Source organism: Oreochromis niloticus, linkage group LG12 (assembly GCF_001858045.2).
Source record: "Oreochromis niloticus isolate F11D_XX linkage group LG12, O_niloticus_UMD_NMBU, whole genome shotgun sequence".
NCBI lineage: Eukaryota > Metazoa > Chordata > Actinopteri > Cichliformes > Cichlidae > Oreochromis > Oreochromis niloticus.
In genome coordinates this window covers 24,000,121-24,129,924 of record NC_031977.2, presented here as the reverse complement: position 1 = coordinate 24,129,924, position 129,804 = coordinate 24,000,121, and the positions used below count along the sequence as shown (strand labels likewise).

At 39.1% G+C, this 129,804-nt stretch overlaps 12 protein-coding genes across 26 annotated transcripts; 7 read left to right on the top strand and 5 right to left on the bottom strand.

Annotated features, from left to right (window-relative positions):
• Nucleotides 1-16,050: 16,050 nt before the first annotated feature.
• Nucleotides 16,051-20,115, bottom strand: ptger4a (prostaglandin E receptor 4 (subtype EP4) a). Its single transcript, XM_005452166.4, has 2 exons — nt 18,966-20,115; nt 16,051-18,600 (listed from the first exon to the last, which is right to left on the bottom strand). Exons 1-2 carry the CDS (start codon nt 19,743-19,745, stop codon nt 18,031-18,033), a joined length of 1,350 nt encoding a protein of 449 aa, XP_005452223.1. The 5' UTR covers nt 19,746-20,115; the 3' UTR covers nt 16,051-18,030.
• Nucleotides 20,116-31,073: 10,958 nt separating this feature from the next.
• Nucleotides 31,074-41,170, bottom strand: mrps27 (mitochondrial ribosomal protein S27). Of its 2 annotated transcripts, none has more exons than XM_005452164.3 (11): nt 41,026-41,170; nt 40,686-40,763; nt 39,354-39,424; nt 39,202-39,260; nt 38,598-38,712; nt 38,012-38,090; nt 35,902-36,017; nt 35,581-35,683; nt 35,304-35,446; nt 33,140-33,313; nt 31,074-31,539 (listed from the first exon to the last, which is right to left on the bottom strand). In XM_005452164.3, exons 1-11 carry the CDS (start codon nt 41,111-41,113, stop codon nt 31,291-31,293), a joined length of 1,275 nt encoding a protein of 424 aa, XP_005452221.1. In that variant the 5' UTR covers nt 41,114-41,170; the 3' UTR covers nt 31,074-31,290. The 2 variants fall into 2 exon arrangements, with proteins under 2 accessions (XP_005452221.1, XP_025752943.1); XM_025897158.1 differs by having other exon boundaries at nt 40,988-41,066.
• A 4,084-nt stretch (nt 41,171-45,254) lies between these two features.
• Nucleotides 45,255-55,446, bottom strand: znf366 (zinc finger protein 366). Of its 4 annotated transcripts, none has more exons than XM_013271859.3 (7): nt 55,260-55,446; nt 50,950-51,981; nt 50,416-50,583; nt 49,951-50,101; nt 49,278-49,469; nt 46,657-46,831; nt 45,255-46,563 (listed from the first exon to the last, which is right to left on the bottom strand). In XM_013271859.3, exons 2-7 carry the CDS (start codon nt 51,972-51,974, stop codon nt 45,893-45,895), a joined length of 2,382 nt encoding a protein of 793 aa, XP_013127313.1. In that variant the 5' UTR covers nt 51,975-51,981; nt 55,260-55,446; the 3' UTR covers nt 45,255-45,892. The 4 variants fall into 4 exon arrangements, with proteins under 4 accessions (XP_013127313.1, XP_013127312.1, XP_005452219.1 ...); XM_013271858.3 differs by having other exon boundaries at nt 55,346-55,434; XM_005452162.4 differs by lacking the exon at nt 55,260-55,446 and adding an exon at nt 53,725-55,247.
• Nucleotides 55,447-57,036: 1,590 nt separating this feature from the next.
• On the top strand, nt 57,037-59,117 carry LOC100709702 (isotocin-neurophysin IT 1). Of its 2 annotated transcripts, none has more exons than XM_003446093.5 (4): nt 57,037-57,154; nt 57,245-57,366; nt 57,686-57,890; nt 58,727-59,117. In XM_003446093.5, exons 2-4 carry the CDS (start codon nt 57,247-57,249, stop codon nt 58,870-58,872), a joined length of 471 nt encoding a protein of 156 aa, XP_003446141.1. In that variant the 5' UTR covers nt 57,037-57,154; nt 57,245-57,246; the 3' UTR covers nt 58,873-59,117. The 2 variants fall into 2 exon arrangements, with proteins under 2 accessions (XP_003446141.1, XP_005452218.1); XM_005452161.4 differs by having other exon boundaries at nt 57,043-57,154; nt 57,242-57,366.
• Nucleotides 59,118-60,385: 1,268 nt separating this feature from the next.
• On the top strand, nt 60,386-61,263 carry LOC100709431 (fatty acid-binding protein, liver-type). Its single transcript, XM_003446092.3, has 4 exons — nt 60,386-60,582; nt 60,682-60,854; nt 60,989-61,081; nt 61,172-61,263. Exons 1-4 carry the CDS (start codon nt 60,516-60,518, stop codon nt 61,220-61,222), a joined length of 384 nt encoding a protein of 127 aa, XP_003446140.1. The 5' UTR covers nt 60,386-60,515; the 3' UTR covers nt 61,223-61,263.
• A 104-nt stretch (nt 61,264-61,367) lies between these two features.
• Nucleotides 61,368-70,718, bottom strand: smyd1b (SET and MYND domain containing 1b). Of its 5 annotated transcripts, none has more exons than XM_025912064.1 (11): nt 70,665-70,718; nt 67,714-68,774; nt 66,681-66,857; nt 66,264-66,477; nt 65,852-65,982; nt 65,623-65,661; nt 64,626-64,821; nt 63,672-63,764; nt 63,418-63,581; nt 63,117-63,285; nt 61,368-62,692 (listed from the first exon to the last, which is right to left on the bottom strand). In XM_025912064.1, exons 2-11 carry the CDS (start codon nt 67,833-67,835, stop codon nt 62,528-62,530), a joined length of 1,470 nt encoding a protein of 489 aa, XP_025767849.1. In that variant the 5' UTR covers nt 67,836-68,774; nt 70,665-70,718; the 3' UTR covers nt 61,368-62,527. The 5 variants fall into 5 exon arrangements, with proteins under 5 accessions (XP_025767849.1, XP_025767848.1, XP_025767850.1 ...); XM_025912063.1 differs by lacking the exon at nt 70,665-70,718 and adding an exon at nt 68,846-68,902; XM_025912065.1 differs by lacking the exon at nt 67,714-68,774 and having other exon boundaries at nt 70,665-70,712.
• Nucleotides 70,719-73,564: 2,846 nt separating this feature from the next.
• Nucleotides 73,565-86,363, top strand: lzts3b (leucine zipper, putative tumor suppressor family member 3b). Of its 5 annotated transcripts, none has more exons than XM_019365785.2 (8): nt 73,565-73,810; nt 76,665-77,613; nt 78,582-78,665; nt 79,145-79,312; nt 79,886-80,014; nt 80,547-80,738; nt 81,877-82,107; nt 83,284-86,363. In XM_019365785.2, the coding sequence occupies exons 2-8, from the start codon at nt 77,053-77,055 to the stop codon at nt 84,370-84,372; spliced, it is 2,454 nt and encodes an 817-aa protein (XP_019221330.1). In that variant the 5' UTR covers nt 73,565-73,810; nt 76,665-77,052; the 3' UTR covers nt 84,373-86,363. The 5 variants fall into 5 exon arrangements, with proteins under 5 accessions (XP_019221330.1, XP_019221329.1, XP_019221327.1 ...); XM_019365784.2 differs by having other exon boundaries at nt 73,566-73,768; nt 76,789-77,613; nt 78,582-79,052; XM_019365782.2 differs by having other exon boundaries at nt 73,566-73,768; nt 78,582-79,052.
• Nucleotides 86,364-89,250: 2,887 nt separating this feature from the next.
• On the top strand, nt 89,251-95,812 carry ubox5 (U-box domain containing 5). Its single transcript, XM_005452159.4, has 7 exons — nt 89,251-89,401; nt 90,777-90,840; nt 91,511-91,612; nt 92,622-93,358; nt 93,485-94,104; nt 94,400-94,582; nt 95,291-95,812. Exons 2-7 carry the CDS (start codon nt 90,787-90,789, stop codon nt 95,509-95,511), a joined length of 1,917 nt encoding a protein of 638 aa, XP_005452216.1. The 5' UTR covers nt 89,251-89,401; nt 90,777-90,786; the 3' UTR covers nt 95,512-95,812.
• A 3,465-nt stretch (nt 95,813-99,277) lies between these two features.
• Nucleotides 99,278-100,975, top strand: avp (arginine vasopressin). The gene is made up of 3 exons (XM_003446089.4): nt 99,278-99,472; nt 100,063-100,267; nt 100,343-100,975. The coding sequence occupies exons 1-3, from the start codon at nt 99,320-99,322 to the stop codon at nt 100,477-100,479; spliced, it is 495 nt and encodes a 164-aa protein (XP_003446137.2). The 5' UTR covers nt 99,278-99,319; the 3' UTR covers nt 100,480-100,975.
• Nucleotides 100,976-103,052: 2,077 nt separating this feature from the next.
• On the top strand, nt 103,053-107,131 carry ccl27a (chemokine (C-C motif) ligand 27a). Its single transcript, XM_003446087.5, has 5 exons — nt 103,053-103,253; nt 103,600-103,717; nt 103,932-105,634; nt 106,196-106,313; nt 106,555-107,131. The coding sequence occupies exons 1-3, from the start codon at nt 103,076-103,078 to the stop codon at nt 104,041-104,043; spliced, it is 408 nt and encodes a 135-aa protein (XP_003446135.3). The 5' UTR covers nt 103,053-103,075; the 3' UTR covers nt 104,044-105,634; nt 106,196-106,313; nt 106,555-107,131.
• An 11,500-nt stretch (nt 107,132-118,631) lies between these two features.
• Nucleotides 118,632-122,990, top strand: slc35d2 (solute carrier family 35 member D2). Of its 2 annotated transcripts, XM_003446085.5 has the most exons (13): nt 118,632-118,749; nt 118,980-119,333; nt 119,497-119,530; nt 119,618-119,704; nt 119,795-119,862; nt 119,965-120,036; nt 120,279-120,347; nt 120,455-120,557; nt 121,383-121,475; nt 121,574-121,641; nt 122,057-122,135; nt 122,348-122,430; nt 122,741-122,990. In XM_003446085.5, the coding sequence occupies exons 2-13, from the start codon at nt 119,206-119,208 to the stop codon at nt 122,871-122,873; spliced, it is 1,017 nt and encodes a 338-aa protein (XP_003446133.1). In that variant the 5' UTR covers nt 118,632-118,749; nt 118,980-119,205; the 3' UTR covers nt 122,874-122,990. The 2 variants fall into 2 exon arrangements, with proteins under 2 accessions (XP_003446133.1, XP_025752905.1); XM_025897120.1 differs by lacking the exon at nt 118,632-118,749 and having other exon boundaries at nt 118,777-119,333.
• Nucleotides 122,991-123,061: 71 nt separating this feature from the next.
• Nucleotides 123,062-127,662, bottom strand: znf367 (zinc finger protein 367). The gene is made up of 5 exons (XM_003446084.5): nt 127,093-127,662; nt 126,157-126,307; nt 125,934-126,053; nt 125,307-125,445; nt 123,062-125,186 (listed from the first exon to the last, which is right to left on the bottom strand). Exons 1-5 carry the CDS (start codon nt 127,369-127,371, stop codon nt 124,931-124,933), a joined length of 945 nt encoding a protein of 314 aa, XP_003446132.1. The 5' UTR covers nt 127,372-127,662; the 3' UTR covers nt 123,062-124,930.
• Between the last annotated feature and the right edge of the window lie 2,142 nt (nt 127,663-129,804).

Below are 129,804 nucleotides of genomic sequence, written 5' to 3'. Positions count from 1 at the left end.
ATAAACAACATTTATGGTTATGTGTTATTCAACAGTAAAACTTAGTATTTTTTAGTTAATTTTAAAGTTAATTCTAATTAAGGATTATTCATCTTATTATATTATTAACCGACTGCCGAACATTGCACAAATTATTGAGTTTGTTAGACAATCATATTTTTTTGTACAAACCTCAAAATAACAGTAAAAAAAGCCTAATTGAAATTCTTAATCAGCTGTTTTAGCTAATGTTGATTTCTCTAATATGTGCAAGTTATTGATATATTTGACATACAAACATCCTAAACTTTTAAATATCCTGCCTAAATAGGACTTCATATAATCGAGTGGAAAGTATTTTTTTCTCTGTAAAGTGTAACGTAAGAGAAGTAACATGTAGTAATAGAAATGTCCTAAGCTAATGTAGGTCATATTTACATAAAATGACATAAGTGAAGTACACTTTCTTAGCTACACATTCAGTGTCTTTTTTTTTTTTTTTTTTAATTTAGTTTTAAATTGATATTAAAAATGGATACTGCAATGGAAAAAAACCCCCTGTTTTGTACGTGTAGTTTTGATTGCAACCAGCAGAGGGAGATACTTACGTTTGGATCGGCGTTCAAAATGTGCTTTTTGTTTTTGCGCCCACTCAGCAGAATATAACCATTGCTTGTATCATCCAGACTGACTTATCAAAAGGAGCTTATCAGAGCTGGTTATAATAAATTAGGAAACAGTTATACAGTTAAAATCACAATGTTCTTCAAATTGCTTCTAATAAGTAAAACAATATCTGTAATGAAAATTTAGTTTTAAACAATCTGAAAAAAAAATTCGGTTCACTGCAACATAAGGAGTTAAAAATAAAAAAAGGTTCATCCTGTATTCATTTTCTGTCTGGGCAAATGTTTTTTCTTCATTTTCAGCAATGTTTCCTCTGGCTGTACAGCAGACATGCTCCCTCACACGATGGGCTCAGCCACAATGAATGTTCTTCCTCTTCCTTGTCCTCATCTTCCTCCTTCTGTTTCCCCCCGCCTTCTTCCCCCAACATCTCATTTTCTTGATGCAGTTCTGATTCTTTTCAAAATTGTTAAACTCACTCGAAGTACCTAAATGTTAATGTTTGCATCTGTGAAACAGGCACATTAGCGTTTCATTACAGCAGTTATGTTGTAACTTACGATCACAGCCTTATTTAAATGGTTTCACAGTCTGTGATTTGGGCCACTGAATGTGCCTAATTTTACTGCTAATGTTCAATTTCCTCACCTAAAGTTCCTCATTAGTTGATGACTATGCAATCACAGCTTACACACACAAAAAATAGCAGTTAAACTGTTTCTGCAGATGTATGTTGTCACTTCAGTGGCTAGACTATAACATTAGTTTGTTGGGACAGCTGTTTAATGACTGAATAAACACCAGTAAAATAAACAAAACGCATGTTAAAAGAGAAGAGAGATAATTGAGACCCACTCCCTCGCTGTGTAGCCTTTCAGTTGGAAAGCTGTTAGGTAAGGAGACTGTTTATAAGATCCATATCAGTGAAGGATCCAGGAAAGGAGTTCACGATGACAGTCCTGACAACCTTAACAAGCTCACTGCAGTAAATCAATACAGTTTTCTTTCGAATTCATTGAGAGAGGAAGCAGTTTACAGTACAGAGGAGCAGATCAGCTGTCATCTGTGTCCACAGGGACCAAATACTGGACATCAAACTCAGCATTTATCTGAAATGTCTTTGAACATAGATTCAAAGAGTTTGAATCACAGAGCTTAGTACAGCAGTCAGCCAATTATTACTGCTGCTTGTTCACTGGAGTCAACTAAAGGTCACTCATATTATAGTTGTTCTTGTTCAAGAAGCTGCCGGTTGGCTTATCCAGACAGAGGATGTGTGGATGTGTATGTGTATGTGAGGAAGGTTGTCTGTCTCTCTGTGTTAGCCCTGTGATGGACTGGCAACTTCCAGAGTGTACCCTGCATCTTGTCTAGTGTCAGCTGGGATAGGCTCCAGATACTCTGGGATGCTAGTTTGATTAAGTGATTAAGAAAATGGAAGGATTGACACAATTCAGACTCAATGAGCAAGACTCCCCTTACAAGGAAATTCACTATACCTTACTGTCAAACTTCATAAAAAATGGGAGGCAACATTAAAATCATTGGGATTTAAAAACTGGGAAAAAAGAAAAGTGACATTATACAGCAGGTGTGGAGCAAAAAACCCTATAATAAGTAAATAACTACTGATTCAAAACAGTATGATTTTAGTAAAATCCATTCGCCCTAAGCAAGGGGATAAAAAGAGTTAGACTCCTTTTAGGTTCAGCTTCAGCTCATTCTCTGCAGCCATGAATGCACCCCCAGACATGGAGATTTGACCATGTCGTGACCGTGTCATGTGAAGGCTGTGTGCAGGCAGGAATGGTGGACCCAAAATGCAGACTCATGGAAGCGAAACATGAACTCAAAACAGCTTTAACATAAGACATGCACCTCCAAAGTAAAGCAGGAAACATAACACAGACTGAACTTAAAGACACAGACTCACAGGCAGGTACTGCAACAGAGGGAACAGAGAGGTAAAACATAAGACAGAACTCTAACAAAGAAACCAAAGACTAGAAATGATAAATAATATAATAAACTCAAAACTCTGGGTCAACAACCCAGGCATCCTAACAGACCGGTAGGAAAATCACCAGTCTTGTAATCTACTGCTCAACATCAACAAAAATAAGGGAATGGTTGCTGACATTAGAAAAAAGGAGATGAAGACAAACACTCCTGTTTGCATCAGATGAGCTGAGGCAGACCTGAGGTGGAGCAGAAGAAAAGCTTTATGTTCTTGAGAATCCATATCCAAGAGAATCTGCTGTGGTCATCCTCGGGTAAGAAAGCCCAGAAATGACTTTACTTCTTAATTAAACGTAGACTTCGTCTTATAATTTTTGAAGTTCTTCCTAAACTTAAAGAGGAGCAATTGAAAGCATCTCAACTGTGATGTGCACACCACAGGAAGGGGTCACCAAACTAACGAGCTTCAGTTATACCTGTGAGGTGAGGTGTGCAGAGTGGAGCCTCCAATCGGGCACATTTTTAAAAATGTATTTAGTATTCTTTAGTTAGTAGCAAAATGGAGTTATATCTGAAAAAAAGCCTTTTGTTATGTAGTAAAAAACAAATAAGGTGTGCAATTTATGCTTGTTTAAATATTTCCTTCCAGTGTTTGAACTGGCATTTAAATGGTTAAAATCCTGAAAATAATGTAATGTTTGATCGTTCTGATATGGACTCCAGTTGATTAACTGGTTTATGAAAAGCAGCAAAACAAAAAACAATTGTTATATGAGGATTTTATGGCAGATCTTTTGTGTGTACATTTTTGTCCACGAAGGTGTCAAAAGAGTGTAAAATTTGAGGAGGGCACAAGGGTTAAGGATTAAGGATTCCACAGAAGTTTTATGATGAATATTTGTGACTTTTTTTATTATTTTATAAGTGATTAAAACTGTCTTACTGATCTTACTTAATTTTAAGTGGTTGCCATTGTGTAACGCAGGTTGGTACTTAAGAAAACAGCTTAATCTATTTAAACGATTCAGAGTCTGTGAACCCAAGAATCACAAGAGTCTGTGATATCCTTGACATTTGTATCTTTAAACGATGAGGGTAGTTAAAAAAAAAGCAAACAGAGCATCTTTCCTCTCTGCACATCCACGACACCCTGATTCATTATCAGCTTTTGGAAATGAACTGATTGACCCTGATTTATTTTAGAGATATAAACATCAAGAAGAAATGTAAGCTCTTGTGGGAGTCTGAAATGCCTCCTGTATGTGATGTTGACTTCAGATCCTTTCTTAGCCTGTAGATTATAAGCTTAATTGGTTTCCCAAACTACAAATGTTTATTTTCTATCCCATCCAGAAGGAGCTTCGTGATAACATAGCCGTGGCTGTGCGACACAGAAGACACTCTGCAAAGTCTCTCAAAACAAACACACTGGAGGGTTTGTGGGTTCACGCAGGACGCTCAGGAGGAAATGAAGAGGAAATCGACTTCCACAGAAGGATACGTGAGGAACACAGCACTGTCATGTTGCTCGGCCAGCTACCTCGGTCCATGACTGTGGTCGTGTTATGTTGTGACAAGGGTATCAGATCGTGGTGAAACCTAAACACTGATTTATTTGACAAGGACAAGGTGATTGGTCCCTTCTCAGAGCAACTTGTTTGTGTGGCGGTTATGCAACAGGGAAAGAGGTCACGGCTTGTGCTGATAGTATTATGACTGGGGCCAACAGGTGGCATAAGGAGAGATGAGTGTGAAAACCAAAGTTAAAGGTGTCATGTTGGCAAGCATTCACCCAGCTGGAAAGCCCTTTTGTGCTCAGGAGGGTACAAAACAACACTGTGCAATGGTAAAGCACATAAAACATCACAATCGTGTGACGGCATGCCTTCATGGAAATTTAAAAGCAATCATGGGTGCTACTTGATACTTTGGGCTTCCTTAAAGCAGCGATTAAACTGCCCTCCTTCCAAAATGGATGTGACATCCTGTAAAATCCCTGAAGCTTTTCAGAGCATACTTTAAATAGTTTCACCTTTTAGTAAAAAGAAATGACATTAACAATGAACTAAATCCCTAATTTAGCTAATGCAGACATCAGGAAATTACAGGCTTTCTCTCCTTTTTAGAAATGCAGTCCTGTGGTGATGGTGATGAAGAAGAGGTCATCACAAGCCTTTCACTTTTCTGACCCCAATTTATTTTACTCTTCCACAGATAAAGCCAGAAACCTCCCGATACAACTACTAATACTAATACCAATTTGCCGTCTCACCTGAAGTGGCAGCAATCATTGGTGAGAGCTCATATAATTACCCATCTGGTGGTTTACTAAATTCATTTTTGCAATCGATTCTACTTTAAGCTTAATCACTAACTGTCATGTTGTCTACAACAATTAATGCCTCTGCACACTCACAGTCCACCCACACAGATGTTCTCGTTTAAAGTGGCTAATATTTTTATAGTAATGTAGCCCTCATTCCTCATTTCTCCTGGGGTAGCGTTGCCCAGTCTCTGTGGGCTGCTGTTGAACATTGGACTACAGTTTCACTTAAAAATATCTTTAATGATAAACATCAACAAAGCAGGACAGTGTGCATGATACACAGTATATGTGGAAAATGATGAAGTGCTGCACTGCTAATGTACTGATAATGAAATACTTTAATATGCAATGAATTCAATTCTGCGGTCATTAAGTCATAACACTGCAAAACTTAATATTGAGCATAGCATGCTAACCCAAATCTAAAGTTTACAGTAAGAACTTATCAAATGCTAGTTTGAAGACAATGTAACAGTTGAAAAGGATTAAAGGTTAATGGAGCACTTCAGTGGGTTTATTTTAACTTAAGAGTGTTTACATTTGAAAAGTCTTTCACTGACTTGACTTATTCTTTTGTTATTCAGCGCTGTGTGCATTATATTTTAACCCAGCTGTGGCCCTTTGCTTGCTTTATCTGTCAGTTCACGCCCCTGAGAAATAATGTTTCCCACTCCTGGTCTAAAGTCATCAGTGGCACCAAAGCAGCATTCGGCAGCATGTTTGGATGTTAGCAAGTAAAAAAACTGAATACTTATTATTAATTATGAACACTTTAAAGCAAGTGTTCATAATTATTATGAACACAGTCAAAGTATCTGAGGGCACCAGATGCAAGCATTCGTGATAAAAACTGACTTAACTTCGACTGATTTGATTAACGATACCATTCTACAGCATTTCCTCTTTTTTTGCATTGTCTTCACTGACAGACCGACAGAAAGAAAAACAAACCCTAAAAAACTCGGTTGTCATGGTTACATCAGATCTCCTTCCTCTTGACCATCTGCACACGGATCAAGTATATATAAACTTAAAAGTGGGATTTATGACAGAAATTGGGCGAGAACATTTTTGAGTGCAACTCACATCAGGTTTTATTTTCTCTATTAGAATCCCACTTAGTATCACAATAGAAGCTTCAATCAGCTAGAGTAATCGAGGACAGCAGTAGACCTGTAAATGATTGATACTTTTCACAAAAGGTCATTGAAAAGGTAATTCCATCTTCCTCTGCTTATCTGGGGCTGGGTCGCGGGATCAGCAGCCTAAGCAGAGAAGCCCAGACCTCCCTCTCCTCGGCCACCTCCTCCAGCTTGTCGGGGGGAACACCAAGGCATTCCTAGGACAGCCGACAGATATAATTTCTCCAGCATATCCTGGGTCTGCCCCGGGGCCTCCTCCCGGTAGGACATGCCCAGAACACCTCACCCAGGAAGCATCCTTATGAGATGCCTGAATCACCTCAACTGGCTCCTTTCGATATGGAGAAGCAGCGGCTCTACTCTGAGCCCCTCCCGGATGGCCGAACTCCTCACTTTATCTCTTAGGGAGAGGCGAGCCACCCTTTGGAGGAAACTCATTTCCACCGCTTGTATCTGTGATCTCGTTCTTTCAGTCACTACCCACAGCTCGTGACCATAGATAAGGGTTGTAGATTGACCGGTAAATCAGGAGCGTCGCTTTCACACTCAGCTCTGCCTTCAACACAACAAACAGCTTCCGCATCACTGCAGCCGCAGCACCAATCCATCTGTTGATCTCCCACTCCCTTCTCCCATCACTCATGAACAAACCCCGAGATACTCAAACTCCTCCATTTGGGACAGTAACTCATCCCTGACCTGGAGTGGGCACTCCACACTTTTTCGGCTGAGGACCATGGCCTCAGATTTGGAGGTGCTGATTCACATTCCCACCACTTCACATTTGGCCATCACCCGATGAATCCAACAGAACCACAGCATCCACGATAAGCAGAGACGATTCTGAGTCCGCCCAAGTGGAAGCCTTTCACCACTTGGATACGCCTAGAAATTCTGTCCATAAAAATTATGAACAGAATCAGTGACAAAGAAAAGGTAGACAACTTAACCGGTACACATATAACTAGTCTTCTAAACAACTTCAAACATCTGAGAATGAAATCAGATGGTGGTGCTGGTTTATTTTTAGCTATTAACTGTAGTAGTAAGCTAAATGTTAAGCCACTTCATAACATTCATATGAAGAAAGGTATTAATTTAACTTTATCTTTTAGTTTTGGTTTGCCCCAAAGTAAATGTCTTTTATTGAAAACTGTTCCAAATATTAGAAAAAACGATCACAAGTATGTTTTCATACTCTGAGCAGTTTGTGACTTCACCAGCAGAAACAACAAGAATGTGGAGTTGTCAGCGTCAAAGCCCAGACAGAAAGACATCCTGGTCTTTGAAGAGTTACATAAGCTTTAGTATCTATTTCAAACTTCTACTTAATCAACATCTTTCAACCTTCAGTCTGGGCTTCCTGTTATTTTATCAGGAATACAGATAAACATTTTTCCATATGTAATGTCAAATATTTGGTCTTTCACAACTTAAATTATTAACCAAAAACCCCTTTATGCATTATTTAAATTGCTGTAAATAAGTGTTGAGGTTCAGGGTGGAAAAGTAAAGTTTAAAAAAATGTCCAGAAAAGTGAGCAGTTTGGTAAATACTGATTTATAAAATGTTAATAAATTATGTAAATAAATTATTGACTTCAAAATTAAATCATCATGCTTAACGTAATATTTAGTATTAATTCTATGATGTGTGACTCAATCTGTTTATCTGCAAAAGCCTTTTTGGGTTTGTATTTGAATGCTACAAGGAACTTGATCCAGTTTACAGAAAACTGTTGGACAACTGACAAAAAGGTTCTGTTTATTTGGCTTTTTTAACTATTTATTTAATGTCCTGAAAGGATATAAGAGTTACGTTACGAAAGCACTCCTTTTCCTCTGCGGAGAATGGTTTGGAAATTTGTGTGGGTGCAAAAGATAGTTAAAGAGAAACAGATTTGACATAAATGCATTTGCTCCACATCTGCACTGCTTCATGCCATCATTTCTTTGATAGGTTTTTTTGGGCCAGTTGAAAGTGCACTTAGAGGCGACATCTGATACAGTGCGTGCAAATGAGCATGCTTATACATAGTCTCTGCTAAAGCACTTACACAAATGTTGACCTGTGCCATCAACAATTAGTGGTCCCCGTTCCAGGCAGTTGAAACGAGGGCACCGTTTCATTGCTTTTGGTGGGAAGAAAAGAAACTGAACCCAAGAATCACAAGAGCAAGAAACCTGAGCAGTGCGGGCAATTCCCATTTACACACAAATGCACAGAAACAAGCAAAACACATGCAATACACACTTATTATGATTAATAACATGCCTATTAGGTACTCTTTTGAGAGTAATTTACTCATTAAATACAGAGGGGTGCACTTTTCCCACTAATTTTTTGCCCTATTGAAGTTGAAGATTGCATAAACCTTTCCAAACTGGCATAAAGTAGCAGATTTATGACCTGCTGATGTTGTTTTATTTCAGCAGCCTAAATGAACCATCCACTAAATCATGCTAGAATAAGCTACCTTTCATCAGAAGTTCCCAAGCATGCTGCTGGCTCAGAGACACAACTTACTTCAGCTACAGATGGTTTTCAAATGCAGCAGCAACATCAGGTATTTAAAGAGCACACTTGCAGTGATTCAAAGTTTTAGCACATTTTGTTGTATGAATCACAGTAACCTGAAGAAAGCCAGATAAATTAAAAATCATGGTAAAATACCTCAAATCTGAATCACTTTACCCTGTACCATCATCTGGTAAAGCTCTGAAGAATAACCCAACGTTAATATATACTCAGCGATACTATTATTTAAGATGACTTATTTATCTTAAACTGAAGTATGATGTAGTGTGGTTGAACTGACACAATGTGTTACATCTGTTAGCCCAAGGACAGAACCATTTACAAGGTGTGATCAGAAATGTCTGCACCCCCACAAAAATTCCAAAACCATGTGTTATTTAAATCTGGCCACTCACCCTTACCACTAGTCTCCTTTGGGTGGCTTTTTTTTAAAAGTCTCTGTTCTGACGACTTGCACATGAACCTCTGCAAAGTACTCCGGATTTTTTGAAATGTGTCAAAGCAGCAACCTTTACATTTTCAGGTATCCAAGAAACATTTAGCTTGATGGGGCCCAAAAAAAGTATGCGTGATATCACACACTGCAGTTCAGAAAGTTCACGTGTTCACAGTTTGACCCTAGGGGTCAAATTCACTTTGCAGAGCCGTGTGAAAGTAGGAAAAAAAACAGCAAAGGCGCTCCTGGCGGTGCTGTTTGTAGTGAAATTATGGAATCATGACTCCAGGTCAAAGTCAAAAGCACCTCATGAATGTTCTTAGGTTTCTGAAACCTCCTCATGTGGTTAACCGGTCTCCTCTAATAAACTGAGACATAAAGATTAAATAAATCAGCTTGAATAATACACATACAGGGGAGGTTAGCAGGGATAATGTCCATGTATAATGTCAGCACTGTGCACATGAATGAACCTGGGCTGTATGGTGGTGCTGTGGTGGTAAACTCTAGGTTTGCATATTCTCCGTCTGCCAGCATCTCCAAGATGTGTTAGGTAATTGGTGATTCTAATTGCGCTGTAGGTGAAGAGGGAAGATAAATGATGTTCTGTATGAACGGGTAAAGCACTTTGAGCAGTCAGTATTGCTAGAGAATTGCTCCACAAATTGCAAACCTGTTTCCATTTACACTATTTTTTCCGGTGCTTGCTATGTTGTAATACCCTGGACAGATTTAAATGTGACAAGCACTTCTTTTTTAAACCAAACAAATTTACAACAGTTTGCCATGTAAATCTTCCGCTTGTATCCAGCACAAAATGGCCATATTTTTAAATAACAACACCCAAGACAACTGTGAGAAAAACACCAGGACATTCATTCTCTGTGATTCATAACCACATTCGCTGTGTCAGTACGTCTGCCTGTGATTAATAAATATGTTTAAATATTTATGGCACACTGTGCAGCTGTGCTTGAGTTATGAGACACTGAAACTTTAAAACAAATCAGGATATAAGCAGGTTTAAGCAATCAACACTGTTTCAGAGCAACATTTATTTAAAGGAAAACCCACAGACAGAGATTCAGTAATTTGATTCCTGGAGAGCGAAGCAGTTCAGCAGTGAGTATCTGGTAAAGCTTTTGAAGTCGAATAAACATGTTTGTAGTGATTAATGGTGCAAAGGAACAATGAGGGGTCATTTCACTCAGCGTGTAATAGGTGATCACAGGGGCTAATTATTATTTAAAAAAACAACAGAGAAATGTACTTATATTAGGTGACTTAAGAAAAAAACCAGCTGAGAGCTGCAAGAATCATTGAGCGAGGCCCCAGAGTTGGCAGAAACAACGGTGAGAGTTGGGAAGCACTGCTAGCTTCCAGTATGTGAACATGTGACTTTCTGGTGGAGAACCTCCCTGATGACCTGAAGCGGTGAGCAGAGAGTCTAGTATTGCATTTTTTGGGGTTAAACCACATATAAATATATGCGCTTAACTTTGTCTTAATAAATCATTTCTCAATGATGTGGTGGTATTTTTAGAGTCTGAAGGTTTTTACTGGCCATGGCAAGGATTTTACAAATAGCTTAATTAGATATTTGTTATGGTTGGACTACTGGGCTGGTTTCTGTTGTTTCCCTTTTTAAGCTTCAAATTTAATAACTGACTACCTGTTTGAAGTTATTCATTAATAAATGTAGTGTTGATAAATCAGGATGACAGTTCCATGTTCTTTTTACTGCTTCCTGTTTTATTGTGAATGTTATTTCTTCATGTTGTATTTTTACTTCCTGTCTTTGTTCTCTTCCTGCCATCCTTATGGCTTATTTACACTTCTGTGGTGAATGTTGTAGTGCCTATGACATAACCCATGCAACTGGTCAACACTGTTACAACACTGTTACCAGCATTCATGCTTTTGTGTGATGTTTTTGGCATTTTCCCCCTCCTAGGATTAATCTTTTCTCTCTCTAGCTCTCCCCTTTTTTGAGGCAAAAATATTTGTCTCTTTATTTTTTTCACTTCTTTGTACTTGGCAATATCCTTCCAGGAATTTGGTGACATCTGTCACTGATAAATTCTAAAACTGTGGTGACGAAGTAGCTGGAAATACACAAGAGGAATGAATAGTACTGAACATCCTAATAGTTGAAGGCTGTATCAACAAAACACGTGGGTTAAGTTGTACATTTTCAGAGGGGTCTGTGAATTTGATGTAATTACGGTATAGCTTTAACTTAGAAGTATAAATCCCGTGTTAATGCCTGGTTCACTGTACCTTATTACTTATTGTTAAGTTCTCTGATGGCTTTAAATGAGTATTTTGGTGACCATACTGTCAGGCACATCATGGAGAGGATGTGGAGGTTTGGTACTAGGAGTATGTGCCCCGAATAAGAATGTCTGTCTTGACAGTCACTTACAGCATTACTCTATGCTCTATGCTGTAATTACCAAAAAAACAACAACACTTTTTTGTCAGATAAACAACCCTACAAGTGTCGATGACTCACTTATTTTAACTGCTCTTATTACATTTGACCCGCTTTAGCTAATTTCCTTAATAATATGAAGTTTGCGCAAGCAATAAAGCAAATCTTGGGTGGTCTGTGACTCATTTGAAATGCACATTTGGAAATTACTGACTCTGTGAACTCTAAACTTGCAGGAATGACCTACTGTGCTTTGATAAATGTGACTCTGGGGACTACACACAAACACACACACACATGCACAGTCGTGTTTTCATATCTTTATGGGGACATCTAATTAATATAATGCTTTCTCTAGCCGCTTACCCTAACCCTAACCATCAAAACAGAATGCCGAAACCTAACCTTAGCCTAAACCTAATCATGACCTAATTGTAATCCTGCCACTTAAACCACATTTTGAGTCTCAGGCTACGTCCACACTAGCCTGGATAGATTTGAAAACAGCGTTTTCGTCTGCATGCCTGAAACGCAAGACGATTTACCTGCCTCATTTCTGTCTGCTGTTTATTTACTTTCTGGCTCTTTGAAACGTGCAGCAAAATGCTGAGGAAAAGCACTGAGTTTTTTAAATGGACTAACAATGAGGTGGAGTTGTTGCTGCGAGTAACACAAAAGTACAAAGTTGCAAAAGTGTGTGAGAATTAAAGAATTTGAAGAAAAGCTATCTGGAGCATGTACAAACTGATATTAATCTTTAATAGGGCTGTCACAATTGAGAGCAAACAAAACAACTGCTGTATAATGCTCTCCGCTATCTTAGTTTAATTGGTCACTTGACTGCATCACATGACTAAAATGTGTCATCATTTTCAAAAAGTCTCAGTTTTCGCTGTCCACACTGCGACGCAAAAGCACCGTTTTCAAATGTATGCGTTTTGGAGAGCGTTTTCAAAATGCTGCGTTTTCCTTGAATGAAAACGCCGTCTCAGTGTGGACGGGAGGCCAAAAGAAAACGCATTAGTGTGGACGTAGCCTCAAAAATGCCTTCAATTCCATGGGGACGGGGATTTTGTCCCCATAAAGGCTGTTAGTCCCCACAAAGATATGCAAACATGGTACACACACACACACACTAACACACAGACACAGAGGAGCAACAGTAACACATGGTGTAACACTTTCATTGTTACTCCACACTTTTGTCTACTGTGTAAAACGTTTCCGAGCAACATTTATTGTATTCAGATAAGTGACTGCAGTAAGACTTTTATTCTGTTGAAGTATTTCATTTCCCATGTAAAAACAAAACTGATTTAGAAATATGTAGAAGGACATACTGCATTATTTTTTTCCACTGACTGTTGCCTAACAGGTCACCTCATGTGGTTAAGTTTTTCCTATTTGCTTGTATAACAGCAGAGATCAAAGTTACTAATTAGTTGCTGGTTTCATGGGAACTTGCTGTTGTACATAATTCTGTTTTAAAAAACTTTGAAATAAGTTGCCCTGCATTCTGTATATTTGTGTGGGATTTAACACAGTCTGGAGCCCAGTCCTAACGAATTTCTGCCCTGAAGCTGTTCACAATATCGTCTTCTATGGAATGATTGCTTGGAGATTGAAACGAAATGTGACAATAACAATCAGAATTTGGGGGAAAAACAAAAGAAATCTAAGTGGTCATCTAAGTACTAAAGTATTTCTTTATTTTCACTTATAGGCATGAAAAAGCATGTCTCAAGTATGAAAAACAAGGCTTTAGCTGGAAGTCAGTTCACTGATATCAAATAAAATGTCTTCATCTTTAGATATGCACGTGCAAACGTTTTGCAGAACAGTTACTGAATTGCTCAGAGATTTTTGCTACCACTCGAAAAGATCAGGCCCTTTATTTTTGCCATGGCAGGCAGTAAACCCCACAATCATAACCCCAGCCAGAGATATGAATTTAAAATGCCGTGTTGTAGTATTAGCTAACAAAAGCTAAAAACTTGCTCAATCAAAACTGACACAAAAAATTCTGAAGACTGAAAGTTGTTAAGTTGCTTTCAGTTGTTAATATTTTTGGACTGATGATCCAACACCTCCAGTATGTCTTTGAATTTCCACATCAGCTATTCTTATTAACTTAGATATTATAATACAGCCTGCAAATGATCGTGCCATCTCAAACGACCAACACAAGTGCTCCTGAAGTTACATATCTACTTTTAAAGAGCCATATGAATCAATAAAAGGCAGATAGGATGGCACTAGAGACTCAACTGATCAACCAAACTGAGCGTTTGTGTTTTATCTGGGATCATTCAAAAAAAAAGATTTTCTTTCACTTTCTGTTTACATTCATGTTCACTCTACTCATGTCAGTTTAGGTTAGAGTTAAGAAAAGATCAAGGACTGTCGCCATTGATGGCCCGGTTCACACTTCTTCATTTCTTCATAAGAACACTAAAGTGTTTTCACAATAAAACCTTTAGGTTTGTTTTCAGGGGAGGATTGTCCCCCTCAGAAACATTTCTTTACAGCCACAGTAAAGTAAACATGTAATTTTTCACTGACTAAGTAGTAGACATGTAGAGCTAGTGGAGGATTCATTTAATAAACTGGCATCATGGGGGATTCAGGTTGTGCTGTGTTTAAATAAAATGTTAACAAGCAATCAAAAGACAAACAAACTTACATTCAACAAATTCCTATTTAACTGTGGGACCCCTTCATAATAATAATAATAATAGTAATAAACAAATACACCAAAGATTTTTAGGCGGGATGCAAATATAAGTGGATTTGTTTCTCCTCTTGTCTCTGAAATTTATTCTCCTTTTTTTCCACAGTAGGCAGTAATCTGCACAATCAGGACTCTGAAGAAGATCCCAGCCAGGATCTTTTGCTTGTTAAGTGATTGTATAAACCAATATGTTATTGGGCCATAGCCTAAGGTAATGCAGACCTTGTTAAAATATATTTTTGTATTTTTTTAATATTTTTTAGTAAGCCATTTTAAATTCTTGTGTTACTATGTGGAAATTAAAACATTTTCATTGTTGAAATATTATATTGTTACTTTATGTCTATGTATCAATTTGTATTTCTTTTATTTTATTGTCCATATTTTGATGTCGGGTTAATTTTTACTTCATCAAAATATTGTTTTACTTTAGTATATTTTAATTTTGTATACCATTTGTTTGTTTAATCTATTTGTAATGCATTTTCCATGTTGAACTTTATTTAAAAAATGTAATTGCTGTAACAAAAGAGGAGATTAGCACTTAGTTTGTGTGGCTTCACTGATGTCACATTGAGAAAGGATGGTCGTCACACTGATGTGAAAAGAACGGCTCCAAACACACCACAGAGGATCATATTTTCCCTTTGAATTACATTTAATTTCTCTTTTCGCCATCACCCGAGGGATAAAGCACCCGCACTAAGACCTGCTTCAGCTCCGCTTTGGCTCTGACATGTTTTCAGACTCATCTTGTTTAATTTCCTCTTTAACCGAGGACGACAGCAGACACTGTTGAGCAACAGGTGCTTTATGTTGTTTATCAATGAGCACAGAGGTGACAGTGCGCAGACTGTCACTAGAGGACCCCGCTGACATAAAGCAGCATCGCAGCTTTGCCACTTACACATGTCAAGTTGTGCATCACATGAGATCAAATTCTCCGAGCATCACCGAGATCTTTTTTCGCAGCTGAAATTTAAAGCTGATGGTCTCACCACTCACTTCTCCAAAAGTTGATTCTGTCTTATAAACAGTACATTTCCACAATGACCGACTGGGGAAACCTGCAGTCAGCTGAGACTGAAGAAGTCACTTGCATGAGTGACGAAACGTTTCCCCCACTGAAAACATCCAGATGAACAGAATCAACTTTTGGAGATTTACTTACCTGGATGATTGAGAATGCATCAAGACGTCACCACTTACTTGTTTGCCTGTTTGGGGTTATTAAGGCAATCCTGAACATTTGTACAGGCTGTGCTTGTGCACCTGTTCACCCAGACGGTAGCTATCAATCTTGTTGCTTTTCCATTTATACATTTAATTAGGTATTGCAGACTCTGGTGAACAAAGATGATCAAATTACTGAGAATCTTCATGAATGTTCCACGTATCACCATCTCCCGCTACGGTACGATCCTGATTTTCACAGTTTAATTAAATTAACGCGTCTTGTTCCCAGAGTCTGGAGGATCCTCTCACACTCTGTGTTGTAGTCGAGGTGTTTGCTTAAGCCACTGCAATGCTTGTTTAAGCTTAATTGCAGTGAACTGGAGCTTTCAATTGTGTTTATTGTTTCAGGAGAGAAGCGCTCTGGAGCAGCTCTACTTCCAGAGACCCCTGATTTTTCTTTTCCATCAGAGCAAAGACCTCTGATTTCCTCTTATTGTGTGTGTGTGTGTGTGTGTCTTTCACACAATCAAGATTCAGTAAGATTGTTGTAGACTAGCAATAATCGCATTTGTGTTTATTTATCTGTAAACTTTGGAAAAGTGGTAGCACACTTTTCACAGGGTCATTTGTCTGAATTAATGGGGGTCATGAGATGATCTCACTAAATATAAACAAGGAAAATGTGACTGTGAGAAAGAAAGCTCATATTAAGCAGTTCTGCTTTATGGTAATAAAATATGACAACATGTCAAAGGCGATGTTTGCTCTGAAACAGTTAGTGTTCATTTACAGCTGCGTCATAAATGTAGACATATATATTTCTTATCAGACAGAAGTTCTCAGTCATTTCCACTCAGTTAGCTTTTTTCTTGTACATCAAGTCATATTTACAGATATAATATATTATCACAGCAAATGAATTCAAAGCTCATACAGTATATGCTTGTACACAGATTTCACTCTGCAATACAATATGAACCACAACTGAGCATAAAGTGCATAATTTAATGACTCAAAATAAATTAAGTTTTCAACTTGTATGTCAATCCCTAACTTTTGCCCTCACTGTACAATGTTTACAATGTTAATCATCAGTCATTATCTGCATTTATACACACAAATGAGCCTATTGTAATTTAACAGCAAGGAGAGAAACAAGGAAAGCAACAGTCTAAGATGTTGTAATAAGGAAAAGAGGAAGAATGTGTGCTTTGATGTTCTTGAAACTCAGACAAAAGGATAATTTGAGTGAAAAACTTCAAACCAATAGGAGTTCAAAAATTCCGTCTGTATAGTGTTACAATACCAGAAGGTTTAACTTTTAATATTAAAATGGAGAATTTGCCATATGAACACAACAGAGAGGAGGAGTACGCTGTATATTCACATGAAACTTGAGAATAATATTTAAATCTAGACTTGTGATACTTGGATAATTCATATTAGATCTGAAATTGGGTGGTATCTGGTCATTTTCAAGGAGGACAAAGGTGCTGGTACCATCTTTTTTAATGTGAGCATCATCAGACTTTTCCTGATTTTGTTTCACTGTAAACAGCATGTCTTCAACAAGGAAAACTGAACATCTCACTTTAAACATTACACTCAAAGAGAAGTGTTACTCCTAAAATTAACCTTTAGCTTCAGTCCTAACTAATACAGAACATTTTTCAATAGGTTCTTTGATATTTTGAGTCCTGACTTTACAGATAGTGATGTTGAAAGACAACAATCTGTGAGTGTAAATACTGATCAAACTGCATGACTAATACAATTTATAACTGCACATAAATATTTCTTTTGGACGAGTAATCCTTCTAGAGTTGGGATTTATTTGTTTTGACCTTCTCCTAGAGAAGAATAATTATATATCACAAAAAATATATATTTTACACAAGATTGCTCATTTAGAACTCGATTCTTCTCAAGCTGACCGCTTAATGCAACTCATTAATCAGCATCTATCCACTGATTTATAGACCATTTTCTGTAGCTGTGGAAATTATGCTGAAATTTCCCAGTCTACTGTGGAACAAGAGCCTCTGTGCCCTCGCTGTAAGATGGAAAACAGTGTTTTGTTTTGTTTTTTTAATAATTTGAGATGATATCTTTGTGTGTTTTCCCGGATATAGAACAAAAATATCTGTGTTCACAACCTTATAAACTCTACTCTACATTAGTCATGGAGCTAACATGACTCTGCCTTTCAAAAAGCACTGTACAATAGAGTTTCCAAATGAATCAATCCTAACAATAACTGTGTGAATACTCATAGTGACTACTCACAAGAAGCACAGTCAGGACTATTTCATTTACTACACTGACCACAAGCTTGTGGTCAGCACAGTTTGGAGACACTAAATAGAGCTTTACAGTAAAGGTTTCCACAATGCTTGAACCAAGTAAATGAAATTGAGAATGATAAGCTTTTCCATCAATGTTATGTGTCTAACATCTTTTTTAAGAAAAATGTCAAAATCTGCTCACACAGTCAGTCATCACTGAGGTAGCTGGATGCTGAAACAAACAACGGGACGATATCACTCACAGTACTTTTCTCTTTCTCACTGCATGGGCTCCACTAGATAGAAGAGTTACTTATTATTTTTATGTGCTACCTCCATTTTTGAGTTCTTCAAAAGGTCTGTTGTAGAGAAATAAAACAGTATTTCTCTGGTTGGGTCAGATGCATTTCTCCTCTACTGTCTCGGTGTTCAGCGTGACCTGAAGTGCTGGATCTTTAGGGCAGGGAGATGATGGATGAGCTGTGATTGCGTTCGTCTCGTCTCTGGTCTGATCCTCAGCGCTGCCCTCTTGGGACAAGTAAGAAGCTTGTGAATTTCTAGCTGAAGATGGTTGTGAAGCAGAGAGTTTGTTTGCCTTAGGACATTTTTCAGTGCACATCTCAGTTTTATCTTTATAGTAGAAAAAGGTTTGACAGATGCTGTTGCTATCTCGTTGGTCACTAGACACCAAGGAGTTAGAGTCCCTGTTAGAGATCACAGAGGAGAGCTGATAGGAATCAATACAGGGGAAGTTTCCCTGTCTCTGTTGCCTCCTTGCTCCCATTTTACAGAACAGGCACTTGATTTTCTCAATGAGCTTGATGAGAACAGCCTTGCGGAGCAGGATGTAGATCCAGGGGTCAAGGATGGGGTTAAAAGAGGCAAAACGTATTGCCCGTAGATCAGGGTTTTTGTCCAGCCGCACCTCCACTGGAGTCTTATAAAGCTGGTTTAAAAACACCTGAGCCTGCAGGGGAGAGGAGAATAGTGATTGAATGAAAAGATATGCATGCGTATGTTTGAGAGGCCACTAATATAAACATGAAAGGGAAGAGAGTCAGTTCACTTCTAATGTAAACTGTTTTACACTTTTACATAATCCTGCATACAGCAGCTGTGCTGAGTAAGAGTGATTAATCTGGACTGTAAGTGTTGTGACTGAAAAGGTGAAAGGAAAAGTTTATTCAGTACAGATATTTTTTTCTTTTTCACATTTTCTTTTTCAAAATGTTTTTTTCTGCACTTAAAAAACATTTTTGTGTGAAAAAGAACCATGCCTAAAGCGTGCGTAATGGTAACATGCAACCAAAAAACAAAAACAAAAACACTTACAACAAGTGGTATAGAGCAGATGAGGACTACTGCCGATGTGCCTATGAGTAGAATAACCATCTGAATCTCTGCACCGGCCAGACGACCAAAGCTGCGTGCTCTTCTTCGCGGGTCCACGCTGCGTCCCACATCGGTGCCAAGCGACATCCTACGCACAAAGCGTCGATGCATCCGGATCAAAGCCACACACACCAGCACATTACAGATGACAGTGGCGAGAATAAGAAGAGAGCTGAAACCAGCATACATGTAGGAGTAGGCGGCATCGCTGGTCTTGTTGCTCCTCCACTCTAAAAAACACCACGTTTGTGGATACTGTTTCTTCACCTGCCCAAAGCCCATAATTGGCAGGGCGCAGAAAAAAGCATTTGAGATGTAGATCGCTACTAGAGTCAGTCCGGCCAGTTTTTGGTCCACGTAGTCGTTGTAGAAATAGGCATGGTTTATAGCAATGTATCTCTCAACCGACATGGCACATATGATGCTGAGCCCTGCCAGCGAGAAGAAAAGCATGGTGAATCCAAAGTACTGGCACAGCGGGTCCTCTCCGGGCCACGCGCCTTTCACATAAATGGCGATGGTGACCGGACTGGCCAGCAGCGTGCCAAGTAGGTCCGTGATCGCCAGCCCACACACCAACGTGTAAAACGTAGTTTCTTTCTGTTCTTTCCGAGATTTACAAAGGACCACGATAGCGATGAGGTTTCCAACTACCCCGAAAATGAACATAATGGACGGAATGGTGGGGACCATGGTCCCCCGTGTGGTTTGATTATTCATTGTGAAGTCCAAACGCACTTCAAGACAAGTGAAGCAACTCTTTTTATCGCCTGTATTTCCAGTCCAGAGCAAGAAACTTACCTACAAGTGAAAGAAGCCTGGGCAGCATTTTCAAAATAAGAAAGTAGCTTTTTCTTATCTGAAAACTGACCTTTAAAAAACTTAAAACATCCCCCAAAGCATCCTCCGCATGCTGCCTCTGTGGTAACCAACAACTCCGTGGTGCTTTCTTATCAGATCCTCAGCTAGCTGTGCAAGACAGAAGCAGATTTCACTCACCAGGCCAGAGAGATCAGGCAACAGACACCAGTGACTTCATTGAAATGAGGCTCTGCCTTCAGGCGTCTTGCTGGGCTCAGCCCCTCCCCTTCATCTCACTTCACAGCCCTAATCAGCAGTTCAGGAAAAAGGTCTTGGCCACATTTTGTAACACAGAGATTAACCACAACTCACAGCAAATTGTTTACACCATGGTATAACATTATTAGGTAGAGGGGGGAAAAGACAAAACAAAAGTCTGAAAAATAAAAGTGTAGTTTTTTGCTTTTAAAGTTTCCACAACAGAACAGAGAGGGGGGGGGAGAGATACGGCAAAAATCTATATTTTGCTTACATTTTGATCTGTTATGGTGGCTTCTACTCTGACAAATGATTGATTGCAAAGATTAACGAAATGATTCATATGAAAACACGATTAGGTGATAAGAAATAAGACAATAATTCAACTAAAGGTTATACTTTGACAATCCGACTTCCTCACTGTCATTTCATATTTTGCTTACTGGTTCAAGAGTCTTTTTTTGTTCCTTAGGTACTGATAAAAATCAACAAAATGTGAAAAGGCTCCAGTGAGATCAGTTAGTCTCCAGTCTAATTCTGATCACATATGTTTATAAGATTGTCATAAAATGTCAAACAAACAGCCTCTTTGAAAAAAATCCCGTGTAATAAAACTTTCTGTTCTTATGATCATATTTTAATGAGAACAGTTTATTAGTAACTTAAAATTCAGCCGCCAAACACATTTTGTTTCAATTAAAGGCAAAAGAAGCATCCATCATTTTCACTGTGGAGTACATAAACACGATGTTCACGAGAGAGCAGTACTCTTCTTTTTATTTAATTCTTTTCAATAATTGTCAAAAAACACAAAACACATCAAAACAAAAGTGACATTTAAACAAACCAGCAGATGTACAAGGTAGTTAATCTGTAGAGATGAATTACTGAGGTAGTTAGTTGTCTAAGAATGTCAGGTATATATAACACATATAAATAGTGGAAAGTGTTAGTCGTAGCTAAGTTTTAACAGTCTACAAAGGGTTTCCAGGGTTTCTGAAATTTATCAGATGAGCCACACAAACTGATTCTTCATTTCTCAAGATGAAGATGTTGTATTAAGTCTGTGAGTCCATCATGATCGGTGAAAGTTCTTCCAGTTTAGGAGAACCAGTTTTTATGCATTATTATGTTTGTTTTCTGTGACTTAATACTACTTCTTGATACACTGGAACATGATCCACAATCACCTGCAATTCAGCCTCCAACCTGCTGCTATGTCAAACCTCAGCTGGCGAGTAAATGCCAGCTGAACTGTACAATGTCTATGTACACTGGCAATAAAGGAATCTTACCTTATCTTGGAAAAGAATTCTACATGTTTTGATTTAGCTGACTATGTAGGCATAACTGGCAACAGTAGGCCAGTTTGGTAGCCTTTTCTTTACTTGAAATAACAAAAAAATCAAAATGTTGTCACCTGTACTGGAAAAATCAAACAGGTTTGATCACTGTCAGTAGATGAATGTAGGATTCTACCAGCATTCTACTTAATGGCCAGCAGGGGGTGAGTCTTGGTTTCAAACAATCAGCTGTGCAGAAATCTATGGGAAAATAATGCCGGCCTCCTTCACGTGTCACCTCAGTAAATACTCTGTGATGGCTTTATAAGCTGAGGTGCTAAATTTAGGTCATACTGAACAGTACGCAAAGTTAAATTTTTGTTGTTATTAGAGTAATTTTCCAGGGTATGCTAACTGGCTAATGATTTGTCAAACAGAATTTGGTTCACAGTTCACTTGTCACATCTGTTTTTTTAATATGAGGATTTTTACTGCAATTTACTGCAGAAATGCATTCATCTTTTATACCTACTATGAGTGCGATCACAACAATGTATATATATTTTTGGAGTATTTATAGCAACAACTTAAAGCGGTCGCTTTGAAATCTCTTTCATCTTTGCTTTGTGTTTTTGTCTTTATGTTCTATGTGTGTTCTGTAGATAGGGATCTGTGGTGGTGTGTGGGGCTGTAGCTAAGGTTTATGTTTATAACTGGTAATTATGTGACAAAGCGTTTCAGTTCATTTTGCAGAGTAATGGGGAAAGTCACATAAAGAGTGTTATGAATCACTTTATCCACCCAGCTTTAAGAATGCTACTGGATTACTTTCAAGAAAAGGAACAAGTAACGTGTAATACATTACTTTTTTTAGGCACTGACCTCAATACTGTATTTCCATGAAACACCAGAGTACTCATGGTACTGATACACTTACATATCCCGAGTCAGGACAATGTGTTGGAAATCACTGATGTTCAGTTGAAGTAAATGACAGCTTACCTACACTGCTGATACAGCAAGTCTGTCTGTAATCAGGCCTGGACGTGGCCAGAAAAACTGAGCTCAGCTTTTCAAAAAATTTCTTTAACAGCAGTTAATCCATGATTTAACTAGGGGCTAGGTTGCTTTAGCTAGTTTTAATTATTTAAACTTCAAAGTTTAATAAATCGAATCTTTTTAAATTTTTTAGTTTCACATTTTGGATGTACTCAGGTTCTTTGTCTAATACAGAAATTAGTTCTATGATCTGCAACATGTAAGTACATATGTGCGAAAAGGAAGGCGAGAAAATACCTTTTCCCAGTACTGCATGTGAGGGCAATGAATGATTATAAAGGACCTCCGTGACTGCTGACAAACAAACCGTTTCTGCCACTTGGCTTCGGTGGGTGGGGTCAGTCAGAAATGTGTGGGGGCGCACTTGTAGATGCAGCCTGACTGTCGCCTGTGCTGTGCTTAACCGTGAGCTAGCTGTCACCTGTCATCTGTGCAAAACCAGCATGCATGCATGGAAGGTGTTTGTTTTTGTTTTAAGTTAAATAAGTAAAGATTACTGTGAATGTGCAAGCCTTTTAAAACACACACACACACACACACACACACACACACGGGGAGAGTCCACAACTTCTGGCTGCTACTTCTTTTTAACTAGACTGTGACAGAACACATTGAACTCTTGAGACCTTGAGTCCCCTTATCTGACGTCATCCTGTTATAGTGACCCTATCAAAACACAATCTGTTGCTGTCAAAGTTACAGACATTTTACAGCCTTGAAAATTTTTTTTTGTTTGTTTTAGCATGGGATTCATATGTAGTCCGTATTACATAATTGGCCTTAACGCGTCAGCCCGTCGGAAAACACAGCTGTGTGCGCGAACATACTCATACCCTACAACCTCCAGTTGTTTGTTTCTCTGAAGTTATGTTTAGTTTCAGGGCTATCCGAATGTGCTGTAAGTAGATTGGAAAGATTAGGCTTCACATGAATGCGCTTTTCCTGGATTTGTGTATTGAAGTCAGATAACCTGCATTGAGCTGCACTGTAACTTAGAGTAATAACCACCAACACTACTGAAATAATCAATTTTCCTCTAAAAATACAATTCTGTAGATAGTTATTGTAGATAGACCATTGCACAATGTGCTTTTCGCAAGGGCTTTTGTATCTGTACGTTTGTTTTTTGTGTGAGCTTTGTTGTCTAAAGAAAGCAAATCACACAAAAAACCCTACTTCCCAAAAGCATTTCTTCTTGCTTTAATTCCTATGCCAAACAATTACTACATTGTGTTGTGGAAAGGATTTATAGATTCCTATGTCCTCAAAGTATTATAATTTACGGGTGAGGGAATGCACATTTTTCTCCCATGATTTTGTTTCCCAGAACAGTCATTTATAGAGAAGAAAAACAACAACTGCTATTACAGGTGTGTGGCACTCTGTATTTGCTACAGCATTTACAGTAGGCGTTGCTCTGGATTATTTCCCTTGCAACAATGCTCCTGTGTTTTGGTTTACTGTTAGGCTGGGTCTAAGATTATGACTGCTACCCGTAGAGCGGCATGATCGCTGAGGACAGGTAGAGACAGATTCGATAGCTCGCGGGATGGGTCAAAGAAAACTGTCTTCATTCCTTGTTTAATTCCCTGTACGCAGGGATGAGCTGCCTACACACCCACCAGTTTCATAACTGACAAATGTTGCTCTAGAGCTTTGGAGATGCAGATGTTTGCTTAAAAATGTGTAACCTCTCACTTTTGTCTCTCTCTCTCACACTGCCTCAAGTGAAAAGCTCAGCAATTTGTAATAATGTGCTTATTCACTATTTTGAAAAGGTTTTGACAGGTTCTCAGATGTGCCATAACTAGCAGCTGTAAGTTTATGTTTGAGTTGGAGTGAGAGAGTACTCTGTGCTACTCTGTCTAAAGGTAACTAAATCCATTCAGCAGCCTTTTTATCTCTCGCTCATGTTAAACATGTTATATCTTGTTGTTAAATCTGTATGAAAAAACTTTAGCTGGGAGCTATTGTAAGATAATCATCAGAAAACGCAGCAAGGCCCGGACTTTGTGCATCGTTAAGCTCCGGGCTCCAGAGAGTATTGTTAATTTCATTCCAACCCTATGAATAAGGGACATAACCTATTTCTCAAATTGTCAAACTATTTAAACATTGAGTGGATTTATTGCTGAAGTCAAAATGAACTTCAAGTATAATATTTTTGATTAGTTTTGAATACTTTCACGCATCACAGAAGTGTTCACAAAAAGAGTTAAATTAATTTGAATAATGAGGAGTTAATGTGTCAAAATGTCCAAACATTGTGCCTACAATTGCACATCTGTTTGTGAATTTAACACAAATGCTTGCAGGGAATATTTGAAATTAAACTTCAATCAATATTTTTTGCAGGTTGCAGCATGTGGCTACCTACAACCACTGCATGATTCTTCTTTTTTTGCATCAACTCATTTCTTGAGCTCTGGGTGGAAATCTCACTATTTAAACAGAACAGGAGGTAAGAATGGGTTTCTCTGACAAAATAATTCCCCAAATTTCAAATTAGTTATTTAAAAGTTGAGTCGACTTGTTCCTAAACTGAGAAATGAATCTTTTTTATTCTGTTTTAATCTGTTTACCATACAGCAATGTCAAAGGGAGGAGTACAAAAACCATATATGGAAAATAAAAAAGCCAAACAAACCCACAAACAGTCAGCAGTAATGCTTATGACTCAGCAGTGCTTGTGTTAAACATTCAAAAACACTTTATCATTTCACGATCTGTTCGTTGCGATTCTTTTCTGCTGAATCAGACGTGTTTGGGCTGCAACCGAGGACAGAATAACTGTTATAAGACTGCAGTTTGCTCTCCGCTTTACAGTCTTGGTTAGGCAGACGATTTGGCCTTGAAATTCTGGAACTCTTATTGAATTACTTTAATGATTTTTTGCCCCAATAAAGAATCAACAAATAGCGCAGAGCTTAAGGGGCTGACCTGGTAGGTCTAAACAGAGCAGTTTACAGTTACTATAAACCAGACGAAAGATTCCCAGCATCTCCAGGAATAAGCCCAGGTGGACGGGATTGTTGTCCTTGAGGACATTCTGCCTGCAGCTTGTTTTTAAATGCAAAGTTTAGAAATAGCAAGGATGTGTTTATCTTCAGGTCTGGTTGATTTATAGATAACATCCGTACGTGATCTCCTTCAGCATAACAAAGCCACGACGCAGAGAATCACATGTAAACTGTTTGAACTGGCACTGAATTGCCAACTTGCAAACAGAAACTGGTCGCTTTTTTTGTAGATTTTTTTTTTTAGATCAGATTCTGCCAGTTTGTTTAGACTGTCGATGAAGTTGTCATAATTAATCACGTGTACCTTATAAAAATATTCATTCACAGTTCCTGCATGCATGACCTTCAGTCAGATCTGAGACTAAAACATCCATCTAATGTGAACATATCTCTTCGTAGGGTGATTTATTCCTCAGCTGGTACGCACCAAACCAGAGAAGAAGGCTCGCTCTAGTTTATTCAAGTCAAAATGACAAATAAGAGTCTGCGTTTTACATATTACACAGCACTTCTCCTTCCAGAAAGTTTTTCTCCAAAGTAGATGTGACTCATCGTAGCAACAGTCAAACAACAACATTCTGGGAAGCTGAAGCGTTAATCCAGCCAATTGATATTCCTGGGAAAAACTGTAACTCCTACTTCTCTTAAACTGCGCATAAGACATTATGATGGTAATCATTAGCAAGGAAAACAAACTAAAGAGACATTAAGGAAGTTTTCTGCTAATCTTTAAATGACCGGATGACTATATTTGGCCATTAGAGCATAGTGGAAAAAGTCTGCAGGAAGCTGTTTTGCTGATGGAGCAAACCTATAACCAAAGGGCGAAAGCAAGACAAATGAGGAACACCGCATCCCGTTTAATCAGCTTATTTATATTCCAATCCCTGAGTCTACGAATTAGTTTTGGACATGCTGGATGTTGTTTGTGAGCTCCTGCTGTGTCATTTCTCTGAAATGCAGGTAACTGAATGGAAACCTTCCATTCAAATTACTGATGCTTACGCCATTAAGAAGCAGCTTTATCGAATCATTCAGATATATATAGAAATGCATATAGATAGATAGATAGATAGATAGATAGATAGATAGATACCTTTCGCCAGCTATCCTCACATGGTCCTGTCACAGGAAGTGAGAGCACGTGATATTTCTTTCCAGTATTTGAGGATTGATTCATATCAAAACATCCCGCTGCTTCTATTTTTGCTTCAACATCATGGCTGTAGCCACTGCACTTCTTCATGCTTATCAGTCCAGTGGGAAAGCTGTGAGACATCTTGCCAAATAGTTATGTCATCCCTGAACGCTCAGACGTGGTTCATCCACCTCTGCTTGGTCAATGTGACTCTAAAAAGCTTTGCTGATCAAATGTTTTGGCTGCCTGTGATCAGACACAGAAATACCTAGCAACAACAGTCCTTGTAAATAACAGGTATTCATCATTTGTCTCTATTGTGGAGAAATGAATATCAGACTTTATATGGTTTATAATTTGTAATTGTAATGACTTTACAACACAACTAGTGAACTTGTGTTTACCTTGTAATGTCATGTGACTTCAAGAGAGGCCATTACCACCAGTTATAGGCTACTTACAGAAGTGCAAGACCATATACATTACAAACAAATATACTAGATTACCACCTAATGAAAGGTGTATACCACAGTTAACAACTATTGGTCTGTCTTCTTTTGAAACTGGAAGTGACCATGTTTACACAAAAGATCAGAAGTTAAGAGCTAAAGTTAGCACTATCCAGCTAGTTTGAATAGCAAGTTGTATCTATAATCAGGGGTGCACATAAGTGGTCCGCAGGTGCGCATTCGCTGTCAAAATAAAAGACGCGCACCAGATAAGAAGTTGCAACGTGCGTTTGCGTACATAAGATTTTCTGGAGGAGGACAGACATTTGTTTACAACTCTTAAAGATGTCGAAGAAGCAAGCTCCTTTAAGCAATTACTTTGGTGTTCCTCCACCTCCAAAGAAATGTCAGGAGGAGTCCGAACCGCAAAAGAAGCGCGTATTCTCGGGTTGCAGGAGGTCAGCTGGCTTCAAACAAATGATGAACCCACAGAGATGTGGTGCAGAATATGCCGTGAAAATCCCACTCTAGCGGACAAAAACAGTGCCTTTTATATGTACGCAAACGCGCGTTGCAACTTCTTATCTGGTGCGCGTCTTTTATTTTGACAGCGAAGGCGCACCTGCGGACCACTTATGTGCACCCCTGACTGTAATCCTAACCCTGTCTGAATGTTATCAAGGATGCAAAATTTGAGCAGTGTAAAGATGTCTTAAAACCTAAAAACAGCCTACTTGTTGGACAAATTAAACACAACCAAACACTGGACGAGATCACAGGGCGCCCACACATCACTCGGAGCTGGGTGCCTTTAATTAAGCCTTAAAGTGGCAATTAAAAAAAATCCCCTACTCCCATCCTCTCAAAGCAATTTTAGGAAAAAATTATCATCTTAATGATTCAAATTAAAGCCAAGTGAATAGATTTGCAGAGGTGGTTTATATAGAACTGTATTACCTGTACAGGTGCGTTGTAACACGCTGTAAACGTGCTTATTTCCACTGTGAAGCTGGCAATATAACCGTAAGCCTCTATGGGAACTGACTTGCTTTAGAGGCCTGTGTCATCTTGAGTAACTGCAACGCTGAAGGTTGCTGCTTCGTTGCTCATTTGCTTAATCCTGATTGTTACCTACTGAGATGGAAATTTCGCGTTGTTTAACAAACATCCAAATTACAGACTGTCAAAGTCTGGTGTTCAAAGTCAGAAAGTATTATTTTAAAGTTACCGTGTAACTGTAGCTAATGGCTGAGATCAAAAAATTATTTTGATTGCATTTTAATTGGCTTAAAAGGTCATATATTTCAGCTCACGGTGTCAAAATAACAGGCAAATGAATCAGACAGCAGATAAATCCAATGTCTAATTGCCGTTGCACGTCACCCTAATTTATTAGTTTAATATAGGAACAATGCGCCAGCGTCAGGACACATAAAAGCCATGCATGCCCTCTAAACAAATGGACAGATGAATTAAACATTATTTGTTTTCACTTATCTTTTTAAAGTGTTAAATATGAAGCAAGTGACCCTGATGAATAATGAAAGATTAATAAACATCTTTCTCTGGAGATTCAGTGGGAAGTCTTTAATAATAACCCAGCTGGCAGCATCTTATCTTGCATCTTTTCTGCTTTACAAGAGAAGGACCAACCTGTGCCCTCCCACCTTGGAGAAACATAGACATTTATATCAAACTTAATCAATAAAAGGAGCAAAATATAAGATTAAATGGAAAAAAAGGACACAGCAAGGAAAAATACATCTGCAGAAAGATAAAACTCTCCCAAACGTGGATAAACTTAGACTCAGAAGAACATGGTGTTCAGAGATAGCACGTACTAAACCTAAAAGATTAAATAAGAATGTGTTGACTTGTTTACAACTTTACTGACCAACAAAGGCATTTTAATTCTCCCAAGGAGGTTTCTTTGTATAAGAAAAGGTTTGAATAGAAGCAAGTCCTCTGTATCCAAGCCCACCTCTGTTAACGTCTAATGCACACGCTTATCTCTTTGAGATTAATATTTACATCTCAAATAAACCATGACATCATAGCTAGCCACCGTCCTCCTCTCCTCCAAGAAAACAGACATGGGTGTTTTAACACACTTAAAAGGCTCTGGGCATTGGATAACCAGTGATGTGAATGTCAAACTTCCTGACATCTCACCTGTTTGACTTGATCAGCGGTGCTCAAACACCTGAAAAAGGCTTCTGAGACAACAGCAGAGAAAGTAAATACTCCTGTTACTGCTTTTAACCAGCAATGTTTAACCTGCCAAAGAATGACTGATGGCCACCTATTTTCTTCTTTCTTTAAAAAAAAAAAAAAATGCGTGTTAGAGCTAATTTACTTTAAACAGCTTTATCGCTGTGAGATAAGCGTCACACACACACAGAAAAAGGCCTGAATCTGTGGAAAAAATCTGTGACTGTGTACAAAGATGAAAGACTTCATTGATAAGCTGGAGGAAGGACACTGGCACTTTTCTTTATGGTAATTACACTTTGGTGGCACATATTTCACCACTGTGTGACTTTGTGCAGGCATCCAAGAATCAGCTGAATATCTCGTGTAGTGTACACTCAACGGCCAGGTTATTAGGTGCACCTATTCAGGTAGTTCTTAGTCCAAATATTAAGACATTCTGCTGAGGTTTAAATCGATCATCAGAGAGAGGAAGAAAGGTGATTTAAGTGACTTTGAATGTGACAGAAAATACATCTGTCAGGGTGGTCTGAGCTTAGCAGGAATGAAAGCCAACTCTCAGACTGATGAAGATGGTTCATATACACTGTGTTCCATTCGCGAACACTCTGCAAGCGCTATATGTGTATGATCTGACACTCTGTTGTCAGATCAACCCTCCTTCACTGCATCCATGAACCCTTTCTGTGGTCTGCAGCTCCGCATTCAACATCCTTTGTTCAATATATCTACCACCCCCTTTATACAATATACTCTATTAACTTAATAATAACAAGTGCAATGTAAATAAAAGGAGATATTCTAATAACAACTCAGTGAATCCACCTCTTTAAGTTTATAAATCTCCACCGATTCCCCTCACCTCATCAGGCGGTGCAAACATTTACACCACAAAACTGTAACATCTTGATTTAGTAAACCTTTTCTTATACGAACGCAAAGTCTTAACTCATAATCAGTTATAAATCAGTAAGTGGAGCCAGAGCTGAAAGTGTGACTCAACACCTGCATGCTTTAATAATTCTCTAGGCGGTCTGATTTATGCAATAACACTATTAAGCAAACACCAACTATGAATGCAGAGCCACTCTGAGAACTGTTAGTGAGGTGCCTCGGGATCACAATGGTTCTTGTGTCAGCGTTTTGTGCTGCTCATTCATCCTGGACTGCATACCAGGCTGTTTCCCAAGCTTGTGCTCTGAATACTGAATAGCTGCAGCATAATGTAGAATGAATGCATTATCTGCACTACCACAACGGCATTTTTTCCCCCAAAGATCTATTATCTTATCTTTTGTGCAGAGTCCAAACTTCATTTATTAGTTAACATGTCGTTGCTATTAGAGTGATATTTCTGTATTAGCTGACACTGAACTTTTATGAAGATAGTTTCCTAATAATTTAGCCTGACGTGCACTTTGTCTGTTCTTACATTTATCAGGAGCTATACAACATTATTGGCTTTTTCATGTAAACAAAAAGGTTTCTGGTCAAAACTGCATTCCTTTCTAGGCAAATAATTTGTTTTTCTCTAGATTTGCTATCAGCAAATTATCGTGTAATGTGGCCCGTGAGAAAAAACTCCCCGAGATGCTTTTGACAGACTTGCGCACACAGAAAACACGCAAACATGTGACAAAGATGACTGCAGGCAAAGAGGAAAAGGAGTGGGAGGATGTGATGGGACGATCTTTCCCTAGCTTTTCCATCTTTTTGCTTACATGAGGTCACCCTACCATCGGGCTTAACAATTGATGTGAGCATAAGTTCCAGTGATGATATCATCCCATAGTCCATGACAGACAAACAATAAACATGAAACGTGAATATCTGATAGAACTGAAAGTGTGTTTTATTTTCACAGCATATTTATATTAGCTCTATTCTATAAAAACAGAGCCACAAACACAATAACTGATATATACAAAAGTAATAAGTGACAGAATCCGGTGCAATGGTAATAATACACTCACAAGTATACACATTTTAAAGTACATACTTGACGGACAGTTCAGTGAGTCACAGTTGGCTCCATGTAAAAAGTTTCTACACCTGCTGAGCTGCAGCCATGGCAGCTAATCGCTCCTGTTTCTCCTGCTCAGCCTTCTCCCTCATCTCCTTCTCTCTCTGGATCAGCTGCCTCTTCTCGGCCTCCCAGGCCTGCACGCGGCTCTCATACTGCTCGAGGTCCGGTGTCTCGGCAGCAGCCAGGTTCTGCTGGGCCAGAGCGGTCACTAAATCCTGGAAAGAGGTTGACTCCACTTTACCCTGAGACTCCAGCTGGCTGCTCAATTCCTGGAGAGGCAGGGCAACAAAAAAAGTTGAAAGCACAAAGGAATGATCTCATCACTTCATTTAAATGACTTGGGTGAAACTCTCTGACCCAGAAAAGTCACTTCCAATATGTGACGCACACCGAGAATCATGGCTGCACAGAAAAACAGTCAAGATACGATGCGTTCAAGAACAACCGGACTTTCCAATAATTCCAGTGTTTATTATCTTAGCTTCGTGGTCTGATATATCCCTTAAATCTATGATCAAATGTAGTTTGTTTTTTTATGATGCGCAAACGTCAAATAAACAGTTGCAGCTATTTTGTTCCAAATTTTCATCCAGCAAACATTTTGGCCATGAGGGGAAATCCCCCCCTGGATGCAGCCACAAACATGCCTATAGGGGGCACCTGGCCAATCAGCCAGTGAAATTTATCCTGTGGCAATAATGCCGTATGTATTGAGATCAATCAAAGTTTCTCTGTAAACCTACCTACTTTTATTTAGAACGTTAATCATTGATGATTGTGGTATAAGTGCATCATTACTACACAACAATAATTTGACATCTATGAGTTTAAAATAAATAGAAAATAACGACTGATAAATTAAACCTGGTTTTATGTGGATACATACAGGGCATGTCAGGATGCATAGTGCAGAAAATGAGAATGTACTCTTTCAATAATGATTCAGATTCAGCTATTTGATCAAAACTAAACTGGCAGGTGCAGATATTTCATGTATCCAATAGTAATTATGTGTGTGCACATATTCTACAGCATTTGATGTCAGAATGTACTGAAAGCCAAAGTATCAACATCTGGATTTGCAAAAAGAAGCTCTGACCACCACTTTACAGCAAACTGGACTCTGTTTTCTTTGTTCTCCTGTAGGTGCACCAGGAAGCATTATGAACCCTCATGCACGCAACTGATAAAATCCACATCCCAGCTAAGGCTTTCACACTGGTCCACTGATCTACAGGTGGTAGTTATGTTTCAGGAACATTAATGGATCTACAAAGCCAGGAAAGAAGAAGAAGAAGAATGCCAGCTGGAAAGATTTGGAAGAAAATGTTCTATGAGGAAGGAAATGTCTTTAGCATGGTCTCAAGAACATGCCCACTACACCTTAGTGAGTAATGACAAATGCAAACAGAAGCTTTCCTTTAATTAAAAAAATATATATATATAAAAAAATATATATATAAATTATCATTTAGAGATGTTTGCAAAGGGGAAAACTTTTTAAACTGGAGCGCAGTTGGAAAGTGTGTCCTATAACCCAACAGGGTATTTTGCATTTTTGGAAAACAAAATGATTTGGATCCACACCAAATTTTTAATGGGTCTTTCCTTTGTCTCGGCTACACCTTTCCATCAGGTTTCAGCTTGGTGGTTGTTGTGTAATCTTGCTGAAAGATGGACAAATGGGAGGGAAAACATACTTCCGCCCCACCTCTTGCCTTAGAATTATATTTTAATCTGTCCCTTAAAAAAACCAAAGCATGCTGCTCACAGCAGCTTGACTTCTAAGTTATAACCTCGTTTTTAGCAGCATGCCCCTATAATGAAATTTGATGCAAATTTGAGCTGTAAGTACAAACAAAGACCCACCTTGAATTTCTTGACATACTCAGGTAGCTTAGCAGCTTCGGCCTGATCGTCTTCATCTACAGTGTCTTCTTTCTTGTCCTCTTCACCTCCTGACTCTTCTCCAGAAGAGTCTGACTCTTCTGGAGAAGAGTCAGACAAAGGCAGGTCGTGCAGCAAGTCATTCACATATCCCAGCTAAAAAAAAAAAAAAAAAAAATCACAAAATTTATGTTATTTATGCAGAAAGATAACATTTTGTAATGAATCATGTTCTGAAACGACTATTTTCTGGTCTTTTTGCTGAAAATTACATTATGCAAGTAAAGCTTCCTTACTTGAATGAAAACAGGCCAGACATTTAATGACGCAGGGTTATAAACCTTACTTGACAAGTCACCTCTTAATCTTAGGAAGAAGTAAGATTAACTGTGACCTGAGGCAGCAGTCACCAGCACCTTCATTGAGATGTAATACTTCCTCTCTTTCCTATGGCGTTATCTTCTCTGTCTACGTTATTGCTGTGCTACTGTGTGACGCAGGCTGTTCACTTTCTGTTGCAGTGATTGTCAAAGACAACCTCAGAGCTCCAGGCTCTTCAAAATCTCATTAGATGCAGACAAAGGTGAACTATTGAACTGGACAGCAGAGAGCGGATTAGAGATGCTACAGCCTGTGCATATATGTAAAAATGGCAAAATCATGACAGCGTGTGTGTCACAGCAGATAAATGCTGTCTATGCCAAGCAGAGCAGCCTACCTGGAAAGTAATAAGCAGCCTGTGGACTATGTGCAATGCTGCACACAGTTTAATCCACGCTCATTTTACAGAAGCAAACTAACACGTTAAGAAATACAACCACAGTTAGGGGGCTGATATCAGGTGCCAAAATGGGAACAAAGAGCAGTGCTGTCTGGTATGGCTCAGATAGGTGTTTGTTATGAACTATATAACTATAAACAGTTCTAGCATATTGTGCATTTGCATGAGCACAGAACATTTGTGTTGTATTACGCAGCAGTTGTCTTACTGATATTTTTCTGCCTATATGAAAGAATAATGTGTGCCATCATTGGCACCATGTGTCACATGGATTAATTCATTTTTTCTTATTTTATTAAACTCTGGACTCTGATTCTACCTTTTGTAAAGTTAATCAGACTGACACATGGGACATAATCAGGGATATCTGGGGTTGCATTATCAATGTTTTTGCTCTCTCAATATTTTGATATTTAAGTATCTTTGAAAATTGTGCATTACCCTGCATAAACTCCAAAGGGTTATTGCTGCATTCCAAACAGAGCTTGTTGCAAATGCCAGCACAAATGATGATTTTAATCCCATTGACAAAACATCAGTGCATCGGTCCCTCAACTCAATACCTGAGACGCTTAATGAGGTCAGTGCTGGCCCAGACACCAATTCAGGGATCGATACAACTTTGATATAAGAAGAAGAGTGTCCTCAGATTACATTATCAGCATGAACTTAGCCTATTTTTGAAGGTGGGAGAAACCAGAACTCCCAGAGAAAACCAATAAAAACACCACACCCTCTGCTCCGAATTTCTACGGGGGCCAGGAAGGTGCCAATAATTAATTTAGATGTGCTGAACTGAACTGAACTGCAAAGTGCCCTATTAATACCCAATTAAATTGTGAAATTAACTGTATAAATTAAGAAGATCTTTAAAATACAGAAGTTGCACCATGTCAATGCTGCAGGAAAGCCTCTCTAGTCTGAGGATATACTTATGCAAGACAGGATATGTACAAGGGTTAGGCAACTGAACAACTAAATCAGTTGTCATCAACTCATCAAGTCCATTTCAGTTCCTTTTTTGGGCCTCGTGCTCAAAGGAACTAGCATTTGGTATTTTTGGATTTGCCATTTGCACACAGAAACTGATACACTCCAAAAAAGGAGATTTTCTTTAGTTATGAGTTGGTGTCAGCTGTGAACCTTATGTTTTGCTGCTCAGGTACAAATCTGTACAATAAGAGGCTGCAATGTGTCCTTCATCTCACTGCTTTCTATGATCCGTGGTTATCAAGTCTCTTCCAAAACAAGCTGCACAAACTTTTCTGTGAATATACTAAGAAACACCAGTCAGGAAAAAATTTAATTTGTTGTTCAACCCTAACACAAAACACACAAAATCAAGCACGATTTGTTTGCGCTTACTGTATCTTTGGACAGTTTGACATCACCAGAAGCAGCAGCCACTCTCTCCATAATGGTCAGCGCTCGGCCCAGATATCCTCGACCCCAGAAGAGAGGCATCCCTTTGAAGACGGCATGTATGCCCTTTAAATTTTCTACCTTACCTGGATGATGAAGAAGGAGGAAAACAAATGAGACAAGCGGCATAATGAAAGGCTACAGGAGAAAAAACAAAACTATCAATCACAGCAAAAAAAATATGTTAAAAAAATGCAAGAAAAGAAACTCAAGCGCTTACCGAGGAAAGCATTGCCAAGCAGCTGAGCACTGAGGCCAATGGTGTTGTCTTGCTTCTGTCCACAGATAAGCAGCGATGCCCCCAGAGCCCGTTCTTCTGACACCTGATCGCAGCAAGGAACAAGTGTTTTATTACTTCTGCTGCAACATGCTAATTAGCATCAGGCATCTCTTTTTACAAACTTGTATAGAAGTTTAGAATGAAACCCCCAAAGATGCCCCCTTTTGAATCACAGGAAATTGATTTTTGCAATTTCCAGTCATAAGAATATTCTAGAGTCATTAGTTGTCCAAACAGCTTCAGAGCTGCTGATTCACTCACAGCGAGTTGTGGTCTGGTTGCTAGGTAACTGCCCAGAGCATACAGAGACAGGATCTGAGTGGAGGGAAGCTCAAAAGCCTCCTGAAGCATCACCTCTTCAACCACAGAACACGCACCTGAACAATTATAAAAAAGAAACAAACAATCTCAGATAACATTTCCCAATATCTCTATATGACAAACATTTTTTATATTACAGAGGTTTCATAAGCTGGATAGGAGTAAGCTTGTGTGTGAAAAACTGAGTAAACTCTTACTGCTTACATAAGAACTAAGGGGATAAGAAGCAGCCAGGTACTCATAATCAAATGTACACAACTATTTGATTATATATGCGACCGAATCTATATTTTTTGGTCTAGAGATGAAAAAAAAAAAGAGGATTTGGCAGTTGATTCAGATGTGTGTTAACAGAATGACAAAGAGAAAAGACATCAGCACTGATCTCAGAGAAGACTTGCTGTTGCCCATCAATCTGAGAAGGCTTATATGGCCATTTCCAAACAATCTGATCTCAGTCAGTTCACACAAAAGATTATTTACAAGTGAAAAACAGTCAAGACAGGTGCCAAACTTCCCAGGAGCCTCACCCCAAGCTAACACTGTGCAATGCCCAGAGAAACCCAAGAGCTACATCTCAGAATCTGCAGGCCTCAGCATGCTAAATGTTAATGTTCATGACAAGTTAAGTACCAAAAAAAGAAAAAAAAAGTTTGAGTTGTTTGGGTTGCTAGGAGAAATCTAAAACTTACACTGCACTTAGTTTTTGTTAAATAAATAATATCAGTGTAATATGTTAAATCAAATCACTTTTATTGTCACATCACATGTGCAGGTACACTGGTACAGCACATGCGAGTGAAATTCTTGTGTGCACGCTTCACAAGCAACAGGGGTGTGCAAAATACAATAACGTAAGAACAAGCAATATATAAGAATGGGAGAAAAAATAAAGGAAAAGTAAAATTAAACACAAAAACCAGCTGTTGCTTGAGGGAGCTCGCGATGAGGCTGCCATACTCGGCGCCATCTTGGTGCCACTGTGTGTGATGTGTGTATAAACTCTTGGAAGTGAAAAGAGGCTGTATGATAAACTACCGGTATATGGTGAGTTCACTATTTTACAGGGTGTCCAAATCTACACTATGATTATGTCCTGTATAGCAGAGAATCCTGGTATCCCAGAAAAAGGAGCATAAAACCAGTGGTCTATAGTACTATTGTAAACTGTGCATAAAGCAAAATGACACACACAAGGCGTCATACAACTTGCAAAATGACAGCAAGGTGTATGACAGCAATGCATTGAAACATGAAGTTCCCCAAAGTATTTATTAACTACTTATTTATTATTTACACTCAGTATATTCACAGGACATTGATTCATTTAGCTGATTTTTGATCCGTTGTGTTTTATTGTGCAAAAGTAATGACATATTTTTTTTTCCTAGGCACTGTTAACCAAGTTAAATCTTGGCTGGCCATTAGCTCACTATGTAGTCCTTTACATAGAAGTCGCCAAACATCAAGAGTAGTGGATGAGTATATAATTAAGGACACTGTAATTTTCAAAGGATCCAAAACCACCCCAAAATTAGTTCTATGCGCCCACCCAGTTTTAATCAAAATCACTTGTTGTACAAAACATGACGGGGCATTGAGAGTTCATCTGGCAAGGCTGTAAGCTGTTGAGGTACGTCACAATAGCAACATTTGGGAACCACTAATAAAGGAAACTAACAGACGCAACCTAAAAAGTAATTCAACAACATCAGATCTGAGCTACTGTTTTGAAACTTTACAGCATATAAGCACTTTTATCAAATGGAATCAAAACTTTCACATTCAACTGAAACAGCAGCTCTGCACGACAATTATTTACGGGCTAATGTTATTATAGAAAACATAAATAAATAGAAAAAACAAGCTTCCCTTTTCCCGCGTCTTTTACAAACAAGGAAAGAAATGTTGAAATCAGATTTTGGTGATTTGAACATTTCAAGCAAACAAGAATATGCTTGGAAACCTGCAAGGGGTTGGCTTTGTACTCTGTGTGGTGCTTATGCTTCCCAAAAGTTAAATGAAAATTGATTTTTAAACTAAGTCTTACTTTTAAAGTCTCCATCCTTAATGAAGGAATCCATGAGGAGATTGAAGGTGAAGTCATCTGGGAATATTCCATACTGGATCTGCACACAGAGATATCAAAATATTAGCATCATGGAAAAACATCACTTTTTTTCTACACTGTTTAATGACGAAGGTTTATATCACATGCAGCAATAAGACTGCTTCTCAGTGCATTAGTGACAATGAAAGCTCTTGCGTCAGAGTCGTATGCCGCCAATCAAAACAACTACAGCGGTGATCGATTTTACCTCACTGTAAACGCGTCACTGGCTACCTGACATCTGTTTCTGGAGTAATTCAGGGATGCTCAGATACTATAACGCATTCAGGAACTGAAAAAAAACGCTGGGCTGAAAATGTCAACCATGTTTAACATTATTTGTGCTGCTCAGATCGGTTTGAAAACACGCCTTAGTGCTTCACAATGAGTCTGTGCTGTCTCATGATGACGCCTTGATCAGATTTCCTCTCTGATCATCGAGACGAGGTTCATATGCGCTGCCCAAACAGTGCTCTCAGCGTAGTTTAGTTCCCAAAGAATAAACTGAGTGAATATTATGGTGTACCTTGTTTTTAAGTGTGTGCAAGGCCTTATCTCTAGCCCCGTATTTTAGACACTGTCTGATCCAGCCGTGAATGGTCCAGTCTCGCAGGTACCAGCAGTTTGGACTGTGACGAAACCTTAAAGGAATTTAAGAAAAAAAAAAGTCTTTTCACATGCTTTAAAATAGAAATAGATACAAACACAACAACAAGAGGAAGAGAGGAAATCACATGACAAGTATACGGTAAACAGTTTCAGCTGCTGAACCACAACTTTATCCTGGAAATCAGAGATAGCAATAAGAATATATCAGCAGAAGCACATCTAAACTGGTTCAGTGTTTTCCGATTATGAAAATGAACGTGCCCTGAACAAGAGTGCAATTGGGAAACACACTAAATCTTGTCATCACAAGAATGGGTGCAGATTCCAGAGGAAGGAGTAAACAGGAAAGGTCTGGAGTTGCCCCGAACAAAGAAGAGCATGTGACTGAATATAAACCAAAACAGACAAACCAAACAGACAGCTCAGTCCAACAAAAACACACAGACTGGTACCACAAAAACCAAAAGCAGCAGCAGACATTTGGCACAGATGCAGAAGATGTAAAAATGATATCTGATTACTTATAAAGGTAGTACTCTGCTTGATCAATTTCTTCCCGGGATGATATGTTGTCCACAAACTGAAACAGAAAACAGTTTGCCATGAAAAGTCAAGTTTACAGCAAATAAATAAAAAAATTAAATATGGTCCATTTAATGTAGATGCAGCTTACCCGTGACATAATCAGAGAGCTAACAGGGAGATTCCTGTCATATGTCCTGTCCATAGTGTTGGCGAGTACAGCTGCAAGTTTAAGAGGGATTAAAAAAATACCAGAATCATAGTAAAATAAACTAGAGAATAAGCTTTCCAGAATAGAATAAATAGCTCACACATTTTTTAAAATATACGAGTTTTATTATAGTGATTTACAACTTTTCACAACTTCGGTATTATCTAATTAAATTGTATTTAAACTTTGGTAAACTACGAGTATAAATTATGCACACTTTGTGAAGCAGGTAAATTTCGTCTGTGCACCATGAGGCTGCAGTGCTACAGTGCCACCCTGTGTTGATGAAGTGTACACACGGTAGTATTAGATGCTGGACTTCTGCAATGAGCATCAAATGTTGTAAATATATCCAGAAAAAAGCTCTCTCTTTTTTAATAATTCTCCCAAGACAAACTGATTTACTGTACTAGAATAATAGTCTATATTTCCAGGTGTGGATAGACAGTAAATGAAATGTCTTTAAGTACAACTACTTACTGGATGTGTGTGTGCATGTGCATGTGCATGCGCATGCGCGTGGGGTGGGGGTGGGGGGTTCCCTTCAGAGGTCACAACAATGGATAATCTGCCTTCATCTCACCCTATACTTAACTTCCTCCTATGTCACACCCACCCTCTGAAACTGCTCTCTAAACTGCTTGATCGGAGTTGTCTCTCTGTACTCATTTCTAATCCTGTCCATCCATATTGAAGCCAACCTGCTCCTGAGCCACAGAAGATAGTATCCTACGCACTCTACCCGCTGACCCGGAAGGTCAGTGGCTGACTTCCCAACTCCACCATTCACATTGAAGAAACCTTGGGCAAGATACTGAACTTAAGCTGCCCCAATTGAGTGTGAGCATGTGTGAATGTGTAGGGATCAAAAAAATAAATAAATAAAAATAACCAATGTGTGATTGGATGAGGAAAGTGCTAAATAGAGAAAAACATTAAATAAAATGCATTCTTGGTGTACCAGCACAGTAGCAGCAAATCTATGTAAAGTTAAAAGTATTTCTAGAAGTGGGACTTAGGTTTCTTTACACGTCTCAGGCTGCTTATAATCTGTTTTTTAAACAGTGTATTAAAGATAATAAAATATTAACACTTTAGTAAATTATTTGGAATTAAGGAAATTATAGTCAGTCTTATTGCTTTATCAATTTGACACTTCTTGACTTGGTGGAAAATGTTACGTTTCCCTGGATAATGATCCAAATCTTGACAAGCCCTTTGTTTGCTTGTCTTTTCATTCTGTACTGTGAAATGTGAACATTTAACGCTTACCAAGGTTCTGAGGATCTTTCTCTCTCGCCTCCCACATTTTGGTGTCTGTGTAAGCCGCTGAAAGCAACCATCGTCGGGCTGTAAAGAGAAATGCACACATCAATCAAATATTTGGGCAAATGAGTTGCTTATGGCTTTAAAATGACAGGAAAACTCAAATGCCGGTTAGTTTAGCTTAATGTTGTTAGCTAACGTTACTATGAACTGAGGGCATTTAGCTCCACCTCCATGAACATTCAAATATTGACCGTAAAAATAAAAAAAAAATAGACGTTAAACATGAAACTAAAGTTAAATCATACTCTTTATTGAGTCTTAACCAAATGCATGATGTGTCTACCTGAAAGAGACGGAGATAAACTTTTAACTTTGACAGCAGCAGTCGCACATCGCTTCAACACGGAGGCTGCCATATTAGACGATACCATCTCGTAGCAGGCGCCGGGGGAGTTTGATGACCGGCAAAATTGGATTATACCAAAAGTGACAACAGGAAAGCAGAAACGTTTTTGTTTTGTTTTTTTGTTTTTTTGTTTTGTTTTTTGATGCTACCTATAAAAACAAAATAAAACAGAAAATTTAAAAACAATAATAATAATTTATAAACACAATTCGTACATTTTTATGACTCAATGAATTATTAATGAAGTTAAAATGAGATATTATTGATATTAAATTGAACTTAATCTAATAATTTTTACTGTTCTACCTTTCTGTATGCACCAAGCGACAAAATACTTTACAGGAAATGTTTTGATTTCCTGAAATTTATCAGGAATGACTTGCAGATAATGTAGAGAATACTCACTTCCAGCCTACAAACCACAAGTTTCACCACAAGGTTGCTAACTTCCACTTTGGTACCAGCTTCTACCTGTAGATGAAAAGTGATAAACATTTCCTGTTCAAAATAACTTGAAAACGTTTTTATTTAACCAACCTAACCAACCTAGTTGATCTATCTATCTATCTATCTATCTATCTATCTATCTATCTATCTATCTATCTATCTATCTTTAAATAATAAGCTATAATACTTTGGAGCTTGTTACATTTGGTGTGATGTATGTGTAATTCATTAATATTAGTTTATATTCCCCAAATTATATTTTTTACATTTTGGGGATTTTTTGGATTAAGTTATTTACATATATTTATTGGTTGGCTTCGGTAATTAAAGTCTCATCAGAATGAAAGAGAAGCTGCTTTTGGTCACTCCCAAAATCTGTTAAACATAAAAAATATTCTATGTTGCAAGCGAGAGTGAAATACTTGAGAAGAACCTGCTCTTTGACAATAGAGGGCACTGTTCATATAAGAAAGAGACAGAACAGGAAAACGCACACAGCTGTAAAAGTGAAGGAGCTTCACTTTGCCATGCTGTGTTGCACATAAAGCCATGAAGAGTTCCATTACTAGTAATTGAGCACCCCTGCTTCCCCAAGCTTTTTAATAGGGCTTACTGGATCTGTCCTCTCATGTTCATTAGACTGCAGGCAGCCCCCCAAAATACTAGCAAACCACCAAAGTAAAGCAGGAAGTTGGACATAAATATGGAGCTGAGTTGTCTTACTTTGTTTACCTAAATGTGCATTAATTTGCCCGCAAATAGCTGTTGCCCCCGTCACCTCTGTGTTTGTCAGCCAGTATTTTTGTTCAGCTGCAGGAGGACAGCCCTCAGCTATTATTACAGTTAGCTCCTTGGCTGTGGGTCAAAGGAGGTGACAGGTTGAGACTAGGGTGGGACCACTCTGTTAAACAAAACATGGAAGAATTTTAGCACCATCTCGTTTTCTCAGTGACCAGCAAAACAGGAAATTTGTACCTGAGATGCATTACAGTGTAGTCACCACAAGTAAACAAGGAGTGTACCTTTCAGTTCCATTACTGGGATTTCTGATATCATCTTGTGCCTTTCTGTTCTGCCATTATGCAAAAGGCCGTACAAAGTCTGCAGAACCTTTATTGAAAATCACATTTTAAAACCCACACTTCTCTCATCACGTTAAAAAAGGTATGTTTGTGGTCTACAGATGAAAAAAAAAAATCAGAAGTATTTGTTTTCAGGATCTTGCTTACGGGCATCCCCTTGCTGCTTCCCTTTTTTATTTCACATCCATAGTGTTAGAGGACGTTGGTGCAGGTTGGTGCGATGTGATAAAAGAACTGCATTATACAGGGAATGACAAAGCATTTTGCAGGGAGGCTTTTTATGCAATAGATGTGAACTGTCATTGAACACATGCATGGTTGACCAATAGTACGTCTCTGCAAAATGTAATGGATAAATTTATCATGTAAGGATTGCTAGGATGAGCAGCATGATAGTCTGAGTTTTATTTAATTTGTATTTAAGACATTAAATAAATGTACATTACACAATGAGACAATTATAAGAATCTCTAAAAGGAGAAACAATTTGAGCCACATTATAAAAAGTTACAAGTTACTAATTCTTAGTCTGGTTATCAACTCATCCTGAGTTCCTTCTTAAAAGTGCATGATTTGGAAAACATTTAATGTGTAAAAAAAAACAAAAAACAAAAAACAAAAACGGTGTGCTGTAATTTGCCTGCTTATATAACCGTATTCAAATACATTCAGGATGAAACAGGATAGCAGGACAGGAACCGCCCTGTAGTATACAGCCTGACTTTCCAGCCAAGTGTTGTGACTCCTATTTTTTCACAAGTTTGGCTGGATTTTCTTCCCAAGACTTTTAAACTGGCCCTGCAAGCTTAATGTTGTCATTATCAGCCGTTTGAGCTACAAAATGTTTCCCAAAACAGTCCTTAACACAACTTTTAATCACAGTTTTATGAAACAGAGAACATCATAATAATAATTTATTGGACTTAAGACAGATTATAACCCTAGTACAACCTACAGTATGGTTTGGATAAAGCAAAGTTTTGGAAAAATGGGAATAGGTTTATCCTTATCAGGGTGTCGGGGGGAGGGGAGCACTGGAGCCTATCCCAGCTACCATAGGCTGAGAGGCGGTGTCCACCCTGGACAGTGCTAGCCAGCCTGGCTAACACAGAGAGAAAGATAACCATTTGCACTCACATTCACACCTATGGGTGTATTAGAATCACAAATTAACCTAACCCCACTAATTGCATGCCTTTAGACTGTGAGAGGAAGCCAGAGTACCCACACAAAAACAGGGAGCACATGCAAAGTCCACACAGGTCCAGGCCCCGGCCTGGTGGTGGAGTCAAACTCAGGACCTTCTTGCTGGAAGGCGATAGTGCTAATCACCGCACCACTGTGCTGCCCTGAAAGGGTTTCTATGTGTGTTCATTAGAATGAATATTGTCTTTGTTCCCTGATTGCAAAGACCAGCAAAAACACTTAAATTCTATTTTATAATTTATCTTGTAGAAAAACGGAGTGCTGCTGAACACTGACAGAAAGTGCAGTTTCACTCTTCCAGCCCGCAACTGATCACAGTGAGCCGTATGTGGCCCTCAAGGTAGAATGAGTTTGCCATCTCTGGCTTAGAGGGTTAATTCCTGTTGGTCAACTACTTTCTTCTTCAGTTTATAGAGCAGAGCGCAAAGGTTGTGTGATTTGGCTGTCTCTGAGTAACCACTGAAGCCCTGATGCTTATGCTCAGTGTTTTCACAGAACTCGAGCTGTTTTTTTATTTTTAACCACGAGATTCATTTTCCCACCGGAGACGTATTTACCTGTTCTCCCTTATGTCTGATTCATCTTTGGCTTGTCATTGTCTCTCAAGTTTCAGTTCAAGAAAAAGCGATGGACTCAACGCGATCAACATGCTTTTTCAGAGGAGATTAGATAAAGAGGAGCTAACTGTGAACAGGAGATGGTGATACGGCCGACTCTCTGTGGTTTCTCTTCAGGCAAGTGGCTGGGATTGAAACATGTAGGTGAGGAAAGGAAAGAAGAGGAGGATGTGAGAACTTCCTCAAACTGTTTGCAGTTTCGCTCTTTTGGACACGGTGGTCGTCGCTGGTCAAAATAGAGAAGCTGCTGTTCTGCATTTCATCTGACAAGAAATGACTGTTTACCTGAACTGGCATGATTATATGAGATGTAGCCCACAGGACATAGTGTGGACTGAAGCACAGTAAATAATGTTTATAGTCACATTTTGCTATTTGCTTTATAATCCAGCAATCTTAAGTGCGAGTTATCCCCCACACCGCACTGTGCAATATTGCAACTTATTTAACAAGTATTCTTCCATTCTTTCATGTAGTATTTCTATTTTCAGTGAGACTTCTGCAACGAGGAGAAACAATGCTTTATTCTGAGTCATACAGACATATGAAGCCTTTGTCTGGGACACCCACTGTGTCCGTCACTGCTGTTTGATCACAACCTAAAAGAGAGAAGGGGAGAGGTGTTTTCTCTTCCTCTTCCTCTGCTTTGAAAGAGAAGCAGGAGGAGAGAGGCAAGCTTTCTGAAACTCGCGGCAATCATTTCTCGCTCGGTATGTGTGAGACGGAGAGAATCGAAATTTAGCATCTGGGCTCATATGCTTTAAAAACATTTGCAGCGATGTTTATAAGGCATTTAGTGAGAAAAAGCGTCAAGTTTGTACGTTCAAGCTTTTATTTCAGTATTTATTCATCAGAATCATATTCAGATCACCAACATTGCAATAAAACACAGAAATATCTCCAAAGAAGAGCATGTAGATAAACAAATCTAGACATTGAATGTAAAAAAACAAAAGCATTTTAGCTTTTTTTTTCAATTGTGTCTGTCAAAAACATTTTTTCATCCAGTTTTTTGCTGACCTTTAGAACAATATCATACAAACAAACAAGAGTAAAGCATGCACAATGGTGTGATCAGTAACACTTTTAAAATTTTAATATCACAGATTAGATTCCGAGTCAAAGCAGAGTTGCATATTTAAGAAACATTTCAAAATGATTCGTAAAAAACTAAAACATTAAATATCTGTTTGCATTTTATTTACATCGCACGTTTCCAGCCAAAGCTTCTGTCAGTCACTATTAATGATAATTTTGATATGTTTTTTACATGCAATATTCTTCACAGCTTGTATTTATTTTTGATTTTTTGCTCTGGTATGAAAACAACAAGTTCATTCGCTGCTACTCACCACCCTCCCTAATCAGAGATGTTTAAAAGCATACATATTGTCGTTGCCCTCCAAAACAACACAAGAAACAACACATTTAATTATCTTCTGAGTCTTTGACTCACTTTTCTTCATGTTTGTCTTCTTCACCATTTGACCTGTAAACTCTTTGAGCAATGCGCTCGTATTTGTTTGTCTCTTCCACATCGATGGCCTTGTGAAAGTTATCCAACTTTTCTTTTCTCTGCTCTGGTTCATCTACCTCTTGCTGATGTGCTTCTTCTTCTGAGTCATATTCATAGGACTGTCTACGGACCATTTTTTGGCGACACACCTGCTCACCTAATTCTGCATCTGATTCACAGGATGTCTCGGACTCCAATAGCTGCGCCTTGTTACATCTGGGAACTTTAGATTGACCTTCTGCTACCGACTCCCTCTCAAACGTCTCATCCTCTAAACTTTCCTGGTACTTCTGCTGTTTCTGTCTCTTGCCTTCCCTCGGTTCACCAGGGGATCCCTGCCTTCTTTCCTCCAGCTCAGGGATGTACTGATCACCTGCTGGCTCGTGGTGGTCTACTTCAGGGCTGTACTGGCTCCTTCTGTACAAACTCTCCTCATCCTCCTCCTCCTGACAGGAGCTTCCCGGGACGCTCTCACCATCAGACTGGGAGAGACGTAGGCTGGGCAGACCCGGGGGTTTCTGGGAGAGGTCAAACGGTTCCTCTTGGCTGAAGTGGGTGAGGAGGTCCATTGGGGTGGTCAGACAGAAACGCCCTCTTTGCCTGAATACTGAAATCACAGGGGAAAAAAAGTTACATTTAACAACAAAATTAGCTAAAATACATAAACAGTGTACATCATCATCAGTGTGTACACACTTACGTCTCTCATCCAGGCCTCTGTCCATGACACCATGTTTAACCTTCATGTGTCTGGTGAGGTTCCCCTTCAGTGTGAACTTGCTCTGGCAGTATAGGCATTTGAAGGGTTTGCTGTCTGAGTGGAGATGCATGTGGCCCATTAGGTTGTGCATCCTGTTGAATTCTTTCCCACAAAGCTGAAAGAGAAGAAAGAGAATACATGTCCAGATATTAGGAACTCATTAAGACCTTGGGTTTAATTTGACACATTAATAACAGTGATGCATAGGCTATGCATCCTGAATCATTCGCAAGGTTTCTCAGGTAAGTACATTTTAATCTCTTGCTTTTATTTCAAGTCATTAAAAAAAATAAGTGAATATTATGTTAACAACCCATCCAGTCGCCCATTTTCTGGCTTGAAAAGTGAAAAGGCCAAAATATTTTTGTATTAAAATTCACATGTTATCAATAAAATGTAAAATTCGGAATTTGAATTTTTGCTACAATTTGAATACTATTAACACACACAAGCACTTACAAACCTTATAAACTATCTGCAATAAAAATAATATTTTAAGCTCATTTGTAACAGCTGCAGCGGTCAGATGAATGGAATGATTAAAAACAAAGAATTTTTCTCTGAAATGCAGTGAAAATTTAAAAGTGTAAGAATCGAGTATTAAAGGTGATACTCAAGCTTTTCATCAGTGGCTGTAGTAAACACTGTGTCCACATCCAACAATAACAGGCAAGCCCTAATTACCTGTTATTTTTCTCTCTCTACCAGATCTATGTTAGATGACTAATTTTCTCAGATGCTGAGTTGCAGAGTTTACACGCAATCATGAATGAATGTGAAGTCTTTCAGACATGCATACATACACACATTCTTTCTCCCTCCTTCTATAGTTATTTTCCTCGTTTCCTCTCTGTCTTCCCCCCTCACACACAAGCAAGGACACACACACACAAGAAAAACAGAAAGAAAAAGACAGAGAGAGAGAGAGAGAGGAAGCAAAACTGAGACAGAGCCAGGAGGAGAACAGGGAAGGGCAACTCCTGCGCTGTCCTTCCTCTGCATTCTTTTTTATTAGGGTGGTCCTTTCCTTCAGGAGGAGAGAGGGACTGTAAACTGTCCAAGAGGACCGTGAGAAAACAGGAAGCTGCCTCCAGCAGCAGAGAAAGCGAGATGAAATCTATTTGCGGGGCTTGTTCTCCGGGGAGGCCGGCGGGCCATTGTTAGAGAGGCAGTTTGTGCGGCGATATCCTTCCTATGAACAAGGAGGCTCCCACTCCCATAAGCCTCTCTGCTATCTGGTCATCGTCTCAGTCCTCAAGTTGCACCAAAAAACCAAGGTCAAAACAGACAAATTCTTTAACAGCAGCTGCCACTACAAATTACAAGTCTGGTTCCTGGCTGTGATTATCAAGACCTGGTTTGTTTCGCTTGCAAAAAGGGAGACACTTGCATTTTAGATGCCTTTATTTACTCCTTATAGTAAAATAACTGAGTATTAAAGGAATAAAATGAAACTGAAATAGCAACAATGATCTGCTGCTTCTCATCTTATTGCGCTTTGTTGGACTACAGTCCATGCCTTTTACTGATTACCAGTGAAGGTCTGAATTGTCTTCATATATAAATAAATATATATATTTTACAGCTTGCACTTTTGTAATAGGTGTTTTATGTTTTTAAGGTCCATTTATGATGTCATGATTTCTGTATTCCTGTAAATGTAATAATAAAACAACATTTTGTGAAATACATGTGCAGTGGAAATCCTCGCTCTGTCCAACAAAATGTTCCACATCAAGCCCTTTGATGCTACATGGGATTACGTTTCAGTGTGATAAGATAAATATCAAACTTTATAAGTCAAAGCAGATGGATTTTACAGCTTTCAGACATACCTGGCAAACTGTTTTGCTTCTTTTTCTCTCTTTGTTGGAGGCTTAAACTGTGGTTTAGTGGTTGCTAACAGCAATTTCATAATGATATCCTTCAAATGTGATGTTACACTTTTACCAGTTTGCCCTTTAGAGCAACACTGCTGAAAACTAGCTCAGTCATATGGTGTAGAAACACTGTGGCTCGATTTCGTTGTGATAGGGCACGAAAGGGCTAGTTTTTTTCTCATACTGATAATCCTGTCTTCACTTGGGTTGCCAGTTCTGTGGTTTTCCTGCAGAGGTGAGTTACTTTTTTCTGTGCAATTTACGGACTGTGGGTAATTCTTCTATACTTCAGGAAAAAATAAGAGTATCTCTATAATTAAAAAATCGTATTTAAATGAAATAATTGATTCCTGCCAAACCGACTTCATGGACGCACATACGGACACAAAATGTGCCATACTGACCTCCAACACCTCCAGTTACTATCTGAATACAGAGCAGGTTTTGACTGGCCAGGGAAAGATTCAGGTCATGTAAGTTAAATTACAAATTTATATTCTAAATCTTCTTCTTTTATGGACTTTGTCACTCCATACTGAGATCACCTGACAGCACAGACATGAGTCATACTTACTGAGGCCACTAACGTGCTTTGTCATTCGAACACGTGAACCTTTGGGAAATTTGCTGTACAGAAGGCCAAAAGAACGAGCCACATCTCACATGCCAAACTCGACCAACCTTGCATTTATAGGGCTTGATGTCCGAGTGGACGATCATGTGAGCCTTCAGAGTCTGTTTCTGGACGAAACTCTTAAAGCACATGTGGCACTGGTAGGCCCGAATGTTGGTGTGGATGAGGACGTGACGCTTCATGTTGGCCAACAGGGTGAATTCACGACCACAGATGCGACACTTGTGCTCCTTCACCCCCTGAAGAACAAGATAACGTTGAAGTAGTGGTGTGAGAAAGACGAGTCATTCTTCTGGTTTGCTTTAGAGAGGCCAGATTGTCCCCTGATAACAAATATGCCAGGCAGTGCCAGTGGAAATGCATTTAAATGTGTTTATGAAATATAAAATATCTATTTGATGAAACTATGGCTGCTACAGTTGTAAATATAAACAATAAGCTGTGCATTTTAGAGCTTGGGCATGCTAATACAGCACATGTATAAACGGTTTGTGGAGTCAGGTGGTTTATCTAAACTCTAATGCTACTAAAGAATAAAAACTGGATGTTAAGCAGTTAAAAGTAGCTTCAGTCAAAATTCAAGAGGAAACTGCTTCATCGCTGACGTTTTTACTATCCAAAATGTAAATTGGGCAAACTGATAATTCTTGGATGCCATTAAAAAACGAGAGAGAAAAAACTTTAACATTTCAGTTTTTAATCCTTTTGTTATACACCTACTTTATGAGTGAGCGTGTGCTGTTTCAGGTGGTGCGACTGGATGAACTCCATCCCACACTCACTGCAGATGTACGGTCTGATGTCTTTGTGTTTCATCATGTGGTTCTGAAGCTGACTGGGATACTGGAAAGTCTTCTGGCACTCTGTACACCTGCACACACAGCAACCAACATTTGCAGTTAGCCTGCTGGAATGTCTCAACAATGTGGGAAACGCATATATAAAAATGCACTTTCGTGCCAAGAGTTCCACGAATAATTAATATTGCTCAGAAAATCTGAGGACATAGCCAGCAAGAGGTTAGCCTAATTTAAAAGAATAAAAAAAAATCAATTTCTTGGCAAGAACTAGTGGATGTCCTCAATGGGTGGAGGTTGAGCTGCTATGCTAAGCCAACTAACTGCTTACTTTGAACAATAACAAGAATATGAACATAAGAATATGACAGGAAGGAAATGAGCTCACCTGTACAATGTGGGACCTCGGTGGACGGTCAGGTGCCTCTTTAGCTGTGCCAGTGTGGGGAAGTCTAGACCACACTCCACACATACATTCTCCTGACCTTTTTCATGCTTCAGCTCGTGGGCTCGAAGCTCGCTGGGATAAGCGAAACCTCGACCGCACACACTGCAGCTGGAGGTGCAGAAAAAGTGTGAATGAGCAGGAAATCTAGGCATTAAACAGCAGAAACTCTATATAATATATTGGAATAGCGGAAATGAAAGTGAAGCTGGTGTAAAAGTAGATTATAAGCCTAAATTCTACACAGGAGGCCACTCCACAGGCTGAAAAAAAGTCCAATTGTATGGAAGTCTAAGGGGAAGGCAACTCAACTGCTAACGTGATTTGTGACCTCAGAGGGTCACACCTGTAGTGCCCTTTGGTTTCACCCCTTATTCATTACCTCCAGCTTCAAACATCAAGATGGTGACTGCTAAGATGTTCAACATCACAATGGCTACCTCAGTCTTTGACATACTATATGTAAAAATAATTTACCTGTATGGCTTCACATCACTGTGCTGCATCATGTGTCTCTTCAGGTGGCTGGTCTGGGTGAAGGCCTTGTGGCACACCTGGCACTTGTGGGGTCTCATTCCCTGGTGTGTGAGTAGGTGTGTATGCAGGTGGCTCAGCTGCTTAAATAGCTTCCCACACAGGTGACATCCATGTGGCTTGATGCCGTTGTGACCCAGGATGTGTGTGACCAGGTTATACTTGGATGTGTAGGACTTCTCACACATTCGACACTTCCATCTCTTCTGGTCTCCGCCAACGTCCACATAGTAGCTGTCATCTACGTGAACATTGAGACCGAGCTTCTCAGCGCTGCTCGTACCACTTCGAGGAGCTCCTTCACGGGCGCCATGACTGGAGCGGAGGTCCTCTCTGGGGTAGAAACCACCAGGGGGGTGGTGCATGATAGGACCAGGCATGAAGAAGGGGTATGGGAGAAGGCTGTGGTGGAGAGGTGGGAAGTAGGGAGGGTGAAGAAGCAGAGGAGAGGGTGGCCAGATGGGGGAAGGACTGAGTGGCTCCTGTTTTACCTGCACAGGAAAATTCACATCTGGAGGTCTGTGTTGAAGCTGCAGGCTGTTGAGCTCGATCATGCCAGGGATGGGTTTTGGAGATGGAGAGGGAAAAGGGCGAGGTGGGAGGGAGAAGGGAATGTGCGACAGGTCCACTGTCTTCTTACTGCTGCTTTCTTCTGCCTCCTCTGCCTCCTTCTCAGGAGATTCACCTCCCTCGTCGCCATCTACTTTTAAGGGAGTCCTTTTGCGTTTTTGGGATCCTTCTTTGAGGGTGTAACTGGGGCCAAGCATGGGAAAGAAAACGGGTGGACTAAATGCACTGTAGGCATCTCTGGTGGGTGATATGCTGGGATATCTAGCAGGAGAAAATTTGGGGGGCTGAATAAAGAGTGGAGCTGGGCTTAGGTAGAAGCTGCGCTGAGATGTTTGTCTTAGCTCTTCTCGGAGGGAAGGACTTCTTCGTGGTGAGATGCTTACTCTATCTTTTTCCATCTTCTTTCTGCATGAAAAAGGAAAAGAAGTGGTTAAATATCTCCAGTTACAACAAGGAAAGAAGTATTTAATCAAATATTTTACTAGAGGTAGCCCGTTAAAACTACTTGTGAGCCTACAAAGCCCACTTGATGATGCAGAAGGCAAGTAAGACATGACATAAAAATAAAGGGCTTTTTAGTTCTTCATATAAAATGTGGATCTTTGAAGTTTTCCTTTTAACTTTTGAGTGAGCCTGACAGTTTCATCATAATCATACCGAAAAACTGAAGCATCAAAAACTATCTCAATACTTTATCCAGTATAAATTTTCTTTCAGGAATTTACAAGAGTAAAAGTCGGGAATTGACTGGTTTAAGGAAGAGTAACAGTAACACGAAGCAAGTCCTGAAAGCAGAACCAACCTTGAGTGATTACATGTATTTTCTTCTGTTGCCTAAAGATTCAAATAATGTGTATTTACACTTGTATCTATTCTATCCTCACTATATGTTAGAAACTAACATGAACAACCAGTACTAACATCAGTGTCGCCAACCACAGTAGAATGGAAGTCAGCAACATTGGTGTGACATCAGTGACACTTGTAACATTTACTATATTCCAACTACTGATAGAAAGGATTATATCAGGTAACTTTTCATGCATTATATGATACAATAAATTTTTCATATATTTCACTTCTGGTGCTTTTAAATAAAAATATAAATATGTTCTTCACATGATCCTTTTGTGTTATTTTTGGTAAGATCTATTAATATCGGTGGTTGTCTATTAATGTAAGACAGGTTAGAAATTGCTCTAAAATGTACTTTTAACTCAATTTACAGAGTCAAAATCTAGTTGCTTCTAGAATAGTCGCCAATGTTTCTGGAAAAATCAAAAGAGATGTTTGCCTTAAATACACAGACTGCCTGATATCGAAACAAATTTGAAAGTACAGAGGCTGAACCTTTTTTAAAGCTACATTTTTAGTTACAACTACAGTAAGGTGATTACTTTGAAGATTGCTTCTGTTTGAGATTCAGCCAGGTAGTATGATATATTTTTTCAGTGTTAAATTTCCCCCCTTCTTCTGTTACAGTTTCAACTGAGCCAATTGAATTGAGGCAATTGAATTGTAACATCAAGGGCTCAACTGTAAAACTCTGGTTTCTTGCATTAAAATAGATTTTAGCCTTGTTCCTATTATTGACAAGATATCAGCCGCACCATTAGTTGGTGCACATTTGTGTTCTGTTTATCAGCAGATGACAAGTGTATATTAATTAGCCTGTGAGGAAAATGTTTATAAAAATTATTACATTTGTCCCCAGTCTCCACTAGTTTTAAATGTTTCACACGTTAACAAATATTTATTGGGACTCTCGATATGCTTAAAATTTTATAAGAATCACACAAAAAGCAATAACTGCTACTGACTACAAAAATGCATCCATCTTATCATGCTTTCTTGACATTTATGGGGAAAAACATCATAAAGGTGAAGAAAGGAAAAAACCACATAGTGCAAAAACAAGCTGGTTAAACCTCAGAAATCTCAAGCAGGAACTCATATCTATGAGGGGCATTGCCATTTTGCAAAATAATACACTATGAATGACTGGTTTGAAAATCAGTACTATACTTTCCATCGTATGCATTTATTTGAATTCTTAATTTGAAAAATAGCAAGTAGCTACACCTGTCCACTAAAATCTATACAAATAAAACATTTAACGCCGAAAGGAAGTAAATAAACTATAAATACCTCGCATTTGCTTTCATGTTCAGTTCTTGAATGAGTTTACCTTCCACCACTGCTTACATATACTTCCAGTTGTAACATTTGGAGAAAGAATTTACAAAAGTGCATCAAATGAAACTGCGTCCTGTTTCTATTTATGACATGAAACCACTTCTCTGAAGATTCCTGTGGAAGGAATGCAAGCGGACACACGCATGTACGCTGTGGCGTTGACACCCACACCTTTCAGGTTTCAACCTGAAACCTTTCACTTCTTCCTTTCTCACAGATCTTCTCCTTGTCTGAAATTAGGAAGTTATCTGTGAGAAGTTTGCCTCTACCTCCTGGCCCCTTTTCGCTTCTCCATCTCTTTTTCTCTGCGCTCTTCATCTTTCTTTTTTTTTTTTTTTGGACTGATTGCCAGGAAGAGCTACTTCTTTTCTCCTCTACTGGAGTTCAGTTAAGTACAATCACAAAACTGCAGTTTGCATCTGTATGTTATAGAAATATAGAATAGATGATTGCAATGGATGTGAAGATGAAGATAGTCGGAGGGGAACTATCTTACTTCTGCTTGACATTCAAAATAGTGGTGCAGATTAATTCTATTCCTGTTAACACTGCAGTGCTTATCAGTGAGAAACTGCTGAGACCTGTACCAGTCCACTGCTTGCATGACCACAGTTTCCACTTCATGTCTGTCACAGGTTACATCCCTGTTGGCTTTTTAAATGTAAACATTTTTAAAATACTCATGGCTTCAATTTAAAATTATCAAATTTTAAGAAAACACCTGCTACAGTTTCCAGAAATTAAAGGAGGCGTCTTACATTTTCTCGTTTTTTCTGGCAAAAACTAAAAAAATTGTAGTAACAAATAAGAAAAAAATAGCAAAAGCTCGTAATGTGGAGGTTGTAATTCCATCACATCTTGGCATATTTGCCCGACAAACATTTTAACTGATGAATTGAAAGCAAAAGTTGATCTCAAATCAAGGATCAGCTTTCTAAGTATTTCAGCTCAACATCTGCATCCAGATTTGCATCCATTCTTACAACATGTGAATGAAATGTCATGAAAAGTTATTTTGAAAAGCTAATGTGACGATGAAATGAAAGCCAGCGAAACTTTGACATTTAAATTCACCTCAACAAATAATTAGCATTTTACTTCTGGAAAAACATTCAAATGAAACATTTCTACCAGTAAATTTCCCTTTCACAAATACATGGATGCAAATTCATAAAAATCAATCTACAGGAATTAAAAAAAACCAAGATGCCAAATGCAAAAATTGGATTTTTCTGCCTCTTTCCAGGATTTTCAAAGAGCCCTAGACGCCTGCTGAAGTTTTGGGTCTCTCCTGGACATCGTCCTGCTCTTTTATCCTCTTCACTTCTCTTAGTTAAGTTGCTCTGTGCAGAGACCCCAGCCTGTCCTCGCCACACCACGCATTCCAAACAATCCATTAGACCCGAAGCCCCTCCTCATGTGCCAGTCAGTGCCATGTAAGTGTGCGCTGTGTGCGGTTGCAGCATATGTCTGCGTGTGTAACTTACCAGCTGAGTGTAGCAGAGTGTGTGTGTGTGTGTTTTTTCTCTGTGATGCTGGGGCTGAAGTGCTGCTGCAGTAGCTGCTGTTGTACCTGTGCCTCTCTTCTCTCCCTCCTGCTCGCACTGCAACTCTCCTGACAATGAGCCGCCTGTCCACGGATAGCATTTGAACTGACTTAAGAAAGAGAACAGGAACAATCACTTTGTTCTCATTTTTCAGATGAGTACCTTCGGAGAGAAGGAAGGAAGGGAGGGGAGAGGAAGTCAACAAGCCTAGTGCCTTCCTGCAGAAAAATAAGGAAACACTAGATAGACATCTCTATTTCTCTATGAAATAGGGATTTGCATAGCCTTTGGAGGAATGTAGGGAGGAGAGTGCTGATGTTTCACTTGAAAACAACACAATTTCTAGGTTTAATAGCTGCAAAGTGACATGTCATAATGAAAGATAGCAATGCTTTCCATTAATCCAGCTCAAAGAGATGCATCTTAATACTGGCTGTTTTCATATGTATAAGCAAATAAGTATCCATTTTTTAGATAAAATAGAAAATTTCTTGAGCTTATGAAATAAATATTGTCAAAAGTTCTTAATTGCTATGTACATGTTCATCACAGAGGGGCTGAGTGCCAGAGAGACACTGCAATGTGTAATATATCACACTACAGGAGAAAAACACCAAACATGTGAGACATGATGTGCTTTATTCCCTTCTTTCTTTCTCATTTTGAAATGGTATTTTTTTTTTCATGCATTGTGTGTGTTGCTCTGGTAATCAATTGCAGGATCACCTTAATCGGTATTCCCATTATTTTCTCCACTTCCCACAAAACACGTGGCAGATGGAAACAGCGGCAATGAAAACAGTACAAATAGATGACATGCGTCAGCACAGCCACTAGGAGGCAAGAGCGGCCTGTCTGTCTACAATGCCACTTTATTGTTCTGTTTGTTATCATATAGCGTTTGTACCTGTCTCTGGTTGTGAAGTCTGAGTGAATTAACATCCCACGCGTCTCTGTTGGCACAGAAGTTTTTGAACAATGACGATGTTAGCAGCTCTTTAATTGCGATGAGGTGGCAGTTAGTAAATCAGGAGGGAGCTGCAGTAATTGAGCTCATATCATTGAAACGGTGAAACTGTCTTTTATGAGATGTGGCCAATCATTAGCTGTGTTAATTAGCTCATGAGACCAATTAACCTCGGCCCTGGACAATGTGTGCATCAATTCCTCTGAGGAATTAAGGACTTTATTAATAGAAAGGGAAATTTTCAGGTGTGCATATGTGTGTATATACGTTTGTGGGTAAGTGTGTTTCTTGCTTTGTTGTTAAGTTTGTTTACAAGCACCCATTCTGCAAAAAGCATGGCTTACCGACATGGTGGCTCAGCAGGCCAGAAATGTTCTGTCAACCTTTAAAACCAGCTTTTTCACTCTCTCCTGACCTCCCAGGGGTAGTAATAAAAAGTTGAATCCTTAAAATGTACTTTTTTTGTTCTTTTAAAAAAAAAAAAAAAAAATCAAACTGGTGCTACCCTCGTGTCCAGTCGTGCTTTGAATAATTTCAACCCTGCCTGCTCTTCTTGACCTCTCTGACTTTCCTAACATCTCTAACATGCACGGTCACGCAGCAGGAGCCCTTAACTAATGATCTCCAATAGAAAGAAGCAAACCTGGCCACACAATTACCATGCCCTTTGACCTGGCCCACACAGTGGTCAGCTTCATCTGCGAAGGTGATTAAAAAGGCCTCATTAAGGATTTCTAAGTGGCTTTTAAGTTTCTGTGTCACTCTCAAGGGTGCTTTGGAAATATATAAGACACACCAGCGACACCGTATGAGACAGAGAAGCCAGCAATCATCCAAGAGCAACCTAAAGAGGAACTTGAGCTAACAAGTGTGTACATTTGCTCTCTGTGAAGCGTAGATTTTGTGGTCAGCCTTACTAAGTGATTTATTCTCTGTTTTTCTCTTCTATTCCTAGCAGAAATGACCGGAGCTGCTGTGTCTGTGTGCCTGCTTTTTCTCCTGTCTGTATGTTCAGCGTGTTACATCTCCAACTGCCCTATTGGAGGAAAGAGGTCCATAATGGATGCACCACTGCGCAAGGTGAGCTCAATCAGTCAGCCAATAGGTCTTTAACTTTGCAGCTTTTGAAGCTTCTGACAATATTATTAGCAAACTGGCACATCTTTCTCTTCATTCATTTATTCAGATAATGCAAAGCCTGAAGAGAGATTTAGGTGACAATATTAGACAAAGTTAAGGACAGACATTTTCCGCAATTGCATGTGAAAAACTTGGGTCGGGGGCCAAAACCATCAGAAAGAAAATACAAACTGAGAAAGCCTAAAAATGCTTTTTAAGGTGGTAAATTATGGTGAAGTTCATAGCAACACCAAAAATAATCATCCGTTTCAACCTCTAGTGCATGTCATGTGGCCCCGGAGACAGAGGCCGCTGCTTCGGGCCAAGTATCTGCTGCGGGGAAGGTCTTGGTTGCCTGCTCGGCTCCCCGGAAACAGCTCACTGTGTGGAGGAGAACTACCTGCTCACCCCCTGCCAGGCAGGAGGGAGAGCCTGCGGTTCTGAAGGAGGACGCTGCGCTGCTTCAGGACTCTGCTGTGATGCAGGTCAGAAAATCCTGACGTGAATATAAGCAGTAGTAAAAGGAGTATTTTAGTCCTTTATTGAAGTAATTAATACCACTACCAGAATACTTAGAAAAATAATCCTGCAAGCTGAAGCAAATAGCAGGGAAGTATTAGCAATATTTGCTTAAAGTACAAGAAAGCAAAGCATATCGTTTAAGCTGATCAGTCAAGCTGATTGTAATTATTATATTTACAGCTGGGTGGCTTGTTCAGTATTCTGTGTAAGCATACATCCTATTTTATAAGCTTATTACATCTGACATGATAAAGGCACAGTATCTAGGGTAAACAACATGAAGTAAAAAGTAGAAATTTTCCTCTAAAATGCAGTGAAGTACAATTATTAAGTACCATAACATTGAAAAACTCTAGTGAGGGTTATCAAGTACAAGCACTTGATTGATTCATGAAATTATGCAGTCTCTATTCCGGTCCAAGATTCAGTATAGCTAAACCTGCACAAGTCACAGATTCTCTAGCATAAATATGATGACTTTCATCCAAACTCCCTAAAGTTGTAATCATTGTTAATTTTTTTTGTTATTTTATATAATGTAAGGAATAATGCAAGAATTATAAATGTTATTCCTAATATAGCTCTGCATGCTTTAGTACCAATGTAATTAAAGGAGAAAGAAAATCCACCTTTGCTTTGAGTGATACTACTTTGATCATGATGACCTAATTTACCCTACCCTGCTCTTTAAGGGTCCATGAATACAGGTCACAAAACCTGATAACAACAGATCATAAAGTGTAGACGATGACCATTTTTGGTAATAACTCCTTCTGATTTGTTCTTAACCCTGCCTCAGAGAGCTGCGCCACAGATCAATCCTGCCTTATCGAGGAGGAAGGAGATGAACAAACCAGCCAGTTCGATGGCAGCGACCCCGGTGACATCATCCTCAGGCTCCTGCATTTGGCTGGCCACAGTTCTCCTCATCGAGTCCACCAATGAGCTGCTTTTGCGTCAAGGTCTCACTGCAAGCTCTCGAGCTGTAGGGATTAAATGGGACTTGTAGTTCACATAGTTGTGTTTTTATGTTTGTTGTCACGATGCTGATTTTGCTCTTTTTCCCTGCAGTACTTCTGTAGAGTGCCTTTGTCAATATAGCCTATTTTTATGTATGAAATTAGGGGTGAATACCGGCTGTGGTCATCCTGTTATCTGCATGTTGAAATAAAGTTTGAAGAGAGTATAAAGTGCTGTCGTTTTCCCTGACCTGATTAACTCTTGCATGTAAACTTACAGTATTTCAAACCTTCCAAATACTTTTCCTTATAAGACAGCTTGAACCGTATTAGGTCATTGTGTTCGACAAACAAATAGACAAAGCCCACAAGTGTCTTTATCTTTCAGATAATCCTCCAAAGGATCTCTGGCAAATTCAAATGATCCCCACATGATGGTGTGTGTGTGTTTTTGTGGCAACTCTGGTGACACAATATCACTGTTGCAACAGTCGGGACTATTATCTCATAGGCTGTTCACCTTTGATCCAATTTTGTTTCGGTTAACTTTGCAGTCAGTCCGCTTTGGTTCTCTGTGTCCTTCTATGGGCATGCATAGAAGGGCACAGAGCATGCAACAAAGCAGTAAACAAATAAACACAGCACTGAAGACTTTACACAAGTCAGCCCTCTACTCATGACAAATTATTGGCATCACATTGCAGGTTAATATTTTGTGATATCTTGTGCTTCTCTGTGGAAACTCAATTTCTTCCACGAAGCTTATCATGCTTGTCTAAAGTACCTTTGTAATCAAATGTAGATTATACTTCACACTGTGTAAGCGACAACAAGCTCCAAGAGAGTTTTCTATTGGCTAAAAAAGGGCAAACATCTGTGTCAAGCCTTCTGATTATAAAGTATTATGCAGAATTATGATTTGTAGTTCAGGAAAACACTAACCTAATTATGGTTTTCGGTCTAAAATATATAATATAAATATATAATATATCAAAGATTTTATTATGTTTTAGGTAGGAATCTGTAAACCTTTTTCTAAAGACTAAAAAAGAGACTTGATACCCCCAAAATTCCCCTTACTGTGAGCAAACTAAGATTTCAGTTCTCAGAAAAAATCCCTGTTTCTAAAACCTCACCTTCTTATACATCCTATTTTTTTATTATTCTTTTCACTTAAAGATGGGGTACTAAAATGCAAAGTGAATGGAAGTCATGTAGAAAAGGTCATGTAGAAATGGATCTATTTAAAGAGACCAGGTGAAATAGACATTGAGTGAAAAATATAGAAAGAAAATCCCAACGTAACATGACACAGGTTAGCCATGTGCATTGTCATCATATGTTGGTGTGCATGACTTGAAGCTCCTTCCACACATTGCTATGCATCAAAATGCCCTTTTACCTTTCCTGTTTTCTCTTTTTTCAGTGAGTGTTACCTAACTCCACTCTAGTCACTCTGGGCCCCTTTTATCTCTCTGCCCGCCCACCTTTTGCGAGCACAGCTGGAAGTAGTGAAGTAGGGACTTCCCTTAATTTCAGGCACCTGAGGTTAAAGATTGATCCGCTGCAGCTTGAGAATATAAAAGAGGCAGATACTCGCGTCTTTCTTTACCTTCACTGCCTGCCACCATGTCTTTCTCTGGAAAATACCAGCTTGAGTCTCAGGAGAACTTCGAGCCTTTCATGAAGGCTGTTGGTAAGAGTTGTGCAAAACTAATAAGCTTCCTGCACTCAATGAACTGAAATAACAATTTATCTGACTAATGGTTTCCAAATGTTTTGCTTTCTGCCGTAGGTTTGTCTGATGAGATCATTCAGAAAATCAAAGATCTTAAGAGCATCTCTGAGATCGAGGAGAATGGTGACACCTTCAAAGTGACAATCACAACCGGCTCAAATGCCATCGTCAGCAATTTCACTATCGGACAGGAGGCTGAACTACTGTCGCCCACTGGAGAGAAAGTCAAGGTAAGCCAAGATACTTAACTTAAATCTACAGGAAACCCAATTTTGACAATTAAAACACTTGTAACACATTTGGTCTGTATAAAATGTTATACTTGATCATTGAGCCTAATCTTCATTTATCATGCTTGTTAAAGGGGGTGGTTCAGCGTGAAGGCAATAAGCTGAAGACCACCCTGAAGAACATCGTGTCAGTCACGGAACTGGTGGATGCAAACACACTAATTTCAGTAAGTAGTTTTTCTGACTTTATTTTCTTTAAAGTCTTCCTTGCTGATTAACTAGCTGGTATTTAATGCATTTTGTTCTTCTCCTTGTAGACACTGACTATTGGGAACATTGTACACAAGAGGACAAGCAAACGCATCTAACTTCCTATACATGATAATAAAAGGAGGGTGAAAAAAAGCAACTGTCTCATGGTTTGACTTGGATGTGTTCAGCAGGCTTTTGGTAAATGCTTCATTTGGGTTTAGACTGAACAAGCTCCAGTTCCTCAGCTGGTTTTAAAAAGAATACTCCCAACTAGCTAATTTTGGGGCTTTGGTTTCAGAAATTTCGCTTGCTTGTGTTTTTCTAAACTTTATTTAAACAAATATAAGCAGTAACATAATAACAGTAATAGGTTCCCAGTCAAAAAAGGTAAACAAAATGTGGGGAATACATAATACCAAGAGGTGAAGTGGAAAAATCAAAGGAAAAAATCCTGTGAAGAAAACATATTTCATTTAATTGATAATGCAGTATTTGTCTCATAATTTCCACGCCATATGTAATTATAAGGCTTACAGTACATGTGGACTCGAAGTGTATTCATAATTTGTTGGGGCAAAGGTTAAAGTCGATGCGATTGTGATGTTTTTGCAACTTTGCCAGACTTCCCTGCAAAATGTGGAGACTGTGAAGAGTTAAAATATAAAAGATCCTTTCATTGACGATGTCTACTTCCTAGTGAGTACTAGTGTTAACAAATACCTTGATGAATGTAACCTGGGATACTCAGAGACCTTGTTTGAATCTAGCTGAATGCTGGCACTACACTAGAGTGTCTGGCTTTGTCAAAAATTAAGATTTAAGAGAGTTTGAGGCATTTTGAAGCTGCACTGTAGATATTTACACCTTAAAGACAGCAATTTAGTTAAAGGCCTTATATCAAATTTAGCATATAGCTTGTGTTTGTGACTACCCCAGGATCTGCAAGAGAGTTAGATCTTTATCTGTGCAGTCAAAGATCAGTTAAGCTAGCAACATGTTCTGGTTTTGGTAATGTAAAACTTTACACTGGGTTACAGAATGACATACTGTCATTGCATTTCTTGTGCGGTATCTGTTGACCTTATGCAGTATCACAGTAAACACTAAAGGATATGGGTCTATTTGATGTACAGGCGCACTAACTTAAGCCTGTTTTGTTTTTGTTTTGTTTTTTTAAGTTTTATGAGGGCAGAGGTAACAGTGCTTGTTACATTTTGATTCACTCCTGTGGTTGGATTTTGCATCCTCAAAGCAAACTCACAAGGTCAAGACATCTTTTTTTAATGAAAAGACATATTTCTCTGAAAAACTGAGTGATACAGAAAATGGTCATGTGACTAAATGGCTAGACTAACATCAACACTCTGAAAGCTGTTAACAGTAAACAATAGGGTGGGGTTCTCCTGATTACTGTCATGTGATCACTTCCTCCGGTGGAAGAGATTTTTGATTCCCTCCTCCACAGACTTGGGCTCGTGCATCATGGTCATGGGTTTGTTCTTCAGAGCTGCCTCTCTCATACTGTGATAAACATACTCATTCTGTTTGAACATCCTCAGCTCCATCTCTGTCTGAATGCGCATCGCCTGTGAAGAAATCAGAACAGAAACATCAGCACTCAGTGTCCAACCAGAATTAGCTAGAGAATATATGGAGAAGGAAAAAATGCGAGCTTGTGAAGTGGTCAATTAAAAGCGTAATTTATGGTAACTTTTTTGTGTTCAGGAGCTGGTGGGTATTGTGGGTTTTTTAGCTGGTAAATGCACCATTAAACTAACAGCCAGCATAAGTTAAAATATAGCCAGTCACTTTCAAACACCATAAGGCTGAGGAGAGCTAATATCCTTAGGTTAGTTTAATCATTGCCATATGATAAACTGTTTGGAGTCAGCTCATTTGGGCTGCATCAATGTTAAAAGTCAAACTTTTTACATTGTGGGCCAGGTAAATTTTATTTCTATTAAAAATTTTAAGGAGACCTAGTTTGAAAAATTTTAAGGTGATGCTTACATCAAGGTCCTTAGTGATGGGATGTATTGGGCCATGGGTAATCATGAGAATGGCGTAGGCCTTGCAGATCATCCCATGTCCAACCTCAATCTGCCCAGCCTGCCAGTGGGTCACTCCTGCTCTCATGGCAGCCATGCCAAGAGCAGCGTTGTTCGGGTGGTACAGCTTCCTGTTAGAGGGATGAGACTCGATTTGTGTTGTGTTTTTAACATTTTCAAGCTGAAAACCTGTTCTTTCTATCGACATTAGATAAATTATGTTCATGGGTATAACAGGAAAATCTGTGTATTTTCACACTCACATGTATCCCTCCACCATCTTGCGGGCGTAATCTGCAGCATCATCAAAGTACTGCAGGTAAGCTTGAACCTCGCTCATTGTGCTCCACATCCTCAACAGGTAGATGTGAGTGTCTGCCAGAACCGGCTCTGTCTTCTCAATGCACTCCCTGCAGATTTTCACAACCTGAAGAGACGAACCGCAATAAGAAAGATTACACAGTATCAAAAAAAAATCTTGATTTTATTTGCTCATTTAAGTGATTTGATACAATACCTCATGGTAGTCACCATTTAATCGAGCCTTCTCCATCTTCTCTAGCATCTGAAAGCAATAATCTGTGGCCTCTTTCACTTGTTCCTCTGAAGGCTAAAACGTTGGACAGATTTATAAAAGTCAAAGTATTAAGAAGTGACAAAGAAATGTGCGGAAAAAATGTTCAATAAAATGATTGTTTCGGAGTTATTTACTTCAGGTAAGACTTTCTAGAATTAGAAAGCAGAAGTTCTGGTTATTTTTATCCCTAAAAGGACCTTTGACCCACTGATGACATGCACAGGATGTTTGATTACAACAAACAAGATTTACTCTGTTACAAGATTTTAATTAAGCTTTCACATTATTATTATTAGGCAGCCAATCTGGCGCTTCAAAATATATGTGGTCAGTTTTTCATACTTATCCTGTTAAACATAGAAACTCCTTAAACATTTTTTTGTGCTGATAGCTACTGGCAGGTTATTTATAGCTTGTGACACACCCGTGTATAGTCTATAAAAGCATACAGAGCACATTAGTGTAACAACAGGAGTACATAGATTCAGATTACAACCAGCAGTGTCTCTCACTTCTGAGACTTTCAGTGATGTGACAAACATTTATGTGTATTTGGCACTGAAAGCTGGATATAAAGTTTATTAAAAAATAAAACTGAAAAGACCATTCTTTATGGAAGGAAATGCTCTAAAACAAGTTACAGTATTAAAGTAATTACATTTATTCAGCAAATCAAGTTAAAATTGGTTATTTCTTCTAATAGCTGTTTCTCAAAAGCAGGTTTGAATGCACAGAAGACTGAATCCACTTGAGACTTATCTTTGCTTAAAATAGTCTCTGTGTCACTGCTTCTCATGTTCCTCGCCTGTTCTTATCAGTTCTAAATGCAGTGGGGGTGTTTGGTCCTTTTGCCTTGCGAAGTTAAACCGGCGACAAGCAGTTGCAGACACTAACCTTGACTCCGTCCTCTTCCCTTCCCCCAATCTTGATGTCATCTTTGATTCGGTTCTTGCAGTGTTCACACGTGCAGTCAAAGAAATATTGTGTTTTCAGCAGCCTCTGTCGCTCCTCTGACAAATTCAAGAAGTCCACATAGGCGACTGTCAGCTCCTCGCCTTCTGCAATCTTACCCAAAGCACGCAGCTCGATCCTGGGGATGAGAATCACAGTCAAACACGAGCAGAGATGTGGAAACGCATGCAGAAAGGTTTTCCTTTCATGTGTGCAGTCTTTCATTCGGAGTTTGTGATTGATGGTGAAATCCTGTTCCACAGCGTGGCTTTCAGTCCAGTTGAAGGACTGATCCTTCAACTGAGTGAGATATTAGTGAGTGTCGGTTTATTTCACACAGCACTTAAAACATTTCACGTATATCTGATTCGTTTTCTTAATTTGTTGTAAAGTTAGTTTCAATTTCAGTCTCTTTGCATAACATGCAAAACGGTAATAATTGGTTTATTCTAACACAAATGTTGTATTTATTTGAAAATGGGTTTTTTGTCTTATTTTACTTTGGTGTTATGTCGAGTTAAAGGTGAAACAATAGAAATGGTATAAAAGGTAGAAGCTACTACTACACTCACACACGGCAATCTGTGTTGGTGTGACGGACAGACGCACAAAGTGACACATCAGCTGCATTCAAATAAAACTTTGTGTGGGCACGACAAAGGTTTTTACGGGCGATGAAATATGAAGATAAGAAAAAGTTATCAGCCTTTTGTTACACTAGACAATTAAAGGGTTAGAGCATTCAAGTAGCACATGTGAACATGTATTGATGTGATATTCGAGTCACATCAAACATGCAGTGCTCACCACAGAACACTGCTCGCTTATACAAATGTACAACAGATTGTTAAATGTAATGATTTAATTGTTTAATGACAGAGTCTAAAGGGTGCTCTAATAAATGAATGAAACTTAAAAGGCTCAGGATGAGGCAACGCACCTCCGTTGAGAATGAAACATAGTATTCACAGCCGATTGACTGAAAGACAAATAGGAAGCAGTTTTACACCAAGTGACACCCGACACACACACATTCACACGTAACAGCACACAAACGTGCACAGAAGCTCTGAAAACGTTAAGGATTATTCACTTTTTCATCAATTTTGAGGAATTTGGAGCTCTATATAATGATGAGTTGTCAGGAAGAGTATTTTCTGTTAACTTACTTGCCGTGGTTGAGGATTACGGTGCAGTTGGGCCAGCAGTCATGGTTCACTAGACACAAGTTGGGGAAAAGACCAACTCCTACTGCCTGGAGACCCCTCTGGTCACTCACGCTGAAGCCGTTACAGTTGATCTGGAAAAACAAGTGCAATCTTTGATATGAACATGCATACGTGTTGTCCATATAGGACTGCTGCAGGTAAATAAAACAACTGTAAATATTTAATACTGTTTGCCAGCTGTGAATCAAGGTATTAAGTGCAGAAACAGTGTTGTCTCAGGTAGACTGTCTTATTTATGAATCAGGTTTTCCTACTTAAGACTTTACCAAATAAATTAACATGTTTCTAGTATCAAAATAATAATTTTTTTTTAGAAAACAAAAAAATATGTGTTTAAGTCATTTAAACGCACCACTCCAAATATGTGTGAGATATCATCAATTGTGTGCTGTTTGCTATTATGGGGCCAGTAGTCCAGGAAGTTGTGAATGTCCACTTTCAGCTCCTTCAAGTCGTCCTCTGGCATGTCGGCAATGTGGTCCTCCAGCTCGTCCAGCGTGGTCAGCTGCATGTCAGACACTGTGCTCCCCTCCTTGTCGAGGCGCCACATAATGCGGGCCACCAGACTGACCACACGAATGAGCAACGGAGAAACGGACGTGTAAAGTCAGATCCACATTATCTTTAAATTACTTTTGAAGTGTACTAACATTTACTGCTTTATAGCATACAACAGCCTATTTGAATTACACATTTGTTGTCCTATAGTAAGTAATAAAGACTAACCAGTCTTTTTTTATAGCACTTATTTCCCTTTCCTTCCACTTACCGGATGTTCTCATTTGGTACTTTGCCATAAGCTTTGATGGCGCTGCATTCTAGCTTGTGCTCTGCCCAGCCTGCACGCTGGCAGGTTCGGTCACAGTAATGTGCAAATTTACACTGGCCGCACCGCTGAAGCTTCTCTTGTCTTCGGAAACAGCTGTGGCAAATACGCTCTGCTAGACTGCAGAGGAAGAGAAGAAAGAAAACAAGGAGAGGCGTCGTAATCTAAAATCTATAGCACACGCATACGACACTCAGTTATCATTTAAAGAGCGGCACTTGCACCTGTTTTGATAGTTCACTCTTTCATGTTTAACTCAGATTGCACCAATAATAAATAATCAGTGTTCACAGCTTTCATCAGTGAGTTGAAGAAGTACTAAAAACACTAGTACAAGTGGACTTTGACCGGAGATTATTTTGACCCGTATAGTGAACTCTTATAAAACTCATAATGATTGCTTGTATGGATATTAATACTAGGGTAATCTGCACTTCTGAGATAGAGAAGGACTGATATAAAGGTAGTCAAGTTTGGCATTTTGTGTTAGAAGCACATTTTTAAAAGTATTGTGCACTTAAATTCTTGTTTAGAGACTTTTAGAAACATTACAATTTAATACTTTGTAGGCTAATGATGGGTAATAAAGCAAAAATCTGTTTTGTTATTAAGTCTATGATACAGAAGCAGAAACCTCTGACTACTACAACTGTCACACAGTCCACCACAAACATCACTGAAAACAAGACATTGTTCATTCTTCAGATTCTTCCAAATAGTTAATGTTAATGTCGCTACAAGTGGCAAGGCAGCATATTCTAAGGAAACTGCTTTTATTCCATTAAACTAAGTAAAATTCAGCAGTATAGCTTTCCAAAATATAAAAACACAACATGCTGTAGTTAATTTCTAATTACAGACTAACAAAAGGCCAGAAAATCCATTATTCACGTGTTTAAATAGCCCATAAAGACTGCATTTGAAGCCATCCCTTATCAATGACCATCCACACCCACAACTTACATCCTCACCTTACCTGTCAAAGACAACAGCTGCAATACTGGCCTCAGAAAAAATTACATCTCCTGCCCAAAACTCCTTTGTTGCCTTTAACCCTCTCCCCTTCCCAGGTGAGTCAAATATTGCCACAGTCTCCATTGTAGGTGCGCCGGATTCTGAGACTCTGGTGAATGGATGATGGTCTGAGTGGATGAGAGAAGACTTAGTGTAGGATCTCCAATCTGTGCCTGTGTTCTTCAGTGACTGTACATTCCTCACCCAAGTTACTAAAATAGCTGAGCACCTCTTGAACTGTACCAACAGATGCAGAAGACGGGTTGGTTGGTGTTTTGTCTCTTTAGTTAAGTGAGAAATTAAAAATCTTCAGTGGGCAGGCTTGTCAATAAAACCAGTTATCTTTGTGCGAAAGAAACACACCTGAAGCTGGTTGTCATCTGTGAGAGCTCTTCAGCTTTTTAAATTTATTGTCAAATTTTTTGCTTTACATTGGCAGAAATCCCCTGACCCCTGATGTTGAGTGTTGGTAGGCGCCCTCTCCTTGAGGGTTATTTTTGTCCTTCAGTTGGGGCTGTCTGTCAGGAGTCAGTTGTGACGTTGAACAGCTGCGAGAAGCTTGACAGGAACAGAGTTGCTCTATCTCACTGCCTCTACTCTGTTCTGGTGCTTTCTCTATCATGCTGTTGCTTTCCTGTGCTCTGTCTCTCTCTAACTGTATGTTATGACGCAACAGAGCAGAAAAACTGTCACTTACACACTGTGAGGTGGGAGGCATCCACCTGCTGAGGGCCCCCTCAAAGAAAGTCAGATCATAAAACTTGAATATCCAGTTAAGGTCTCTGTATACATACACTCCCATGCTTTCATTCACCAAACTGTCACAAAACAGCAGAAAAGTAACAGCTTTCACTCCCTGTTTCACTCAGCTGTTCTTTTATGCTCAGATCAGCTGTGAAGCTGTAAAACAGCTGCTGTTCATAAGCGAAGCCCAAGTGTAACTCTCTTCATCTCCAGCAGGAGTTTCCCAGAGTGAGCTGAAGTGACCACAAGGACAGCGGAAGTGTTCAGAAGACAGACCGCCTGGATGGACGAGAGACAATTTCTTTAATTTTTCTTTTATCCCCTGTCATTTTAGGAAGCCCTCTACTTACTTGGTTCACCCATTCTGGACTCTGGTTTTTAAAGTAGATGCCGGACATCTTGAGAAATTTCTGTTATGATATAAATAGGGATCATGAAGAAAATACACATTTTGTCATCTTGAGAGAAGCATGTGATATCAATGTTCTTCCACTTATTTGCTTTTGTGCAGAGCATCGAGTGACAGCCGACACACACTGGACAGGCCACATTTAGTCACAGACTAACACATAGAGGCAGTCACCCATTCTTGCACATATTCTTTGGATTGTGGAATGAAGACAGAGAAGGAGAACTCCACAAAGAAAGGCCCCAGTTGGTCTGGTGGATTCAAACCCACGACCTTTTTAATGTGCTAATCATTGCACCATAACCCAACATTAGCAGACAAAAAAAAAACTGCATATAATTTAACGTGGACTGGAAGAAGAAATCTATACCATTAAATCTTCTTCTTCTTCTTTAACAGCCTAAAAATGCAGTGTTAAAGTGCTAAAAGTTACATTTTAATGTAATCTAATAGTAATCTAAGGAAGTTCATTTGTATCTCACATGTTATTACCTCTTTTTTGCAAAGATATTAAATGTCTTTATTTTTTCTGGGGTTTGACATTAATGCCTTCTTTTGAGTCAGGTGACCGGTATAACAAAGGAAAAGTAAAGAGAGACAGCAGAGAAATAAAATGCATAAAATTAAGTTAAGTCAGTGGTTCCCAAACTTTTTTTGCCAGGCCCCCCTTTTTTACAAGAAAAATGTTCGCGCCCCACCCCGCACAAACACATCCTCCAAACACACACACCCATATTTTGTTTACAAACTCCATTGCGGTTTATTTCACACCTCAAACATTTAGTAAACAATTAAGCAAATACAAGTAAACGGCAATAAATTACAGGTAGTAATAAAATATACTACTAACTCTTTTACGCTGCGTCCACACCTACACGGGTATTTTTTGAAAACTCAGCTGTTTCTATGCGTTTGGGCTTTTCGTCAACACGTAAACGGCGTTGCGATTCACCGAAAACGGAGATTATTTAAAACTCCTTTTTTGCGTTTACGTGTGGATGAGGATTACAGAGTTCGTCACGCAACGTCAAAGGTATGTGCCTTTTTTTCACGTCACGCTGTGCGCCACGTTATTGTTTACATGAGATGAATTGCAGAATGGCAGATAGAGACAAAATACTGTTAATCTGACTATCTTCAGGTTTTACACGCTTACATATACACACGCAGTTACTGTCCCTCCATTTAGAAAGGCAGAGGCGTCATGGTGTAATTATTTTACGTGTAGTTGTTTTTTTTCCTGTGTAATAATATTCAACATTGCTATCAATACATTTTTCAAAAAATGCCTCTCTGTACAAAATGGGTTTAAACACATAAACAGCTGTGAGATACTGTTTGTCCGTGATTTGAACAGGGGGAACAAATTACGGCAGGATCAGCCTGATGTTATTTGTATCCCACTGTAACTTTACTGCATAAAGAGCTAACATCATGTTAGCTCTTGATTTTTAGTTCACAAACACTTCTTGTAATAACTAACTACTCCTGACATTTAATGTCAGGAGTAGTTAGTTATTACAAGAAGTGTTTGTGAATTAAAAATCAAGAATGTGGGATACTGTTTGTCCGTGATTTGGAGAGCACAGCGCGTGCTTTGGACATGTTAGTAACATGTCCAAAATGTCAGGAGTAGTTAGTTATTACAAGAAGTGTTTGTGAACTAAAAATCAAGAATGTGGGATACTGTTTGTCCGTGATTTGGAGAGCACAGCGCGTGCTCCCGACGCAGGGAAACTAATTTTGCAGGGGAGACCTACCTTGGCACTTGTGCAGGTGAAGCCAAAGGGAAGATATGCTTCACCATATTTTCCTGTCTTTGGCTTGGAAGGAAGTTGGTTTGGAAACATATTTGGCGATGCTTCATCTCCTACTTTGCGTTTGTGTGGGAGCCCCGTCAAAAACCTGTCCACAGTGTCCAAGCGCTCTTTTTTTTTTTTTTCTTTTCATACCGCGCCCTTCTTGCAATGGCTCTGCGCCCCCCCTAGGGGGCGGGCCCCACACTTTGGGAACCTCTGAGTTACAGTTTTTCTCAGTTGCTTTGGTGCATTTCTCACAACAGAATTAAACTTTGCACAATAGTTAGTTCAACCTCCACAACATATAGTCGTTTTGGCACAACCTTGTGGCAGTTTCATGTTCATTTCGTCCAAAGGCAAATGCCTTTCATTGACATGGATACTTGCTTTTGCGGTATGGATAATCAATTCTGTGCATGTGACGTGCTTTTGCAGGCTATCCACTAGGTTTTGCAGTTTGCACTAATTGTTTTGGGAAATGCACTAACTGCTGTGCAAATGTTGATGGTGTTCTGAGAAACGCACCAAAGCGACTGAGAAAAACTGTAAGTAAACATTAGCGCCTCTTGGTGGCCAAAAGAAGAACATGCCTCAGTTGAAAAAAATGGTGCTCTCAGCTTGCAGCTGTATTGCAGCTGCGAGATTGAGTGCAAGTGAAAAAGTAAACACTACTGCCCCCTCGTGGAAAATGAAACAAATATAAGAGAAATGGGATGTTTTTCTTTAGAGATTTGACATTTCAAGGTAAGATTCTACTATCCTGCATGAGTAAGATTGGTAAGTGAGCATATGACATCAAAGGCCAACACTATACTATAATTATCCATAACCTAAGTGTCTTAAATTCACTAGATAATTACTTTAGATAATTACTTAATTATTTACTACCTGTACACACATCTACACATGGTGTGGTCAGCTTGCAGTTGTTGATTAAATTAACTTATTGCCTATTTGTCGGTTAAGACGAAGACGCAACTAGTCGTAATAAGGATGTGGTGAATTTATTTAGTGGAGCTTCACCTGCCACAACAAGTCGGAAAAAATCAAATGGCTTTCAGGTACACAGAGTGGCCACTCTTTGGAGTTTTGAATTCTCTCTGTATGATTTGTGCCTCCAAACCTCTAGGGGAAGCACTGGGGCTCTTTTTCTGAACATCTGTACCTTTAAGGAGAAGCACGAGCAAGAAAATATAATGGTTTTGACCATTATGTGAAAATACAGAAAAACAGCTCATCGGTGAGACTTCTATTATTATTATACTTCTATTATTAGTATAATATTATCATTCTGATAATATTATACTAATAAGTCTGCAGTTACTTCATTCAGGATGTAACAGAAATCTGGGGATTTATTACCTTATACTGGATATTTATTAGTTCATGAATGACCAGCATTGATGAAATGTTTTTGGATTCTTAGTTGATCATTTTTAGCATTATTTTCCATCAACAGTTTGCAGAAAACGAGGAAGCAAAGGACGACTGGCCATCCTACCTATCAGGAAAAATATCTTAATCACAAACACCACTGCTGTGGTTTCAGTAAAACTATTTTATGTCTTCTACTAATATACTTTAGCATTTTTCACCTCTCCTGGTTGTCTCCTGGGTAGAGTACAAGGCAAAAGAAACACCTTAAGGTATTCACGTGAGATAGATAGGGTATAAAAGTGCTACTAGTTGCTCTCACTGAGTTAGTGTTATTGTTATTTTTCATGAAGTCTTGCTCTTCGTCCATCTTCTTCCTCTTATTCAATTCAGTATTGCAGGGGGGCTGGTGCCTACCCCATCTGGCATATGGCAAGAGGTAGGGTAGACCCTGGACAAGTCACCAACACACAGAGACAGACATCCATTCACACTCACATTCACATTTAAAGACATCACTTAATCTAACCATGTCCTCCTGAGAACCAAGGAAAAAAGAATCTACCCATTGAACTTTTTTTTTTTGTGCGTGTGTGTTTTCCTGCCTCTTTGGAGCTCAAAGAGGCCGCCCAAATGCATGAGATATCAACAGAAAGCCAGGAATGTCCTCTATTTAGTAGATCAGGACTTATTAAGGTAACTCAAATAATTCAAAAGATATAGGCCAAAAACAAATGTCCATTACAGAGGACATAAATGAATGAGCTGGTCAGGAGGCTGTGTTTGGACTTTGGGAGAAAGTCAGAGAACTCAAACAAACATGGGGAGAAAACGCCACACAGCAAGACCCCAGCCCGGATTTGAACCCAGGGCCATGTCACCAAGGTGCCCCAAGTCCTGCTGTATGTCTGTAAATTACAAACGTGAAAAGGGCAATTATTTTAGATGACTCTTATCTAAAATCTGTGGTTGTTCTAGGCACATTTTCCACAATAATCATCACTGCTTTTGATTTACAGCTCACTGCTCTGTTTCCTCACAATCTAATACACTGCATCCCATGGCAGACAGACAAAAATAGTGACTGGCTGGAGATCATAGAGAAGGAAAAGCTGGAGAATCAGATATTTGATTCAGACACTTGTAGATACCAAAACAGAGCAAAAAGAAGCAGATCCTTTTGTTCTACATCATCAGGCTACAGGGCAGCTTCTTATATATGTAACATATATATATGGTGAAAGATGTGTCAGTGTTGAGTATGTTGCATTGCCAAAAAAATCACGTGTCCTTTGTTCCATATGCGTTATTATTATGAAGATTAAGCTGACATTTACCATCCATCCATCCATCCATCCATCCGAGGAACTGTCCAGCATATAATACCTCTATAGGTTTCTCCCGGGGGAGAGCACTGGATGAGTGCCAAAAGGGGGCGTTTGTATCATGCAGCCGGAGGGGCGGGACCAAAGGTGGGTGTGTGTCTCTCAGCTGATGCGCGTATCAACCGACCGACTCCATCATCAGCATCCGACGCTGACAGCGGTCGAAGACAGCATCCTTAATATTACCGAGCCACGGCATCAACGCGGAATAATTCAGAGCCCGACCGACCAGGACTGACGTCTCTGTCTTTTGACAATATTGTTTGTTGGGGCTGCCATCTTACAAAACCGCCAAGCTGCAAAATAGTGAGTAGCCTTTGATGATGGACCGCCAGGATGCTACAATCGGTAAATCAAAGCCACTGCATGATACGTCGTCAATGTCAATGACGATCTGCATTTTAATCTCGATTCATTTTTCCCAGCCAGCGAGGGTCGTGCGCTTGTGTTTTGGCACAGGCCTAGCAAGTAATTGTTTGGGAGCGCAGTCGATTCAGGGCTTGATGCGGATGCTGCTAAAGCCGCCCTTGCCGCCCAGGGATGCAGAGAAAACGGAGAGAGGGAGTCGTGAGGGGAGGGGAATGAGGCAGAGCAGCAGATAGATAGGCAGTGTATTTTACTACTACTACTATTCACCCAAGTGGAAGTAAACCTCTAGTAAATGGCCTGAGAAAGGGAGGTGCATTGCTTAACTGCGCCCTTACCTATCTATCTATCTATCTATCTATCTATCTATCTATCTATCTATCTATCTATCTATCTATCTATCTATCTACTGTATGATTTTGGTTGGTGTAAAAATATCCTAAATCCTACTTTGCGATTCAGAGTAGTGGGTGGCTGCAGATTATACACATATAAACATAGCTTATATAGGGCATATCAAGGCTTCTGTGTTCTTATCCTTCTCTCGAGTATATGCTCCTCTGAGTTCCCTGTTTATTTGGAAAACCAAGCTAAAAATGAATGCACTCTGTTATATATGTTTTGTGATGTATTCTGCTTTCTTAGATTCAGTTGTAGATGTTGGTTCAGTTTTGTGGCTTGTTTTAAGGCTTTTTTGTTTGTTTGTTTTGTTTTCAGGGTTGTTGAATTTTATTCTTGGCCTTTACTAGACAAAATAAATAAACTGCTAACAGGCCACAAAGAGATTCAAGTGGCACTCACCAATGGTCCCAGGCTGGACTCAGATGGTAATGTTGTTATGTTTAGCATTAGGGTTTCCACTGAGAGATGTTTGTAACATGTAGTCTTCTTTTACTGAAAGGGACTCATAAAATGAATAGAAACCACAATCATTGCAGTGCAGTTCAGGTCACTTCAAATAACATCTTTCATATATGTGCTTTTCTTAAAACTGTTTTAGAGACATGTCAATTCCACTTTATGGTCATTTCATTATAGTTTGTGTTGCTGCTGAATTGTACACCATCGCCCTTCTTATATTGTAGAAATAGTAGAAACACTATCTACATAGCCGGAAGCAGATACACCTGCTGGGAGGCTGTGAGAGAAACATGAGCTGTGGGTCCTTGTTGAGTCTTAGAAACCAGCCAGAATACCAGTAAACTGTCTGGGTGTGACTATTTGGTTAAACGCAAATTTGTTTATGCATGTTTTCCATGGAAATAAACGCAACTGACTGTGACTACAGTAAATGGGAAGGGTATTTACAGGCCTCTCTAATAGACTGGACTCCTAACTGCATAACATGCAAAAAAGAAAAAAAAACACATTTACCTTGGAGTATTTAAGATGTATTATTGGTGGATGATTGCAAATAAATTTTCTGTTAATCAAATATTCAACTGCCTGAGGTGTTGCCCTGTTTGCCCGGTGGATAAACCAGGCTTAAGTATAGTAATGTATGTCCGCAGAATTAAAAACTACATCGTTTACAATGATGCAAAGTTAGTCCAGAGTTGATATCCGACTGCTTTAACTGGATGTACCTAATAAACTGGCCACATTAACAGGAATACACTTTGTGCAAAGTTTACACAGTCCTGCAATAAGAACATTTTTGCAGCAGTTTTGATGTTGAGATTCCAATATAAAGATGTTGGAGATACGTTGACAAAGCTCCGTGGTATTTTTTGGTCACTGGTGATATTTGTGTTGGTTTGTGACACACTACAGATGTTCTCAATGTTCTCAACAGGTCCTTTTCCTATTTACATGCTCCAAAAATGAGCATAGCATCATTAGCTTTATACTCAATGAATTCCATATAAGTCCAGTTTGGATGCTCTGATTTTTCTTAGATGTCCACTATAAAAAATAACCTTCTATACAATGCAGTGGTTACCATCTATATTTGTGATTAGTGTTTACAGTATTTCTACACAGCTCCACCCTAAACCCACTCAGTCTGGATTTCTGTGATTCCTGATGTTTGATTCCTATCACAGTTGCTTAGAAAGAGGTCTGACAGGAAAGTATAATAGACCACAAACATCATCACATGTGCAAGTCAACTTCTTTTATAGTTTTTTTTAATGGGTTGAGTGAGATGTTGTTTTATGTTGCAGTATTGTTCCATTATTTTTATACATTGTGTAGGAGTGATGTCTGAGGAGGAAGCAAAGGGAAAAAAATCAGGGAATGAAACTGACTCTATCTGATGCAAAGCAAACAAAAAAATAATAATTGTGAGCTTTCCTCAAAAAAAGACGCTGTGATTGTTGCAGGGCTGGGGGTTTTTGCACTGTATTCCTGGATTTGTGACCATAGAAAAAGGGAAAACAAACAAGCATATAAAACAAACAAAGAATAAACACATACCCTCATCCTCCAGCTCAGTGATGCTAATGGACACAAAATCTGCATAGTCCGTGTTGTGTATTGGACTGGTTTAAGTGACCTGTTCACACTATATCCCATAACTCATGAACATAAACAAAAAAGTCTGAAATTAGTTTGAGAATTGTCACTTTTACTTAGAACATGTTTACAGAGATTAGTGTTGTGATTTCATCATCAAGCTGGAGAAAAAGTCTTATTTTTATGTTTTATTTTTTCCCTCACTATGCACACAGTTGTCCAGACTTATCTATCTGACCCTTTTCATTTTTATCATGGTGGGAGGACCACGCTGCCCCTGTATGTAGGCTGGAATCTCTTCTGCAGTTGTTATTGTATAACTAGTCATTATGCAATTACAATATTGTATAACTCCTTTCGTTTTTCTGTGTTCCTCTAGTGTGTGTGCCCCCACTACCTGCATTAGGTTGTGATGACCCACACTACTTCCAAATGTATCTGTGACCCTCCCCAATCCTGACTCCTAACCTCTAATCCTGACCTTTGACCCCCACTATGGGCAGTGTTGGCAGTGGGGTGGCAGGAGAGCAGGAGTTTGCCATGAAGTCTGTGGGCACGAGGACCACCCTGCCCCGAGCACCTCCTCTCTCTCGCCGTTGCCCTGCTGATCGCAGCTGCAGCGCAGAGCGGCTGCCACGCCCCCAGCAACTATATCAGACGGGACGGCCTCTAGCGATGAACGAGGGAGTGTTAGTATCGGGACTGGGACCTGTACTGGGACTGACCGGCCCACCGAAACAGCCTCCTCCACCAACACTGAATGCACCATGACAGCCCCATCCAACAACAACCAGTTGGACTGTGGCAACGGAGCAGGCAGGAGGGAGTGGGAGAGGCAGCGTGAGAGGGGGAGAGACAGGGACCGGGACCGAGACTGGGACCGGGAGAGGTTAGAGAGGGAACGAGAAAGGGAGAGGAACCGGGAGAGGGAGCGGGAAAGAGTGGAGAGGGAGAGGCTGGAACGTGAGAGGGAACGTGAGAGGGAGCGAGCCAGAGAGAGGGAACGAGAGAGGATCGAAAGGGAGAAGATAGAAAGGGAGAGAGAGCGCGAGAGAGAGAGGGAGAGGGAGCGAGAAAGAGAGAGGCTGGAGAACGAGAGGATGGAAAGAGAGCGAGAGAGGGAGATGCAGGCTGCAGGTTTAGATGTTTGTGGGAACATTGTGGGTCGAGGGGCCAGTGAGAAGAGCAGTGTTGGGATGAGCCAACACCAGCACAGAGAGATGGCAGCCGCCAGAGCCGACAGCGAGAACAATCCAGCCAGCCATAACCACAACCCTCCAAACCACAACCCGCCCAAGATCATGCCTGTGTCAGGAAAACTGGAACAGGTACTTCACACACAGCAGGTCAGCACCTTCAGAGAGGGTTTCAAAACAAATTTATTGGGTCACAAGTTAGCAAGAACTGGAAATTATATTTATTTTAGTGACTCTTCTGGAGCTTTTCCCCCCAGAACATTTGTGCATTTCACACAGCTTTAAATTGTTAGCCGACTGCAAATTATTGCAATGAATCACTCTGAGGCAAAAGTTTTAAACACCACTGATTTATATGACACTCTTATATTTAGAATATTAAACATTAGATTTAGTTTTTTCCATGTATGTCTTAACTCAAACTACTGAAAAACATTCTGCCTCAAAATGAAATAATTCCTATTTTTTCATTTTCATTATTTTATTAAGAAACAGTGTAGACAGTGTGTAAACAGTTCATCTTTGCTATGCTGTTTTCTAAAATCTTCAGAATAAAGCACCATCTTTCCACAAACTGTTTCCTTGCTGAGGTTTTTGTGGAGAGCTACTAACACAAAGCAAGTTTTTTAAAAGATGGCAACTTTATTTGGATGTCAAAGATTATTGAAGTTGTATATTAGCTTTCACAAGCAATAACTTTTAAAAAGCATGAGCTCTGTAAAATGATCTCGTGTTTTTCATGAGATCTGCTTAGGCTGCTGCCCCCATGACCTGGCCCCGGATAAGCGGAAGAAGATGGATGGATGGAGATCCGTAAAAATAGACAGTTATAGTAACCATCAAAAACATATACTTGAGGAATATAATGCATGCCACGTGGAAAATGAGTGTTAGTAGGAAGAAATAAATTCAAAACTCTTGTCTTAAGTGGCTTCAAATATAATACTTTACATAATATCAGGTGCAGCATTCAAATACATAATATCATCATTTTATTGCTGAAATTTGTATTTTGTTTTACTTTTGTCTGTAAACTGTAGCTCATATAGCTCACATTTTTTTGACTGTCATTCTTCTGTCCCTTTTCTTGTGTTTCACAGGCAATGCAGAACAACTCAGGCCTTGTGCGTCCTTCTGCATTCAAGCCAGTGGTGCCCAAGAGCTTCCACTCCATGCAGAATCTGGTAGGCCAGGCAGGAGGGGCTGGAAATGAGGGAAAGAATGAGGGAAGGAGTGAAGGGTTCAGTGAGGGCAGAGTAGGCAGGAGAGGCAGGGATGGAGGAGGAGGAGAGTCAGGAGAGGTCCCAGAAGCCCTGCTCCTTGATCAGGACAGCCCAGTGAGGGTTAGCAGAAGTGATGGAGGGGGAACTGGTAATGAAGTGGTTCAGGGAGGCATGTCCGATTCAGGGAGAAACTCCCTGACCAGTCTGCCCACCTACACGGGCTCAGGGTCTGGTTGTGGACCCCCAGCAGTCCTGGGGCCCCTCAGTGCTTCTACCAGCCACATCAACAGATTGGGCATGGTTGGAGCCGCTGCAGGCCTAGAGAAGCTGGAGAAGCCTGGCTACCAGGTGCAGCCATCATCCATGCTTGCTTTGTCTAAGACTTAATGGACCCTGCTCTTATTATATTTGATGTACCGTGATGTGTTTCTCACCTTCAGAATGGGATCAGCGCCTCAGACAGCGGCCGGTCCTCCTCTGGAAAGAGCTCTTCGTCCTATCAGAGGCTGAGCCACCTGAGTGATGCTCCAGCACCTCTACGCCCCTCTCCCTCCTCGGATGACATCATCCAGGACCTCGAGGATCGCTTGTGGGAGAAAGAGCAAGAGGTCAGAGCCCGCTCAAAAATATCTGACACATGTTAGCATTTAAAGGGCCATCTCACCTCAGACAGGAGTTCATGAATTTTTTAATTTTATCTATTGATGTATTTTTTGTTTGTTTTGATTTACGTTCTCAGATCTGTTTCCAAAATGTTTGGCTGCCACACCAGTACATTTGAGATTAATGACATTTAAATTTTTGTTCACAGAACATTGTAATTAAAAACATACAGAAAAAACGTGAGATTATTCCTTTGCTTTAATCAAATGCGACTTAGATTGGCCCATTGTATTTGGATGAAACTAAACTTTATCATTTCCAAACTGTTAATAATAATTATTATTATTATTTACCCTATAAATAATGTGATATAAATGATGCAACAATGAAATACTAGGAATACTAGGTTCCACACATATAAAGTTTACACTGTATAAAGTTTAGTGCCTTCATACAGTCTGATAGAGTTTCCACTGAGTCTATATCTCGAGCTGCTCTTTTAGCTGCTGAAGATATTCTTGTTATTCCATTTAAGTGGCTACTTTGTGGCCTGACTCCCTTTGCTTTCCTTCCATCAGGTGCAGCATATGCGCAGAAACCTGGACCAAAGTGAGGCAGCGATCATTCAGGTGTTTGAGGAGAAGCAACGCGTCTGGGAGCGACAGATGGATGAGCTGAGACAAAACTATGCCTCGCGTCTGCAGCAGGTGACTTCATTGCAAACTTTAATGCAAAATAATGTTAAGGTGCATTTGCACTTTGTTTTCTTTACTCCAAACAAAAATGATGGAAAGTTTATTAGAGAAATTCAAAGTTAGTTGTGCTAACATGACATTTTTTTTAATTAGTCCAATTCAGAATAATATTTTATTTTTAAATCAATATGTAAGTATTTATGACATGTATATCTCTGTCAAATTAGTAAGACTAAAAAAATTGCATTATATGAAAATGTATTAGGATAGGTTCAAGTGATGGATAAAAAAGCATTTTTATTACAGTTTAAAAACTTTTAGAAAAGCTACATGTGAAGTAGATGTAAGCTTTTAAATGGTTAATATGGCACTCAAAAAATAAGAAAATATAGCTAAAATGCAGTATATTATAAAAAGCATTTAAATACTATGTATGTTCTAAACTTTCATAGCTTAATGTTTCAGCGTATGTTATTAACTTGTCTAATCATACATTGGGTCTTCCACATGTAGATATGTTCAAAGCTTGCATTTTCATCTGCAGGTTACCCGTCGTGCTCAGCGTTCCCAGACTGCCCTGCAGGCCCAGATAACCCGTCTGTCCCAGGACAAAAGGAGGCTCCAGGAGGAGATGGCGGCTCTGTTGGCCCAGAGAGAGGAGCTGGAGAGAAAATGTTTGGATTACAGGAAGGAGCAAGCTGACATCTTGCCTCGCCTGGAGGAAACCAAATGGGAGGTGAGATGTGAGGACATGTCGAGTTGTTGGGATTGGGTCAAATCTTGATGAGCACTCAGAATATGTGCACGTGTGTGTAAAGTTAACTTTGCTGTGTCATTTTAAAAGTGGTCAAACAGGTTGTGATTTTTCATTTAAAAAATAAGACTTTTTTTCTGAAGGAAAAGCATATGTTGATGCCTCGTGTTTGATTTAAAAAGAGGAATTATTGCTTATTCTGTGAAAATCTACTTAAGTGATCTAGATAGAATTTTTGCCTTATCAAATTATTTTTAAAAAACTACTTGGTGAGGTGATAAGAAAGAAAACTGTTGCCAAATATGTTCAAAGTATGAAGGTCACAAATATTTTGTCCCCAGACTGAAATGAAAGATGGTTCAACCTGTTGCAAAAGAACCAAGGAAACCTTCATATAATAGTAACTGAGCACCAAGATAAAGGCACATCGCAGCCTGAATACAACATTTTTATCAGTGAAAGTTTACCAAAAGGCATTTTGACCAGTCTCAATAATTTAAAAGGAATACCTTTTGGACAGCTAAGACAAAATGAAGGTCCTTGGATTAAGTCACATTAGCTGTAAAAGTCCCCACTATGCTGATTTATAAGATGTGTAATGAGGTGTCTTCGATGAACACGAAATCAGAGTTGTCAATCACAGATCATGGTTTCATCAAACAGTGCTGCTCTCCAGAGACCTGGTATGAGTCTTGATCTTAACACATTTATGGAAACAGTGTAAAGTTACAGTTTTTTAGACGGTACGGCTGAACTTCAGAGCAGTTTTCTCAGACAGTCAAACCATCAGGTAGTAAGTATGAAACGCCCATTAAGTGCCACAGAAAGCGTTTGATTGGACAGTTAATCTCAAAAGGGTGCAATACACTCTGTTAGGTTCAAGGTTTCAGTATTTTTGGCCATGCTATTTTGCACTGCAAGTGCTGATGCATAGGTGTTTTAAGTTCTGTTTATATTTGTTGGTTAGCAAGACTACATCCAAAACCCATGACGTTAAATTTCATTAGTTTACAAAAAAATCTGGGTTACATCTGTATGCATGTATGCAATCTGTCTGTATGAAATGAGATAGGGAGCAAATTTACAAAATACCTCTCACTGTCTAACCTTCCTGTGCCAGGTGTGCCAGAAAGCAGGAGAGATCTCCTTGCTGAAGCAGCAGCTGAGGGAAAGTCAGGCTGAAGTGACCCAGCGAGCTGGAGAGATGGTGGCCCTGAGAGGCCAGCTAAAGGAGCTCAACGCCCAGCTGAGGGAACGGGAGGAGGTCATGCTGGGCCTGAAGGACTCCTACAGCAGCAAGAGTGTGGAGCTGGAGAAGTGTGAGGGAGAGCTGAGGAGGACTCTGTCTGAGGTAGGTTTTCAGTCACACCTGAGGACTAAACAATGAGGATTACAAACAACAGAACAGGAAAATCTGATGAATACTTTATATAAATCAATCACTAATTAATATATTACATAAAAAATAAAAGTAGCTGATTAAACTGAATTGGTCTCATAAAATATGCCTTAGCTTCCCCTGTATAAAAAATTCACCACTGTCATATTTAATATATTAATTGCAATATGTGTGTAAGGGTTTGTAATTGAATTAATGAGTCCAGCACTGGTTCAGTGTACCTGCTGAAGCTCTGAATCAACAGATACCAAACAGCACAGATGAATATTCAGAATAGTTTCTTTTTCAATTTTATGCACATAAATATAATCAAGATTCAAGATCCTTGAATCAAGACTCACTTAATCTCAGACAAGATATCAAACTACAGATGAAAGTTAGTCTATGTGGCTAAATATATTTACAAGATGAATTTAAGTGTTCATTTTAATCAATATGCATTGAATTCTCTATATAAATATAAACATAAAGAAGCAAAATGTCATAATTACAGACCTAAAGATCATTATCCAGGCCTTTGATAACATACTTCACATTCTTTACATTTACTGCCATCATTATGTGATGCCAGCATGTGCTTTCTATGTTACTGTAAAATAATAATAAAACATTATGTCATGACCCATGGCCCACTTGTTTGGTGCAGGTTGAAAAATAAGACAATCGAAGCCCAGATTTTGCATTTGGTGGCGACAGCTGGCTGCTTCAGGGTCCACAAAAAGTGCAACACAGTGCCGCTCGCACTCCGAAGCAGTCGGGAAATAATTTACAACAAGTGAGATTGCAGGATTGGGATGTTTACCACTAAATCTAGATTGTTGTGTGTTTAATCCTCAAAATCCTTTGGAGGGATTTCAAAAACTTGGCAAGGAGACTAGGACAAATTGGGGATTGGGCAACATTATATATAACAGCTGCAACATTTTTTTTCCTTTTGTGCTGAATGAGCTCGTAATCAGCTTACACACATACAGTAAAATGTCTGTGTACCTTGGTTATTTTTGAGTTAAGGAGGTGTGTTTACATTCTTTTGAAATGAAACATATACATATGTCCTATGCTAGAGCACACATAGATTGAGTTAAAATAAGGTTTCCTATAATAGCTGTCACCTTTTCCTTTCTGCAGGTGACCATCCTTAGAGAGAAGCTGGGTGTATTTGAAGCAGAGGTGCTAAGTTTAAAACGGGCTCTGAGTGAAGTGAGCAGAGGGGCAGAAGTTGTTGTGAGCCCTAACTTAGCTGCTGCAGGGCTGCTGCCTCCATGGGGAGGTGTCCACTGCCCACGAAACCCAACTGAGCCCTCAACAAACTCCCTCACCCCCACGTCTGACACCCTGCTAAGCCTTCAGAGTGATGAAGCCAAAGCCCAAAGGCAGGAAGCTCAGAGACAAGAGAGGCAACAGCGCGAAGAAGCTCAGTGGCGTGACGTGCAGCAACGGCAAGACGCGCACGTTCCGCAGGACCTTCAGATGCGTCAGGATGCCCAAATCCGACCAGAGGCTCAGCTCCGCCAGGAGGCACAGCTGCGCCAAGAGGCTCACCTGCGTCATGAAGCCCAGATCCGTCAAGAGGTCCAACTACGCCAAGAAGCGCAGCTGCGTCAAGAAGCGCAGCTCCGTCAGGAGGCCCAACTTCGCCATGAGGCTCAAATGCGTCAAGAGGCCCAGCTACGTCACGAGTCCCAACTCTGCCAGGACGGTCATCAGCCACAGAGGGTCCAGGAAGGTCACTGGGATGAAGCGGGCGAGCTGCGCAGGCAGCTAGAGCAGTTGCAGGCTGCGTTACGGCTGGAGCGACAGCAACGGGAACGTCAGGCCCTCAACTTTGACCAGGAGCGCCACACCTGGCAGGACGAGAAGGAGCGGGTTTTGAAATACCAGGCACAGCTGCAGCTCAGCTATGTGGAAACACTGCAGAAGAACCAGGCCTTGGAAAAACGTATGAGCCAGCTGGGAGCTAAACAAACCACAACCACAACCACCACCACTGTTACCACTATCACCACTACTTCCCCCACCTCCTCTAATTCTCCACCTCCACCGCCACCAGCTCTCTCACCTCTGTCTCCTCAGCCTCTGCCGTCTCTCTCTGGCCCTATCGCCCTCACCCTCTCTCCACCTTGTGAAGACCAAAAGGGCCCTCCTTCCCTCCACCAGCTTGCGCCTCCCTGGGCAGGACCCTCACGCCTGGAGAGGATCGAGTCAACTGAGATATAGAGACACCTCCATGGAGGAAATTCTCCATTTCACACCATTCACAGTGACCAAGGCCTCTCACACAAAGCCACTTCAGCATACAGTAGAAAAACAATTCAGTCTACAATAGAATAAACCAGTACAGTCTGACATACTTTTCAAAGCAACCATAGACACAAAGCAGCAACAGGAGCCGACTGTTAAAATGCAACAAGAACAAAGGAACTTAACAACATCAATCATTATCAATGAGATTTTCAAGCTCCTAAGCAGCCTTTCTATCACTAGTTGCTAATTGCAGCATCCAACATAATCAGTGTTCATGAAAAGTGTGCCACGCTAACGGATGGCAGCAAAACAAAATATTAAATGACGGTGTTTAGATTACAGCGCTAAAACATGAGTCATTTATGCTAGAAAAGGACCAAGACAATCAGGGATATTGTCAGAAACGATCAACAGGAATATAATGTGGTATTTATTCATTGTAAGTCTGTGTCACTGGTTATGTAAAAGTAGAATTAGTGGTCAGAGTGTGTGATGTTAACATTTTTGGCCAGAGAGCGCCTTACTCCAGTCTTTCCAGCATGAGTATGCTGGGAACAGTTAGTGGTGGGGGGGAAAAAAAATCAAGTGTGATGATTTCAGCGCTTTAATCACGACCTTAATTATCAGCAAACCAGTCAAACAGAAGTGTTACATATGGCTGGACTATTTAATTTGTAATCCCAGCAGTTAGTGACGTCAGCGGTCTCGCAGACTGATTCAGTTTATTTCGAGTCATTTCATGCACAGGGTCCAACACACATGGCCCATTTAAACACATTATTAAGACCAACAGAGTTTATATTTTCTACAAATTGAATTTAAATAGATATGTTTAGCAGATAATCAGCCCCAAATGAAGGCAGAACAGGTTTCAGGACACGGGAGAACGTGGTTCACCTTCACTCCAGTATTCCTGCGGTGACTAAAAATGAACACCAGGGGTCACTGGAGAGCTTTCACCGCTCCGCTAGCAGATGATGTGAATGGAAGCACACAATTTGAATTTGGTTATTATGATAATTGTGTCATTCACAGCCAAGACATCTGTCAAAGCAGTACTTATCCCCAAAGTTAAAAAATTTTATAGAATGTATGATAATCTAGAAAGAAATACTTATAATAGTTATAGATTGTACATTTTTGTGTACGAGAGAAAGCGAGAGCGTGTGCGAGCGAGTGCGTGCATGTGTGTAAACATATGAAAAGCTTCAGCTTATGAGATTGAGGATAGAGGGACTAGTGGCAATAGAGCAAGTGAAGATATAATATAAGCAAAGGGGGATTTTCTCTACAGTAACATGTACATCAAAGCTTGTGAGACTTACATTTCAAACTGAGGGGGTGTGTATATGCTGGAAAGTCTTACTTTCTTCTGTATATTTCGTTTCGATAAAGCAGGGGATAAGGAAGTGGGGAAAAAATCAGACGAGTGGAGAGTCTGCCTCTTTAAAGGGAGAATTGAGGCTAACTGCACTATGTAGTGTCCTACACACAAGTTATGATGTACAGTAGACTCAGATGTGAATATCATGGCTTTTATATGTGTTGTTTATGCCAGCATACAAAGATGTTGCTCAAGAATATTAACTTATCTCTAAGGTATTATATAGTATTATCATCTTTATTACTGTTATTATATTATGGTGAACTGACAGAGAAAAAAATATGTGCCATTTGAGCTTTCCTTTATGTGGTTTTTGTTTGTTTTTTAACTGTGTAGATAGCCTATCGGCCTACCATGATGGTGCAATCATAGCAACCCTGTCCAAAAATGATGTTCCTTTTTGATGTAGGTGATAAATGTAGTTACAGTATTGCATTGTTTAGAGAACAAAATGCCACCGATTTTATACATATTTCCAATTTATTGTTTGCATTTATGTTACTAGTACTGCTCTGGCTTGATTAAAACCCACCTCTTTGTTAAATTCAGCAGAACTAATAAAGATATGTGAATAATTCAACCCTTTTAGTTCTTCAGTTGTCTTTATGTTTAAGACTAAACATTTGATTTTGGAAATCAAGTTTGAAAATCTGACCAAAAGAAATAATTATTATTATGTGGGAGTTAGCACCTCAGAGCAAAAAGGCTGTGTGTTTAAATTCAAATTTATCAGGATAAATTTGTACGTGCTCTCTGTCCCTCATTCTGCGTACCCCATTTTACATTGCCATCCACATATATGTATGTGATGGTTCTAAATTGGCCATAGGTGTGGATGTGAACATGAGCTGGTGTCTGTCTCGCGCCCCAAAGAAAGCTGCTGTCGAGACAGATGATGGATTGATGGAAGTTGTTACACTGTCTCTTAAAGCAGTGGTTTCCCATTCATTCCCCTCAGATTATTTACAAAGTAGAAGAAGATTAAAAAAAAATATCAGTCAGTTTTTTTCTTTATACTTCTAAAAAGCTCTAAAAAGCATTGTCCAGTGGTGAAAGAGGTATTCAACACTTATAAATAAACAAAAAACAAATGCTACACTACAGCAATATATTAGTATACATTATATTTTGTCACATAGTCATTAGAAGCAATATATTTGAGCAAAAGATTAATGTAGGTTTAGCGAATTTACTTTGAGTTCAACTTACCGGCCACTTTGTCAGATACACCTGCAATTTAGGCATGCAGGTGCATCCTGAAGATTAAACTGTGCATCAGAATAGGGAAGAAAGGTGACTGAAGTTTGTTGTTTGTAGCAGTCGATCTGGTCTGCCTACTGCAGAACCTGCTGGGCAACTGCGATTTGCCCACACAAACATCTCTACGGTTTACAGAAAATGGTCTGTAAATCAACAATTCTAAGTAGAAATGCCTTGTGGGAAAGATCAGAGGAGATTGGCCAGACTGTTTGAAGATAAGAGGAAGGAAACAGCAATAACTCCATTAACTACTTGTTACAACCAAGGTATACAGAAAAGCATGTCTGAATGCACAATTATCCTTGAAGCAGGTGGAGTACAGCAGCAGAGGACCACAATAGGTGTAACTCATGTGAGCTAAGACTCACCAAAATTCAGTGACAAAAGATTGTAAAACTGTTGCCTGGTCAGATGAGTCTCAATTTCTGCTGTGAATTGCAGATGGTAGAGTCTAAATTTTTGTAAACAAGCTGAAATCATGGATCCATTCTGCCTTATATCAACTGTTGAGTATTGTTGCAGATCATGTCCATCCCTTTATCACCACAATGTACCCATTTTCTGATAGCTCCTTTCAGCAGGATAACAGTCACAAAGCACATCTCATGTCAAATTAGTTTCTTGAACATGACAATGAGTTCCCTGTACTCAAATGGCCTCAGCAGTCACCAGATGTCAATCCACCTTTGGAATGTGGTGGAATGGGAGATTCACACCAAAGTTGTGGCTCCTGCAGTAATTGCATGATGCTATGATATCATTATGTTCAAAAATCTCTGAGGAATGCTTCCAGCACCTTGTTGAAGCTATACTTTGAAGAATTTATGCAGTTCTGGAGGCAAAAGGGGGTCCAACCCAATGTTAGCAAAGTGTACCTAATAATATGGCCAGTGAGTATACATTATAGTAATGCAGTGCATTAATTCGCAGGCTTATTTTTTGTATGTAAGATCTAAATCTGCAACATAAAGCAGACAGCAACTGTCACAGTATATAGAAGCACAATGTGAATGTGCTTAAGTAAAAGCAACTAAGTAATAGAGCCAGTACCCTAAGCTTATAACATAGAATGTAGATACTATAAGGTGTGAAATTAAATTACTGAAAGGTATAATAGTGAGCAAAAAATAACAACCCTCAAACAAAAGAAGTCTGGGTTCATCCCTCTGAACACTATGTATCCAACTGAAATATCCTTGAAATGAAGTAGGCTGCAGCTTTTATGGATGAGCAACCCTGCTGACCTTCATATAGAGGATGCAATACAATATCCATATGTGAAAGGGACAAGATGGACACAGTGCACTTTTAGATGGAAAATGCAGAGGCCTTGCCATTATTATTTCATGGATATAAGGTGAAAATTTTTAATTACAACATCTCACCATCAGCAGAATAGAATAGAATAGCCCTTTATTGTCATTGTACATGTACAACAAAATTATGGATCAAAGGTCCAAAGTCAGTTATTTACATTACAATTAATATTTTGTGTGTAGAGTTTTCGAATATTTTAGGTTTAAATACAGAAAAATAAGTATCTATGTTATCTATGATTACATTTGCATAATTTTCAAAAACTGGAATCTCAGGATCGAAAAAAAATCTACTCTTTAAAATCTACTTTTAACACATTGGAGTCAAAGGTTTTTCACAGAATATTTTGTATGTCTGTTCATGACCCAACAAATCAATGAGCACTGTTATTAAACTGAAAACTATCATTTTCCGTCTACTTTTAGGAATAAAAACTTAATTTATTCAGCACATAAATTATACAAAATAAAGTGTAAATAACCCTGGAAGGTTAAATGTATTGTGCCACTGATGTGGATCATTTTTTGCTATGAGGAGTAAAAAGTCACTATGACAAATGACCTTTAAAAATGTACTGGGAAATTCCACTGATTCTTTACTGGCAGAAAGGTATAACAAAACAATATACCTAACTGTGGCAGTGTTTTGAATGTTTTCTACCTGCACAGGATGTAGTCAGTACATTGGATGGATAACCTGATGGATGAGTTCGTGGTGGCAAAAAACTCAAACTCAAAAAGAGTGCATAAAAAATTAAAAATATTGTAATTGTCTTTAGTGGCTTTCTTTAAGTACAAACTATTGCAAGAAACACGCAAGTATTAATGAACAGGCAGCTAAATCCATTAAAAATCTGTTTACTAATAATGTACTTTGTTGACAAAATTTGAAGTATGTCCCTTACAGGGTGCCGTAGCTGAGCCGGCTATGCTATGTAGCCGTTTTGTGGCTAATAACAGATCGCTGCTAGTAGCTTTTTTCCTAATGATTAGAAACGCAAAATAAAGACTCAAGGCGGGCAAGTGTCAGCAACCAAGCAAAGTAAGTTAATTTTCATGGGTTTAGTTTGCTGTGGTGATGTTAACACTGTCAGTCTCACCCAAGTTTAAATATTAGCTCATTATTAGCTGTTGGTTAGAATAGAGCTGAATTCGAGTTCAAGTCTATTGTAACCGAAAGCTGCAGCGATACTTTTGACAGTGTCCCTTAAACGTTTGCGTTCTTGTTCAGTCATTAATAGCTTTAATGATTTAGAGTCACCTGATCCAGCCCTAACTATATGCTTTATCAAAAAGGAAAGTTTTAAGCCTAATCTTAAAAGTAGAAAGGATGTATGTCTCCCAAAATCCAAACTGGTTCCACAGAAGAGGGGCCTGAAAGCTGAAGGCTGTGTCTCCTATTCTAATGTACAGTGAGACAAAGAAGCCGTTTGATGGAAGAGTATAGAGAAGGTCAGAACGATCTCATAGTCCACGTGGACTATGATGTTTGGACAAGATTAGGAGTAGTTATATCAGATTAACAGGTCAGGTTGAGCTGTTTGAAGAGGTGAGGCTGAGATCCTTTGGACATGTGCAGAGGAAGGATAGTGGATATACTGGACAAAGTATGCTGAAGATGGAGCTTCCACACAGGATGAAAAGAGGAAGACCACAGACAAGGTTCTTGATGTAGTAAAATAGCACATGCAGAGGGTTGGCGTGATAGTGAAGGATGTTAGAGATGGGGTGACATGCAGGCACGTGGTCCAGCATACAACCTCTAAAGGGAGCAGTTGAAAGAAGATGAAGAAGAAGAAATGTTTGGCTTTCCCTTTAATAAATTAATTAACTGTTAAATCATGTGTCCTATTGTTAACTGACTAATGATTTCAGTTCTATCTTGGAGGCAGTCAGAAATAAATTATTGAATTCAATTGAAATACAGCTCAAACATATGTGCAAATCAGGGTCTTTCCTCTTCATCATAATAAATACTTACTACATAATAATATTGCAAAGGCTCATCTCCTTAAAAACACTGAGAGTAGAGCTTCACATATGAGGAAACTGCAGGGATATTGTTGGGAATTGCAGTGACCTATGACTTTAAATGTTAAATACCCTGTGCTTAAAGAACAAACACGTGCTGTTGTTGTGCTTATTGTTAGTGCGTGCAAAGTTCAGGTTCTTTCGCTAAATGTCCATTTTATGTTATTATAATGAAAAATTAAGCTCAGATCATTCAACTCAGTGTTAAAAATAGTTATTGAGAGGTGATTATGAGGTGGAAGTGTAAACACAGCAAATATACATTTACCTTCTAAGTTGGCGTTCATCAGATGTATACACTAAGTGGTCCATTTTGCTGTGACCTATAAGTTTTGTGTAAGTGACGTCAGAAAACGTTAACAACTACAAACTGTTTCTCTTTACAGATTGGAGAGTATGGTTGTGAATCTCTGCTTGCCACATTTTCACACGACAGCTCATTGTAACAAGGTGAGATATTTTATAGACCTGTCACATAAAGGTACCCTCCCCTCCTTTCTTTTTTTATTTAACTATTTCATTTTTTGTTTTTTAAAGTTCAAGAAAATGCTTGATATGTTTTTAGACGAGCAGTTCAAAGTAGCGCAGACAGACACAAAATGACACAGGAAGTGGAGGACAGTGATGTAAAAATTAAAAAAAATAAAAAATCTGTGGGATAAAGTGCTGTGTGGGAGACTGAATCACAACCGTCCTTGTGTTCTTTTCATTGGTATTTTTTAATCTGATCATGGCTGTCTTTTTCGTCACACTCAAGGGGATTTAAAAAAAAATGCACGTTATCACCTTCAAGAAAACTGTTTTTGCTTTTTTTAATCCACATGTGCTTTATTTATGTCTTTTACATGGCCTGTTCTCATTTCATATGAGTTTTCCACGTTTAACCTTGTGATGACTCTTTTGTGAGCATGTGAGGCATGTGTACTGTAATTGTTTTCAAATTTTCTCATATCTGCTGTCAGTTCGATTCAGTTTTATTTCTATAGTGCTAAATCACAACAGCCGCCTCAAGGAGCAGTCAGTCATACATTACTATAACATAATGTAGCTTTTCTCTGTACATTTTTTATTTCAAGCTTTCACTGAAAAACACTGATACCAGTTTAATTTTCTTCTCCAGCTGTGCGCAGATGGCTATGATGTCACAAATCTTGTATCAGCTGACCCTGCCCTCCGCAGCCGTGGCTTTAAGCTGGAATATTTCCTTCGTCCACCTGTACAGGTAAGATTTCACTGTCATACATTGGAAATTGACACTCAGCAAGTTGTTTTTTTCCTACAATGTGTATTTGTCTCATTAAATGATCAGTACCAGTAGAAATAGTATTTGGTACTGAAAAAAAGTCCCACTACCTTTTATTTAAATAATAAACGCTTTTTGGGGAAAGTGTGCAGGTCAGGAACTCACTGAGGAAGAGTAGCTATTTTCTCATGTATTATGTTTTATCTGGGTTCTTTTGTTTGTTTTGTCATCTTTTTGACTGTATTTATGTTTCCAAACATTAATTATGTAGAGTATTATGTTGATGGGACTGAACACGGATATCCAACTGTAAAGTTTATTTTTATTTTTGTTATAAGCTTAAGATTTGAACCCCTTTAAACCAGAATGCCATAGGTGTTCTAAAGAGGTCTTAATATCCTTCCTTTAGTCTGTTATATCATCTCTTTTGTTCATTTGAAAGCTGTGCAGGTTATTTTTTTTCCTCATAGAAAACACCGCTCACTGACTGAGCACCCAAAGTTTATTTGTGCCAAAAGCTAAAAATGCAACAAAAGGGCAAAAAGCCAAAAATGGCATTTGAAAGGAAAGTCAGATTTACTAAATGTGCGTACACACCTGCATGTATTGTTCCCTTCATGAATCACGCTTCAATAGGAAATGTGTGTTCAGCCTCTTTATGCATAGAAATCGAGATTAGTAGTTCTTACCATCATGTTTTTCTCTGGCAGCGATGGTACATTTGTATGTTTAAAGCAGTCAGTTTAATCAAAAACTTTCCCACATTGTTGCAATGAACTGTGGTATTCTCCACTGTGGGATGTCATATGACAGTTTAACTTTCCTGAATATGATTTATTTATTTTAGTTTTTATGGAGAACATATCCTGTATTTTGATTAGGATTCATAATACATTGTAAGAGTCACATTTAAAAAAAAACTAGCTATGATTAATATAGTAATGTGTTTATATCTGTACCTTACACATTTTTCTTCTGTTCCTTTAAGGTGACATTGAAGTTTGGCTTCCAGGTGGAGCTGTGTAGGGTGGATGTGGAGTTGTGGCCCTGGGGTATGGACAAGGGACAGGCTTGCAAGAGACTGGAGATCAGCACCAGTTCTGATCCGTTACCTTCTACAGGCACCAAAGATTTTCCACAAAAGAAACAGATACAGGCGAAAGATCAGAATGCAGCGAATAGACGAGAACTTCGAAACCATGAGAGTAAATCTCAACAGAGTAATGTCCACCAGTGGAGTCTTCAGGCCCAGCAGTGGAGTGAAGTGACTCCAGGTGAGCCTCAGCAAAGAGGCTGCATGTTCAAACATCAGACAAACACGGAATCCAGCAATTCTGAGCCAGAGTTTAAACTGGTGGCTCGTTGCGAACTAAAGGAGGAAACCAAAGTCTGTTTCACACGTTCAAATTTTTACCCCAGGGCCCCGTTTCTGTCCCTGCCTCCTCCACAACCTGCGAACTGTCTGCAAGAGGAGCTATGGAGTCGAGGTTTGCTCTCGCTCGGGGCTGTGACAAAGCTTCGTGTGACCATGCCTTATGGTGGTGCAGCATCATCTCTGGGGCTGAAATCTTTGACTGTGTGGGGACAACCTGCTCGCTGCTGCCCTGCAGAAGAAGTGGAGAGGATCAAAAAAGTCCACGAGGCCAGTGAAAGACGGCTACAACAGCCTGCATTTTTTGCACCCCCTATCAGACAAAGCAAGCAGGGACTGCAAGAACCTCCAAGGTATTTGTGTAATTTTGCAAGTAGTAGAACTAATTATCAGGCTGTCACATCTATACTGTCTTATACTGTTGGTTTTATAGATTATGTAAATATTGATGTGTGCCAATATTTCGTTTACTTTGGTAGTCATTCCATCCCAGAAGAATTCCTTGATCCACTCACACAGGAAGTGATGATGCTACCTATGCTGCTGCCCAGTGGTGTATCAGTGGACAACTCCACTCTGGAAGAGTACCAGAAGAGGGAAGCCACTTGGGGTCGACCCCCAAACGACCCTTTCACTGGTGTACCATTCACTTCAACTTCCCAACCTCTTCCTAACCCCCAACTGAAAAGTCGCATTGACCACTTCCTGTTGCAGAAAGGGATGACAAGGAGGGATGGGATGTTGGGGAGAGGAGTTACAGGAGAGAATACACAGCCCTCAAGACTTCTAGCCTCCAAAGTACACGAACAGTCTCAGAGCTCTCTGTGCCTCAATAAAAGCTCAAACAGTGGTGCTGCTGAATATAATGCTGACACCAGAAGCACAAACGGGACTGTGAAAATAGAAGATGTAGGGTCAGGACCTTTGTCAGATAATAAAAATCACACATCTGATGCTGAGTATTTAAGTGCATGTAATAAATCAGCATTAGACAGGAGAAAGAAACGAGATCTAAGTGAGATTTCCAAAGAATCCACGAACACATCGACACCTGAGAGGGAACTCCAAACAAAAAAACTAAAAAGTGATCCAGTTTCTGGTGAGTATTACATGTAAACATCCAAACCAGGGGTGTCAAACATAAGGCCCAGGGACCAGAATTGGCCCAATCCAGCCAATTGGATGGCTTTGAAAAATGTGAAGGAAACATGTAGTTCAACTTCTTTTACTAGAGTTTTACTGGTTTGGCCCATTTAATGTCAAAGTATGTGGCCCGACATGTAAAATGAGTTTGACATCCCTGATCTAAACCATATCCTGCCATTTTTTCAGTTTGTCTTGATTGTTGACTTCTCTGCTGTCTTCATGTTTGCTTCCTCATTGTGCACCTTCAGTTCCGAGCTGCAGCTCCCACGAGCAGCGTTTGTCTGCTAGTCTGGATGAGGCCCTCTTCTCTGCCCTGCAGGGGCGGCCCTCCTTCACTTCAAATTTGCCCCAGAAGCGGGTTAGTCCTGACTCTGAAACACTGAATACCACCCAACAGTGCCAGAATTCAGGCTTCCCGAGCAGTTCTACAGGTAGGATTTGCACCCTCTGATACACTTGAGTAAATACTATTCCCAAATTAAATGACTGTTCAAATATAATAAAGAAATCTGGAGTAGTTGTTTAGAAAGCTTGTTTTTGGTGTTGTCAGTTTTGATTCACGTCAGTTAGAAATAAAACAGAGGTATAAAACCATACATAGAAATTTCTCTGACCACTTCACTGCTGCTTACCTGTGTTCTGAATAAGTTCCACAAATTCAATTTTGTATCATTACAGTGGAGAAAAAAATCCTGAAAAAACAAACCTTGAGCCTATGTTCAAGTTTAAAGCGCCAGTGAAGTGGGAGAAATGCAAGTGTTCAATTTTAATAAATACATTTGTAACATAAGAACCAGATTTCTAGTGTTTCCCTGCTGATCATTGCCACAAAAGACAAAACAACCGTGGTGTTAACTCTCTAGAGTGCTGTCACGCTTTCTCATTCAATGCTTAACCAGAGTTGTATTTACATTCTTTAAATGTTTTTCTGTATTGGTCTCCCTTTGTAAAGCACTCCGAGTGACCTTATATCCAAATGAGTTTGACTTAATTTAAATTGGTTTAATTTAATAAACATTCCCCCAAATGCTACCTAGCTACAGAACATTGCTTAAAATTTTATGGCAGAAGTATTTAAAGTTTGTTTGAAATTAAATGACTAGTAAGTGATTCTCCCCCACCCCATCTTTGCTTAATAGGTGAGAAGATGTGCTCTGCGTGTTCCTGTTCTGTGTCCGTTTACTCCACCTCAGCATCATCCGTCTACCGTCTGAGCTGTGGTCACTTGCTCTGCCGCGCCTGCGTGCAGAAGGAAGCCAATCCTCTGAGGTCGGCCACTACATCAACATCCAATCGCATCGTGTGCCCAACCTGCCAACATCCCACCCCACGTGCTCTCATCACGCGGGTGCATTACTAACATAGCATAAGAATCCAACCGATACTTTCAAATTGAAGACATGATTGTATTCCAGATGTTTAAGTAAAAAGAAATAATTTGCAGCTGGAAATTCTGGATTCTATTTATGGACCGTTAACTTTTCTTGACAGTACCTGTATCACCCTTTTTGTAAGCATGACATCTTTACACTGTAAGTCTATTTGTCACGTTATAACTGCTTTTTTCACAACCACTCCTGTTAAATTGTCTGTTTCTCATTTGTTTTATTGTATTATTTTGTATATTTTTGCTCACGTGGATTAAAGATACCTCAGATCTAGCAGTGAACTGTATTTCTTCACATCTTCTTACACTCATATTGTCGCAGTATCAGATCACACAGGCCTGTTTTATTAATCTCCACAGATCAGGAAAGGACATCTCTGAAAGCAAAGACCTTTGCAAATATTGTAAAAATATAGTGTGGATAAAGTCCTGTTCTTTATCTCCTCCACCCCCTCTTTCTTTCTTTTCATCGAGCGCTGAAGTGTACTTGCAGCCTTGGTTCTGCCGTCTTTGTGTGGCCACTCTCTGTGCGGATGCATTTGACTAGGCACGTAGAAAAGGTTTGGGCACAGAAGCAAAAGACCAAAAGAATTTAAGTGGAAATTGAGTCCAACCAAGGTTATGTGGTCATTGTGAAGAAGGAGACAGTGTCGTATTCAGCTGACCTCCTGATGTCATGTGTTCTTTGTCCTTATGTCTGTTCCTTGCCTTGTTTTGCTGTCTTAAGTGGGTGAACGCAGGCAGAAGATGGAATAATAAGAACTTCCAGACACATCATGTACTAGTTTTAAATATATTTACGTGATAATAACAATAACCTTTATGTTGGTATTTCAGGTAGTATGAAATACTGACTCACACTAGATTACATTAGGTTTCAGGTTTCCTTTTAAGGAGCAGTTTTACATTAGGAGGCTGCACCTCCTCTTTGCCCACGTGTTCTTTCTCTACCCTCTGAACTCTTGAAGCTAATTACCTTTTACAAGCCTGAGTTATTGTGCACAAAAGGGTTAAACGGAGAAATGCGAGGCAAACAGTATTCAGTTGGTGTTCACCATCACAAATAGCATAATCTGTATGTTGCTTTCCTTGACAGCATTAAGCTTAATCAAGGTCGTGATCCTGTATCCGCTCAGTAAGAGAAAAGACAGGAGTCAGTTCTGCATGTGAAATGAAGACATGGGCTTCACTGTTTCCGATACAAGTGGTGGTTAAAGTGTTTAAATGATACTGAATCAGACTGTATTAGTCAAAGTCACTGACCTTATACACTTATTAGACAAAAACTTTGCTTATGTTGTGAACTCTTATTGTTTGTAAACTTTTCTTATTATACACCTTATTAGAGGTATCAAGAAATTTCTGCAGAAGACTAAAACTGCCATAATTACAAGGAAACATGTGACTTAATAGATCAGTTATTATACCACTAAATGAATGAAAACATACTAAGAAAATTAATATTGGCATTGATTAATCTGAAAAATGTGAGAAATGTATTCTTTCTGGAAATTCTTCACTGGAAACAACCATTTACTTTTAACAGAAAATTTCTTAGGTACACTGTGAGTACCAGGTGCCATGTCGTCACATGTTTTAAGGTTTTATTTGTCATATACAGGAAATAATGGCACATAACTACCAGTAATGGAATTCTTAGGCTCAGAGCCCTCTTAATATTGCACATAAGTAATGCTTAAATATAAATAAGATAAAGTATAAAAATAAAGAAAATATATATTTATAAAAACGACTACAATAAATACATACAGATTACTGAAATACAGTAGCAGCTGTAGTGCAGAGGTAGTGGTATATAAAAGTACAGTGTGTATAGTGATTGTGCAAAATAAACTGTCCAATATTTCAGCAGTTCAGTAGCCTGATGGCTTGTGGGTAGAGACTTCATCCCTTCATAAAGGGATGGATATGGTCAGCAGCAATACTCAAATAGGCTGTGGCATTTAAATGTTGCTCAACTGGTGCTGAAGGGCCCAAATTGTGCCAGAACAATGTCCCTTACACCACCACATGAAAAAACAGCCAGGGTGAAGCTACATTTACATGTTGTTTATGTCAAATTATGATCCAACAATCAGTAGAAATCGAGAGTCATCCGATCAGGAAACATTTCTCCACTCTCCTGTTCTCAGCTGACAAGAGTGGAACCCGGTGTGGTCTTCTGCATCTGTTGTGCTTACAGAGGTGCTCTGCTGCAAACCTTGCGTTTAATCAACTCTAATTTGAACTCTTGTTGCCTCCCTATCAGCTCAAGCCAGTCTGGCTATTTTCCTCTCACATTTGGTGTCAACATGGCATTTTCACCCAGAGAACTCCTGCTCACTGATGCTCACTATTTTCACTTATTAGATCATTCTCTGTAAACCTTAAAAAAAAAATACACAGAAATTTTTGTAAAGTAAAATAGATACATGAAAGAGTATTTATTGTTGATACTTTCATGCATTTAATGACATTTTTTCACTGAGTCTTAGTTATGTCTCTATTTTTGATTTTGGCAGTTTAGGGCCTCCTATAGTCCTGTTTGTCTGGGTCTCGGTGTTCGATCTACTTCCTGTTTTATTTTGATAGTTCTTGTCTCTTGTGTATTGTGTTCAGTGTTCCGTCTCCTGTCTCCTTATGTCCTATTTCTTCCTTTTGTGGTCCCATTTGTGTCCACTCCCCTGATCACCCTTCAGTGTATTTATTGTCTCTGTTTTCCTCTGTCAGAGCATCTGTTCGCATACCCCTGTGTCTCCATGTTCCTAGTGTTGCAGTTTTCCCAGTTTATGTTTTCACGAACGTTTGCTTTTCTTATTTTTGTACCGTTTTGCCAAACGCCCTGAATAAACTGCTCGCCTTCTGTTAAAGCCGGTGTCTGCGTTTGAGTCCTCTCTCTGCTCCACTCGATCTGCTGCCGCAGATCATGAGAGAAATGTTTGAAAGTAAATTCTGTAAAACTTTTTCTTTCACATTTGGAGTACTGTAAAGTTTAATGAGATAACATTTTGGATTCACTGAAGGATGAGCTTTGAATGCTGTGATTCTAATTAAAGAGCTTTACACCTGAACCTGCAGTCTTTGATGCTCAGTTTTGCCATTTCTCATTTAACTCCTGATTAGTATAACAACAGCTAATAGGAGAGATGCAACCCCGAGCATGCAACAAGACGCTGAATGGAATAATCAAGGTGTAATATGTTTATTTGAAAATGCTACTCTGGTTAGGATCATTACACCCACTAGTTTTACATTAAGTCTGGAACATAATTTGTGTGACCTCTGTTGTTATGATGCTACCACATTTGTCTTAATCTAAAAGTGAAAACTACACACTACAGTGACGAACTGTGCATGATCATTAAATGTTCTTCATTATTCCCCCTCATTGCGGTTAATTTGGGCTAATAAGTTGTTCCAATTAGTTGTTCATGTTTTGCTGTTTTCAGTGTGTCAGTCAAAGCGGGGGGTGAAATTATTCAAAGTTATTACAAATAGGCGCAGTGCTGAATACAGAAATTGTATCTTCTGCTGTCGTGTCTGTTTTTGTGTAGATTTGTTAGATGGCACACATCCGATGCAGAGCCACATCTGTGGCGACCTCTCGCGCACGCGTCGCGCTCACGCCGGTGGCCTTCGGGCGCGCATCCCTGTGGAGAGAGCGCAACGGGGACGAAAGTGACGTCAGGAATCAATCGCTTTGTCAAACATGTCCATCTGCTTATAAGTGAGAAATGACCGCAGTACAAGCCAGACATCCACACCGGCGGAGGACACACAGATGCAGCGCGGCGCTCACTCCAAACCGACAGCGATGCCTCACTCCTTGTTCCCACTGTGCGTCCTAGGACTCCTCGCCTTCTCCTCCGCCTGCTACATCCAGAACTGCCCCCGAGGAGGCAAACGAGCGCTGACTGAGACTGGAATCAGACAGGTGAGCATTGTTCTTTCTGCTAAAATAGCATGCTTATTCTTTAACTGGCTGTGTTTGATTCTAAATTGCCATTAGCCTATAACATTAGAAAAAATATAACCAATAGAGAAAACGGTCCAGCAATTCACAAAATTAAAGGAATGCTAAGCAGCCTTTAAATAAGGGAAACCGACCGTGCAATGGATGTTATGGGATCAAAATGTGAGTGGTTTACTGGGTTGGGCTCAGAAGGCATTCATATATCAGATTTTAATAAAAACGGAACAGAATAAACAGATAAAAAATAAAAGTCACTTATGGAAAGGTTTAAAAAATAACACCAACTCAAATGGATCGTTTTAAAGTCATAAATTAGATATTACTCATGTAGTTTAAAAATACTGATTTACAATGAGAGACTGTAGGAAAGAAGATGGTTGTGACTTATTTCACATGGTCATACTGCTATAATTCTCCTGCTGAGGCAATGCAATGAATGTTGATTTTCTTGAATACGAGAGGCAAAAGAATGTGAAAGTATCTTTCGTCTTGTAATATGAAATAATATAACAGAAAATAATATTGCTAAAATCGATTCCATTCTCCTCCAGTGCAAGTCTTGTGGCCCTGGAGACAGGGGCCGCTGCTTTGGCCCCACTATCTGCTGTGGGGACAGTTTCGGCTGCCTGCTTGGCTCCCCAGAAACAGCTCACTGTGTGGAGGAGAACTACTTGCTCACTCCCTGCCAGGCAGGAGGGAGATCCTGTGGGTCTGAGGGAGGGCACTGCGCTGCTTCTGGACTCTGCTGCAATTCTGGTACAAACTGGTCTGATTGATTGACATGTTGACATGTAAGATATGAACTTCATTTCTTATTTTTGTTCTTTTCAGAGGGCTGTATGGTGGACTCTGACTGCCTGGGAGAGACAGAGGCCACAGATCCAGTCCACGGCTCTGCAAGAAGCTCACCAACAGAGCTGCTGATGCGTCTTCTCCATGTGGCTGCCAGAGGACAGAATGAGTACTGATATTTTATGTGTGGGCGTCCATCTGCTGCTCAAGACCTGGAACTGCAACAGAAATGAAGTTCATCCATGTTCCACTATAAGCCTTGGGATCTGAACTCTGAACAGTTTAAATTTTCTCGGTTCTGTTACTGTTTCTGTTTGAAGTGTCTTTCTGATTAGCCGGGCTAAAAATACAAGGGGAGAAGAACCACATTAATTGATAGGAAAACATTAGGTTTCATGTTTGCTCCCCCTAAAAAATGTATATACTAATGCACATACTGTAAACAAAGTTTATTCTCTATAAAAAGACACCCGAGAGCTCCAATTTAAATAACTGAGATATAGTAGAGCACATTGTAAATAAGTCAGAGGTTAAAGATTACAGTTGATACAGGCATCCAGGTAAAACAGCAGAATGTCAATGCTTGATCAGTTGCTTCTTGTGTAGTAGAAATATTGTTGTATATTAAAAATGGGAGAAACAATACAGAATGAAATGAATGAAATGCCAAAAGGGCTCTTCTGATTCCTCATTTCCCAGAATACGCTTGAGTGTGAGAAAGAAAGCAACAGTCAAAGGAACCACCAGAATAACCACAGAGTAATCAGGAATGATAATTGCTGTAATTTGATCAGTTTCGATCAAGACTGTCTTGCACACAGATTAGCTGCTCAAGGAATTACATAAACTGACTGCATTGATGCATTCATATCCTCCAACCATGTAACTCAGCACTGTGTACCAACATGTATAATTTGCGTAGATGAAAGATAGTGATTTCTAACTCTCAGACTCCCATCTGTGTGAATGCTAATTTGCTGCCAAATCTGTATGTGCTGGGAGTTTGTCTGCACTGTTTTCCAATCCAGTTGGCACTAGATGCAGGACCTCCCAGATTTTGACAGTTATATTCTTTGATTGACTCAATACCTGTGTGGCACGTCAAAAATCCTAAACTTTTATGTGTGACTCATCTTGTGCTCCACGCTATGAAGGAGACGCCTCAAAACCCACATCCAAATAGACCTGCTGCCAATTCCCCAGGTTTCAGACCCCGGCCACTGTGACACCATGATGACAAAATAGCTTGGAGCTGTTTTGGTAGCACAAGGGGAACCTACACGTGGGTGGCAATGTCATGCACTGTCACCTCACAGCAAGAAGATGATTGGTTCAAATATCAGTCGGGGCCTCTCTGTGTGGAGTACATGTATTCTCCCTGTGCCTGCGTGTATTTCCTCTGGATACTCCAGCCTCCTCCCACAGTTTAAAGACATGTCTGTTAGGTTAAATGACAATACTAAATTGGCCACGGAACTGACACAAATAAAGTGCTTCAAGAGTGTAGAATAAAGTGCTGCATGAATCTGTGGTGAGACCCTTATCTTTAGCTAATTCAACTAGCAACTCAGATGTTTCACAGAGTCCTGTAAATGCTTCATAATTTGGCGCATTCTAATTCACGGTTAACAAACGATGTATTTTGAAGACTTTGGCTACTGAACACTGTTTTCATTAGCTAAACAGAGGAGTCAGACTAGACTACAGAGGCTTATCTTTAAAACCAATGCAAATCCTCCAGATCTCATTCAGGGAACAAAACATGTCAGAGAGATTCAAACCTTAGTCAATACAGCTATACAAAGGCAAAGACGGTTGGGAAGCAAGATCCCATAAATCATAAAGTCCTGCAATTTAAAGGCCTTAGGTGGTATTGGGGAGCTATTAGCTGTTGGATCAAAAGTACAAATCAAGCGCAAACATCCTACAGACACCGTTTTTATTTGTTCGGTATGACTCCTACTGACTTACCGATGTTCCCACCTTTAAAATAAACTGCCAAGAAGTCACTCATTGGATTGGTGCAACCAGAAGAATTCCTTTCAGCATTATGTTTTCCTTTTTTTTTCTCAGTAATTATACTGTATGCTTGCACGCTCAGTTAAATTGCACAACACGTAAGAGTTGAAAACCACACCTGGGTACACAAAGAACCTTGGCTCTGAAGAGGTTGGAAAACCAGACAACACTTTTGAAATGACTTAACTGTGCATTTTTGATTTATTTACTTATTTTTGTGCCCAAAAGTCGAGTTCATCGACACAATCTTGCTTATGTGCATTCATTAAAGGGTAAAGAGTGTCAAGTCTCCTTGATGATTAGAACTTCAAAGTGCCACTTGAACTCTTAACAACAAAATTAATCAGGTATTAAATGTTATACCGAGCATTGCGCTAATCACAAATCCTAATTTGTCCCCAGACTTGAAAAATATCCCTTAAAAGACTGAAATGTGACGTTCTATATGTTCTCATTTGACCTTTAGCAGTGAACTGTATTGAATCTTGACTCTGGGTGTGGCATCCTTTTTTTTAAAAAATTTCATATCAATCAGTCAAATAAGATTCTGTTCAAAGAGTGGTGATTAAACCTGTCAGAGCCTGCCTTAGTGCATCATACCTGAATTTATGAGCAATGACTGTTTGAACAAAGAGTTAGGCTGGAAACGAAAGTAACTTTTCTTTTCGGAAATACTTTACTAATACCAATACTATACTAATACCCTTTCAATGCATTTTAATTACCGTGTTCCATTCAAAGAGACACTAGCAGATGTTCACGTGCTTCTCTGAATCTTCGTGGGTGTGTGCACAGGTATGTGCAGGACTTCTGTGTCAGTATTTAAACACCAAAGATATGTTACCTCCCCACACTTGCTCTGCCATCATGGATGTGAAAGTTGGGTTTGTGATTGTGTTCCTCTGCACACTGGCCATCACCTCCACTGAAGGTAAGGACACTCAGGGCAAATACATTTGGCAAAATCAAGAAGACATCTGGACTGAATATGCACTGATTTATACATCAGGTGCATCCAAAATAAGTAAATAAATTGGCACTTAGAGCTTTTTGTGTGTGCAGGTGTGTGATTATCACATCCCTCCTAAAGTTTAGAAATGATGAAAACACTTTTCTGTCTTTTCAGTAATTTCATACAGCGGTTTTAAAGAGATTTTGTATAGTGGTTCTTATCTCTTTAACAAAGATCACCATTACATGATATGAAACGTTTAACCCTGTTCAGTTTTATGGTGCTCCATAAAAGTCATACATTTGGTCATAATCTCACCTTACAGCTGGAATTCCAAAATGCTGCATGAGTACAAAGAGTGACATCCGGGCACGAATACTAATGAACGTTCAAAGATGGGAGATGCAGGAAAGCAACGGTGCCTGTGACATCCAAGCACTTGTGTAAGTGTTGAAAACTTATTTTCCAAAAGGTCACAGGTCATTTTGTAGTTATTACATGATCATTCATGTAATCATGCATTCCTCAGCTGCACAGTTTCAGTTAAATAATGATCCAAAAACAAACTGTAAGCTAATACCTTCGCGTCAGCTAAGACCTTTTACTTCAGGTTACATTAATATTTGTATTTAACTGTTTTTCCTTGTGCATCCACAGACTGTATGTAAAGAACTTTAAAAAGCCAGTATGTGCTCATCCCAATTTGAGGCGAAAACTGAAGATCATTCTGAAAATAAAGGACCAGATGGCGCACCAACGTCCTTCCTAGAACAAGGAGCAAAAAAAACATCTTCTCCAAATGTTCGTGTATCATGTTTCCCACAAAAGGTGTTTTTCAGAGTTTTTATTATGTAATAATTATCATTTAGTTCCACCTCAACTGCCTGCAGCAACATTGCTTACATGTTAAGGCATTAGTGCAGTAATATCACATTACTTCTGCCAATATACTTTAGTTGTACATTGACAGATACCATCCTACTTCTGAGTTGCTACTTTAAGTGTATTATGCTGTATGTAAGAAAAAAACATAGGTTTGCATGTAATGGAATATGAAGAAATTGAGTTTTTTTTACAGTGTACTAAAACTTTTTAAACTGTATAATGATGCAACTATATCTTGTACCACTGCGTTGACGCAAATAGATATTTTTTTTTTAAAAAACACTGTAAAGTGTGATGTCTATTTTCCTTTTACTTTGTTTTCTATTGATCTGCAAATATAGAGTAGTTAGGATCATCAAGCCATCATTAGACTACCAGCATGCAGCTTGATACAGTAGTAGTTAACACAGTTGCTTGGCAAAAGAAGGGCTGCTGGTTCAGTTCCAACTAGAGACACAAATTCCTTTTGGGGTTGTGTCAGGAAGGTCTCTGTCTAATCAAAAATGTTGTACTACCTGGTGTCATGAACTTTTGTGACAAGTAGCTTCCATGTTAAACTTCAGCTGAATTGCATCATGGTAGCAAAGCTGCTTTTGCCAACAACATTCAGTCATTTCAGGAAGTGTCTTTCTTAAATGTTGGTAGCAGGAAACAAATCCTTGAGAAATCCCTTTAAAAAGGAAACAGGCCTCTGCTATTCACTTATATTAAAGCTCTGGAAATAAATATGACCTACTCCAAATAGCTTCAAGTAACATTAGATGGTTAAAAATAGCAAAGATTATTGTTAAAATGTATTTTGCATACTAGAGGTATTTGAAAAAAGTAAAAAGAAGAAGAAAAAACACCAAACGCACACTGTGGTGTGTTACTATAGCTCACTTAGTTGAGCTGTTCTAAAGGTGCTGCAGGGGCCTGGAGCAATGTCTGGTCCAGACCCGTTTCTGCATGTTACTGCTGCTGTCTAGTCCTCAAAAAAAAGAAAGAAAAAGGTGCACGACATTCCTTTTAACCTTTTAAAAGTGACCCATATTCTTTCTTACTTCTTTGTGTGGCATTCATTTTCTCTAATTCGGTATCCATGAGTCAGATTCTGTTTAAATAAAGGTTATTACACATGTCTGAACTTGTCTTAGTGGACAATACATTAGCCTGCTGTTCACTGATAGTTTAAGCACAGAGGTAAAAGTGAAAGTAAGGTCAATTTTTACTAAGCATTTGAGTACTGTTCAATAACCTTTATATTTATCTTTATCACTGTTATCATTTTAGTAACATGATTTTTCAAAGAGCTACTGACTGGTTAAAGTACATGTTCACACACGTCTCAGTGTTGGTGGGTGGGTGCACAGATATGTGTCAGTATTTAAACACCAAGGACACGTTTCCTCCCCACACTTGCTCTGCCATCATGGATGTGAAAGTTGTGCTTGTGATTGTTTGTCTGTGCATTTTGGCCATCACCTCCAGTGAAGGTAAGGACACTCAGAGCAAACACACATGCAAAAACCAAGAGAGCACTGACGCTTCACAGATCATACATTAGGTATATCCTAAATAAATAAATGAATTCACATTTAAAGCTGTTTTGAGAGAAAAGGGCAGGTGTGTGGCAAACAAATTAATCCTGAAGTTAAGATAAGATGAATATAGTTGTCTGTTTTGGCCTGAAATTATTCCCATAAAAATCCAATAAAAATTTGTTTCGGCATGTTAACGTTCAGCTGACTCATCTGCTCAGTTTAACCACAACCACCATTGCACAATACAAAATGCTGAACTCTGTTCTGTTTCATGGTGTTCTAAAAAACGCGCTCTGCTCTCGGGAAAAAAGTAGACATCGGTAACTGGTCTGTAAAAACATGAATGTTTATACTATGGGGTTTTTTGTCTCTTTTTGGAGCACTGTTAGTAAGGACGCACATCCTCAGAGTAACTATCATGGAAGAAAATGCTCTCTAAATATGTTTTTTCATCAAAGAAAACATAATGTAATAATGTAATTTCCATATTCTGGTTTTAATCTCACGTTACAGCTGGAATTCCAAAATGCTGCTTAAATGCAAAGAAAAAAATCCAGCAACAGACACTGTTGAACGTTAAAAGATGGGTGATGCAGGAAAGCAACGGCACGTGTGAAATCAAAGCACTTGTGTAAGTGTTAAAATTACTCATCCGATCAGTTTATCCACAGGTTACGGGTAATCTTGATCATCACATGATCATCGATAACATAACATGCACTGATAATCTCTACTGTATGAATTTTATAATGGTCAAGACTGATCAAGAAATAAACTTTGTCACCAGATTGTATCTCTTACTCGGAGTTACATAAATATTTCTTTTATTATCTTAAACTGAAACATAATCGTGTTTTCTTGTGCATCCACAGGCTGTACGTAAAGGGCCAGGAAAAGCCAATATGTGCTCATCCTAGTGTGCTCATAAGACTGAAAAGGATCAAGGGGAAAAGGCCATAGGGTGTGGAACAGAAACTCTCTTCTCCAGAAATTTTCATATCATCTGGTGTTTTCAAGAGTTTCAAGAGCCTTCATGTAATTGCTTTCTTTTATTTTGATCTTAAAGGCAGCTACTGCTACTGTAACTCTGTTGCTAAGAAACTTTGCATGTACTCAGGTACATTTTAGAGGTACTACTATTATTTTATATTCTGATGTTTTACCCAAATACCATATAGATGTCATCACTTTTCATGAATTGCTATTACTAAAGGTACATGAGTCAGTTAGATTTGTCTCCATCTCAGCTGCCTGTAAGACTACTGCTTACACGTTAAGACATTTATAGTGATGGTGTGTAACATAGAATCCAGCATTGACAGATATCATTCTCGGGCATTTCATTGGGTATTTTTATAGTATTGTATCCATTTTTAAACTGTTCAGTCCTCCAGGTATATCTTGTTCTACTGCATTTATACAAACAGAATAAAAAAAAAGTCACAGCGAGGTGTGCTGTATTTTTTCTTTTACTTTATCTACACATGCAAAGAGCAGTCAAGACTGTCCAGCCATAGTGAAACTACAAGCAGAGAGATATTATGATAACAAAGCTGATGATATTCAATCATTTCAGATACGCAGCAACATCAAAAGTTTAATGGGCAGGATATGGACCCAAATAAACTTGAAGTGCAGCTTTAATGTGGAATACTTTAAAGTATTAAAAAAGCACAAAACAAAGGCAACAATGAACAGAGGGAGACTCATACAATATAAACACACGAGGTGATGAAGGAAATGGGAAACAGGTGAAAACACAGCTGAAGACAGTTAACCTAATGAATCTGGACGCAAGACACGGAAAACAACTGGTGTCAAAATAAACCAGGAAGCAACAAATATGGTTAGAACACGCAATACAAGACAACTTTACACAATAGGAAACACTGGGTAGGACGGGCAACTCCAAAATGAAAGGGTCTAAATAATCCCCCAAACACCAGAACTCTAATGATAAACAAAACCATAAAAGTACAGAGAAAAGGAATGTAGACACCAAGGTCTTTGTTAAGTAAAAACCTCAGTAACTTCCATTCACTGATATTAAAGCAATGAGAAAAGATGATATGCAAATAGCTTCTAGTAACATTAGACATTTAAGAAAAAAATGACCAAGTGGTTATCGTGAAAATGTATTTTGCATATTTGAGCTATCTAAAAATGCTGTTGGGATTGTAACTCTACGTTTTCACAGAAAAGAAAGTAAAAAGAGTGAGATGTATTAAAAGTGACAATTGTTCTTTCGTGACTCTACTTGTGTTTTCATTCCATACACATCAGTTCAATAAGATTCTGTTTGAAGAGTGGTTATTGGACCTGTTAGAGCCTGTTAGAGTCTGAGTCAAGCACACCGGTAACTGACAGCACTAACAATTTAAACAAGACATCGGGCTGAAAGTGAACGGAACACTTCATTAAATTTTTTTATTAAGTATGGCAGTCATTTAATAACCTTTTGATATTTACTGTTACTGTTTTTAATGTTTAGGCATCATGTTTCATTCAAAGAGCTTCTCACTGGTTAATGCACATCTTCACACACTCCCTTCTGAGTGTTGGTGGGTGGATGCACAGGTACGCTTTGCTGTGAGTATTTAAACATCAAGGGCACGTTGCGTCCCCACAGTTGCTCTGCCATCATGGATGTGAAAACTGTCTTTTTGATTGTTTGTCTGTGCGCCTTGGCCATCACCTCCACTGAAGGTAAGGACACTCAGAGCAAACACACATGCTGAAACCAAGAAAGCACCAGCACTGTACAGATTATACTTCGGGTACATCCTAAATAAGAAGTTCACGTTTAAAGATTTTTTCTGAGAAAATTGCAATGATAACTACTCTACGTTCCTCCTGCGATTTAGACAACATGATGATGCATGTGCGTTGTAGCACAGCTGGGTTTTTGGAGGGGTTTTTTCAGGAACTTCATCCAGCTGTTTTAAAGAATAAAATTATTCCAGTAAAAATCTGTTTCAGAAAGTTAACTTTAAGGTGACCCATCTGATCAGTTTAACCGCAAAGACTATTGCACAAAACAAAAAGCTTAGCCCTGTTCAGTTTTATTATAAAAATATATATATATATATATATATATATATATATATATATAGATATATATATATGTGTGTGTGTGTGTGTATATATATATATATATATATATATATATATGCTAAAAATACAAAATCTAGACATATATAAACGTTTTATAAAAGTGCAATACTGTAAGTTTTTTTGTTTGTGTTTTTTTGGAGAACTGTTAGAATGGACACACAATTATTCTATAACAAATGTCTTTTTCTTTCATTTTTTTAATATAATGTTAGTTATATACTTTTTAAAATTCTTAAATTTGGTCTTAATCTCACATTACAGCTGGCATCCCAAGATGCTGCATGACAGCAAACAGAAAATTCAGACCACATATGCTGAAGAAGGTTGTGAGATGGGAGCTGCAGGAAAACGGTGTCTGTGACATTAGAGCACTTGTGTAAGTGTTTGTTTACTTAAGTGTGCCAAAAGGTTACAGGTAATATTGTAGTTATTACATGATCGGTAAAGTAAGTGTTGAGAATTATTGACAGTAATTTTGTTTTGATTTACTTATAACATCATGCATTCATCATATAACATGAAAATTTAATGTAAAAAATAAACACCAATAAAGAAACAGGCTGTAGAGGCAGTTTTCCTTCATTTTTGCTTAGGGTTACTGTATTTGCACTGTTATGTTAAACTGAAATGTATTTATGTTTCTTTGTGGACCCACAGGGTGTTTGTAAAGGGCTCGGAAAAGCCATTGTGTTTTAATCCGAACCTGAAGCCAAGCCACCCGTGGTTTATGAAAAAGAAGAAGAGATTTTCCTGAGATGTGGAACAAAAAACGTGCTTCTCCAAATGTCTGGGTATCATGTTTCCCACATATGATGTTTTGTATGATATACATCATCATGCTTGGTTGTTGTTGTTGCTTTTATTTTGATCTTAAAAAGCTATCTACTGTAACTCTGTTGCAAAGCAACACTGCATTTACTCAAGTACTTTATAGGGGTACAACTGTTGTTTCACATACTGACACTTTATATTAAAAAAATGTGTCATTACATTTTATGCATTATTATAAATGAAACTACATGAACTGGTTTGAGTTGAGCCCATCTCAACTGCCTGCAGTGGTACTTCTTGTGTTAACGCATTAATGTGATGATATTATTACCACTAGTACCACTATTACGATGTAAAATTAACAGATGCCACTCTACAGCATGTAATAGTGTGTGCCATAGCCTGTAAAGGTGTTTATACATTAAGAATTAAAAAAAAACTTTAAACTGTGATTCATATCATTCTTTTATTCTATTTTGTCTGCACCTGAAAATATAGAGTGGTCCAGCCATAGTTCAGCCAACCAGCATAAACATATTATGATAACAAAGTTGCTGCTGGGCAACAATGTTCAGTCATTTCAGAAACACGTCACGATCAAAATAACGTGGACACCAAGGTCTTTCCTATGTGTGTCTAGAATGCTGATAGAAATGAAGTCCAAGTCCTTACTGAAAAGAAGGAAGACTTTTTTTTTTTGTTTCAGTGTTATCGTCAGATAAGAAACCCTGATTTATCCCCTAGAGGCAAGTACATTCATCAATGAATGAAGGCCGCACCTAAAAGCCCACATGACTACATGAATCTGCTGCCAGTCTGCTGCTTTTCTGGCACCAGACATCAGTAATAATGTTTCCCTGTGCTGACAAGCTCAAAGCTGTTTTGGTGTCACGCAAATCTTCCTTAAATACATAAATGACCTCTGTCGCAATCAAAATTTGATAGACTGTTGTGGCTTCAGTTCAGACACCTTGGTTTCTGAGTCAGTGAATTGTCATTCACGCTTAACTCTTCTTGCAAATATCAATATCTCAATATCTTCCAAACTGTAAAGAAAAAAGTTCTTGTATGAATGGGTGTGAATGGGTAAATGACGCAAGCTCTCTAAAGAGCTTTGAGTGTTCAGGTAGAGTAGAAGTGCACTATATAAGAAGCAGTCTATTGACCATTCCCATAACCATACAGTACTGTGCAAAAGTTTTAGGCAGGTTAGAAAAAATCCTGTAAACAAAAATGTTTTCAGAGATATAGATTATTGCTTATTGGCCCCAAATGTATTCTTGCAGCAGGACAACGACCCCAAACACACAGCCAAAGTCATTAAGAACTATCTTCAGTGTAAAGTAGAACAAGACGGTATATCCTCCACAGAGCCCTGATCTCAACATCATCGAGTGTGTCTGGGATTACATGAAGAGACAGAAGGATGTGAGGAAGCTTACGTCTGCAGAAGATCTGTGGTTAGTTCTCCAAGATGTTTGGAACAACCTACCAGCTGAGTTCCTTCAAAAACTGTGTGCAGGTGTACCTAGCAGAATTGATGCTGTTTCGAAGGCTAAGGGTGGTCACACCAAATATTCACTGCATTTTGTTGATTGATGAAAATAAACGATTAACACTTCCGTTTTTGAAAGCATTCTTTGTTTACAGCCTTTTTTCCTCACCTGACTAAAACTTTTGCACAGTACTGATAACTGGGCCAATTTTTTTTTCAGTTAAGCAAGAGTGTCGTCAAAATGTATTTTGTCTATTTGGGGCAAGATCTCTTGTAACTTACGTAATCTTCAGGAACAGTTGTTGGATCTTTGCTGCCTTTTGTTTCATTCTGTGTCAAGATGATCTCACACTGATCCCATAATGACACAGTCCAGGCTGTAGGGAGGCCAATTAATAATAGTGTTTCATTGTGTGTTATTCTATCCAGGTAAGCTTTTACTGTGCTAGCAGTGTGTTTGGGATCATTGTCAAAGTGAAAAATTAAGCCATTGCCAATCAAATGGTATTGCATGCGGGATTAAAATCAAAATTTTGCCCATTTTCATCCTCCAATTTTTTAAGGTGCACATCATGACAAGATAGGGTTTCAGTTAATAGCTCCTTAAGAATCACCTTATTGGTGCAAAAATACTATTTTATACCACACTGTATAGCTTTAGAATGTTTCATAGATTAAACTAAAGAAATTAGTTAAGTGCCTTTTTCTCCTTGGATGATTCACATGTCATTGTTAAGCGGTTCAACAAATGACTGAAAAAGAAATGTCCAAAGAAAAACTCCGAAAGACCTTCAGAAAGCCCAGAGAACTATTGCTCAAGATAACTTTAAAACAAAAGACATGGCTTTATATTTGCCATCAATGAGCAAAATATAAAGACATGAGGTTTGTCTCAAGACTCTTGGAAGAGTTTTAGAATTCTGTGTAATGCTAGAAAGTCTAGTTTCTTTAGGTATACTGGGGACTTGTTCGATCTTATCCCCTGATAGTGCTCAGATCCTGTTACCACCTCTGTCCACACTAATCCCCTGAAGAGAAGCTGTCACAGTAAAGGCTGTAAAACTTATGGGAATGGATGAGTGAGCTTGTTTGATTTATTTGAGTACATTCCATACAGTGAAGAACAAAAACACTACAAGGTGGGAAAGTATAATTACATTAAGCTGTCTTCATTTGCCCGAGGAGCTTCTTCACGCACAAGTACTTTTAAAAAAAAAACTTTTCTTACTTAAATAAACACATACAAAAAACCTGACGAATGTTTTTCATGTCCTGTGTTGTATTGTTAAGCTGTGAAAATGACCGCTGAAAGCCTGAAAGAAACTAAAAAGGAAACCGATGAAGATCTTAAGATCCAGCAATGAATTATTGTCCCCTGTAATGGTCATGACTCTGAGACTTCTATGTAGAGCAAAATGTAGGCGATCTATTTAGGTCTTACTATACTGTCAAGAGGACATCCTGTGCTTTCTAGTGACGCTACCAGTAGCGGTTTTTGATACGGGCGACACGGGCGGTTGCCCGGGGCGGCATCGTGGTGGGGGCGGCATCACGGGGATCGGCAAAAAAAAAAAAAAAAAAAAAAAAAAAATTGCTCGTATTCATGCTGCTACGACATGATGCCGTAGCCACCGATCGGTTTTCTATCGCCCATTTGCTGGGAGTAAGGGCGCCCTCCGTTTGCGAGGTGCGCCTGCTGCTTGTGGCACAGTGAGGAGAGGGCGGGGCGGCGGGGGATTCTCTGGCTGGCTGGAGCAGCTAATAACCAACTCACAAAATAAAACAAAATAAAAACAAACCAACAAACACCAGACATTATGATACAGACTTATAATTTGCACCGATGTTTTTTCGAAATTCTATATGCGAAAAGTGAGCGCGAGAGCCCTCGGTGCGCCTGCTCGCTGCCGAAGTCAAAGTAAACTTTATTGTCATCTCCGCTACATACAGTCCAGTATATAGAGAGACGAGACGACGAGGCTCCAGTTACAGCAGTGCAAGTAAACAAACAATAAATATCAGAAGAGTAAGAAAATAAATGTACACTTTAGGACTCGGGGTAAAGGGATCAATAACAATTTAAAATTTATAATTTACAGCTTGATGATTTAAAGTCACACACAATCTGTCGAAAGGGAAGGGGGGGGGGCTGCTTCCAAATAGAGCATATTTCAATCATAATGTTGTAAAGATACAGGAAAGCAGATGTGTCATTGGATAATGGCAGGTCATCCTGAAACAATCAGAATCAGAATACTTTATTAATCCCTAAGGAAATTATGTGAGTTACAGTTGCTCCAAGAAGAAATGGTAAAAATAGTAACAGTAACAGACTAAACTCCAAACAATACATTGTGTTACATTGTGAGGCAAAGGTTGTGTTCGCCCGGGGCGCCAAACAGGCTAGGACCGCCACTGCCCACCACCCATTATGCATTCAAAACAATGGAAACATTGCTGGAAACATTTATCAGCATATTGATCTTCATACTGGGCTGTAGTTATAGCCAATTCAATAAGTCAAGACAGAATCTTCAGGATTATGGAGTCCATCATTGTAGCAAATGAAGTCAATGCCACTGACATGGGAGAAAAGAATAAGGTCCTCTGGAAGGTGAGACCTCTCTTAAAAAGAGTGCACAATGAGGCTGCATCATTCTGCTGAGATGGAAGACCTGTGTAGATGAACTTATGTTTTCCTTTTCTCACTATTTCAAAGCCCTAACTTAATAAGAGACTTCAGGTATTTTTCCCCAGCCCAGAAATCTTAAAAGCTATCCCCCTCTCAGTTTTCTCCTTCCTTTTTTAATTAAAAACAGTCAAGATAATCAAAAGGTAATTTTTCAACTATTAAAAAAAGTAGACTTTTTTTATTTATTTATTTATATTTATTTGACTTTTTGTCATAAAGCTTCTTTCTCTTGTTATTTAACTGTGTAACTATGAAAAAATAAATTGAGCTTCTGATCCCATGTTGCTTGTCACTGCTTAGCCCTGTACTTTTAATTGCAATCTTTGCTTTTACAGTGAACCATTCAGAGGGCTGAGTCTCGATCCGTGTCATGAGGGATCATGCTGTGTGGGTCATTTTGCTGTTAGGGTTCGGGGCAGCTTCGTCACTGTTGTTGTTTAGAACAGAGATTCTCAGACACTTTTTCTTTCACTTCAGAAGCTGAGAAAAGTTAATCCCACTCCCTAATGTTTTAATCACTCCATAACAATAAGAAGGATTTAAATGTAAATCCTACATAAATACATGTCATCTCAATGGCATTGGCAAAGTTGTTTATTTTTCACCTGTTCATGCACCACACCTGCTGTAGCTCCACACCCCACCAAGGATGAGTAGAAGTGTGTGACACCACAAAAGCAATATAATGCTCTTTTGGCAGATCATCTTTATCATCTGATAAAAATCTATCTTAGTGTGACTGGTGTCTTTGAGAATGCTGGTTACTTTATTGTTGGAAATCACTGAACGATGTGAGAACAAAAAGGGATGTGAGTCACATGCTGGGCCGTCGCAGTCGCAATCCAGTCGTACACCTGTGGGAAAAAACTGCCTCTGCTAACACCATCATAAAACCAAAAAAAGATGAATATCTTTCTGGAAGAATTGTTTTCCAGCAGAGACTTGAGGAGCATGTGCTGTGACGCTTCTTTGGTTGTACATTGTGGCTCAAACTCATTACCTAATTTGTCACTTTTGTTTATTTCAGTTCATCACACAAGATTTAAATAAAATTGATTTAGATTTAAATAAAATGTTTGCTATTTATTCTACTAAAGATTCCCGAATATCCATCACCCACCATACAGGCATCCCGTGTTAATGTTTTTCTGTTATTAACTTTGGCAGGTTTACAGTTAGATTTTAATTAAGTTTCTTGGCTCACCACATTTTAAGCGCGTTGCTTTTTAACAGAATTCGTCATTGGTCCATTATATGAGTTATCAAGTCAGAGTCACTTATGTTAACACCCAACTGATGAACCTGTTTTGACCGTAACTGTAAGCAAGTCATTTAAAATGGAAGAGAGCCTCTGGCAAATTACGGTTTTATTGACTCCCTCGAGTCACAAAGGATAGGAAACATTCATAAATACTTTCCCATATGAGTGTATTCAAGTCAAAGCAGGTTTCTCCAGTGGTGGTTATTCTAATTATAAAGAAAGTTTCCACTGAGTAGAAGTTTACTTTTATTTTATCATAGTTATACAGTTAAATAACAAGAGAAAGAGTTTATTAAAGTTCACAGAGGAAAAACACATGGTGTCAAATGAGGGTACAGGTAAACTTAACCCACACACAGACAGACACACACACAAAAACATGTCACAGCTTCGCACAGTTGAACTCCTGCCCACAATTTAATCCCATGTCATTGTTCTCCAGGCATGCATTCATCAGCACTCAAAACTGTCATAAAGCATTGACTCATCCCATTTGAAGAGGAGCAGGAACTATGTGGAAAGGTTCTTTGAAAAGGAATCAGTTTTGTTTATTGTGAAGTGAAAATGATTAGAAGGGCTTTTAAAGGAGAGATTTATAACAAAGCAGACCTGCACTTGTAACTTTTCTGCTGAAAGTGAAGTAAAGGTACAAACTGATTTTGTGAACACCTGCCAATCAATTAAAGAGTTTCGCTGGCACCGTGAAACGCAAGCCTGATGCTACAGCACCATCTTGTGGAAACACTCATAGGGATTTTTCCATAAACTGCTCAACTGCAGAAATTCAGGCATGCATGTTTGCTAAAGCAAGTATGTTCAGAAACATGCCAACAGACAATTATCATATCTTTAATTTACTTCCTATACCAAGCTAGCAAGATAAGGCATCTCACATTTCTTCTGCATATGGACAATGTACAATATATCATATTTTTTGTAGCTCAGGAGGTAGAACAGGAAACAGGTGGTTTGATCCACGGCTGCTCCCAGTTTACAGGCCAAATATCCTTGGGCAAGATACAAATCTCAAGTTACTCACAGATGCATCTATTTGAGTATGAATGTGTTTGAAGGTTACATAGAAAGCACGTATATAGAAAAAAAGCTTAGAAAAAAGTTCTTGTGTGAATGGAGCCTAGCTGTATGTAAGAACCAATCTATTTAATATTCAGTTGTCTCAAGCAAACTATTCTCTTGTCTTGGTATCAACACTTTAATATCTCAGAAAAACTTTTCCATACACACCTACTGATAAAAGCATACTTAAAAAAAAAAAAAGTCCCACTGCTCACTGTGGGAAAATATGTTCAAATACAAAAAACAGTACATTTATGGGTGCAGCACAGTCCGGTAGACACTTCTAGAAATGAGAGCTTTGCTTACTTGCCTACTGAAGCATGATAACCACTTTTTGTCTGGCAATGTTTAACTTGGCACAGATCAGGCAGGTTTCAGCCCAGAGCTTAGCACCAAAGTGCCGCACAATTATGTGTAATTTATCTATTAAGTTATACAGTGAATAAAATGTATTCACAGTCAATGTCCCTACTTTAAAAAAAGAACAAACAAGTAAGAGAAAAGCTTCGCTGACAATTCCATATAATGTGCATTTAGGCTGCTTATCTTGGATTTCTTTATGTGTAATCAGAGCACATTAGCCTGAGAAAAAAAGAGAAACACAGAGTACATTAAATATATATACATACAGGTATTTAACCAAACACAAGGCAGCCTGGCATTATTTTAAGATCAGCTGACACCAGAGATAAATTCATATTTGTAGATTAAAGAGAACTCTTGCTCAAAAATGTGCAGACCTGGAATTGTCTTCGTAGTACAATGTATTGAAATAAACCTCTTTAAGGTACAATTTTGCATAAAAGGGAAAATAAGCTTTTGTGTACCAACAATGATATGTTGAATTTGGTCTATTAAATTTAAAAATTAAAAATTAAAATGTTCTTGCTTTGTAATAATATACTAAGCCCTGTTTTGGGGCCATTTTTTACAAGTACACAGTACAACAGTACAACACAGTACAACACACAGCCATCTGTCCACTTCGACACATTGTGAATCAATTTGACCTGTTTTGGTGTTGGGCTGTGAGCACAGGTCCCAGTTAAAGCTATCAGGACTTTTTCCTGATGTCTCAAAAAGAGTCATAAAGATGCTCACGAGTAGCTCACTGGTGGTGATTTGTAAGACTCTGGCAGCACTGCTTCTGTTCCTCTGTTGTGCCACAAAGTGATCACCTGTCAAAAAGTAAATACTGGTATTTGTTAAAAAAGTATATAGATAAAAATTAGTTGTTGGTATTTAAACTGTTGTGAATGACTTGTTGACCTTTAATCCCTCAAACATATATGACGTGATTGGTATCAAAGTAATTTTGAGCCAGAAACAATATCTCTGTCACAAGCTAGATGCTGCCTACAATCAATTTTTGGCAAAGTGCATGTCTTTTATTTATTCAGTTAAAAAGTCTCATTGATATTTACAATGGATTTTTATATATACAATGATGTGTCCAAGAGGGCAGCAGAAATTGCAACAAATATAACATATAACAGCTCTACGAATATATTTCAAGTTGCCCAAAAGGATTGGATTGATTATGATGTAGAATGCAGAGTAGATAAAATAGTGCAGATTTGTGAGGATACCTATGACAAAACAGGTAATTTCTTTATTTTATCCTGGCTAAATCATGTTGACTGATTATTTACCAATATAAATAACAACATTATACATAAAAAGCAAATTCAATATTTGGCAGATCAATATTTGGCAATATTTGGCTGCTAGGTCGATGCCCTACTATGCTCCTGTCCAGCTTCTTCTGCAGCAGTCGTCTCCTGGTATCTCCTTCACAGTCTTAAGATTAAACTGGGGGACACAGCAAACCTTGTTGCAGTAGCATGTATGGATGTAGCATCCTAGAGGGCTGGACTACCTTTGCAGGCCATGCAAAGCCATGACAAGGACAATAATAAAAGCAAAACTAGAGAAAAAAAAATCAGCGGGCATCGCCTGCCTGTTCAAAATCAGAATCAGAGTCCTTTATTGACATTAAATATCAGATGTTCAAATAGATTAGAAGCAGCTCCTTCGTAGCAGCATTTAGAATAAATAACAATGAAAACAAATCCAAAACTACCACCATATACACATGTGTGGTGATGTGTGATGTGAGAAGTACAGATGTGAAATTTGTACAGTAATGGCTTGTGAAAAGAAAATGTGTTTCTGAGACTGTTAATCCTGGTTTGGATGGACCCGTAGCGTCCCCTAGAGGATAGCAACTCAAACAGGTGACCTCTGAAGCCTCTTCCACTGAGCCTGGGTGCAGTGAGTGAACCACATATATAAAGATGCTTTCAATGGCTGAGCGATAGAAGGTCACCAGCAGTTTCTCAAAGATGCTGTTCCTTCTGAGCACTCCCAGGTAGCGCAGAGCTGACCTGATCCCCCTTTTCAGATCAGGTGAGTGAATTAGAGAGAGATGGTCAGACTGGTCTAGGTCTGGGAGCTGTGTGGCTCTCTTATGTTATATGTGTGTAAATGCTTCCCCCTGTCGTCACACATCTTACATTGTGTCAGAATGTAGGCAGGACAGACTGGAGGTTTGCCTGATTAAAATCAACCGTGATAATGGGGTGTCCCTGTCCTAAAGAGGGGTCCTTGTTGCCGCTCCAGTGCACCTGTTCTCACTTTAATTTGCTCCGAATCAGGTGAAACTGATTCAAGTTGCTTTATGTTTCTTAACTGGACAGACTGGTATTTCTGGTGTTTAACTAACTTTGTGTTGTACTATGATTACCGAGTCTTCCTTTTTTTAAAAAATGTTCTCCCTAAACTGTTTACATTTCATCTATAAACTCTATAAAAACTCGTGTAAACTATTTGGAATGTCTACGCTTTATTTTGTAACAGTGTGCTTTTCTTTTCGTTTCCTATTAAGTGAAAATGGGCTTGACACTTTAAAGACAGGCGAAACAATTTGGCTTCAGCTCGACCCCTCTCCTGAATTATGTAATAGTTGTAAAAGACCGCCTACTCTTTCTTTTGCTATGTGGCCATTTACGACTGGTGGAGAGGAAACGGCAGCTGAACGAAAGTCGCCACTCGACCAGAATCAACCCAAGCCTAATTTTAAACGCTAACAGCTTCATTAACAGTATGTAACTATGTCTTTGGAACCCTGTGAAGAAACTGTGGAACACTCCGCTTTGCTCAAGCTCCTCTCTGCACTGTTTTATGCCGGAAGTTCGTTTCTTATTACCGTAGTGAACAAAACCGTGCTGACAACTTTCAGGTAGGTGTCGCATTGTAGGGATATCACTAATTTATTCATAGTCGAAGGACGGAAGCAAAAAAAAATTGTTAAGTTCACACATAAAGGAAGCTTGTAATAATAGTTTATTCTCTGTTGTCGAGTCATATTTAAGTCTTCTGCTGTTTGTGTGTTGACTTTGCAGATTTCCCTCCTACTTGTGTCTGGGAATTGGACAGGTAAGTTGTCCAGGTGTGAATACCTCCCTCCCACCCGCCACTCCACTAATAATAAACAAATACAAACTCATTTTATTGTCCTTTCAGATGATCACCACTGTTATTGTTCTTTATGCGGCCAAAAAGAGCAAAACGGTGCAGTTTCAAGATTTCGACAAGAATGTTCTCTTAAAAGTAAGCACCCTCACCCCATTATCATATCTCTATTTATTCTCTATTTAATGTATTTTGTGATCTATAAATCTTTTTCTTTGTTATGCCCAGATTTTCCCCCTCCCTTTGCTGTACGTTGGGAACCATGTTACAGGCCTGGCAAGCACCAAAAAACTCAGGTTTTACCAGTTCATTTGCATCACATTTAGTCCTTAAATTTAGTTAAATTTTTCTCAGTACTCATTTATGCGGTCTTCCCGAAACTGTGTTATCTGTTACAGTTTACCCATGTTTACAGTTTTGCGGAAATTCACTATATTGATGACAATGATCTTGGAAGCGTATATACTAAGGTAAGGAGTTATTCTAACTATGTATTACTGTTAGAGCCTTGAAGCACTTTAGGGCCTTATCTCATCTGATTTGGTCTGAAATTTCTTAAAGTACCTTACATGAAGAGGTTTCTAATGGATTTGTTAATGGAGTTAAACAATGTGAGAGCTCTCAGTGTAGGATGTGAGATTAAAAAAAAGATTTAACAACGGAAGTGTCCATTAATGTATGCCTGTTTTGTCGTCTTTATCTCCATTTTCAGAAAAACATTTCCAAAGCATCTTGTGTACAGTGTTGTGACCATAGTATTTGGTGCTATGATTGCTGCAAGGTATAGTTTTGTTTTTTGTTTTTATTTAAATTACTTTTGTAATTGTATTTCTCCATGAACTGCAAAAACAAAGTTGGCTTTACCTCCATCTCTAATGTCTCCTATAGTTCGGACCTGGCCTTTGATTTGGAGGGCTATACATTCATCCTGCTTAATGATGCATTCACTGCTGCCAGTGGAGTGTACACCAAGAAGAAACTTGGTGATAAGGTAGGATTTCCTGTTCCGTAGAAACACAGAGATGATTTGAGTATTGCTGCTTCGGTAGATATATCTCTGTCCAGCTGTTGTTTGAAAAATTAACAGAAAAAACAACAAAACAATTCTACTGCACAGCTGTGCTGCCAAGAAAAAGGGGGCACAACCATCCAAAGCAATGCACAGTGAAGAAGAGTGTGCAGGTAGGGTGGATTGGGTGGAGACTCGTGTCAGGTGTGATTTGTGACAGAGTTGGAGCTATAGGTGGGACGGCTCAGGCTGAGCAGTGTGCAAACCAAGTTAAAGAGGCAAAGCTGAAATTGTTTGGACATGGGCAGAGGAGGGTGGATTTTTTTGGAGAAAGGATGCTGAAGATGGAGCTGCTAGGCAGAAGGAAAAGATGAAGACCCCAGAGAAAATTCATGGATGTAGTAAAGAAGGATATGCAGAGGGTTGTGTGACAATGGAGGATGCTAGGAGTGGAGGCAGATGATCTGCTGTGGTAACCCCCAAAGTAACAGCTGAAAGTAGAAGAATATTAGAAAAGAAAGCTGAGCATTATCTTTTTAAACAACAAAACAGAAGGCTTTGGTGTTGTTCACAAATATCCTGTGATCATTTCAGTTCCACGGTAGCAGCATCTTTATATCTAAAACCAGAATCGTGGGATTCGCACATATTTTAACCTTTTTTTAAATGCATAGTGTTGCGGACATCTAATGACACATGTGCCTCACAGGAGTAAAATGTTAACATTCTCAATACTTTGAAATGTGCCCATTGCATAACGTAGTGTTTGCTCTGTTTACATTTGTTTTCCTCCTTCTTTTTGTCAAGGGTCTTGGGAAGTATGGGGTCCTGTTTTACAATGCATTAATAATTGTCATTCCTACTGTCTTGGCAAGTGCATTTACTGGAGATTTAAACAAGGTAACCTCTGATCAGGTGCATTATTCCTATTTTTTGTGTTTTGGTTTTCTGTGCTAGAAACTGTATTCTGTTACCACCCTTTATGTTTTGATCCACAGGCAGTCACATTTGAAGACTGGGTGAAAGCCACATTTGTCTTTTGTTTCCTTATGTCATGCTTAATGGGGTATGTCACTATAATCCAGTCCAAACTGTTCAGTTATTGTAGAAATCAAACTTCCTTGAGTCGGTCATTCCATATAAAATTGATCAAAGATAACTAGGATGTGATGAAACTTATTCTGACACAGAAGGGGCGATAGCTAGGTGGTGAATATGGTATCAAATTGTAGGTAAAAAAGAAAATAAGTTGCAAGGGCATATGTTCTACCCACCCATCTATATATATTTTCAGGGGCTATAACTTGGAAAATATTCATAGTGTGAAGGCAGAATTTTGTCAACTTTTATTAAACAAACTAAAATATTTGCACAAATAAAACATTGTTGAATCTGAGGGTGTTGAATGGGTGGACGATGGAATGGCCCAGATGTTAGATCGCTGCTCAAAGCTGTTTTGCTTTTCTCCTAATTTTCTTTAGGTTCGTGCTGATGTATTCCATCATCCTCTGCAGCCATTATAACTCAGCACTTACAACCACAGTAGTTGGGGCAGTAAAGGTAAGAGCACACTGATGTTAGTTTTTTATGGTACAAAGTCCAAATATTAAGAGTTCTTTGAAAAACTGTTGACTGAAATCCACAGCAAAAAATTTCCTCCTCTTTTCTTGGCCCATGGTGATGGAGAGGTGGAGGGATTTACTAAGATAGTTTTTTTTCATTATTTCTAACACAATGATACTAAAGTGAACAAATTTTTACCTTTTCCTCAGAATGTTGCAGTGGCCTATATTGGCATGTTTGTGGGTGGAGACTACCTGTTCTCTTGGACTAATTTCTTAGGCCTAAGCATTTGGTAAGTAGTAAGACTTAAATGCTATTTTCTGTTCCTGACTACAGTTCAGCGTGACTCTATAAGAGGCCATATTTCTTCACAAAGTCATACAGTATGTTATGTTGAATATGGGCAGCAGATTAAAATCCTTTCCAAGCCAAATTCCAATCTAGAGCAAAATATTGATTGAAAGTGAAGATTAGCCATTATCTGATAAATGTAGTTTAGTCTGCAGATTTTTCCTTCAACATATTTTTAGTCACTCTATGGTTAAACAGCAATTAATAACATATGCTTAAAAATTAATTGCTTTTATCTTTTTGGGTTTCAGTATGTCAGGTGGGCTAATGTACTCATATATGACCTTCAACAACAAGAAACCATCTGGAAGTAACACAGAAGGAGCACAAAAGCTGAAGCTTCAGATCTCCGAGGAATCGGCAGGAAAGTACTCTGTCATCTAAAGGGATTTCACCACTTGGTGGCGCTGGTCTGCTCCATATTGGAGCATGATATTACTTCAGCACTTATGTGCATTAATAAGCAAAAAAATAAAATCAATAAAATGCTTTCCAAGTATATTCCAGGTTCCATGTATTTCATTATGCTTTTACATGATGAACAAATTGACAAGAAAGGCGTAAATCCTGGGTCAGGTTCAGTGAATGTTTATTGAAGATCAACAATGACAGAACAGTGTGGACAGCCTGTGAGAGAAAATTTGTACTTTAAAACATGTAGTATATCTACCAAGCAAGCAGGATCGCCCTATACACTTAAATATGAAAACTGATGGAGGATGTTAGCAGTGGTGAAAACTGAAACTACAAATTAAAATTTCAACGCTCTCTGTAAATTGTGCACTCGATATTCTAAAACTACATGAATATATTAAATGCCTTAATCTTTCTCAAACCGAAATATAAACAAAGGGTAAAATGCTTCCAGGTATATTCTAATTGGCTAGAATAAATCATTTGGTTTATTGATTATCAACAATCCACTTGGCTTCCAGTTTCACCATTACTTAAAAAAAAAAACAAAAATCAAATTCGATTGACTTCTTGAGTGACGGCTTTCTGGTGCAGGTTTCCCCAGAACAGAGGCAGGGCACTTGTGAAGGGCTTCTTACAGTGTTAAGAGATGTAGTGTTGCTTCAGGAAAAAAAACAAAAAAAATCCACTACACATCAGTTTATGATAAACAAGTGCCATTTCTTCTGGGCAAAACAACCTAATATTCAGTGCATTGCAAACTTAATCCAAGACTTGATGGGGGCTCCAAGTACTTCATAAAAACCAATGAGATGCCCAAATGTATGTTTTACAAACATGGGATATTTGTGTTGCAATATTTCCCTTTTATGAGTTAATCAAACATATGGAAAAAATGACTTGTAATGAGATACATATATAAAAAAAACTGCCACCCACTACTATGGTACTGTTCCCATATCAAAACTAGTCAGCCAGCTTTTAATATAAAAGGTGACTGACACTCATTGTAAAACATCTCCCACCTAGTTGAAAACACTTTTTGGTTGCGCAAACTTGTTACGAGGAAAACCACAAAATCTAAATGTTTTCCTGTGTTTAAAAACTACTTGGAACCTTTGAACACTGTAGAATCTGGTAGACTGTATTTAGAAAACAAGTCTTATGCTTGTCTGTCACTGTTGAGAAAATAGTTACATGTATATATTTAGACAAGTGTCAACTGTAAAAATTTGACTTTTTTAAAAAGCTTGTACCTGATCAGACATGCGGATTAGGGTTGCAATGATCACACATATAAAAATGGCCCGTGTCATATAATGTCAGACTTTTCCATCTTCCCTGACTTCCCTCTTGTCTACCTTTGCCCTTAAATAAAGTTGTACCTGTGAGGCAAAAAACTAGCTGAACCTTTCTCAGTCCATTTCTACTGCCACTGCTGTCATCAGTGGCAGTGAAATTGTGCTTATAGCACCAGAGATGAAACCTGGGAACATGGTGAGACGCCATCTGACAGTTGAACTCAACATTTCCTATGGCTGACCACACCCTGTATCATTCCGTCCATCTGAGCTTAATCCATATATACAGTCATACACACTCTTATACTCACAATATACTTAAAAAAAAAAAAAAACTTGTTACCAAAGTGCAAACAAAACCAAAACATGATACGTATCCTTTCTTTGTCTTTAGAAGACAGAAGAAAGAAAGACATTCTTCATATTGTCAAATCTACAATTATAGCAGCCTAAAAAGGATAAAATTGAAGCTGAATAAGGTGCTTTAGCTTGTGCCTTCCTGATAATGTGTGTGGGAACAGATAACTGTAACACTGATCTCAAGCCAATCCAGCTCTTTTACAAAGTCTGTTTTCACAACTTTACAGGAAAAAAACTAAACTACTTGTTGATCTGCATTTTAGGAAGAATTTTAGCGACAGCACATGTAACAGGAAGGCGTACTGGGAAGGAGATACGAGGGCAGGGAATGGGAGTCCGGGATGAGGAAGTGGGATGGGTGTTCGTTCAGGCAGACAGGTTGTTAGCCAGCTCGATGAGCGCGAGAGCGCCGTGGAGTCGCTCTCGTTGCTCCTGGAGGCGGCGCTTGGCTGCTCCTCCTTGGGTGCTCTTCTCCTCCTCTGCAGTCTCTTCTTCCCCATTCTCTTCATCAGACTGGAGAAACTCCATTGGATCCTGCTGCTCCTGGTCCTGCCCTCTAGCCTTGCCCTGTGGCTTCACCTTGGTGGTTGTAGGGGCACGCTGCTCACGGGTTCGCCAGTACCTGCAAGGATAAAGAGCACATTACCATACAATGTAAACAAAACAAACAAAAAAAGCTATTTAAATGTGCAAATCTTCCTCACAGTCCAGCTTTTGTACATATGAGCCTACTTTCACTTACTTTGCCAGCCACTCTGCCACAGCCTTGTTATCCACAGACTGAGCCTTCCCCAGACCCTCCTTTGGTTCTTCCCTCTTCAGACGGGAGAAAGGATGCTTGGGGCAGTGTCGGTTAGCATGTGTGAACCGATTGCCACATCCTGCAGAGGAAGCATCAAGTCTGAATAACTGCAGAAAATGACTGGAGGCCATGTTTTTGGTTTTTGTCATTTTTACGTAGTTAAAATATGTAGTGCACAACATTTTTGTGGTTTACTACTGTTATAAACAGTACACAACAGTACTTCAGTCTTCTTAGAATGGATTACTATTAATAAATTAATGAGTAATGATGTTTACTCAAATATGACTTTTTATAAGTCACATAGCAACAGTAATGATTTTTAGATGGTACATGAAATTACAGCAGCCTGTTACACTGTCAGTTTTGTTTCCCAGGTACTTTCCAAGTATTAGTTTAAGGCTCTAGTCAGTCATAGTAAACAAACCACATTTCATCTTAATGGAAAGTACCTTGAAGACACCAAAGGTGAAAACTTTCAGTTTGCTGTTTGTGATAATACTTTTTTAAAAGGCTAACTGCATGGCCTTTTCTAAAAAAATAAATAAATCTACATTTCACACCCACCTTTCTCAGAGCAAACAAAGGGTTTTTCCCCAGTGTGCAGGCGCTGGTGGGTCTTCAGCTGTCCACTCTGGACAAATGCCTTCCCACAGTTTGGGTAGTCACACAGATAAGGCCTCTCACCTGGGGTGAAACAAGATAAGATATACTTTATTCATCCCACAAGTTGGGAAATTGCTTAAATTGTATTTAAGCAATTTATAATGGGTCAGCAGACTTCTCTCACCTGTGTGTGTCCTCTTATGGGCCTGGAGAGACTTCTCTCTGGGAAACACTCGGTTGCAGATGTTACAACGGATACGGCTGGATGAAGTCTCCCCCTCGCTTATCAGCTCCCGGACTGTGTCCGCCCGTGGCCGGCCTCTGCGGATACCATCCTGACAGCGAGAACACACAGAATCATTGCTCTGGCCCTATCAGACTTATCAAAGGACTTTGGATGAATGAACACCCATGGTGCAACAGCTTTGAGACAAAGCAGGTTATAATATGCCAAACCAAGGACAAACTGTTTTCACTGCTTCATAATCTAATACATTTATAACACATATAATTTGCATTTCATACAATGTATCAACGTGTCAGTCTGACTTCATTTAATTAGCTCACGTGTTACACTGTAGCTGAACGGCACGTTCATTATAATTCATTCACATCCGGTTACATTTTTGGCGCGCGACTACACGTCATATTGGAGCAGCTGCTCCAGATTCAGGAACTGGGGGTTTAAAATCCACCGAGTCACACCCTAATGCGCGGGCGTTTTTTAAATGACTCTATATGACGCCATATTGAGGCCGACTCTCTGTTTTAAGTAATCACATTTCAAGAGGATATATAACTTTATTTATTTTTTTAAAAAGGTGTTCATTCTGATCGTGCTGTTCTGCTGTGATAACTATGTATGGGTTATTGCGCCTGTTATACACATGCTTGATCCTTTCAGACCTGCTCTGGAGGTTCTTCAACATATCAATGAATTAAGTTGCAAAGGCTCTTTTAGGCTTATTACACTGTTGTCAGCAGTCTCTGCATTAAAAATATTAAAGTATTAAAATACTTAAAAATACTTTCTGCTTTTAGGTTGCGCTCAGACTGTACGACATCCAACCATGCCACTTTATAAAGAGTATCAAGACAAACTTTTACATAAGCGTTTTACCTTGATCTGCTCAGGTGAAGGAGCAGTGTCCGCTTCCCTGGCCGTCTGAGTCCCGGTAGGGGACGCGGCTCCACTCCCTGAGCCCGGGCTCAGGGTCACATTGTGGGCGTTCTCTCCCCACTTCCACGGGTAGACCATAAAGTCGCTGAAGCCGGGGCTTGTCGGAGTTATGGCCTCTGCTTTCCTGGGTTTAATCGGGGTGGTCTTGATGACGGACACCAAAACTCTTTTAGGCGAGTCATTGCAGAAAATAACGTGAGGGTGCTTGCTCTCAGCCATCGTTTGAGTGTCAAAATCCCGGTGTTTGACGCAAAACTATTTTTTTTTTTCAAAAAGATAAACGAGCAAGTGTCATAAATAGTTTGCCTTCTTAATCTGGAGTAAATACTTCCTTCATTTCCAAAGAGTACAAGAAGAAGAAAAAATCTCGGATCCGCTCTCTGCTATAAAGTAACTACAAAAGTTGCAGGAATATGTGAAGACTGCGGTTTCTTTCCTTCTTGTCGCAGCAGGTCGTCTCAATTGACCTGTGTGCGCCCACAGGAGCGTTGTCCCGCGTTGCAAAATCGCGCCTGAGCAGTGCATCCTCCAATCCGCTGCAGGAATCCAACCCCACGTGTCAAAAGAAGCGAATGGCAGCAGCCATATGGCTCTACCTAGCCATCCTCCAGACCAGTAGGAGACGCGAAGGGCTCTGTGCACACTAATTGGCCGAAAAGCTTTTGTCCAATGAGATTTAAACACCTGATGCGCGCTCTCGCAGATTGACATCAAGGCTAGCCAAAGAAAGCGATTGTGGCCCACGGGTTAGCCAATGGGAGCGAAGGGCGGTTAATTTTTTTTTTTACATTGCGGATGAGCAGATGGCTCTTTTCCCGCGCTGAAGAATCTGTTTATGTTATTACATGTTTTTGTCGTTTTAAAGGGAAAGAAAACGGTGGTTCCGAGGCGCCAAAGTTACGTAATCACTGTAGGGCGGAAGTAATAGAACAAAGGCTTTATTGTGTGCGAGAAATGGAAACAGAAACTTAGGGTTATTTGAAATTTCATTATATTAATGCAATATACCTAAAGTGGTTTATCTGTTTAACCCCAAACCCTACTAAATCTCTAGATACTGTGTTCTTCAGATGATTTCATTTCTCCAGTAAAATGTAGTAAAGTGTGCTGTCAATCATCCGTTCCTGGCAGTTGGAAGACGACCCTGCCCTGCTTTCACTGTCATCCTGTTTGTCGCTCATGTTTCAGTTACCTAGTAAGAAACAATTGAAATACAATCCAGGGCACTCTCTTAAATATAGTATAGTGTCCCAAAGGGAGTGCAGATTTACTGCTGGATGAACACCATCCAGGCCATCCCGGACTATACACACTACAGACACTGAATTTAAATGTACTGATGCTGTTTTATAATTATTAGCTTTCTGTATTTGACTGTCACACACCTGTTTTAGTAAATATTGTGGGAGTTTCTTTCTTTCAAATACTCAAACAAAAACTGCTACTAGACTTGATAACATTCACACTCTTTCATACATTTCCTGCTATACATTAATACTGAAACATTGCACACTAACAACACAGACTTGTATATTCATTCTGCTATGACTACTGAATGAGGTTTCATTATATAAAATTCCTTACTCATCCTGCAAAAGAGGGTCAGTGGTATTTTTATACCTTTTAATAGATGGGCTAAAGAGATTTGAGCATTATACATATTATACATATGTCATAAGATTGTGTCAGTATGTGTTGCTTCAGTTATTATCAAATAATCCAAGAAGTAAAATGAAGTTCAGTCTGAAGAAAAGTAAATAGTATAGACATTTCATTAAGGCTGAGGGTTTTGAATAGATTTGCAAAGTTACAACATATGGGGCATGCAAATATGGAGACTTTAATGCACGTGGTTCGCAAACTGTTAGGAGGGCCCCCCCTGGTGGGGTATAGAGCCACTACAGGGTGGATAACCAAAGGAAAGCTACATAGGAAACAGATAAATAAAATATAATTTATGTGATGCTACCACACTGATCTTTTTTTCTGTATAAATGAGATTTAACTTATTTCCTTTTTTATTGCCAATGATTGCTGAAAAGTGTGAGGTAGAAGTGTGAAATTTTCAGCTTCTAGGAGCATGCCAAAAATGTTTGAGACAGTGCTTTAATGGGATATCGCTCAGATTCTCATGTGTAGCTTAGTGCAGCATGGACTAGGGACGTTTTCTTAACATTTTGCTTATGCAAAAGTATGACGAACTGACTTTTCTAGAACATTGCGTGCAATACACTGATTTCACACGGTGCAGTGGCTGACACTGTTGCAAGAAGGTCCTGGGTTTGAATACTGTCTGAGGCCTTTCCATGTGTAGTTTGCATGTTCTCTGGCTTTCTCCTACAGTCCAAAGATAAGCATGGTGTGATTCTAAATTGACTGTGTCTATGTGTTATCTCTGCAAAAGACTGACACTGTGACAGGCTCCAGCCTCCCAGCAACCCTGAAATGCATAAGTGGAGGAAAACAGATGGACTGAATCTTTGGGGACTTGAGAAACCTTTAATAAACATTGTAACTTTATGCAAATGTTCCCCAAGTCTGTTCTGAAGGTTGCATTGTTAGCAATCTTTAAAAGTCAACTTTAAAGAACCCAGAACTCCAGTCTTTTTTGTGACGTTTTGTGATAACTGTCAGGGAACATTTAGGGAACAG

Excerpts from the sequence above, each read along its gene's own strand:
- ptger4a (XM_005452166.4), bottom strand. The coding sequence starts at position 19,745 with ATGAATAATCAAACCACACGGGGGACCATGGTCCCCACCATTCCGTCC. Across the intron at positions 18,601-18,965 it reads TCTGCTCTATACCACTTGTT|GCTCAGGTGTTTTTAAACCA; the intron begins GTAAGTGTTTTT and ends TCTCCCCTGCAG.
- mrps27 (XM_005452164.3), bottom strand. The coding sequence starts at position 41,113 with ATGGTATCGTCTAATATGGCAGCCTCCGTGTTGAAGCGATGTGCGACT. Across the intron at positions 40,764-41,025 it reads TTTATCTCCGTCTCTTTCAG|CCCGACGATGGTTGCTTTCA; the intron begins GTAGACACATCA and ends TTCTCTTTACAG. Across the intron at positions 36,018-38,011 it reads TAAGGATGGAGACTTTAAAA|GTGCGTGTTCTGTGGTTGAA; the intron begins GTAAGACTTAGT and ends ATAATTGTTCAG.
- znf366 (XM_013271858.3), bottom strand. The coding sequence starts at position 55,419 with ATGCTATCCGTGGACAGGCGGCTCATTGTCAGGAGAGTTGCAGTGCGA. Across the intron at positions 50,584-50,949 it reads AGTGATGTGAAGCCATACAG|CTGCAGTGTGTGCGGTCGAG; the intron begins GTAAATTATTTT and ends CTGCACCTCCAG. Across the intron at positions 46,832-49,277 it reads TCAAGCCCTATAAATGCAAG|CTTTGTGGGAAAGAATTCAA; the intron begins GTTGGTCGAGTT and ends CTTCTCTTTCAG.
- LOC100709702 (XM_003446093.5), top strand. The coding sequence starts at position 57,247 with ATGACCGGAGCTGCTGTGTCTGTGTGCCTGCTTTTTCTCCTGTCTGTA. Across the intron at positions 57,367-57,685 it reads TGGATGCACCACTGCGCAAG|TGCATGTCATGTGGCCCCGG; the intron begins GTGAGCTCAATC and ends TTCAACCTCTAG. Across the intron at positions 57,891-58,726 it reads AGGACTCTGCTGTGATGCAG|AGAGCTGCGCCACAGATCAA; the intron begins GTCAGAAAATCC and ends ACCCTGCCTCAG.
- LOC100709431 (XM_003446092.3), top strand. The coding sequence starts at position 60,516 with ATGTCTTTCTCTGGAAAATACCAGCTTGAGTCTCAGGAGAACTTCGAG. Across the intron at positions 60,583-60,681 it reads GCCTTTCATGAAGGCTGTTG|GTTTGTCTGATGAGATCATT; the intron begins GTAAGAGTTGTG and ends TTTCTGCCGTAG. Across the intron at positions 61,082-61,171 it reads ATGCAAACACACTAATTTCA|ACACTGACTATTGGGAACAT; the intron begins GTAAGTAGTTTT and ends TTCTCCTTGTAG.
- smyd1b (XM_025912064.1), bottom strand. The coding sequence starts at position 67,835 with ATGGAGACTGTGGCAATATTTGACTCACCTGGGAAGGGGAGAGGGTTA. Across the intron at positions 65,662-65,851 it reads GTAATCCTCAACCACGGCAA|TCAATCGGCTGTGAATACTA; the intron begins GTAAGTTAACAG and ends TTTGTCTTTCAG. Across the intron at positions 63,765-64,625 it reads GGGAAGAGGACGGAGTCAAG|CCTTCAGAGGAACAAGTGAA; the intron begins GTTAGTGTCTGC and ends CCAACGTTTTAG.
- lzts3b (XM_019365784.2), top strand. The coding sequence starts at position 77,053 with ATGACAGCCCCATCCAACAACAACCAGTTGGACTGTGGCAACGGAGCA. Across the intron at positions 79,053-79,144 it reads TGGAGAAGCCTGGCTACCAG|AATGGGATCAGCGCCTCAGA; the intron begins GTGCAGCCATCA and ends TCTCACCTTCAG. Across the intron at positions 80,015-80,546 it reads ATGCCTCGCGTCTGCAGCAG|GTTACCCGTCGTGCTCAGCG; the intron begins GTGACTTCATTG and ends TTTCATCTGCAG.
- ubox5 (XM_005452159.4), top strand. The coding sequence starts at position 90,787 with ATGGTTGTGAATCTCTGCTTGCCACATTTTCACACGACAGCTCATTGT. Across the intron at positions 91,613-92,621 it reads TCCTTCGTCCACCTGTACAG|GTGACATTGAAGTTTGGCTT; the intron begins GTAAGATTTCAC and ends TGTTCCTTTAAG. Across the intron at positions 94,583-95,290 it reads CTTCCCGAGCAGTTCTACAG|GTGAGAAGATGTGCTCTGCG; the intron begins GTAGGATTTGCA and ends TTTGCTTAATAG.
- avp (XM_003446089.4), top strand. The coding sequence starts at position 99,320 with ATGCAGCGCGGCGCTCACTCCAAACCGACAGCGATGCCTCACTCCTTG. Across the intron at positions 99,473-100,062 it reads CTGAGACTGGAATCAGACAG|TGCAAGTCTTGTGGCCCTGG; the intron begins GTGAGCATTGTT and ends ATTCTCCTCCAG. Across the intron at positions 100,268-100,342 it reads TGGACTCTGCTGCAATTCTG|AGGGCTGTATGGTGGACTCT; the intron begins GTACAAACTGGT and ends TGTTCTTTTCAG.
- ccl27a (XM_003446087.5), top strand. The coding sequence starts at position 103,076 with ATGTTCACGTGCTTCTCTGAATCTTCGTGGGTGTGTGCACAGGTATGT. Across the intron at positions 103,254-103,599 it reads GGCCATCACCTCCACTGAAG|CTGGAATTCCAAAATGCTGC; the intron begins GTAAGGACACTC and ends CTCACCTTACAG. Across the intron at positions 103,718-103,931 it reads TGTGACATCCAAGCACTTGT|ACTGTATGTAAAGAACTTTA; the intron begins GTAAGTGTTGAA and ends GTGCATCCACAG.
- slc35d2 (XM_003446085.5), top strand. The coding sequence starts at position 119,206 with ATGTCTTTGGAACCCTGTGAAGAAACTGTGGAACACTCCGCTTTGCTC. Across the intron at positions 121,642-122,056 it reads CTTATGTCATGCTTAATGGG|GTTCGTGCTGATGTATTCCA; the intron begins GTATGTCACTAT and ends AATTTTCTTTAG. Across the intron at positions 122,431-122,740 it reads TTCTTAGGCCTAAGCATTTG|TATGTCAGGTGGGCTAATGT; the intron begins GTAAGTAGTAAG and ends TTTGGGTTTCAG.
- znf367 (XM_003446084.5), bottom strand. The coding sequence starts at position 127,371 with ATGGCTGAGAGCAAGCACCCTCACGTTATTTTCTGCAATGACTCGCCT. Across the intron at positions 126,308-127,092 it reads CTTCACCTGAGCAGATCAAG|GATGGTATCCGCAGAGGCCG; the intron begins GTAAAACGCTTA and ends TCTCGCTGTCAG. Across the intron at positions 125,446-125,933 it reads CTTTGTTTGCTCTGAGAAAG|GATGTGGCAATCGGTTCACA; the intron begins GTGGGTGTGAAA and ends CTTCCTCTGCAG.